At 38.2% G+C, this 116833-nt stretch overlaps 2 protein-coding genes across 6 annotated transcripts; one reads left to right on the forward strand and one right to left on the reverse strand.

The window, feature by feature from the left end:
* Positions 1–17970: 17970 nt before the first annotated feature.
* ccdc92 (coiled-coil domain containing 92) lies at positions 17971–30571 on the forward strand. Of its 5 annotated transcripts, NM_001079326.1 has the most exon segments (5): positions 18021–18338; positions 26849–26989; positions 27097–27138; positions 27704–29303; positions 29703–30566. In NM_001079326.1, coding segments are annotated over 3 exon segments (948 nt in total). In that variant the 5' UTR covers positions 18021–18338; positions 26849–26859; the 3' UTR covers positions 28480–29303; positions 29703–30566.
* A 1681-nt stretch (positions 30572–32252) lies between these two features.
* Positions 32253–105969, reverse strand: dnah10 (dynein axonemal heavy chain 10). The gene is made up of 79 exons (XM_012969076.3): positions 105685–105969; positions 104188–104316; positions 103577–103737; positions 103358–103466; positions 102775–102890; positions 100629–100857; positions 100220–100377; positions 99655–99885; positions 98808–98998; positions 98071–98269; positions 97603–97797; positions 95545–95715; positions 95030–95206; positions 94232–94408; positions 93461–93630; positions 92716–92867; positions 91941–92105; positions 91394–91601; positions 89758–89914; positions 89013–89489; positions 88356–88514; positions 87676–87792; positions 86678–86780; positions 85574–85752; positions 84956–85167; positions 84718–84874; positions 83156–83389; positions 82959–83081; positions 81959–82192; positions 81110–81333; positions 79660–79929; positions 79395–79578; positions 79067–79201; positions 77695–77847; positions 77203–77391; positions 76202–76348; positions 72394–72585; positions 72194–72312; positions 70983–71141; positions 70511–70646; positions 70293–70415; positions 70014–70148; positions 68402–68618; positions 67496–67615; positions 65878–66023; positions 65451–65603; positions 65024–65284; positions 64188–64360; positions 63993–64086; positions 63386–63553; positions 62455–62643; positions 62206–62377; positions 61615–61818; positions 60905–60985; positions 60123–60320; positions 59733–59894; positions 58103–58277; positions 57132–57313; positions 55388–55524; positions 54469–54686; positions 53737–53958; positions 50901–51048; positions 50257–50536; positions 48948–49177; positions 47476–47749; positions 47291–47395; positions 45979–46133; positions 44377–44531; positions 43448–43631; positions 43023–43223; positions 40519–40728; positions 38578–38673; positions 37932–38103; positions 37503–37634; positions 36781–36992; positions 35235–35402; positions 34821–35001; positions 33763–33908; positions 32253–32524 (listed from the first exon to the last, which is right to left on the reverse strand). Exons 1-79 carry the CDS (start codon positions 105908–105910, stop codon positions 32378–32380), a joined length of 13950 nt encoding a protein of 4649 aa, XP_012824530.2. The 5' UTR covers positions 105911–105969; the 3' UTR covers positions 32253–32377.
* Positions 105970–116833: the final 10864 nt, after the last annotated feature.

A 116833-nucleotide genomic window follows, 5' to 3' on the forward strand; every position in this document is an offset into this window, starting at 1 on the left:
TATGGGCCTTTTCTCCTATATCCAATTTGTCTAGTGACTATGTTCAATTAAAGTATAATTATATAACTATACAGAAGATATGGAGCTGTTGACAGGCCATTGGCCCTGCCATGTGTTTGCCGGGCCAGATGTGGGTCTGATATTTGCACTGCTGGTCTGTTTGTTCTTCCAAGTCCCATATCTCTGGTTTATATTACTAAAAGAGGTGTGCAGGCGAACACTTGCCTGGTACAATTGCACTCTTTGTAAATCACAAGCAAGTACCATTTCCCAGTGTTTGATTATAACCACAGCTGTTTGCACTATTTCAGGCCTGTCTCTCCAAATTTGCATTGGATTTCCTGTGCCAGCAAAACTGTATCAATGGAGGTTTTTGTTAAATTCCCAATCTAGCCAATACAGCACCTTGTTTTGCAGCAGCTTACCTTTGGAAATGTTTTGAAAATTTTGCATAATTTTCATGAAATGTTCTTTTGTGGATTTATGCTTTTACATTTGTATTTGATATTTAGTGCAAAACCACATAAAACTGCTCATAGTACAAAACTGGACTTTAATGTACAGTAAGTAGGGATGGATGCAATGACACGTGATGAATCTGTTATTTTCCATATTTCAGGGTTAGTCAAATACAGTCCAAAAAGTGCACTTTGCACGATTTCATAAAATATTATTTAGCTGAACATTTCATTTACTTAAATAATATCATTTGCACAAACATTGTTATAGAAGATATTGTGTTTAGATGAATATTTTGTTACATTGAATGCTCAGGTACAAATTATAGTAATCTTGCATGTTCCATTTAGAATGTTGTAGCAAAATGTGTTTAGGTAATCAGACCATTTTGTCAAATAAAGGAGAACAAAAGCCTTTAATATTATAGTAAATATTCATAAATCATCTTGTATTGCATTCCAGATAGAGATAATAAGTCATATTCCACTAGAACATAATTTGTATTTTATTTAAACCACAAAGTAGCTGTGGTAGTGTGGGTTTTCCACAGCGAAGACTTGGTGCAAAATGCAGGGTATAAAGTGCACAAAATATGGTGGATTTTGGCAATTTGTTGTACTTTGCACCTTGCCTTGCACTTTGTAAATGACCACAAGGGTTTTCCATCAGGTACTAGGAAGACATCACGGCACAGTTACAACACCCTGTCTCAGATCTAAGCTTATAATCTGTTTCCTAGACAGGCACCTTCATGCCGCAAGCATAAGCATACCTCTCATTCTGTTGATAGAACCACTAGCCTAAAATCCCAACATTGGTTGTAGATTGGCATTTTCACTCTATCCAGTCACTATTTCTCAGCTTTCACTAAACTGGTTTTTGAAAGAGAAAAACATTTCAGCAGCCCATACACATACATTTTTGGAGCCTATGAAAACTATGACAATACCCTTGGGGGAAATACCTTCCTTCCATTATTTTTCCTGCTACTGTCTCACAATGAAAACAGACACTGCCAGCAACGTTAAAAAATTCACCTCTGGCTGAACTAACCACCCAAAATAAAAAGTATGTTTCATTTCCAAGATTAAAACAGCTATTGCTCTGTGGAAAGGCTATGCCATTTGTGGCACCTCGTGGCACCTAAATTTGTAGAGAGTGTACCTGGTCAGCCAGTGTAAAACACATTTCCCCCTCTCCAGCCACTATCTTTTTTCCTCTTGTCATTCCCCCACGTATGTGCCAGATGAGTGCCTCTCTCCGAAGCGGTGCCTTGTGAGAGTTCTTGGAAAAACTGCTGTGTTTAGGCCATGTGTTCTGTTGGTGCTGTCGGTGCTGTCAGATGCAATGCACTTTGGTGGCAAATGCAAAATAAGTTCCTGCTTTTCACAGGGTGTTGCGGTGGTTTGTGGTAATGCGCATGGGCAAGGTGCACAACCTGGTCACGCATAGTGGAAGCAGGCGCCTATAGTTACCTTCTCTGTACCTACTCTGAGAGTTTTGGAGCCCTGCCTGGTTCTTATGGTGAAACTTTTTTCCAGACTGGTTTGAGTTAGATCTCTGCCTGCACTAGACTGGAGAGGCTGTTTCTGGCATGTTGATAAGAGGTGAAGTGCACAGCTATTAATGCAGAATTCCTTTTTTGCCATTTTTATTTCAGGTCTTCAAGTAAAGAGAGTGAAGGTCACAGAAGGAAATTATTCAGGAAAGTGTGGGCATCTTGCGATGCTCCTGCTTTGCCAGATAAAAGGCTCTGTTCTAGATGTCCCATAAAGCTTCAGGAACATCTTTTGCTCATTTTTCACAATTAATGAATTGGATGAAGGATTAATTCAGTCAATCAGTGGCTTCTATCGTGGCCCAGGTGACAGATAATGTCCTAAAAATTTGGGAACCACATCTCATACAGAAGATGTGGTTGTAAGCAGTTCTATAAGGACAGGGTAAGACTGGGGGGTACAGGGCTCACCGGCTGCATCCCCCGCGCCCCCTAACCCCCCCCTGCAGGGGCCCCTACCTGACGTCCTCCCTGATCGTGTGTAAGTTTAACGCATCAGGGGAGGAACAGTTGGCCGGGGGAGCGCCGGCAAGGGTCGAATCTGGACCGCCGGGGACCCACCAGGAATTTTCCCAGTGTCCCGGTGGCCCAGTCCGACCTGTATAAGGGAAAGTGTTTCTGGAAATAACTGGTCTTCTGATTCGGAATGGGGGCTTTCCACTTTGGATTCAGAAGATGAAGATGCTTCATTTGAATATGGTGGAATCTTTGATTAAAGTGGTTAGCAAGACACTTCACCTAGAGCAGTGCTGTCCAACTTCTGTTGGTGGAGGGCCGATAATGGAAGCCAGTTTTGACCACTCCCCTTTTTGAAACCGCACCCACTTGAAACCACACCCATGTTATCACATGACCATACCCATATTAATGGTTGTAGTACAGCAAAAACCTGCCATACTCTGCCTGCCCTACCCTGCCTGCGTGTGCCAGACTCTGCCTTCCCTACCCTGCCTGTGTGTGCCATACTCTGCCTTCCCTACCCTGCCTGTGTGCCATACTTGGCTAGTTTGTGCCATACTTGGCCTGTGTGTGCCATACTCTGCCTGCCCTACCCTACCCTGCCTGTGTGTGCCATACTCTGCCTGCCCTACCCTGCCTGTGTGTGCCATACTCTGCCTTCCCTACCCTGCCTGCGTGTGCCATACTTTCACTGTGTTTGCCATTCTTGGCTGGTTTGTGCCATACTTGGCCTGTGTGTGCCATACTCTGCCTGTGTGTGCCATACTCTGCCTTCTCTACCCTGCCTGTGTGTGCCATACTCTGCTTGCCCTATGATGCTAGGGGGCAGTTAATCACAGTACTGATACCATTTAAATCTTACACAAGAGTAAGCCATCAAAGCACCCAGACAGGTGGGGGGCCACACAGAGGGGGGTCGCGGGCCGCCAGTTGGACAGCACTGACCTAGAGGATAAGCCCAAGTCACCTTCCAAGCAGGATAAAATGTTCAAGTCGGTGTCCCTTTTGTTCCAAGTTCATGATGTATTTAAAGCAGCTATTAATGAGAAATTCCTGATTAAAAGCAAATTATTTCCAGAAAATTTAAGAAAATGTTCCCGTTTTCGGCAAATCAGATGGGTATGTGTTCCTGCCAGTGGTTCTCCCAGCTATTGATAAAGACAACAGAGAAACCCTTTCAAGCTCCCGGAGAGGGCAGATTTGCCACCGCAATGATGTCACAAAAGGGGCAGGGCTGGTGTGCACATATAAATACAGAAGCCAGGAGAGGCAGCCGGCATTGTTAGGTCCAGGTGGGGAGGGTGAGCAGCAGAAGTCAACCCAAACCTAATGCTACCTGTAAGTGATGTGCCAGCCCTTTAGCACAGGGATCCCCAACCTTTTATATCCGTGAGCCACATTTAAATTGAAAAAGTGTTGGGGAGAAACACAAGCATCAAAAAGTTTCCCGGGGGTGCCAATAATAGCTACTTAATGACTCAATGTGGACTGGCAGCCTATAGAAGGCTCTGTTTGGCAATATACTTGGTTTTTATGCAACCAAAACTTGTTTCCTTATCAGAAATTAAAAAATAAGCACCTACTTTGAGGCAATTGGGAGCAACATCCAAGGGGTTGGGGAGCAACATGTTGCTCACGAGCCACTGGTTGGGGAACACTGCTTTAGCATAATTAGATTTTTAGCAGTTAAAACTTTTTTAAACCATTTTTTAATATAAGCCCTATACATTTTAGAAAAAGGGGAATATACCCAAAAATTAGTATGATACAATATGTCTCCTTTTTTGTACTCACATCTTTTGCAAGACCTTATATGCTATCTATATGCTCCTGTCAGTGCTCCATACTGCTGGCCAACAGCAAAGACTCTTGCTATATTTCAGCAAACTACTTGCTGCCCTCTAGGTCATGTGTCTATAGGCATACAGTCCTTGTCTATAATCGGGTGACCACTTAGAAATTCAGGGGCATGTTTAATAAATGCATGTTACATGGCTGCACTCACTTTTTCAAGTGATCTGGTCACCTTAGTCTATAATGAATTACATATTGTTGGATTCCATCTCCCTGTATTAATTAAATACTGTCCTTCTAGAGAGGGGCCCCAGCATCACTTGCTCTCTCTCTGCCATGTTCCACTTACACAAGCTTGAGGGTAATTCTTCTTTCAACAGAACATGGTGAAGTTACATATTCGTATTTACATTTCTGATACCATGCGACCAGTATTTATTTTCTCAGTTTATATTTCAAGGATCACTGCAAACTGATTTGTTTATGTTGTTATTGCCAGAACCCCCCCTCAGCCAGATTTTTCATTTCCTAGCAATAATAATGAAAACGTTGCCCATGGTAGTGAGAGGTTTTATGCTGACCTCAGTTCTGAGGTTAATGGTTATCGAGAAAGACAGATATGCCAGGTCTGGTTCTAAAGCTGAATATTTCTTAGATTCCTAGCAAGTGTCAGCAGGCCTTGCCTGAGCCGTACTGGAAAAATATTGTATGAAGAATTCATTTTTGCTGTTATGGGATGAGTCGCTCACATTAGGTGTGAATGAGTAATATTCTGTCAAAAACACTTACTCATTTGCAACTAGACCATAATAAAGTATATATACAGTATATTGTCATTTTAGGCAAAAATATTCTATAAAGGTAGTTATTTTAGAATAATTCCACTCCTAGAAGCTTTTAAAGCTTCTGTATTTATGGCTGCAAAGCTTTGGAAGGAGAAAACATGGATACGATCATTTAAGTGACAGGAATGGTCATAGAATAGACTGGGGCATATCTGTGTTCTGTGCCTGGTTAAAAATCTGGACAATAAGGTGCAGAGCACAGTAAGGGCAAATGTAATGCAACTGCAGAACAGAGGCAGACACTCCATTTTGGAGTGCAGAGACACACAGTCATTTAATAAAATGCGAAGTAGAGGACAAGTCTGCAAAAACATGTATTTGTGCCCTTTTTGCAATTTGCATCTTGCCCTTAACTTAGTAGCCCTCGCTTGCAGGTACACCGTGCAGTTTTCTGCTAACAGGAGCACGAGCCCGGGGTACCAGGTAAGTAATTACAATCACTGAGGGTTGCCTAACATTGTACTTCTCCTTTATGTTAACTTTTAGCATGTTATAGGAGTTTCAGAAATGAAATTGGTTTTCAATATTTATTTTTTATAATTTTGTAATTATTTGCCTTCATCTTCTGACTCTTTTCAACTGACCCTAGCTACCGTTTTATTGTTATTGCTACTTTTTATTTCTTATTATTTCTCTATGCCTCTCTCCTATATGTTTATTTATATACAGTACTAATGTTCAATTTCTGTCTTCACTGAATATGACAACCTATGTGCCAACTGATCTACAAAAGGTTTGTTTTTATAGGAAAGGGTACAATGTTAATATGTGTTAGTTATTAACTGTGCTACTTTTAATTTACCCCTGTTAATGAATACCAAATGCAAAAGTCATTTCAACAGTAAGTGTGGACTGCAAACTTTTGCTGGCGTATTTCTACATATTAGGGGCAGAGGACAAAACACTGCACCTTGCATTGGATTTTTCATCCACCACAGGGTGCAAAGCACAACCAGACACTGGGCTCTCTCTTGAAAATCTGCCTGGGATTATAGTAAATTATCCCTATTGTGTTGTCCCTTGATGTCTGGTCAGGGGCACTACATCTAATTTTATCATGCTTATATAACTCTGAGCATCAGAGAACATGGATTGAATGTAGATAGCTTCCTAGAAAAGTGTTGCTATAAAAAAAGGTTAGAATAAAACTTAACATAGCCAGCATGCAATAGCTGTTTTATGTATTCAACCTCATCAGACTCACCTCTTCCATTTTCTAAAAGCTGTCTCAATAAGTAGAATCATACTAGTTTCTTACTGTTTAGAACGCTGTGCAACAGGTAATGGAACTTATAGGAATGAGGATGCTGCCCCCTTCAGGCAAAAGTAAGCAGCTTTATATTTTTTTAAATAGTATTTGAACTAAATTTGGGCTTCAATATAAACGTAAACAAATGCTATATGCATTTCTCATAGCAATATATTCCCACACTCAGCAGCCGAACAAATTCAGAACCAGTCCCTGGATCAATTTGTACTGAGAGCTATTGGCCATAACCCTGTATTCCTTCACTTGCTAAAAAGCCATCCAGACCCTTCTTAAAGTTATATAATGTATCAGCCAGCACAACTGATTCGGGGAGAGAATTCCACAACTTCACAGCTCTTACAGCAAAAAATCCTTTCCGAATATTTAAACGGAACCTCCCTTCTTCTAAAAGGAATGGGTGCCTTCGTGTCCGTTGGAAGGACCTACTGGTAAATAAAACATTAGAGAGGTTATTATATGATCCCCTTATATATTGTTGCATAGTTATCATTTCACCTCTTAAGCACCTCTCCTCCAATGTAAACAAACCCATCTTGGCCAGTCTTTCTTTATAACGGAGACATTCCATACCCTTTACCAGCTTAGTTGCCCTTCTCTGGACCCTCTCTAATTCAATAATATCCTGTTTGAGCACTGGAGACCAGAACTGAACAGCATATTCTAGATGGGGCCTTACCAGCTCTCTGTAAAGGGGAAGAAACCCCCCCCCTCCCGTGAATCTATACCCCTTTTTATACAGCTCAAAACCTTGTTTGTCTTAGCATCTGCTGCCTGGCATTGCTTGCTACAGTCAAGTTTATTATCTACAAGGACTCCAAGGTCCTTCTCCATTATGGATTTGCCTAGTGCAGTCCCATTAAGGGTTCATGACCTTACATTTATCCACATTAAATCTCATCTGCCACTTAGCTGCCCAGATTGCTAGTTTCTCAAGATCTTGCTGCAAGGATGCCACATCTTGAACTCACAAATCTATTTTTTTTTATCTGTAATATTGGTGTGTAGGCAGCCATCTCAGTGCATTGTGCCTGAGTCTGAGCTTTCAGAAGGAGCCAGTGCTACACATTAGAACTGCTTTCAGGTGACCTATTGTTTCTCCTGCTAAATGTACTGTCAATACAAGTCACATAATTGCAAAACAGGGTTTCTCCTGCTTGGGTGCTTCTCTCATGTCTACCACTAGGTGGGGCACGTTTAGAAATGCAAACAATTTCTGAATTACTTTTGATTCCACAATGCTTAAATATTTGCCTCTGATTGTATTTAATGTATTTAGGGATAAAGTTCACGTAGCGTCTCACTGTGTTTAATGTATTTGATTTGCCACTTCTTCTGCCCCTCAGTGTATTTAAAGTATTTTGGGTGTGACTACTTCTGCCCCTTAGTGTATAATGTATTAAGGATTTTGAGCTATTGTTCATAGAAGTCAGTTTACTATTATTTACAATGCATATTGTGTGTATATATCTATATATCATTTAGCTAATTGAGGCTAATGGCAAATGGAGCAGTTTTTCTACAGTGTATTTTAGGTGGCAAATAAATGGCCTGGAGCCACACTATAGGCAGTTATACTGTGCACCCACGTACTAAAATTCAGAAGAGTACCAGCAGTGCTATTAGGCTAATGTCCCATGGAGAGATTAGTCACTGTGACTTTTAAAAAGCGAGTTCCAGAGACAAGTCGCTTGTTTTGGGAAGAATAGGAATCACCAGTACCTGAATCGACGATACTGCTATAAATCGCTTATCACTCCGGATCGCTATAAGACCCCTTTTCAAGTGATTTTACAAAGAAAGCATTGTCATTCAAAACTATTCGAATCGCTGAACATAACACCCACTGATCAGAAAGTCACTGCGATTTCCCCATTGCACTGAATGTAATTTCTAATTGTGGGTGGGGAATATGACACTTGGATTTGTGGGAAATAGAATCGCTCCGTTGTTGAAATCTCTAGTTACTGCTTGTTAGGAAAAGACAAGTGACTTGTCGCTTGCTTGCTTTTTAAAAATCACAGCGACTAAATCTCCCCATGGGACATTAGCCTTTGGCCATGGAGGCACTTTACTTCAGGCAGCTGAATCCTTCAGCAGAGGGGTCAGGGAGCTGCTATCTGGGGGGAAAGGAAGCAGCGTAATATTACTCCAGCTTGCAGCACAGCAGTAAAAAGTGACTGAAGTTTATCAGAGCACAAGTCACATGGCTGTGGCACCCTGGGAAAGTAAAGAAATGGCTAGCCCCATGTCACACTAGCTCCAACTGAATATATGATGGCGCTTGCAACCTCTGTTATGCTGCGCTGTATTTTTATTTAATTTGTTCAAATAGGGGCACTTTTCTATTAAATAGACTGTGCGGGGAGGGAGAGGTGAGGGTGGTTGATGGAGAGCAGTTGAGTGGGGTTTTTGTACCCAGGGGGGTTTAGTTCTTTTTTAAGGAGTCCCTTAACAATATAGTTTATAACTGTTACTTATACCAAAGTGATGAATTGAATGAAAGTGAGTGTAGGACTGGCCAGACCAGGAGTGATGTAGTTGGCCAGCTTAAATATATTGCGTTATACCAACAATTCCTGATTTGTTTAAAAGGGAGGACATTTTTAGTAGCTTAATGCACAAAATGTCTTAATGTCCATAACATATTGATAATGGCAGAGTGCAGAGGATCTCTGTATGAATTTTGAGGTCACAGCCTCATTGCACCCCCCCTTAAAGGAGAATGCAAGTCAAAATTTAAAAAGCATACTGCCCAATAGTCCTCCTATTGTTTAGTAAAAACGCCACACTTGTGGCTCACCTAATCAAATATTTACTCACTCACACTTACTTCACATTTTCTAGAACAGGCAGCCATCTCTAAATAGGTATTCTCCCTTCCTTTCCCTTCTTGCTTCATACTGCAAGTGTGTTTCATTCCCCCCCCCCCCTCTGCCAGATCCGCTTCTGATTGGCTGGTGGGCATGTGTAGCTCAGAACAGGAGACAGGATCAAGTTACACACATGCTCAGAGAATAGGAAGGCTGCCGCTGGCACCTACAGGAAGGGGAGAGAGATTTCAGTGATGTCACTGTAGGCTTCACACTGCTGTAGGCTGCCAGCACCATATCTCAGAGAAGCAAGCAGGGATCTGGGAATTGAGACATGCAGTAAGTACTTAAAAAGAATGCCTTTAGACTTACTTTTAATTTATATTAACCTTTCATTGTCCTTTAATGGTTTAAAAATGTTTATTGGTAAGTACAACTTTCCCATTTTCCTAATGCTCTGATAGAGTCCAAAAACCTGCTCAGCTTCTTACATATTTGGTGTCATCCGATATCATTAAGACAGAACAATGCTATATGTCTAACAAACCTGCTCTACAGCAATCAGGTGCTGCTGACTTCCTTCAGCAAATGATTAGCCCTATAATCAGCTTCATAATATGTTTTTTCTTGCTTTTATGTAATTGAATCCTTTTTGTAACCATGACTTTTCCCAAGGTGCCTTGTATCTGTCAGTGTATTGTTTCACAGGCCATTCATGAACAACAAGTCTGATCAAAAGAAATGAGTGAAAAGTCAGGGCCACCATCAGAAATCAACAACAAAAATGTCTGGGCCCCCCTTCCATGCCCCCCTCCCCCAATGCCCAACGGCCTTTCCCATGAGTACAAAGGACACACCCATGCCTCCTGTTTGGAACTTTGGCATAGGTAAAGTGCTTTGCCACCCCTGGCCAGGGCCCCCTCACACATTGGTGGCCAGGGCCCCTACAGCTTATAACTAATAAAACTTGAGGAAGGCTTTCCCCCATTTGCCCCCATGCCTCCTATTTGGAGCTTTGGCATGGGTAAAGTGCTTTAGTACCTCTGGCCAGGGCCCCCTAACACATTGGTGTTCAGTGGAATTTACATTTAAACTTCATCAGGGGACTTTTTCCTTCTTTGTAGTCTTCTTCCTTCTCCTCCAGGGTCTTATTCAGCTTCTCAGGCTCCTCCGTCGGCTTCTTCAGCTCCTCCAGGGGCAGCAGCTTTGGCGGCTCCAGGCTCCTCAGGCGAGATCCTTCCTGGATGACACCTCTTCACTTCTGTCTCCATGCGAGCGGAGACAGCCCCTTTTATAAGGTTGCGCCCAATGCGTACTGATGTCACGCGTACGAATGGGACGCGACCACCCGGATTGCCAATGACAGGGCCCATAATTGATTAAAGGGGGCCCAATCTAATCAGAAAGCTGTAGCACGGCTGGATCCCCCTTAAAAGTGAAAATAGTCCTGGCCCAGGACTACTGTCCCTTCTGTGCCCCCCTGCTGGCGGCCCTGCTCTTAAACTCAAGATTACATATTGAATCCACTATATTAATTGCTATGGCAAGAACTTTTCAGAAGAAGTATGCTTTAAAGGGGTCGTTCACCTTTAAATTAATTTTTAGCATGACACAGCAATTTTGGCTGCTGGGGTCAGTGACCCTAATTTGATAGCCTGAAGGATTTAGAATAGTAAAGCAAATAATTCAAAAACTATAAAAAACATTATCAAGACCAATTGCAAAGTTGCTAGGAATATGACATTCTATAACATACTAAAAGTTAACTTAAAGGTGAGCCACCTCTTTAGGGTGAAGACACACTGGGCTACTAGTAGCAGCCAGTGTCAGACTGACCCACCAGGATACAAGGAAAACTCCCGGTGGGCCCAGGTGTCAGTGGGCCTCTTGCTTCTAACTATTTATGCTATTTCATGGTCATTCCCTATTTCTGTATGGGAACATGGAAGCTTGATAGATGGAAGAATGGAGTATAGTATGTAGAGAAAAGAGACTAGAATAATAAACAGTTTGAGGGAGGAGAGGAGGAATTAAAGTTTTGAGAGTGGGCCTATGGTCCAGGGTTTTGTGATGGGCCCCTGGCATCTCAGTCCGACACTGGTAGCAGCTACTTTCTCATGGCTACTAAACTCCAGAAAATACCCTTCCATAGACAATACTGAGAATTGCCACTGCTAAAACACACAGAGAGACAATTATCAGTAAATGATCAGCATTGTCTATTTAAGTAGCCAAGACAAATAGCTGCTACTAGTAGCTCCATATGTCTTTACCCTTAGGGCTCTGGCACACGGGGAGATTAGTCACCCGCGAAATGCCTCGAGAGGAAACTTCCGCGATTTCAGGGAAATCATGCCGCCGCGTTTGCCATCCCACAGGCGATTTACATTTTCGCCGGTGGGATGTCATTTAGGGGAGTTTAGTTGCCCGCAAAAAGGGAGATTTGTCGCGGTCGACTAATCTCCCTGTGCGTGCCATTAAAGGAGACAATATACTTAGATAGGACCCATATATGAAGAAACATGTAAGCATTGCTTCACTGCCACTAAATCTGCAATAGGTGGCAAATTTTGTTTAACATGCATACTATTTTCTGCATTCTTACATCCCATGCATATTATTTGCAATTATAATACATCTGGGGACTCAGAAATGTATATTGTACATATAAATGAGCAGTGAGGGTCATTGATTAATTAACCCTGTTTTCTATTTGGGCATTCAGCTCTGGTGAGATCCCAACAAAGTTTGATAAGCAAAACTGGGACTTATGCATCAGTCAACAAAGATTAGTGTAAAACTGCCCAGTTACATAGGAAGGGCCCTTGAATGCTAGCTGTTTTACTTTAAAATGATTCCGTCAGTTCCTTATGGGTGCACCAGTTATTTACTGCTCTAGAATTTAATTTTGTACCGGCTAAGCATTGTGGGTACCTACAGTAAGCATATTTTACATCCCTGGGCACCTAGTGTCACTGTTGTGTTTTACTGTGGTACACTTATCACTATCTTGCAGTTTTGCTCACATTGTACCTCCTATTATGGCATTATCTATTTCTTTGTAGCTTCAGGTCTTGGCTGTAACTTTGCAGTCAGGTGCACTGTTTAATGCACAATATGTGTAATATTTCTGGCCAACAAACTGCAAGTTTCATACACAGAACAATTATACAGAACATAAAATATGTGTAAATGTTAAATATATAAAACAGAGAAACTTCATAAGATCAAAATATGGTTTGTGACTATTGTGTTTATAAAGCAAACTGATAATGCAATAGAGTAGAAGGAAAGGTAAAAACTAAGTAAGCTTTATCAGAAAGGTTTATGTAAATACAGCCATAAGAAGAAACGCTGCACTGAGTCCTCTACCAAAAAAAAACCACAGGATTTCTTGTCTGCCTTTTTGAAAAGGAAAAGTATCTGACTTTCTCTTTCAGAAAAATTCACATTGAAGGTGCATTCCCACTGTAACAGACAGCATTTAAAAAAAAAAATTAGGAAATCACATTGTATGATTTTTAAAGAATATATTTTATTGCACTGCTGCACATTATTTGAACACCTGGCAATCAGCAAGAATTCTGGCTCCCAAAAACCTGTTAGGCTAATGCCAGACGAGGCGTAGGGCGGATATTTTCGTCAAGTCGAAAAACGCTTGCTGAAAATTCCGCCCTACGCCTCCTACTTGTGCCTGCACCCGAATGAATAGAATACGCTCGAGTGCAGGCACATGTAGCCGATATACGCATAAAAGCGTAAGACTTTCAAACCCTTGCATTTTTATGCGTATATCGGCTACATGTGCCTGCACTTGAGCGTATCTCATTCATTCGGGTGCAGGCACATGTAGGAGGCGTAGGGCGGAATTTTCAGCAAGCGATTTTCTGCTTGCCGAAAATATCCGCCCTACGCCTCGTCTGGCATTAGCCTTACACTGCCTTTAAATAGTCCACCTCTACTCCACTCATTCATCAAAATTAGTAGCATCTGTCTGAGCTCTTTAAAGACACCTGTCTACCCCACAGTCAGTCCGACTCCAACTACTACCATGGGCAAGACCAAAGAGCTGTCAAAAGACACCAGAGACAAAATTGTGAACCTCCACAAGGCTGGAAAGGGCTACAGGGCAATTGCCAAACAGCTTGGTGAAAATAGATCAACTGTTGGAGCAATTGTTAGAAAATGGAAGATGCTAAAGACAACTGTTAGTCTCCCTAGGACTCAGGCTCCATGCAAGATCTCACCTCGTGGGGTATCACTGATGATAAGAAAGGTGAGGAATCAGCCCAGAACTACAACGGAGGAGCTGGTCAATGACATGAAGAGAGCTGGGACCACAGTTTCAAAGGTCACTGTCGGTAGAACACTATGCCGTCATGGTTTGAAGTTTGCCAATGACCATCTGGATGATCCAGAAGAGGCATGGGAGAAAGTCATGTGGTCAGATGAGACCAAAGTAGAACTTTTTGGTCTAAACTAAGGATGAGTTGTATCCCAAGAACACCATCCCTACTGTAAAGCATGGGTGTGGTAACATCATGCTTTGGGGGTGCTTTTCTGCGAAGGGGACAGGACGACTGCACTGTATTAAGGAGAGGATGAATGGGGCCATGTATTGTGAGATTTTGAGCAACAACCTCCTTCCCTAAGTCACAGTATTGAAGATGGGTCGTGGCTGGGTCTTCCAACATGACAACTAACCGAAGCACACAGCCAGGATAACCAAGGAGCGGCTCCGTAAGAGGCATATCAAGGTTCTGGAGTGGCCTAGCCAGTCTCCAGACCTAAATCCAATAGAAAATCTTTGGAGGGAGCTGAAACTCTGTGTTGCTCAGTGACAGCCCCGAAATCTGACAGATCTAGAGGAGATCTGTGTGCAGGAGTGGGCCAAAATCCCTGTTGCAGTGTGTGCAAACCTGGTCAAGAACTACAGGAAACGTTTGACCTCTGTAATTGCAAACAAAGGCTTCTGTACCAAATATTAACACTGATTTTCTCAGGTGTTCAAATACTTATGTGCAGCAGTGCAATACAAATAAATTCTTTAAAAATCATACAATGTGATTTCCTGAATTTTTTTTTTTTAAATGCTGTCTCTCACAGTGGGAATGCACCTACAATGTGAATTTCAGACCCCTTCATGATTTCTAAGTGGGAGAACTTGCAAAATCGCAGGGTGTTCAAATACTTATGTTCCTCACTGTAACTGTACTGTGCAGGGCTGTGGAGTCGGTAGATAAATTCTCCGACTCCGACTCCTCAGTTTCTGATACTTCCGACTCCGACTCCGACTCCTCTGTTTTTAATATGCTAATGTATTTATACATTCATACAGTCAATGAAAAGCATGCTTCATGGTCACTCAACGTGTTCGTTTATGCACTGCGTGCATTGGGCTTTATTCTTATAGCAGAGAAGTAATTAATTATGACTGTTTGTGAATTGGGACATTTAAACTTGATTTATTTATTTTTTTTATTCCCATTTAAATTTAGTAGGAGTCGGAGTCGGAGTCAGTTCATTTTTTGCCGACTCCAGGTACCCAAAATTGCCTCCGACTCCACAGCCCTGGTACTGTGTATATATTTGCATTTATTACTGTAATTACCCCTGTCTGTTCTACTGTACAGTGCTGTGTCAGTATAGAAAAAAAAATATACATGCACACTATGGCAACTAAATTAAAGCCATCCTTTATTTAGAACCTGGTGCCCTGAGTCTGTTGCCTAAATATGCCAGTGGTCCTGAACATGCTTATTTGCATTTATACATATACAGTGGCTTGCAAAAGTATTCGGCCCCCTTGAACTTTTCCACATTTTGTCACATTACAGCCACAAACATGAATCAATTTTATTGGAATTCCACGTGAAAGACCAATACAAAGTGGTGTAAACGTGAGAAGTGGAACGAAAATCATACATGATTCCAAACATTTTTTACAAATAAATAACTGCAAAGTGGGGTCTGCGTAATTATTCAGCCCCCTGAGTCAATACTTTGTAGAACCACCTTTTGCTGCAATTCCAGCTGCCAGGCTTTTAGGGTATGTCTCTACCAGCTTTGCACATCTAGACTGAAATCCTTGCCCATTCTTCTTTGCAAAACAGCTCCAGCTCAGTCAGATTAGATGGACAGCGTTTGTGAACAGCAGTTTTCAGATCTTGCCACAAATTCTCGATTGGATTTAGATCTGGACTTTGACTGGGCCATTCTAACACATGAATATGTTTTGTTTTAAACCATTCCATTGTTGCCCTGGCTTTATGTTTAGGGTCGTTGTCCTGCTGGAAGGTGAACCTCCGCCCCAGTCTCAAGTCTTTTGCAGACCCCAAGAGGTTTTCTTCCAAGATTGCCCTGTATTTGGCTCCATCCATCTTCCCATCAACTCTGAGCAGCTTCCCTGTCCCTGCTGAAGAGAAGCACCCCCAGAGCATGATGCTGCCCCCCCATATGTGACAGTGGGGATGGTGTGTTCAGAGTGATGTGCAGTGTTAGTTTTCCGCCACACATAGCGTTTTGTATTTTGGCCAAAAAGTTCCATTTTGGTCTCATCTGGCCAGAGCACTTTCTTCCACGTTTGCTGTTTCCCCCACATGGCTTGTGGCAAACTGCAAACGGGACTTCTTATGGTTTTCTGTTAACAATGGCTTTCTTCTTGCCACTCTTCCATAAAGGCCAACTTTGTGCAGTGCACGACTAATAGTTGTCCTATGGACAGATTCCCCCACCTGAGCTGTAGATCTCTGCAGCTCCCCCAGAGTCACCATGGGCCTCTTGGCTGCATTTCTGATCAGCGCTCTCCTTGTTCGGCCTGTGAGTTTAGGTGGGCGGCCTTGTCTTGGTAGGTTTACAGTTGTGCCATACTCCTTCCATTTCTGAATGATCGCTTGAACAGTGCTCCGTGGGATGTTCAAGGCTTTGGAAATCTTTTTGTAGCCTAAGCCTGCTTTAAATTTCTCAATAACTTTATCCCTGACCTGTCTGGTGTGTTCTTTGGACTTCATGGTGTTGTTGCTCCCAATATTCTCTTAGACAACCTCTGAGGCCATCACAGAGCAGCTGTATTTGTACTGACATTAGATTACACACAGGTGCACTCTATTTAGTCATTAGCACTCATCAGGCAATGTCTATGGGCAACTGACTGCACTCAGACCAAAGGGGGCTGAATAATTACGCACACCCCACTTTGCAGCTATTTATTTGTAAAAAATGTTTGGAATCATGTATGATTTTCGTTCCACTTCTCACATGTACACCACTTTGTATTGGTCTTTCACGTGGAATTCCAATAAAATTGATTCATGTTTGTGGCTGTAATGTGACAAAATGTGGAAAAGTTCAAGGGGGCCGAATACTTTTGCAAGCCACTGTAAGTGCAAAGTATTATGTTTCTGAAAGATACAAACAAGAACAAAATCAACTCAGAATTTGCTTTATTAAAGATATATCACATTTAGAAAGAACAATTTTGAGGACGCCCTTCTGTTGCACATTTAAAGAGCTTTTAAAGAGGAAAAACTTACCTCAAACAGGTTTTCTATTACATGAAAGATAGTTTATATTCTAAAGGTTAGCAATTAATCTTCCTATCAACCTACTGTACTCACAGGCATCAAATGTATAACAGTACACTGTATATAGGAATTTGAATTTCTATTATTATTACTGCTTGCCAAGCCAATGGCAGAGCAAACGTGAGATTGCTCCCAGCTTGCCCTTGTTGCATGGCCCAGCAGTATAATCGTATCCCTGCTATCTGCACTATTGTGCCTGTGCCATGTAAACAGCGTGTCCCCCAATCATCAAAACTGTGCAAACATTGCTAATTATCTCCCTGCTTTGCTATTGAAATTATGTAAACTAATGTTTGTTGGAGCAAAAAGGCCACAGTAGAGCAATTTACATTAATACTGAAGGGCCTCCACCATTCATTGTGCTGCGCAATTGCCATGTGAATAGAATATCAAATATTTAATATTTACAAAGCCTTTATTCTGGCCGAACAGGCACAGATTTTCCATAATGAACTGTATAACTGTACCAAATGTATGACCCGTAACACCTATTACCACTGGGGGCCAATTTTATGCAAAAAGTTTAGCAGTTTTGGACTAAAGTGAGCTTTTATTCCATACAGTATGGCGGCAGGGAGAGAACATTTTGCTATTTTTATTGGGATTTTCTAAAACAAATCTGCAGATAGTGAAGTGATAATAGTTTGGAAAAGCTGTCATATGGTTTTTGAGGCAAGTTATTATGGCACTGTGTGGAACTTTAGAAAAACAGTCCAAAGGGACCTGCATTGGTGGAGAGCCCTGCCAGGCGGTCTGGCAATCTGTGAGTTCTGGGGCTGCTGTAAGGTGCCAGTGACAGTCACTGTTTATCGGGCAGTTTGGCCTCTGTGTACTTGAAATGCCAGGGCCTACTTTGACTCCAAGTCCTGCCCAGAGCCGTGCCTACTGCTTGTGGGATAAAGACAAACCACCCTCCTTCCCCGCTGATAACATAGTCACACGCAGGACTCTTCGCTCTGCCACCACTAAGTATTTCTCTCCCAAACTAGTAGGCAGGGACACATATGGTATATTTCATTCAGTAACATTTGCTGCTGATGAATGGCACCTTCGCTTTGAGATTCTAGCACCTGAGAGAGTACAAGCCAGAGGTGCCGGTGCGCTACGCACAACAATAATACAGAAGGAAGAAGCCGCCCCATGAGCTCCCTGCACTGAGGCGCAGCTCACACGCCCAGAGGTTGTCCCTCCCTGTCACTGCAACTCTTTCTCTCATTTCCTGGGTCACTCCGTTGCTATGGTGACCGCATTGCACCTGAGCCCTGCGCTTGCGTGTTTCCCTGCAGCCCGCTGGCGCAGACCTGGGGGGCCCGAGTGGCAGTAGAACGCTTAGTAAGGGGCACATGACTGTACGGTAATAACCTATTCCTCCCTGGGGACGAGTTACAGGAGGCCTCCCGGCATGCACCGCTTTATTGTGGTCGGTAGCTCAGGGAGATAAGAACGGAGCTGACCGGACTGACTGGCGCGGGCGAAAGGGCACTGGGTGCCGGGACAAGAGAGCATGACTCCCAGCGCCCACTGACTGGCAGAAAGAGACGCCACACACGCACAGAGACGGTATGTATTATAGCTAGTGCACCTGTCCCTGGCTGGCGCTATTCCTGCCCTATATATGCGCATCATTCCTGCACTCTATCTCTCTTGCAGTTGTATAGGGAGGAGCTCTGTGCGTTGGTATAACTGTGCCCTTGCCATGTAATCAGCGCTCCTAGGGCATCATTAAGTGCTAGGGATTTGCCTCCCAATCTCATTGTGATCTCTCTGATCTGCCTTGGGAGAGAGGGAGGGGGGCGCGCTAATGGCTCATCGTCATCGCTGAGTGGGGGCATCGCCAGTGTGCAGGATGGACGTGACCCCCATGGGACGCTAAGGGCGGGTTCCTCTGCTCATGCCCGGGGCTGGGAGCAGCCTGTCTCTGTTCCACTCAGTCAGTAGCCTGCCCGGGGATGGCACGGCAAGCCCCTGTGTGAGGAGCCCATACACATGCTGATGAGGAGCGGTGGGTGAGTGGGTGCAGGCTGCGGCTATGGGGGGAGTCACTGAGATCATACTACACCTCCTTGGTGCTTAGCGCCTCATTAGTACATCGCATCACTATTACAGCACCTAGCGCTGGGAGACACACAATGGTGATTAGTGACCCACACTAAAGTCAGTGTTATCCGCAATGCAGATGGAGTGCAGGGCTGTCCAACCCCTGTCCTCTTATAGTACTACAACTACTGGGTTACTGAGGGGCCATGGGTTGGCCACTAACCTTTGGGCTGGATTTGCTGGCAAATTCACTGGTATCTCAGCTTTGCTGTATGGGGAAGATTTCCTTTAGTGATTGAGGCTAATAAGTGCTTATACAGAGCTCCCTGCTCTCTGTGGGATGTTTGAAGTGGGTTTATTGATAAGCATGGATATTTATATTCCTATTATTAGATACATTATTATTCTTTCCATAGGACTCTGCCACACCTCATATGTAATACAATATGGGCGGTTAGGTCAATTATTGCCCATTGTTGTGCCCTTTGTATGCCTTGTTTGAGTGTTGGGAAGCAAGTGTCCTGATATTAATAAGATGCTGTGTAAGACAGTTTTCTGGTGAAGCCTTTGTATGGAGCCTATTAGCCGTAGTCATTTAATAATTCATGCTTTTATGGAAACAAAGAGAGCGCTGCGTGGCCCATGTGTCATTATGACCTATCCATTCTGTGTGCTCCTGGGAGTATCAATGACATCAACCATCTCCAACTACAGCAGTGCTGTGCCTCCTGCCTCTCTCTCTATGGAATCCTCCAAGGTAGGGTGTTTTCCTTCCCTCCATGCTGAAAAAAGTAGTTACCGGTTCTTTTAAATCTAAACAGTACATGATGCTACTGCTGGAGTGATTGCTAAAATGTTGCTTACAGTGTCCCCACGAGTAGTTCAGCAGGCTCGCCACAGAGCTCGTTGGACGCATTTTCTTCACGCCTTATTGTGTCACTCCCAATGTGGGCAAAAGTTTGCAGAAAATCAGGATGTTATTGAATTTACAGCAGAAATACTATTTTAGGGCCAGTCTGACACATGTGAACCTTATATGAACATGCATTTGTTGACAGTGCTGTGCGTATGTGAAAGTTCCCAACCGTTGCTTGACATTGTATGTAACCTTGTTATCAAGTTATTGTCTGCTTTAATTAGCCATATTGGGCTCATAGAGGCTCACTGCAGTGTCCTTCACTAGGCTTGGTGGCAGGAAGTCACGTGTGCAACAGATACTTTTCCATGATCAATGCTATTGCGAAAAATTGTTTAGTTTTGATACGGTGCAACAATGTTATTATACTCGTATAACTGTCAGGCTTGCTAGTGCCTTTTTTATTTTTACAGTTTAGTTACTGTATCCTTTAAGGCAGAGTTTTCAATAAATATACAGTTATGGGACCTGTTATCCAGAATTCTTGGGAACTGGGTTTTCTGTAAATTCACCATACCTTAAGTCTGCTAAGAAAAACATTTAAACATTAATTAAACCCAATAGGATTGTTTTGTATCAAGTACAAGGTACTATTTTGTTATTACAGAAAAAAAGGAATTTTTTAAAAAAATATAATTATATAAATATTCTGAATATCGAGTTTCCAGATAATTGATCCCATATCTGTATTTATGTTCGTTTAAAAATGTGTTCTGTTATAAATATGTGTACATAGATAATTGTTTTTATAGTAACTTAATATGTCGGCATACATGTTGCTTCCAGGCAGTGAGATAAGACAGCATCACTCTTGTATATTTTGCATTGCTTGCCAACACATTCTAAGGGTGAAGACACACGGAGCTACTTAGTAGCAGCTACTTGTCACGGCTACTAAATGCCAGAAAATCCCCTGCCATACTGAGAATTTCCTCAAACACACGTAGAGACTTATCAGTAAATGATCAGTATTGTCTGTTTTAGTATCCTTGACAAGTAGCTGCTACTAGTAGCTCTGTGTGTCTTCACCGTAACATTGCTTTCTGACAGTTAGTTAATGGTAAGTGCCATCATAGTACTAAAAATATGCAAATTTAGCTTAATGTTTTGAGCATAGTCATCTAAATGCTACAGTTATCACTTGTGCCTCCTAAACAACTGCAATAAGGATCACAACAGGATCCCTGCAGCCTGGATTCTTATCTACCAGATATTAGAGAGGCTGGAATAATCTTACAGCCATGTCATACTTTAAATGTAACTTAGAATGAATTAGAAGAATAGCTTTGATACTTTGATAATAACTGAGACTCATATAACTGCAGCTGGTTACTCTCAGATACATGCTTACACATGCTTTACAGTTTGTATTTGTATTTGCTGTAACATGTGAATACGATGGGAATAGTATATATATTTGCTGGGTAAATAATCTCTCCATTAGTTAAAGCAGACACGGGTGTGGTTTTTACCACTTTACATGTTTTGCTCATATTCCTTTGATTACATGTGCTTTGTCATGTCAGACAGTTGTTCTACTATTAACAGAAGTGCTCAAGGTGAATTGGAATTCTGGCTAGTCATTAGATACAGCAGATCAAGGTGAGGAGCCTTGGAACACAGTGGTGTATGATAGTTATTCATTTAAGTGAGGTAAATCATGAGCTGCAGAGTTAGTTCTTTGCTGTGCTTCAGCAGTGCCCACCTTGCTCTTCTGCTGCCGCATAGGGCACTCGGGGAGTACAAAAACCGCAGTTGTTTGGATGCACCACAGAAGCCACACAAATTGTACTTTGCCTTGCTGCATTAGTATACAACACGTGGAGTAAATGAGTTGCATTTTGTAACACAGTTTACAGCCATTTTGGGATCAGCTTTTGGAGGCATTCAAAGGAGATCAGCATATTGTTAGAAGGATGACAGTACCCCTTTAAGTGACCATTTGTTTCCATTTATTCTCGTATGTGTCATTCAACCAACACTGGCTATAAAAACCTTCTCTTTAAGGCTATCATTGGCCTTAAATATTGACCTTTTGCTTTGAGCCGCCATTTTGTAATGGGCTGTGAGCTCTAACTGTAACAGGAAGGAGTGTGGGAGTAAAAAGCAGAACTCTGTCCATTAATTCACTGATGTGGCCTAACATGTATGTGTGCCTTGGTTTGTTTGTGTGTACTGTGATCCCAGGGGGTGGCACTTAGTACTTAAATAGCAATTTTCTATTTAGTATTACCCAATGGCACATACAGCTAGAAATATATTTTATGAAAATGGTTTATTTAGATAAAGCAGGGTTTGATTATAGAGACATACATTGTTCGGGGGTATAGTTTTCCTTTACAATTCAGTTGGATCAGAATAGAATGTGGCCTTTTATGTGGAAGCACTCTGATGCTCCTGAAGCATGTTTTAAAGAGGAATAAGGCTCTGTTGAAAAGGTACCATACACACCTAGATTGTTATAAATATAACCAAGAGACACAACCATGTATAGATAAAAAATCATATGTAGTTCAATAGTCTGCCCAGCAAGTCCCTTTGTCCCTGAGCCACACAGTCTATAATCCACACACTCCTCTAATGGTGATGAAGACCCCCTCTAGATGATTGGCACACATCATACCTTGCAAACAAAACATAAAATATACTCTATGTATAACATGCAGCTAGGAGCTTACCCCAATTATTGTAACCACCAGGGGTTATTCTGACAAAGGGTGGGTTAACCCCTCCCCAAAACCTTTGCTGGCCACAATAAATGGGGTAAGTTCCCTGCCTTCATGAGTTGCCCACATTCCTCCAGAATTACTATGAGTGGTGACTTACTGGTTATTTGCTTCTTTTGTATTTACCCCTCCTAAATTCCTGTCACAGAGGGAAGCAACATCCTGCTAGGTTATCATTCACTTTTAAGGATTTTAAGGATTCTTAACTATTAGTTTTGGGTTAATATTACTCCCCTTAATATTGATAGTATTTTTTAAAATAACTATTAAATATTTTACCTTGTTAATTATATGGCTGATGACCCTTCTTGTCTTGGTTGTCAAAACTGAATACCAGGACTGGACCCCCTGGGAAGAAAGGTTAAGAAGCCCTGTTATTCTGCAGTGGCACCATCCTTTATTATAAAGGTGTATAAATGGAGTATTCCATTTTGTGTAACACTTTTTCAGACAATATCATTGGTGCAGCTTTGCTCCAGCTCTTTTAGCAAGTAATTAGCATTAGCACTTACTGAGCTGCTATTGGAACTGGGACGTTTGCCGGGTATCAGACATAGGGTAGGCATTGTTACTATTGTTCCATTTCCCCCAATGAGGTTTCTCAGTCACTGTTTGTGCGACCTGATTTGTTTGAGTTTTGCTCAGTTGCCAAGGTATAAGAATGAACTGTGGGCAAATGTCCTACTTCATTTATTCTCAACTGAAACACTACACAGACTTTCCTGAGAAACCAAACACAAAAAGAAAATGAAATAATACCACCTTAAGGAAGGAGTACCCACAAAAGCTGGTGCACCATTTCGATGAATGCTGACAGTCGAGTTGCCAATAACATATCCTTAGTGTCTTTCTCATTTAGTCCAGGCTTGCACCCATGTGTGATAATATGTATGGAATGCAAACCTGTCCTCATAGCTTGGTCCTGCATTTGGAGAATATTGTATCTTCTTTTAATACCTCTATACTTCTTTAAAGAATGTGTCCCATATATATATAATTTAGCATAATGAAAGCATATTTAGTTCTAGGCAACTTTCCAGAATACATTAACTAAAGAAGTTTAAATTATTTCGATAGAATTACCAGGTACCAGTTACAGGCAGTACCTGTTCTTTGCTATTCCCTGCACTTCTAGTCCTGTCTACATATACAGGTATGAAATCTGTTATCCGGAAATCCATTATCCAGAATGCTCCAAATTATGGGAAAGCCATCTTCCATAGACTACATTTTTATCAAATAATTAACAATTTTAAAAATAATTTTCTTTACTAATAAAACAGTACCTTGTATTTGATCCTAACTAAGATATGATTATTCCTTAGGAGGCAGAACAATCCTATTCGGTTTATGTAATGTTTTAATAATTTTTAGCAGAGTTAAGGGATGGAGATCCAAATTACAGAAAGACCCCTTATCTAGAAAATTCCAGCACCAGAGCATTCTGGATAATAGTTCCATACCTGCACCGATAACATAGCAGTAGTCTTCTACTGGCCCTTTCAGCTTGGACTGCCGAATCCATGGTGCCTTTGCTTTCAGGGGGAGTGACTACTGATCCTTGCTTCATTGCAGTAATGATGAGCAGTGAATAGATAGCAAATAACAGACAAGTGTTGGTTTCAACAGCAATTACAAATAATTTGTAATTTGCTGTAATCCCTGTGAGGGGCTGGAGGTGCCTGTTTAGTCATGTACAGACAGAATAATTATATTCAGGAAGGGGTTACTTTCATGTTGTAATGATTTTATGTTATGTGTATGATTATGGACAAAAAGAAACCCTTCTCTTAAAATTTCTCCTATTAAATCCTATATTCATTCAGCTACCCTTTTTCTGTGTCCCATCTGTAACTGTAGTACAGGGCTGTGCAGCTGGAAGCCTGCGGGCCAGATGTGCCCCCAGATATCTGTCTGGCTACCGTACTGCTCAGCTCCTTGCCTAAAGTCTGTGGGTAACATTACCATTTCATTATAATCTGGTCTGCAAACGTTAAGTAAGATGAGTGATGGTGCAGCTATATGGAGCCAGAGCTCACAGTCCCAGAATAATTACAGTATAGATTGCCTGATATCTGTCAGACTCTCTATTACTGCTCCATTTCTCATCTCCCTACCCCAGACTCTGGTTTTTACTGATGCACAAGTGCTGTACTTTTCAGTCATCTAACCTCCCCTCCAGAGCCAATCAGCCCAGCTCTCTGAGGCATCTATAAAACACAATCCTTAGATATATTTTACTAGAATCTTATTTCCTTTCATTTATTCCCACAGTCAGTAGTTTCTCAAGACATTCAAATACTGTGAGAGTGTTAACCCTTTTATTAATCCAGGTGGGTGAAATCTCTCAGGTTTTAATCAGTGATAATGATCCATCTTTAATATGGAACAATAATGGTTATATCCCGTTAGCCACCACTTTCATTTTAACATCAAAGAATGTAATACTCTCTCAGATGATCCCAAGATACATCCTAGGTGCTGCAGTGGAATAAACCTAATAAAATCAAGTTCTTACCTTGTATGGTGCCAAATAAGGAATAAATCAGTTAGAAAGCATCGCCTTCTAGTTGATTTATTCTGATGGGAAATTAATATTTCCTCCATATAGCCCACAAAAAGAATGGCAACGGTGCTACTAGAATTCCCATGGCAGCTCCTGCTATTTTGTTATACAAAATTATCCAGAAAGCTCCAGAATACAGTAATGCCATCTCCTATAGACGCCAATTTAATCAAATAATTAAAATATTACATTATGGTAACTAAGCTGCCCCAGGTACCGAGCATTCTGGATAACAGGTCCCATACCTGTAATGCTGTTTCCCTGATAACATAACAACAACTAGATGATGTAGTATCTGGTAGAGACCTGCACGGGTCTGGTCAGGAAGACCTGTGCCCAACCACAACCTGACCCGCACCTAACACCCAGACAGGAAGTGACGTCACTCTGGAGGTTGATCAACCAGGCAAAGGAAAAAATTGCTTAATCGTCAGGGGTGGGTGGAAGGGCTAAGACCCACAGCTGACCCAGAGACCCCAGGTAGGATGTTCATGGACTGCCATCCCGTTTGGTAGATCAGGTACTTTTTACCCAATCGCTTTGGGGGTTCCCGACCCACTGCAGGTCTCTAGTATCTGGTGTCTAATAAATACTTATCTTCCTAACCTGTAACTCCATCCAATCACAACAGAAGGTTACAATAGCAGTACCTAAAACTATAGGTCTGTATAGGCTGTTGCTCATTCTTCATATTTAGAGTGTAAGCTTTATGGGACAGGAACTTCCTTCCTACCTTGTCTCTTACCACATGGTTATTAATCTCTGTATATTTATACTTATTTATTATAATGTTCGGCCTCCCAGTGTGTACTTTTCTATATTGCACAGTGCTGCGTATCCTAGTAGCACTTGGCGTTGCTATCATCTCTATCACAATGTAGTCTTATTCTTCCTTATTCAGGAATTATCACAGAACAAACTGTTATATTTTTATTTAATTAGGCTATGGAGAAATCAGAGTTACAGGAGATAGTGTTACATTTAATGTCTCTGAAATTATTTTCCCTACTGAACACTATCATATTCCTTACTTTTAAATTCCATCATAGCTGGTTTTACATCTGCCACAATAAAATCTAGACATAAACTGCAGTGAAAAAGACCTTTAGAAGGAGCCTGTGGTGCCATAAACTATCCCTGCTTCAGAGTCAGATTCAGGAGACCTAACCATTAAGGTACTGAAGTACCAGTGCTGCTTTCATATCACTTTATGTGCATGGTTTCAGGATGACAGTGGCAGGGCTTTCCAGCAACTACAAGGTATTGGTCCATTAATACAGAGAATAGGTGAATCAGACCAGGTATGGACTGGGGTTCTAAATAGGCCCTTGGCATTTCGAGTACACAGAGGCCCAAACAGCCCCCCTCCCCAACAGCCCACTATATAGCGACTGTCTATGGCATCTTACAGCAGCCCTTCTGGCATTTGCCAGAATCCAAAGATTGCCAGTCCAGACAAAAAATAAGATTTTTTTTTTTTTTTTTGTTAAAGCCACTCTTGGCGAAATGCCCTTATTGTGGGTTTTCTGAATTATTGGTTTCTGCATAAAAGATCCCCAATCTTTACTGGTTTTATTTTTTTTTCCAATTATGCTGCTTTGTATCTGTAAATGTTTTTTTTTTGTATAGTAATTCTAGTTCTAGTGTTAGAACTTCTCTTCTGCATCAGACACGTCTCACCTACATACAGCTATATATATATTCCTGCCTGGTAACACTGCTGTCAGTGGGGGCAGGCTGTGTTAGCTGGCATTTCTGGCGGTGAAATGTATAAGCCTTAGTGTCACAGAGCTATTTACTAAGATATTTCCCTATTCTCTCTTAGATAACATTGCCATGGCTACTTCTAATCTAGAGAACCAGCTCCATAGTGCCCAGAAGAATCTACTCTTCCTGCAGCAGGAACATGCCAACACGCTGAGAGGCCTGCATACAGAGATCCGCCGCCTACAGCAGCACTGCACAGGTAACTAGGTACTCCCTTCTACAAGCACCTATTGTCACTCTCCCGCTTGCTTTAGCTTTTAAACCTGTTGTGATTCATCTGAAACTCTTATTTATTTTTTTCTTTAGATCTGACATACGAATTGATCCTGAAAAGCCCAGATGAGACAGGTAAGGAATGTCATTCTCACTGTTTTGTGCTTTATCTCATCATTTCTTTCCTAACAAATCTCATCTTTCTGACTTACTCACCACCCATTTTATCCCCCATAATCTAATCATTTTCTCTAATCACAAAGATAGCGTCCTTTGTCTGTGACTATAGCATGACCAAGATGGCATAAAAGATGATATGATGACTAACATTTTATAAATTTGAGCAGAAGGGCACATACATCATATGTGTGTGTATATATGTATACTGAGACTGAAAAGCAGTGGCACTCACAGGACTTAGTGGATTACAGCAAGAAATATATTTATTGGTCCGGTTTAATTTGTCTCAATAGCCCACATATATTCTGACCAAGCTGATAAGTGAAAGTAAAAACAAGCTCTTTTGCTAGCATAAAAAAGAAAGTAACATAAAAGCACAGTGGGCCCAATGCTATGGAACACATAGAAGGCATGGTAAGAATATGTAAATGGATCACTATACAGTTGATGCTCATTTACGCAATTACATATATATGGTTTTTGGTCGCTAATTTCTTTTTCCTCTTCTTTATTTTCCTAGGAAACGGTATGTCAAGAAGCCACGAATTAAGGATAAAATGTGAGGAACTGGAAGCTGAGCTAAAAGTCAAAGAAACTGAGAATAATGAGTTGCTAAAAGATCTGGAACAGAAAAATGCAATGATTATGGTGCTGGAAAACACAATTAAAGAAAGAGAGAAAAAGTATTTGGAAGAACTAAAAGTGAAGAGCCATAAGCTCAACATGCTTTCCAGTGAACTAGAGCAGAGAGCCGGCACCATTGCCTATCTCACCTCCCAGCTACATGCAACCAAGAAAAAGCTGCTGAGTTCTACAAGTGGGACAACTGATATTGCCCCGCCAGGTAGCCCAGTCCTTTCCAGTTACAAGCCGGCCCCTCCTAAAGAGAAACTACCAGAGACTCCAAGACGCAGAATGAAAAAGAGCCTCTCTACTCCTCTCAATGCTGACTTTGCAGAAGTCTACAGGCTAGGAGCAGATGGCAGAAAGATAATGCTGCGAGAGTCTGTGGATGCCATGCCTGACCCAACTCCATTTTTATTGGCCAGGCAGTCTGTAGAAACACAGATGATCAAAGAGAGGCCACTAGTTATCCCTCCTATTCGCTCTGACTCCAGCAGCCCAGCCAAAGAGAAGAAGCAGAAGGCCCACATTGGGGTAGCTCATCGTATCCCCCATGCAACTTCTGTGCAGAGCCAAGTCGTTCCCCAGCCGGAAGTTGAAACCTTAGCAGTGGATCAAGTTAATGGAAGCAAAATAGTAAGGAAGCACTCAGGAACTGACAGAACTATTTAAGGCACATTTAAATGCAATGAGTAACCAGAAATATGCTTTTTATTTACTCTGCGGCCTGACAGAATATAAGGGTAATTTTTTTTATTCTGTACTATTGTAACCTGCATGCCAAATATAAACCAATTCTCAAATGTTAAAATGAAAGGGACTGCCCTTAAGCACCAATTGAAAGTGACTCCTCACTAAGCAAGTGCTGCTGTTACATGTCTCTGTAATGCTTGCTCCCAGTATGTGCGATATCTGGCTGTGCTAGACAAAGCACACTATACACACACAACTACTTCAGTCTAGTCTACTCTAATATTATACAGGCAAGCATCACAGTAAGTGCTTTTCCCTAATTCCTCCTACTCTGTATTTCCCACGCTGCAGTACAATGCCTTCCTCTGGCGGCACTGACAATAATATACATGTATGTGTAAGTAAGTTACATTTAAGACTACTGTTATTTTTTTCTAAGCCTCTCTGTGTTTCTATACACTTTTTGTATGTTTACAGCTTTTCTGTGAAGGTGTAATGTGAATTTACGGCAGGACTAATTTTGGCACTACCATATTTAGTACGGGATGATGTTTTTTAATGCTGTCGCTCCTTAGACATAATCCTACAAGCTGGAATGCTTGCCAAGTCTTGCCACAACTGCATATATCATATTAACAGACCTGTCTGCTTCATGACGCAGCATTTATCCCTCTAGTGGCTTTTGAATAAAGCTGCAGTTCTGTAAGATGCTAATTAGCCTTGATAAGCGATTACAGTGTTTTACTAATTTCTTATCATTCCAAGCAGTTATGATATAAATCATATTGAAGCATAAAGTGCACCTATAATCAGAACAAATGCCCTCAAAGGGTGAAACTATCCACAGTGCTACCAGGGCAGTGGCACTTGGGCTCAGAAGCTTTCAGCAGTCCTTCTGTGGTTTTTGATTGGGTGAGGAATGATAAGGATATGATTAGTGTTTTTGCACTGGGGAATTTTAAGGTCTTTTTAAGGTTTTGCCATTAGTAGAGATACTCATAGTGAAGTCCAACAGCTGTTTGCAGGCTGAACAGCCCTGATATAAGAAATCCCACATTACTTGGGCAAAGTCAGACCTGACGTATGGTCCACTTCAATCCACATTTTGTAGGCATTTTGGTGGCTAGAAGCGGACCCATTCTCATCAGCAGCTTTGGCCTGAGTGCAGCTACATGGGGCAGAGATTGCAGAAGCGTGCATTTTGGGGCCAACACTATGCAGCTGATGATGAGCAGATCCGGTTCTTTCCACCTGCTTACAAAACGCAGATGGAGAAAAGCAGACTGTATGCCATGTCTGAAGGCATGACACTGCAGGGCAACAGTGTGTCTGTCCCAGGCCATATTACTAATCAATGTTTTGCATCACACGAGATACACAACCCCTACTGAAATGTACTTATAGGCACTGTACTTCTGGCTTTTGTTATTTACACTAAGGGTAATTTATCCAGTAGCGATTGATAGGGAAAGCCATTGCTGTTCCTTAGAGAGATAAGGAAAGATTGTAACTTATTGTGTTTGGCTTGAAAGTAAATAATTATGTGCTCATGGTGTCTGCCACCTCATTGAATGTATATATGCAAAAGAAATTCAGTGCACTTAAATAAAACTTAACTTAAGGGTGAATTAAATCATTTACTCAGTACATAAGTAATTATAGTATTGGTATCCTGCTACTATTATTAAATATGCTAGCAATGGTAATTTAATTATTTATGAAGTAAAAGTTAAGTTTTATTTAAATGCACTAAATTTCCTTTTCATATATTCAAAAGAAAGATCCACACCTTTCTACTAAAACCAATGTATTCCAACTGGTGATGCTTTATGTGCTATGCAAACAGGCCCCACAGGCCAACTGGATCCAGAATGACTGCTAGCATAGCACTAAAGGAGCAGCTTTGGAAGTAAATACACAATTATTATCAGTTCAGTGTGCCAGTACAGTGTATTTAAATGTATAGGAAGCAATTTTTAGCGTTACTGACCCTTTAAGTGCAAAACGTTTTTATACTTCATTTGACATTTCCAAAAAGTGTATGCATTAAACAAAGTCATCTTGAATAAAAGCTGTTTTTTTTTTTCTTGAAATGCGGTAGATCTGCCTAGGCATCAGCCTTAAGACGACCATACATTTTAAGGATTTTAACAGAGTTAACATAACCAATTAAGAAATACTGGGCTAGAGTCAATTTTTTGATTCATTTCCAGATTTTCCTATAAAGCCAGATGAAATTTGATGAGAAAAACTTGTCTCACAAAAAGCTTTATTAAAAGCTATGGGGAAATCTGGAACTGAATTTTTTCTCCTCAATTTTAATCTCACCAATCAATTTTCTTGTGATAAACCACTGATTTATTATTTATAAATGATACGTTTGGTTTAAGATATATAAATAAATGAAAGTAAATGTAAAGTGCATAAAGAACCAATAAAATGGACATTATCCCTATAAAAAGAGAAGAAGAACATGGAGTATGGGGGATACAGGCTTCTGCTGCAGTAAGACAATTGCTTTTTGTCGGTACAGCTTATAAATGATGTTTATAAAAATATACTTGGTATTAACTCCTCCCTTGTGATTAATCAGTAACGACAAACTTTGCCCTGTTATTAATTCATGCAGCAATATTAATAAATGAACAAACCATCCATACACTCAGGTACAAGTTAGTGTGATAATGACTTTACTTAATGCACAGGAACAAGTGTGTGATAATGAAAATACAGCATGAGAAAGCTGCTGCTGCTGCATAATCATTCCATTTTGTGTGTGTGTTCCTGTGTGGGAGCTATGTTTCTCAATGTGGATATACACAGGCCCATAAATAATGCTAATTCAGCCCCTACAGTCCAACTTGATAACTTGCTAAATATTGGCCACTTATCTGTCAGGCAGGTTAAACAATCCCATCAGGCTAGGATTATACCAGCTTGTTGATGCTGTCCATCCGAGAAACTCTCCTCAGGCGGCAGCGCCCAGCAAGTTACCGGGGGCAGCAAATAACTTAAGCCGAAATTCTGATTTTTAAAGCAGAATTTCAGCTCCTCTAGTGTAGAGAGCACAATACTCTCTCTGCACTAGCGATGCATGCCCCTCTCTGATGCGAAACAGGTAAGCACGTGGGGGTGGCATCAACTTGTCCGCCTCAGGCGGTTAGGACCCCTGAGGCAGCGCTGGTCCTGACAGGTCTGTCTAGCAACCAATCAGACCTGGTGTGTTGTTGCCAAATCAGGTAAAAGCCACTGGTATGGCACCCTCGCCAAATGAGCAAATACTTTATGTGTATGTGACCCATGATGAGATTAGTTGTCCCAAGATTAATCTCTATCAGTAAATAATTTCTGAATGTGATTTATATTACTGCTGGTAGGAAACTATATGTGTCCCTTCAGCTTTCCTAAGTTCAGGCAACTTTGGCAAGTCAAAGCAACACATATATCCCTTCATGTGTCATTGCCCTAAGACATTTCTGGAGCAGTCATAGACTATCTCTGACTTTTTACAAAGAGTGCACAGTCAAGGCCACACTAGTGTGTGTGCAAACTTCATAGGGGTGCCACTCCCTGGACATCTGACAATGTTCCTGTTCTGACTATGGGATGTGGAGATAACCCCCCCAAAAAAAACCATTGAGATGGTAATGGATGAAAGGTACATGAGTGAATACTGTGTTATGTGGTCAATAATGATCATCTTTTTGTGCTCATTGACTGACTCACATTATTTAGTCATTTACAACAGGAACTTGATTTGCAATTTCAAATATTTTATTTAAATGTTAGCATTCAGCTTGCATACGCAAAATATATTAATCTAGAGTTAAGAAAATATTTCTCTCTAGGTATATCTTTGGGGGTTTTTTTTTCTTTTCTAATCTGAGTTGAGGGTAAGACACACGCCCTGCAGCACCCAATGTGAATTGTGTTTTGTTGTGTAGAGATCAGCTTCAAAAACCAAACCGACTCCCATTGCATTCCTTCTCATCGATGTAGTGTAAACTGGGGTCCTGAAGGTATTCTGTAACACAGAGCATTGCCATTATGCAATAAGCCAAGATCTATTGCTGCAGTCAGATGAACTACACCTACTGCCCCACTCCTTAGCTAACTCCTTCACACACTGTCGCCTAGAATATATTGCATACATGGTATTAATCTACAATAGAAGAAAAGAGTAGTTGTTTTTTCTTTAAGTGCATGTATTACTAGGCAACTAGACATGAAAAATATGAAAATAGGCATTCTTTTTTGTCCCTTTAACACAGGGGTCCCCAACTTTTTTTTGCCTGTGAGCCACATTCAAATGTAAAAAGGGGTTGGGGAGCAACCAAGCATGGAACGCTTCATGGGGGTACCAAATAAGGGCTGTGATTGGTTATTTAGCAGCCTACAGGAAGTTCTGTTTGTTGGTACACCTGGTTTTTATGCAAACTTGCCTCCAAGGAACTTGAAAATAAGGCCGCTGGGCACAATATCCAAGGGGATTGGTAAGCAACATGTGGCCTGTAAGCCACTGGTTGGGGATCACTGCTTTAACCTATCTCAGTTATTCTTTTTGTTGCTTTATTCCATCCTATCACCCTTAACAAAGTGTTAAAAGCAGCATCCCCAGTGTCACCCCAAACCATATAATAAAACATAAGAAAAAATAAATAATAAGATCTCTAAAAGGGAAATAATACTGTTTGTATATGCAGGGCCCCCTGAAGAAATGAATTTTAGAGCAAGGCTCATAATGTGCCCAGAATTTCCATGTTTTGCAATTTGCATTGATACAAATGAGTTGTATCTTTAACATTACATGCTTCAGCAGGAGTACAGTAGAATCCATATATTATGGTTTTCATGGGACCAGAAAAAAGGGTAAAATCAGGGAAATGTGTTCTGCATTATGTTTGTAAAATCAGGGGAAACATAAAATTGGTGTAAGTAAAATTGAGGTTTCACTGTATTGCCACTGAAAAGCAACCTAAGTATTCAAACTAGATAGCACCATAGAGTTATCTGTAATAAAACCTGCTTTAGAAGAATGCAGTGGGGCAGATGGTACAAATACAAATGTACAGGGATGCTAAAACCACCCCATAATCTATGCTCCCCAGTTACACTTAAGTTTACTTACAAGTGAAACATTTTCAAGCACAAGTACAAACAAGTTGGCTGCCCCATCATAAGAATATGCAATAGCATGTATGATAATGTTACCATGAAAGAAGGAAAATGGAGGCAAAAGGCCAAGTAGCAAGTTGCTATTACCTGCAGTTTCAGACGATGGGCTTCAATAGGAATGACTTTTAAAACAGGCAACTCCACCACAAGTACTTTCGGCTTACTTTTAATAAGACATGAATTCGCTATATCCCAGTCAGCTCCTTCCAAGTACAGACCAGAAATAAAGCATCCTTGAAGAAATCACAAAAGAGAGGGATAAAATAAATGTACTCCTGATGGCACTGATATCTGCTTTAATAAAAAAAACATAGGAGCAAATGTATCAAAAATCTTTTAGACGTGTTTCATTATCTAGCTTAATCTTGTGTAATCTCCCTAGGGCAGATTGATACACTAACATAGTAAGTTAGGTTGAAAAAAGACATGTCCTTGAGTTCAATGTATTATGCCTATATATAACCTGTCTTACTTCTAGATGATCCAGTAAAAGGCAACCCCCCCTTTTTTTAGCCATTCCAATTTGCCTACTAGGGCGAAATATATTTCTTCCTGACTCCAAGATGGCAATCGGATCGGACTTATACGAAGAGCTATCTCCCATAACCCTGTTATGGGCCATCCAACCCCTTGTTGAAGCTGTGTAAAATATTGGCTAATGTATCAATCGAGTTTGATCAAATAGTACTCAAATGTGTGCAGAATATTAAGATTCTGCCCATTTGAGAAGTCATATTTGAAAAAAACAATTCCCAAATGATTTTAATGGTATCTAAGTAGATCTGAGGTGGCGAGATGAAACTGCTGATTTGATTCAAGCTCAGTATATCATAAATCTATGGATGAACTGCTATGGATGAACTGCTTACAGTGCCACTACTGTACATTGTCTATTATACCCTGGATGAACACAACCGTCACAGATATCTCTGTATATTAATCATGTCATGAATGCAATTTAAATCACTGCATTGTACTAGTTTCACCTGTATAAAATGGTTCTGCCCTAAATAACTGACGTCAACATTAATATTAATAAATTGCCTAGAAATGCTTATATCTGACTGGCTCTTATGCAAGAACTGTACCTTTGTCTGTATTTCAGTGTCTTAATGTATGTGAATTCTAATATTTATCTACTTTACCCTGCCCGGGCCTTTCAGTAACCTCCTCGGGTGTGCGAAAGCTGGTAACCTGTGTGTACAACGTGGAGCGATCCAGAGGCCAACCATTCTTTCTGCATGTGGCTTGGACAAGAGCAGTGAGGTAGGACTCAGGGATATGAAGTCCTGACAGCCACATGACATTTGGTTCACTCTCATTCACCTACAAAAAAGAGCATTTTATCTTTTTGCCATGATATTAGGTTGTTATAACAGAGGATGATGTCATAAAGTAACACTAGTAGCATCTGATCCAAGAACATTTACTATAGGTAGGAAGTAAAATATCCATAGTACATAATGCCCATGGTAGATGGATTATTGTACTGGTCATTACTACACAGAGGCCAGGTATTATCCCTAATGTGTATTGATTCCATCAATCTTAGGTCTTACCCAGGATGTGTACTGATTAAACCGTCTCCTGAAGTGAATCATCCAATTTCCCAAAGATTTCAGTGTGTCGGGAGCCAATCGTCTCCATATGTTAGGGATCTGCCCATTAAACAGTGCTCGAGCCACTTCATCCAACTCACTGCTCATCCCCACTTCTCCAGCCAAAGCCTGCACGTGGAACAGATCAGTAGAATGCACATTGGAATATAAAGCAGAAAGTGTCCAAAACTGGAATACTCCATAATTACTGAATATATAATTCATGTAACTGATCTGCTAGCTTTTTTTTATTGTTGCTTTGTTCTCTCTGCTCCAAAACATTGACTGGAAGCTTAAAAAGAGTTCAGTGCTGAGCTACATAAATTATACACAATTCTAATGTACAGTAAGAGCTACCCTGAGTATTCTGTATGCATGATCTCTTCAACAACTCAACATGCAATTCTATTAGGGAATTGCTTTTTATAACCTTCGTGAGAAAGCTTTTCCCTTACTTGACCCTCCTTTCTGCGATACTGCAGTGTCCTTAGGGCAACTATTACTAATATCAGTGAATTGAAATCTGGATTGAAGTATTGTGATAAAGCATCCTTTCTGCCTACCAGAATTTCCATACTGAGTTGTTTTAGGTTGGAACAAGATGCGTTATGTGCTTCTTACAAAACACAAGAATACTGAGTGATTTTTTTCACCAGGCATGAATTTACAGCAAATTTCCTCATTTCACCATTGGCAAATTTTTTTGTGAACTTCCGTGAAAATTTACTGCAGAAAAATGCATAGCACGTAAAAAAAATTTGTTGCGCGGCAAAATTGGGCGCAGTCATGTAAAATTGGGTGCAGTCGCGTCTAAAAATTACGCGGTCGCATAAAAAAAATACTTTACATAAACAAGCTCATATGTAAAGCCCTGCTTCATCTAAATAAGCCATTTTCATAAAAATATACTTTTTTAGTAGTATGTGATATTGGGTACTCCTAATTAATGGGCACAGTTTTGCTTCCACGCTACTTCCTGTTACAGTTAGAGCTGCATTATTTCCTGTCAGGTGATCTCTGAGGGAGCACACAGCCCATCACTAAATGGCGGATCAAGGGAAAGGATGTAAAAGGGCAATATTTACTGATATATATATATATTCCAGTTTGGCGAGATTCTTTAATAGGTCACTTAACATAAGTATTCATTCTGGGGGTATAATTTTCCTTTAAAATAACACAATCTACCACTTCGGGAAATCGCTGCGCCGCATATGCCATCCCACCAGCAATTTACATTTTCACCAGTGGGATGGAATTTCGAGGAAATTAGTTGCCCGCGACAAGGGAGATTTGTTGCGGGTGAATAATCTCCCCGTGTGTTACAGCCCTTAAGAGTTTTTAACTATGCTATGTCTGTTGGAAGGCTCTTTTTTGCAACCAATAAAACTGTGCCTGTTTGTTACAGTTGCAGCTCCCTATATAAGAAATATATATAATATAAGAGATATTATTGAGGATATGTTTCTGCTTAACTGTTCTCTCACATGCTCTTTGCCATACTCACCCGCTGAAGTTCCACTAGTGACCTAGACATGCGAATGATGAGTTTGTTAAACCTTTCCAGTTCTTGCAGTAGCACCACTGTGGTGGGGGATATTTCTAAGCCTAAGTTCTTTCTGATTTGATCAAGGTCAAATATTTGAGGCAGTTTGTTTTCAATGTCCTTTGCCACCTGGCCAATGTACTCGTCTCGGCTGATGCCGGTGCTGGATTCACCTGAAGGAATAATGCAGTGGTTAAAAATTGTCTGTATTTTGTGTAATTTCATTTTAAAACTAGAAAGGGAAGTTTGAGAACAAACTTCATATTGGTTTGAAAAACGTGAAGTCACTGAATTAAATCTGATTGGCTGTTGTTGGCTCCACCCAGATTTTCTAATCTTGGACCACAGTTATATAGTAAAAATAGATCAGCCTTATCCATGGTCCTTTCACCCTCTGTGCACTTCTGCCAGCTACAAGTACATCATTTCTAAGGAAATTATGGTTTACAAAATGGTATCTGATCTTCAAAGTCCTTACAGGTCACACGATCAGCCCTGCTCTACAACTACTCTAGAATCTTTTTTACAAGGTAATATCATAATGTAACCCTGTAACTCATATAAACATTAATTAAAATGGATCCTGCCCTTTCCCATACCATTCTCTGAAAGGTCCTCATACACATGCATATGTTTTAATATTTTCCCTCAATTTAATGCAGACACGGGGAAAACTCTAATACCTGTTTGGGGCTGCAGTTCCAGGAGATGGGTCCACATATCTCGTGCTGCTTGTGTGTAGTAACCAATTTCAGCATTGGAGTGAAGGCCAAATACTTCAGGTGTATTAGCAAGCGGGAGTGATTCTATCGCCTCTGTAACACAAAATAATACAATGGTAACAATTTATGATGCAAGCATCTTAGCCTTGTATGCCACTCTAGGGTGCATTTACTAACAATAGGTACATTTGCACCTGGGTATTAACTAATGACAACTAGTCAGTGATAAGCATGTTCAAAGAGGTGAAAATAAAACAAAAAAAGCAAATATTTGATTGGTTGCCATGGATTACCACCCAAACACCAGTCAGCCTCTCTTTCTCTACAAAGATTTGCTACCACCCCTGTACTGATACAATCACTCAAATGAAGACTAATGTGCACCCTTACCAACAAATGCATCCTTTGTAGTCCCCTCTGGAATTCTGTAATCAACTTCTTCATTTTTATAGAAATGAAAGAGCTGGAAGGTGTCAAATATGAAGTCACCGAGGTACTCATCCATGTAGGTGGTAAGAATGCGGCGGTCGAAGCTGTCTATGGCTCTTCCCCCATACATGACCTGCCATTTTACACAGAGCACATATGTTATCCTAAGCATTTGAAAAAGTGACCAATAAATGTCAAATTGATTGTGTGTAAGAACTAAAAATGTCAAAGACTTTAAGTTTCCCACTCAGAACTGAGGGAGAAACAGCTCCAGCTATAGAGCATCATCATGTGATCGGTTCGATTCTGTTACTGTGCTTCATGGCAGTGAGCAAAGTGCACATTTCAGATGCATATTGTCTTTTTTTTACCCATAATGCAGCACCTTTTCCCTAGTAATTCATTGTAATCATGGATGCACTATTGGTAGCAACCACCACAATTGTGTGAAGAGTGCCCATTTTTGCAAATCGGGTGCAATTTGACTAAAATCTACAGTGGGCACTGCGTCACCTCTGGCATGCATCATTAAAATGGCAGCTGTTGGCTCAAGTCTCTTGTTATTGAAGCAACCTGATGTGGGAAGGCAAGAGAAATACTGAATTACCTCTCCAATGAGATACTTAAGGCTGCCCCAAGGTATCTTGGTATCATGTTGCTGGAAGGCTTTTGTCAGATATGTATTTAATATCTCCATACAAACCTGTAAAAAATGTATTTCAACAATTTAAGTCTGTACATAGCAAACTAATTATTGTATTGGGTACAATTGCTCAACTTGCTGAGATAGTAACACAAAATACCACATAACTACCATCTGCACTGAAACACTCCCTGCAGAAGCTGAAGACTGCATGGAATGGCCGCAGCATCAGCTCAGGGGCTCAGTGCCCAGTAGCAATCCCCATAAACCATGTGGTATGCCAAGAAAAAAATATTTATCTACACCATAATCCTTCTCATCTTCTCCTTAAGTATTCCTTTCTGTCAGTCTATGTCTCCTGTTTTAATTATCTCACCAAACATTAGCTAGAGGGCATGAAACAATCATTGGCAAAGATGTTGTTTTATATGTACAAGACACCAGTCCTATCTTCTAGGGAATTTAGAGGTCAAGGATCTAATGTTCTATTCCTATTCTGTTTAGTTATTTGGCAAACAATTGTACCTTGAGAGTCCCAGAGGGAGTTTATATATGGCTGAGCCCCAGATAGGCTAAAATACCAGATTTCATGATCTTATTATTGCTACGGGTTACACAAATCCAGCGAGATTGATGGTTCCATTAGAGTTCTTGGTAATAAGGAGAAGGACGGAAGAACGCTAGCCCTTCAGCCCCTCTCCAGAAGTCAAACACTGGCTGTTTTCCTTAAAGGGGTCCATTTAACTTGTGCTCATTTTGTCGGGATTATGTAAAAAAGATGCATAAACACTGAACTACCAGAATAAATAAATATTTTTTTTTGTCATACATGATTCCTCAGACAAAGTAAACCATGATAACCTGCATCAGATTCACAAGGACCACTCTCCTGGCCCTCTTAGGCTGGCAGAGTCATTCAACCACTCCCTCATTGTGAAGTGATGGATTATGGGACTTGAAGCCCCTCTGCTTTCCAGAGAATCTGTGCATTGCCCACCACAGAAGGCAGAGATACTTAATATTGATAAGTAGGCTATAAGGCTCATTTACTTAGGGTAGGAGTGCCAGCACCATTGCTAGATGTCTGCTGAGCTTTGCACCTGTGTCTAACCAGGTGTTAAACATAGGATTCCCCAGAACCTTAGCCCCCCACAGGTCTCCAATGAAATGCCCTCCTTTATACAAAACTGGGATTTTTGTCTATATATTGCAATATATTCAAGCTGGCCAACCACGTCAAAGTCATTCCTGATCTGGCCTGTCCTACACTCTCTTTCATCTGATTCATTATGAATTCTACTGCTTCATTATACATTTTACACTGGGACTAAGTTTTTGCTTGCTTTCAAGGTTAAAACCCCCAAATTGTTGCCCTTTATTGGCCACTACTGGGATCACCTGACTGTAGCTGGGAAGGATGGGAGCTAAATAATGGAGCAGGCCATTGCTTCTGTATATACTATAGCAACAAAAGTAAAAGAGGTCCTCTGCACTCACCCATTATCAATATATACAGGACATATACAGCAGCTTAGTGCACAGAATGTTTTAATGTCCTATATATTTTAATAATGGGTAAGTGCAGAGGACATTTTGTTTTTGTCTGTATGCAGAGCTGCCCTAATATTTCCAGTGATTGCTTCTAAAATAAGGCGCAAGTCCTAAATAAAAGCCATTTTGCTATTATGCCATGGTAACAATTATCTTGAAAACATTATCCAATTTGACATTTTTTCTGGGGACCAATAAAATCTTGAATTCAGATACATATTCAGTTAGTGGTGAAGGGCCAAAATATTATGGCAACTTACAGCAAAAGGCATATGGGGAAAAAGAAATATGGGGAAAAGTAAGGTACACTCTATTCCACATCAAGGAATTATCATTGTTGTACTTGGATCATACCTGGAAATCAGATTCATTAAAATCATAAGGCACATTCCAACCAATCTTTCCAAATTTCCGTCGTTCCTGCACAACTGCATGGAAAAATGCAAGAACGTACACCAGGGACTTGAATGCAGAGTGCTGACAAGAATCAAGCGCCTCATGTGAGATCTTGAAATAAGTTGCCCTCATGTTCAGCTTTAGCCCATTTGGAGGTTCTGTAACAACCTAGTGTACAATGGAATGAGAAATCCATGAAACGGCAGTTGGTACCACATAAAAAACACATATAAGCAGTATACATAAACAGTCGTCAAACCCAACAGGCCTGGTACCATGGTCCCATTAGGTATACTGTACATCATGCACTTTAAGTAGTAAGTGCTATTCAGAATTGGGTTTGTAGGGTTTACATTGTTTGATCTCATACAATTCTGCTATAAATTAATTAGGTGCCAGTGTCTGTAACAATATAAATATTATTTGTTTCCAACAGTTTTTACATGGGTACACTGCTTGATTATTTGGGCTGTATTAATGCAACTAAATAGGATATAGGACTTAATAAATATGTCAGAGTTCATCTGCAGCCGTCGCGTCCTGTATTCGGCGCCCATAAGCGGTTCTGCACACATCTAGGTGCGTGGTTAGGATTTGCTGTCGCAAGCACGTCAAATATCACACGCGTGCACGTTTTGATGCACACTAGCATGCACGAATTCTGAAGCATGTGCACTCAGTATTAATAGATGCTGAAGCCTGTGTGCTATGCGAGGTGATTGTCTTTAAATGTAAATGATACTGAGTGTTCTGTTGTGATAATTGACTTCTAGGTCCTTGACCTCGGCCTGCTTTTGACTCTTCTTGTGTTTTCTGATCCCTGGTTTACTGATTCCCCAGTTTGACCTTGGCCTTGTCTTTGACCTCCATCCTCCATTCAAGCCTCTGACTACTCTGTCTGATTGCAGTTTAGTGCCTAGTCCCTGAACTGTTGTTACTCCACAGTTTCCTGGCACTCCTGCTATTCCTCAACTCTCCTGCTATTCCACTGCTGGTACTTCAGTAGCTGTATCCGTGCAACCAGTCAGCGGAACCCATGATACCACTCCCTGAACAGTTCCCTGACAGACTGAAGTTTCAGGCATTTCTCAATGATTGTTGCCTTCTTTTTGCCCTAAAGCCACTGAGCAAACAAAGGTTGCATGGAAATCTCGTTGTTACTTGGGAAGCCAAAGACCTGGGCCCATCGTCTACTTGAGACCCAAAGTCCACTTCTGTATGATTTGAATGCCTTCTTCCTTGCTATGGGCCAACTCTATCTCTGCAGCAGGGCAAGTGACCAGTAGAAGACTATTTGACAGAATTCCGCATTTATGCCTCTGAATTGAACTACAAGGCTCTTAAACATCAGTTTCACTTAGAGTTAAGTGGGACCTTGAAGGATGAATTGGCTTGTGTAGGAATACCTGAAAGTTTGGAAGGACTTATTGATCTGGTAATTTAAATTGACCGATGTCTGAGGGAAAGACGAGCTGAGACAGCATGTCCATCTTCCATTCCCTGGGTACTTCCTAAAGCTTTGCTTTTACCACAAGTGCCTGCTACAGCTTCTGCTCCTTTAAGACCTCAGGGAATCTGATGCAGTCTGGTGTTCTAAAGTCCATGAGATCACAAGAAATACACCTAAAATAACTGACTATACTGAATATATAAGGCATTGGTTCAAAAGACAAAGAGCACACTCCATCTACTGAACTTAAAGACAATTTTTTAAAATTTCTATACCTGCTTTGGAACTGGGAAACTTTATTCTTAAGGAAAGGCAAGCATCCTGCCTCAAACACCATTCCTAAAGAGACAGCAAATAGCTGCTCATGGTAGAAGTTTATAGGACCATTTGCTAAGGAAAAAAGGTGTGAAGTACCAAAAACGAATGAAAATAGCCATGTTTGTTGCCTAAATGCAAATTGTGCCCTTTTTCTGTGCCTGTCACTGCCAGGCTCAACTGCTTTTGCCTCCTAGTTGGAGTGCTTAGAGGTGCATGTTTTGCACCCCTTAGTTCTCTTGCACTTTTACATTTAAGAGATGACGTTGAGCAAGAATGACTGTATTTAACGGGCAGCAGCAGAATGACCTAACTTATTTTGGCTCATCAGACCCCAAGATTTATCCACAGAAGAAGAAGGCTTATGCATCTTATTTAGCAAATTATGGGACCAACTAATTTTCAAACTTTAAATAGTGTACCATAGTTTACTGTAATTAGCTGTAAATATTAACTGGATAAGTGAAGCGTTGGGATATCTTATTAGGAGTGATCTCAATAGTGCATGTGTAGTAAGCTGTGAGAACAAGTACCTCTAACATAAAACTTATACCAAGCAAGTCATTAGACTTTGTTTAGCTGTTTGCCGTTTCTACCAGCTGTTAAATAAATCCATCACTAGTACAATCCATGGATTAACATACAAAAAGCCACTTCATAGCTCACATTGGTAAAATGCTACATTGCATCGAGGTACCTTGAGTGATTTCTGCAGTATTCCAATGGGGAATTCTTTGGTAGGATCTGTAGTAAGCCAAAGACGAAAATCTGGGTGAGGTTTCTTTATCATCTCCAATGCTTTCTCCAAATCTTTCAGCCATTTAACCAAAAGGTGGCAGTTCTGTAACATCAGCCATTGGCCTCGAAATACAGCTGTTTCTAAGAGCTGTAGAGCCACCTACAGAAGCAAAGAAACCCCAGATCATTAAGATGTCAAGTAACACTGGTATTTCTACTTTACTGTAAAGCACAGCATATCAAATACAATTCCACCAAAAACTGCTCATTCCATCCAAAGATTGCTGGTAGAAACATGGATATGGCTCATGGGATCCTATGTCTATGATTTAGTTTAATTAAAACACACAGTATATCTATCTATCTATTTAACACATGACTTACCTTCTCTTGCCCCTGCCCCATGGCAAGGAATTTCAGACGGTTACCTCCAAACCCTGACCTTTCTGCCAGCTTCATGAGGTCACTAGCAGGGTCAGAACCTGGGCTTAGGATAAATACAATGGGCGATGTAGGAACACTCTGTTCAAATATAGCTTCAAAGCTTATGACTGGTGGTTGCACATATCTACGAAAAGCAACAAAAAAAGCAGTAAAAGAAAAATCCTTGGAATACACTTTAGATGTCACACGGTAAATAAAATATTAATGACTTTTGGAACTGTGTATTACAAGAACCGTTTATTCCGTCTTAGTATCTGGCAATTACTGTGCTACTTCCCAGCAATGAAATGGTTAACAGACTATAAAATCTAAATAAGGATCTTGCACAAAACATTGTGCTCCTGCTGCTACCACAGTATCTCCCAGTGGAGTTTCATTCTGATAGTCTGGTCAGGCCGGCTCCACTGTAAGTTTTACAGTAATCAGAATTGCATGAATGCAAGAGCATGCAGTCAGATTAAAAATACATTTACCTAGATTTCAGACATTTATAGGTAAATATGCCCAAGAAGTAATGCACTTTATAACATTAAATCTGTTTTTTTTCCAGCATCTCCTATTTATAAAAGTCCTGTTTCAATTCTACACAATGCCAATACTACAACAGCCAATATGCACTCATTCTAGGCATCTCTTTCAACTCATACCAGAAAGGTTTGAGTACTAAAAACTAAGGAAATATATTCACTTAATAACACTACACACTGATCAATACCAGTAGTAGTCAGGGCCAGAACTAGCAGTAGGTAGAAGAGAATATGCCTTTTGAAAATGATTCTTTGCTATTTCAACTACTTTTTTTTCTCAAAAAAAGTTAAAAAGAATTTTAACTAGTTTTTAATCAGTCATGAAATAATAAGGTAACTTACTTCTCTCCCATAGTAACTGTGACATAGTCACTGACAGCTCTGTAAACACGGTCAACTCTAAAACAGCGTAGCAGTAGCAATTTTTGAAAGTCGGAAAGCTTATCATTGTAGCCAAGAGGGTACGGGTACTGCTCCAGAGTATCCAGGTCATACCACTTTAGCATAGAAATATAAGGGTTTTAGTTAGGAAGTTAGGAACCCATTAAAAGAACAGGAGCAACAACAACATGACAATATTTCAGATGCATGTATACAAAATGAATACCCGTACTTGCAATTCACCATCTAATGAAGAAATCATCACATCATCGGATACATTACATTTCTTTTCTCTTGCTGTTTTTTTTTTTACCAAGGTAATACATGGTATCTAAAGTTTAACTGAAAGAAGAAGGAAATAACTTTTTTTAAGATTTCTTTTTTCTGCATGAGCCTTTCTATCAGGGTCAGACTGGGGGGGGGGGGGGGGGGGGGTGTGCAGCCCAAGGGGCCCCTGCTGTAGCCCTACACCCCCCCACAAAGGGGCCTTGCTCCAGATTAAAAAAAAAGCTCCCTAACTTTCAGAGGGGTAGGTGGATGTAGGGGGTATTCCTACGTACCTCCTCTGGCCAACCATTGGCAAATTTTACTAGCACTGAAGGAAGGGCTCAAAGTGCAATAAAAATTGTGGATTGCATCAAATTTGCACTCTTGTCTTCCATTTCATATATGACCTCTAATGTCTCTCAAAATGGCTATGGGTTTTTAAGACCAACAGATCAGATAAAAAATGTCAGCAGCAGCGAGCACACCATTAAGCACACTAAGGGGCACATTTACTAATCCACGAACGTCAGAAAAGCGTCCGAATGCGTTTTTTTCGTACTGATCAGTATTTTGCGACTTTTTCGCGAATTGTCGCAAATTTTTCGAGCGCTCAATACGAAAAAATCGCGACAATTCGCTAGTCGTAATGGTTATGCAAAAGTCGCGACAATTCACGAGAGTCATAATGGCTATGCAAAAGTCGCGACAATTCACGAAAGTCATAATGGCTATGCAAAAGTCGCAACAATTCATGAAAGTCATAATGGCTATGCAAAAGTCGCGACAATTCGCGAAAGTCGTAACGGCTACGAAAAAGTCGCGACAGTGACAAAAAAAATCACAAAAATACAAAAAAGTCGCAAAATGTTAGTTTCCTATCCGATTTTTTCCCATTCGGAATTCGGATTCGTGGATTAGTAAATCAGACCCTAAAGCTTGACTTCTTTTAAAGAAAACATTCTGGCAATTGCAGGATAAAAAATTACTGCTGTGTGGATGGTCAAGAATAATTGTATGAATCTATTTACCTTAGTATAAAAGTGTGTTTGAGCAAAGCATGCTCGGAATGTTTAGCAAGTAGACACAGCACTAGGCACAATGAGTGGCATAGAACTGTGCTTATTTAAATGCCAAACACAAAACACCGCACCTATTTTGCCACATAAGAGGACACTGTGGGTAGTGGCAGGCATCATTAAGCTGTAATTCTAGGAAAGAATGTTGCATTGTGGGTAGAAAATAGCAAGTTCCATAGTAAACAAGCTCTTTTATCTGTCAAAGGAAAGTATGACTTACAGCTTTCCATTCTGCTTCACACCTCTCCACATCACTAGGAAGAGAGCCAAACATGGACGGGAACAGTTCTGATAGTCGTATAATATCCTCCCATCCTTGGTCAGGTATCCAGGAACAAGGTTTCTTTCTCTTGCTTTTCTCCAATGAGATATTACCTATAGGCAGGGGGAAAAACAAGAATGTCCTAAGGCAAGACTCCAAAAATGATCTTTACCGACATAGTAAAAAATTCAAGGGGGATCTGACTTGTACTGGGTACTTCTATCTATCTGTAGGTGCTCCATCTACAACATCTAAACGTTAATGGGAAGGTGATATCCACCATTTAAATGACAATATGTGGGAAGATGTGATGAGTGACCTATACAGTCACTTGATTTCTACTAAAGACCCTTTATATCACTGCACTACCCTTGAAATGGATTGATATATCCAACACTTGCTATATACTGTTCCAAACTAATTACAGGGTATTTAATTCGATTATCCTTTGTATTGTTGTAGGTACTGCTCTATCGCTGTAATACTGGGTCACAGGACCCACTTTGTACTATCATAGCATTGCCTGTTTATTTTGCGTTGTGTTGTTACGAAAACAAACAAATATAACCTTAATAAAATAATAAAAATAATAATATCCATGGTGGTCACTTATCAAAGCGATGCAATAAAATCTAACTCTAAAATAGATATCTAACAGCACACAACTAAAAGGTAAAACTATGTATTTGTTAGGCTTCTAAGTCAAACCCTTTAACAACTTGGAACAATGAAATTATCTATCAACATATGTACTGTATGTTTAAATAAATGCATTTACCAGTAGCTACAATAAGAAATAATTACTTAATTTAATAATGGATACAAAGAATTCTAAAAGCAGTTACTTCCACAAGGGCATACTTTTTGGGTTACAAAATATCCCATGATGCTTAGGCATAATTAAAATGACTGACCCAATGCCCTGATATTACAGAGATCTTAGAGACACAGAGAGCTGGGACACATGCAGTAGCAGGTATGCATAACAAATATAGTTAGGCATGCTAGTGTTGCCTATGGAAAGGAAGCTAAGGTAATGATAGAGCAACTATGGAGAAAAACACATGCTGCTACGAAACAGCTGATTCCAAACAACAAAATAGGGGTGTGTGCAGGCAGTGCCATCATATACATTATGTCCATGAAAGGTATACTGTGCTCAGGCTTTGGTGTTTGTCTAATCATGATGACTTCTACTTCTGCACCAGTAAATGTTTACACTAGAGCAGTCTTAAGATTTAGATGCAATCTTAAAGTCAGGTTTTCTTACCTTTTAAGAAAAAGTCTAATTCCTCCTGTGGGACCCTACCATCAGCCTGTTCTATCTTGACAGTCATATTGAAAGAGAACAACAGTTTATGTTTCTCAAATAAGCCTGAAAGGAGAATATTGTTAGGCTGTGGATATGCATAGACAAAGAAAATTGCATTACAAACATATTAAAAACAGACTGACCTGTACATCCATAGTTGTATACATTGTAAGTCAAGGTATCCATAATGTTTTTCAGTCGTTTCATTAGTATACCATCAGGCAAAGACTTGCGCAGAGAGTGATCAAAAACAGCTAGGAATGATGACAGCGAGTACTGGTACATTGAATTTACCAGTGCCATCTCTGAGAGGACGAAGAACAAGATGGCACCTCGCTTTGCGGCTGGCCGGTAACCGTCCCTTAGCTTATCGATGTCAACTGCTGTTTTTTCAGCTAGTTTGAGTTTTTCAGACACCTTAAATCATTTAAATAAATGTTATTTTTCTGATAATAATAATTTACTTTCTTCTCTGGAAAGCACATCTATTTTATTGCCTTTGTTTCTAAAATGTTATAGGAGAGAGAAAGAATTTATCCATTAGAAAAATGTAATAATATGAAAGAATGCTGGTCACTGGTGTAAGCCCAGAGAGTCCCTTGGCCATAGACAGTGTGAAGCAGATATGCACTATTGACACCATCTTAGGGCCAGCTAATATAAGGGGGCTCTTTGAAATCTTTAAATGCCTGCTACTCCGTTTGTTCAAAGCTTAATAGTAAGACTACAGTATCCCCTTAATCACTTGGGATTCCTTCTCCTCCTATAACCCACTCTGCCCCCTCCCTCAGGAATTTACTTTGACTGTTGGCTACTGAGCATGCTCAGTTCTTTCCAGCTCAGATTACTAAACACACCCTCCAGTCTAACAGCCAATGAAGAGATGGCACTTCTGGTTCCAATAGAAACTCTGTTCTAGCTGTCTGCTTATTTGTTTCTCTGAACCTTGTCTGAACTCAGCTTAACCAGTGCTCAATCAACTCAGAACTTATCAAAGAAAGTTCTGCCTGTGTAAGCCTGCATACTTGACTGAATGGACTTTACAAAGCACATATGCTGTCATTACCACTGATGATGTGTCAATATCAGGGAAATTAGCCACTGGGTGAAAGTTGCTATTTGTTTTAGGAAAATGTGATAGTGCTGGCAAACAGAGGGGATATATGCAGTACAAATGATGCCATTTTGGTGGAGGAGATGTGCTCAACTTATATACATTGCAGGAAAGTGTAGGCTTTGCATGTCCTTTAAAGGGGATCCAAGTGGGACATAATAATTCAGTTAGCTTCCTGAGTACACAGGTCACAATCAAAAGAAAACACAAAAATGTCCCATGTGACCTCCCATCAAGTCACTGACTGACTAATAGGTTAGAAAGATACAAAGGAGGAAGTTGTGTTCTGGCTATTACGTTAGACATCTGCTCACTGAAGCCTTTATAGATTACATTTTTGGCTAACTATATAAAAACATTTATTTTTAATTTGCACAGTCTATCTACTTTTTTTACTATTTTATTTTTACACTCAATAGTTCCTTTAAAGGAGAACTAGCCCTTTAAACATAGTTAAGGGCTTTGTGTGCCCTGAAGCCCAATTCCCCAATGAATTGTTACCTCAGTAGCTTTAGCTTTGGTTTCTTCAAGTGTATGAACCAGTTCTACATTATCCAGCATGTTTCCTGTAGATGTGGCCAGCTCTCGCAACAATGAGTCCTCCAAGTCCTTTAACAATTTTTTATTTTCACTAGTTTCTTGGATGAGATTCTCCCTTTGCTCCTCCAGCTCTCTTCTTTCAAAGCCAACAATTACACTGAGTAACTGATCTTCCAGACCTTTCAGTGTGACTGGCAAGTGCAAAAGGAAAAAATATGCAGAATACTACATGATCAACTTCATTTATGAGCTACAACCAGCTGTGCACGTCATTTGTTATTTACTATATAACAGATATGCACTAAATCTATACATTTTGGATTCACCAAATACCAAATGTCCGACACAAGAGTTGCATCGCACAAGAACAAAAAGTTCTACAGTAGCAAAGTCCAGTGTGTTTCTCAAAATAGGATCACTGATTTCATTACTTAGTATCAAACATCGAGTTGGCCCTCCTTTTTCTCAGTTCTAAGAAAAACCCAAGTGAAAAACAACAAATATACACACAAGAATTTTCTGAAATCTTGAATGGTCATTTTTTATTTTTAAAAACAAGTGAATAGTTGCCTGGAAAAACCCAGCAAGTAAAATATTTTCCAGTTCCGGGTTTATATAAAAAACATTCCAGATTTTCAGCCTCACTGAAAGTAAATGGAACAATGTGGTTTTTGCTTTTTTCTACACAAAAAATGCAACGTGAATATTCGGTCATGTTTTTACCAGTGCGTTTTGTTGCTGCTTATTTTTTCACCTCAACCTTGAAATATTAAAATCCGCCTCTTAGGATTGAAAAAAAAAATCCAAACTCTGCAAAAAGTGCTGGGATTTGGGCAATACCTGGATTTCTTGGATCTCTAGTGTTTAATTAATTGAACAGCTCTCTTGTTTGTGTCTTGGGAAAATTTCTTAGAATATTTGATTTTTGTTACTACATGGATGAGCAGTATATATATATCTTCATGCTGTGCATTGTAGGTCTCGGGACTACTGAAATATATGCCAGATTTGGATCTTTGTATAAGGCTTATGAAGTTACATGGGCATACGTTTTAAGATGTCACTGTTTAGTGTATATTTATATTCAGAACATGGTCTTTGACTCATTTCTATTATTTGCTATCCTGACTGTCTTTCTGCCATGGTATAAAAATAATTTTCCATCTAGGTGAAACTTAACAATGGTTATATAAGTTATCTGAGCACATTTTCCCTGCAGTTTTTCTAGTAATGGAAGAAATCCCATACAGCAACATTATTTCATTCTTACCTGTGTAGTTGATGACCATTGCCTTCCCAAACACAGAAGGTGAATACTTGGGGTTTGAAAGCTTGGTGTTAAGATACAATTTAAAATTAGGGTCATAATCAACCTCCTTGTCCCCTAGAATGATAAACTGACGGCCTTGGGCACCCTTAATATTCTTCTCTAATACATTGTCAATAACAGGGTCTATATATTCATCCACATCTTGAAAGAGAAATGGGAAACCATACTTGATGGCCATTTCTAGTTGTTTTAGAAAATCTGGATCATTAAATGAAGAAATCTGTAAAAATAAAAAACACAGCAAATGTCAGGTATTGTATGGCAAAAACATAATGAGTTTTAGTATAACAAAGATACAAATAAAGAAAATATATACAGACCAAATGATAACCTGTTACAAAGGGCTGCTATAAATATGCTACATGATTAATAATCATTCTAGGGGAAACTTTACTACATAGTTAATAGACCCAGTCATTCATAAATGATAACATGTACAGAGACTTGCACTATCCTACTGTCCTCAAAATGACTTTGGAATGAGAGGGATAGCAAAAGATTTGGTTTTAGCTGCTAAAATTAGACCTTCAAAATAATAAAACAGGCAAAATGCAAATAAAGGATTCCAGTAATGCTGTACTCACCTTAAGATTGTTTTTTTCCTCTTTCCTCTTGATCCAGTTCAGTGCTTGTTGTTGAGGATCTATACACAGAGGGAAGCGACTTGCTCTAGTAGTCAATATTCCATTCTGTATTGAGAGTTCATCAGGGGGCAGCCCTTCAGATCCCCATCTAAACCGAACCCAAATATTTCTTAGTGTCATAAAACCATGAAACAGTACAAGAAGGGTAAGAATAATACATATTGTTAATGAGGAATTTGCACCATTTATAGGCACTGTAGTATTGGTAATATTAGTGGTGCTGCAATCTTTGCTCATTTCATATGAGTGACATTGTGGGGGAAGTCTATAGATTATTTTGAAGAAAGGTCCGCTGTCAGCCTGCTGTTTACTGTTTACTGTTTACTGCTGTTTTCAACTAGCAAAAATACAGTCCAAAATGAATTTTTGGAATCTAAAGTTAAACCCTACACCCTTGTGGGGCAAAATAAAGGTCTGGGGCCTCTACATGCCTACAGAAGTTTGCTAAAGATGAAAGGATGACAACAAGACACAGCAGATGTCACACTAATCTCTTTAGGTGCTATCAGCTTTAGCATCATGCCCACAAAGAATTTAATGTGCAAGAGCTGCTAACCTACAGGGGTCCATTGATGATGCTTGAACCAATCTGATCAGCATAAAAACTAAAGATGTCAAGGCAGAGCTTTCTATTATTAAATATTTCTGGAAGCTTTGGGAGTGCACAGCAGTGACAGAACAGAGAATCAGCTTGATAATGGAGGCTTGCAACAAGCTTTGTCACCTAAACCGAGGCCAAACATGACTGTATTCTACTTTTATTTTGAGCTAAGCTATTACTCATTTAAACATTTCATTCTACTTAAAAGGCATTCCCTTAAAACTGACAAAAGGTAATTTTGTATTAATTTATGGGGATAATCAGTTTTAAGAAATACCAAAGAAAAACTGCCAATATGCACATTCCACCACCACCTCCATGGATTCTTAATCCAATAAACTTTAATACTATCCTTGACCCTACCTTGGACAAGCTCCAAATACAGAATGGAGTAATTACTGGTCATGAATCTATAAAGCTAGATCAACTTGCGACTAGAAGAGCAGCTGAAATATGGAGATGTTTACAACCTAATACAAAGCAATAATACACTCTTGGTTTACTCTATATGGCATAGTTTTTAAGGACTGACATGTCAGATGTGGCTGTTTCTATAACTCTTAATATAAACTATAGGACAAAGACAAGGGCATTTTATTTTTTGGTGTATCTGTCAAGGGCACACATTACTCCCTCAATTACCCTACATAAAGATATTTTGACCCCAGTAACATTACAGAATCCTTAGCTATATGCCTATATGCCTCAGCACCTATGCAATATGGACCAAACCAAAAATATTTTTGAGATAATTATTGCCCCTGTGTTTTAACAGAGCCACTGAGAATTGCAACACTGCATAATTCCAAGACCATCTAATAAACCCTAAAAAACGAGTGATATTTATAGCATGTGTTAAAAATATTATCACTTCTTATATTTTGCTAATTAACGATCGATTCACTTGTCTGAATTAAGATGCAATGTTATTGTCGTTATTTATCTGGCGATGACATTTTTAAGCAATATTTTAAACCATGCTATATATTTATGCGTTATTTCGTAGCACGCACTATTAGCACACACTATTACGCACATAACCATTACTTTCTGAAAACTAGCGTTATGAAAATTACCATTTCCCTGAAAACTCTAGGATGCATCACTCTAGGGCAATCACATACTTGGACCTCTTCTTCACAAGCCAACAAAAATCCGACTGCAAACTCCATCTTGTCTTGCCAAACGCTCACGAACCGCAATGTTTTTTAAATACTGCCTACTCCAAGTAGGTGTTAATATTAGCACAGATTACCACAATATTTCACGCGTTTAACGCTTCATATATGTTCGTGAATCATTAGTATTATTTCTATTCGACAATTAACGCTATGTGATGGAAATAACGCTTTGCGATAATGCGTTTTTTGCACATGCGTTATGAGTAGTAACGCATGCAAAATGACTGATGAATCGGTACTTAATTATCGCACACTTTTTAACACAAAAAACTATGCGTTAAGCATTAACAACCTTTAGTGAATTGGCCCCTATGCCTTCTAGGTATCCAGGATCCCAAAATGCAAACATTTTTAATATGGTTGATGACAAAGGAGCTGTTGTGGCTCATAGATTAATACATTTTAATTAAAAAAAAAACTCTCTCTACTTACTTTGGAATGCTGGATAAGGATAAGTTTAATATCTAAACTGTACAACAACGCTATTTTCCATTGCAAAAGTAAAATGAATAAGTGCAATAAAATTTGACAAGACTAATTTCACCATTATTGTCATCCTTTATTTATTTATTTATTTATTTATTGCCCCAGCAATTTACGCAGCATGTTATACATGAACAGGGTTCTTACTATAATTTAACAAACAAGGGTTACAAAGTAACAATAGGATTAGAGGGCCCTACTCACAAGACCTTACAGTCACAATAAAAATAACAGAAGTTTTCAAAGATAGTATATCTTGTATCCTCTGCCTCTATGTTGCTCAATGCCAGAATTTTTGCTGGTTATCGTTACTTAATTAATATACTTAATCATTTGTTGACTGAATAAATTGTTTACTGATACATAAATCTATTTCTATAATCCTGCATCTCTACTAAATTTACCTGAAACTAAAAATAAACCACGCAAACTTCTTTCACGGTGCACTAGAAGGCAAAATACATATGTGTCTGAGAAAAAAAGAAATTGCTCCAGAGAATATTTTTCTTACCTGCTAATTTCAACATCATCCGTTAGGAGACTTTCAATCCTAAAGGGCTGGCTTAAAGGTATCTCACGAGCTAGGATATCCTGCTGCCATTCTGTATACACCATCTCTTTGCGAAAGTCCCAGTTGAAGGCACCTTCATAGCTCAAAAATGCAGAGCAAAGCAAACAATCTCCAAGTAACTTCACTCTACGAACCTTCAACTCTTCTAAATCATTTGTCCATCTAAGACACAATCAAAATAATAATTCTGTTGATCAACATATTCTACATTATTAGAATATTGTGTCTAGTGCTACATTATTGTATATTTATAATTATTAGTCATTTATAAAGCAGCAGCATATTCCACAGCACTATACACAAACATATAAAAATCATTTGACAGAAAGACTGATGAAATGAGGTTCAAGCCAGCATGTATAAAAGTATGTAACTGTAAAACTTTATGTATCAATTTAAGTTGGAGGCTAGTACAGTTGCTATTAAGTTCATGAAGAGTTTTTATTTGGACACAGTTAGGAACAGCAAGGTGTCATGTTAAAAGGCAAATGTGTTAGAAAATACTTTTCTAAGGGGGCTTGTACATAAGGTGAGTTTTAAGAAAACATCTGAAACTACACAGAGTACTGATAGTTGTTGCAACCAGTTCTCTGTGCACAGTTTTAAAAATAGTGCAGGAAAATAATTTATCACACCCAGCCATGAATAATTAAGTGTATATTTTTAATGTACCTTTTATTCTCAGATCCTAAACCAGAGATGAGTTTATCAGCTGCTATCAGTCGCCGTTCCATAACTTCTGCTTCTTCTTGCAGTTTCTGCTTTTCTGTTATTGCAGCCTCATATTTTTCTCCCAGTGCTTTGAGCTCATTTTGAATCGTGGAAAGCTCAGCCTGTATCTTTTCCAAGTCACGTTTGCTCATGTAATAATTACGTTCAAGTTTTGCCACCTAAATTACATTAATCTGAAATTAGTATTTACAGTGTGATAAAAAAAAGCACAATTTTCTTTAGATTTTATAGAGCACTTGGTTATGTTCATACTTAATAACGGTGTTTCGAGGAATGTAGATACATACATGTAAAAAAGTTACCAGCAGGTAGGGTACATGCAAAAAATGAGGTAATAAAATGATCTATGTGGGTATGATTTTTACATGTTTTGTGATTCTTGCTCCAAAGTCTAGATTTATTTCCTCTGTAACTGCAGCATGTGTACAAATGGCTGCAGGGTTCAAGATATCTATTATAGCAGAGTCTGTTTTCTTATTTATATTCTATTTTCTGCTGGTAGGGTAACATTGCATAATAACTATAATGTGGGCATCCTTTTGTTTGTGATCTTTGTTCACTGGTTATAGGTTATAGAATTTCTGAGGCATATTACATTTTCACTCCGCCTGCAACAACTTTGCCTCAGTAATTTAAAACGCTAATTTACACCATGGAAAAAAAATTGCATAAATGTTGATTTTAAGAAGCAGGCTTACAGGTAATGAGATTGAAAAAGACTGCTTTTCCTCTGAGCGCAATGCTGCCAGAGGTGCTCCTACCATGAGGCCAGTTAGCAGCTTTAACAGAAATGGATTGCTGGGCCCAGGTAAGGAGTAAGTGATCACCATTTTGCAGTTACATAATTATTTAGCCATACCTTTTCTCTTTTCGGCTTGATTTCCTTTGCCACATCACAGTAACCCATTACAGCCTCCACAAACTTTAGCATCCCTAAACCTGCCTTACTAATAGCCTCCATCTCTTCAAATGTTGTATTTAGAGTCTTCAAGAAACCTAAAGAGAAATTAAACTTAGACAACATTGTTGACAAAATTGTTAAGACAAGCAAAAAGGTATAAATGCATTGATTCTGAATAGAAGAGGAAAGTCAATTTCAAAGCAATACATTTTTTAAGTTATTTGGTTATATGTACATAAACATTTTTACTACTATGTGTTGAAGCGGCCACTGCCTCGATGACTGCTTACTGAGTGCCTGCTTCTTCACATATGGTTGTATTTGCTGCCCTAGCTGAAGTCTCAGGGCAGCGTGTCTGGGGCCATGACTCTGGTTGCTCTGTAATAATTTCTATAAATATGCTTTTCAATGTTTTTTCTTTCAACTTGGTTCTAAGGGCCTCATATGTCAACTACAGAGATCTGGCCAAATCCCAAATTCTTTGTAAAATGATCTGGTCAAATACTGAACTGAATCTGAACCCTAATTTGCTTATGCAACCCTAATTTCACAAGATTCTTGTGTATGCTCTTATATAACTCTAATTTGTTGTAGAGTTTCTATAAATGATGTATAATCATGTTTGTATTTAAAGTTCTACTTTTAGTCTTACATTTCTTATAAATGCATATGCCTAGAATAAAGACACCTGTTCTAAATAAGACCATGTAAATTATTTTTATTCTGCTTTTACTTAATGCATGCTTATCTGAGAGCCTGGTGATCTATGTAATGACCTGGTTGCTAGATCTACAACCATAAAAGACCTTCTTTTTGACATTATTATTGCCCTCACACAATGTGGTATACATATTTATGAACTACACAAGATTCCTCTTCATGTAGGTTTGTATTTATGGTTAAGTGATCCATTTCAGGTTTTCAGTGGACTGTCACTCTATCTTATTAAAATTGTTCCTTCCCCTTCTCTAGTGTCATGCAAACATTACTATACCAAATATTCCTTTGAGGAGGATGGCTCAGTTAACATAGGAAATATGGTAACGCAAATATGAACCTTAATATGAGAAGGTATGCCTTTTTCTTACAGCATTCTATATCTATTACTTTTTACTTGTACTGGAAAATATCATAAACAATTATTTTCTGTTTGTATAGTGAAGTACGTTTCTTGGTAATCATGTGACTGCTTTTATATCTTTGCTTTCATAAAACAAAACAGCTTCCCTTTACAACTGAGCAATAATCCCACAGGATCATAGAAGTATCAAATATTTGGTATGCTTGAAAGACAAATGATTCCCGTCCTTACATTTACATGGCCACACAATGGATAAGCCATAATTAGAATAAGTAGAGTGGTGGGAGGGGTAACTTGAAGCAAAGGAAGAAAACAATTGATTGAAGCTGCAGGCCTGAGATTTCTGGAAGATGTTCTATTAATAACTTACTCTGTTCAGTCATCTGTTGTTTTGTCTGCAGCACAAAAATGTGGTAGTGTTCTTTTTAAGTCTATAGAAAATATCTGCCTCACACAAAAATGAAGATGAGCAGCGATGCAACTAACCCAAAGTGACAAAGCAAGTCTTATAATGAATTTCAAAGAAGCAAAGGCCAAAAATGAAATGTAAAGATCCTTGAGAACAGAAATCTCTTCTTATTCCAAGTGAATTATTTAGGAAATGTTAAAAAAAGATGTTACCTCTGACAGCTTTTACTTGATGCTGGGTTATTGCATCAAAATCTATTTCCATGAGAGATTTCAGGAAGCTGGGGTCAGACATCATTCCCTTTGCACTCTTCCAGCTTATCTCCTTGTAACCTCTCATTACTAGGATGCACTCACAAACAACCTGAACTGCTCGTGGGGGTTTGGCAAAAGACCTAGAAAAAACAAAAACAATTATTAAGGGAAGAAATTGTGATTTAATATGAAACTATATTACAGCAAACAAATCAAGATTTGCAAAGCACATGCATCAGTAATTATTAGAACAAATCATTCCAGTCATGCCAAGGAATGCAGAATATATAATGCAAATGCTGAAAGTAACAGATGTACACATCAAGCACTGTAAATAAAACAACAGCAATTTCCCTCCAAAATTGCATTAGTGAGTGACTATGCTTACCATGCTGGTGCATAACACATATACCAAAAAATGTTTGCTATCTCTTTAAATTACACATAATACTTGTAAAGACACTCATGTACAACAAAACCCAAATCAAAAAGATTTCCATTTCCAAAGGCCAAATAATGTACTTACAACTTCCTTTGCAAAGCATAAAGGTAGGAGGAAGGATTTACTTCATATAGTTTCAATATATGGCAATTACATGAGGAGAAACATTACATTTAAAAGTTAAAGGGACATTAAAACTAAGGTCATAAAAAACAAGAAAAGTTCAGGTGTCTTTGGAAAACAAAGCCCCACGTATGTTTTGCCATTGGCAATTAACTTTATCAGTGATGGGAAAGTATTCATGGGAGATTTGTCGCCCGCGGTAGGTCAGATTTAACAGCGTGCAACAAATCTCCCGTTGTGCCATTCCCCTAATGTTAACAGAAGAAACAAATGAAAATATAAATACACCCCTGAGGTGCAAGCCCTAACAGCAAAACTAGGGCACTGTGATCTTTCACAGGCCACTGCAGGGACTGATTGTTACCTAATCTCTGTCACATCCGACTTGTCCAGTTTCTGTAGTTCAAGTTTGGCTGCTTCTAATATGGGCAGAGCTTCTGCCAAGGCACTTTCTGCCTCTTGCTTCTCTACTGCGATAACTTTATTTTGTTCTTCTATTTCTGCAGCTTTCTCCTCAGCAAGCTTCCTTTTTTCCTCAGCTGCAATAAAAGAGGCATAGGTTTAATACAATTTATTCCCAAAGGGATTAATACAGTGAGACAGAAAACCATGTGAATTTTATTAAAATAAATTGATTACAGAAATCCCAACATATTATTCTATTTCCAGGTTTTATACAAAACAAAGCAACAGATTCAGTGTGATTCAAGCCTAACCTAACCTGTTTACATTAAGATATAAAAAATGCACAATGTGGGTCAAATGTACTTAAACCGAATGGTTGATAAAACAGCTCAGATATAGGCTATTAGTAAATGACTGACGGCACATTTCAGATCCCAAAAGTTTAATAAACTGATAAAGAATGTAGACAACAAAAAAGAACCAAAAAATGTCATCACACGTGCCTTTTTCTACATGATGATGTTTGCCTATAGTTAGAAACCAAATGAAGCTTACTGTAGAACTCATTTATAGACAGTGGGGCAAGGTGCAAAAAACAGGTGCAGGTTCTGTTGTTGCTGGTTGTTGCTCTCCAGAGCACAGTGTTGCCTCTACTCTGAAGTGCTGTATTCATGTGGGGTGGAGGGAGGCATGCTGGTAACCTCCTCTCCCCTAACTGTGAGCAACTGCTCATAGTTTGGGGAACTTTCCTAAAGTGATTTTACATAGTAGGAAGAAAGACATTAATAGGGGGCCTGCACTGCATTTTCTTTGACATTCTCTTGCCATTTAAACACCACAAGAAAGTCATACATATAGCCTCAACATTCAGACAGGCACAAGTTTTAAATTGCATCCACGCAGTTATCTATAGCAATCAAATATTGTCACTTGTTTTGCAGCTTGAAGTACTCTGATCAAAATGAATTGCTGATTGGTTGCGATCGGTATCTGCACTAGTGCAATTAAGAGATTTATAATTTAGTCCTGTAATGTCCTAAAGCAGGGCTCTATAGTATTTTAGCAACAGCTATATAAGGTTTAGCTGTCTTGGGATTCTGGTTGTAGCTGAAAAGCAACATGCATTTCTCTTACATAAAATGAAACATTCCTTTACCTATTCCCTTTTTATTTATAATGCATGAAAATTGGCTTTCACAGTCAGCAGAACACTTTGACCTTCAATGAAGATAGCCATAAAAGCATATAACATTTATTATTATTGAATTATACTTTCATAAATAAGGAAAAAGTACTCTCCACTTGTGGACATATCTATCTGTAAGCCTGATAAAATACATTACTTACTTGGCTAAGAAGTAAAATCTTCAGCACTGGTTTAGAAAATGTAAGTGGTACTAAATCTTCATTTTAGTTCCCTGGCACCTGCATGCTGCGCATAGTTTCCAATTTATTCCTCTAATCCCTATCTCAGTGCAGAATGTTATCAGATCACCTATACCACTTAAACCACTGGAAGTACAGCATGCACAGTTTACACTATATGGCAAAAGAAGTACATGGTACTTTTTGTCTGTGTACTTACTAACCTATTGTTGTATTGGTTGAGATCTCATCCAAAAGAGCTTCACATGCAGAGGACTTCTCAGCTAAGACCACTTTCTGCTCTGCCAACTTAACGTTCAACTCGGCCAGCTGAACAGTGGCTTCTTTCAGTTTGTCCAGACCCCCTTCTAGACGCTTGCATTGTGCTATTATAATAGAGAATTTGTAAATGTAATATTTGCACCTACAGTATATCATTGAACACAAATAGAATAATTGATGATGGCAAAATTACTGCAGTATACAGTAGTAAAGTGTTGTGTTTCTAACAGTACAATCCAAACAAATTTTTAAAACTCTCAACAGTACCATTTTTATGTGTCCCTTTACTAAATTATCTTCATTCCCTTTACTTCTGGGAAACCATAACATACCCAAGTTATATTGGTTCTTCTCTTCTAATAGCCTTGAGTAAGTGTTGATGAAGTCAAGGTAATTTTTTGGAGTGACATAATTGCTGCGCCTTAGTTTCTGCTGAAACTTTTTGCTGAATTTGCCAACAGAATCATGCACCATAACAACATGGCCAGTGACAGGTTCTGAATGTTGTGATGGGATCAGTGAATTGTCTCCTAAAATGCACACAGTTTACAAACAAATTAGGCATAAAACTGGTTTTATAATGACCACACTAAATTCTTATAGACGTCTTTTTGTACTTTTTTAATTTTCTCATGAGTTAAATGTGCTGATAGGTGGCTACGGGCAGATTTAACTCACAAAAAGTCTTCTCAAAATTGAGTTTCAGACTTTTACGTTTTCATGGAATAAATCACAATGATTGTTTTTCATCACAAATCTAACTGGGCACATTGTTTAGCTTGACTACAAATAGAAATAGACTATTTAAAAAACTTCAAACTGAGTTAGATACCCTCAAATTATATTAGAATATTTACTAAATAGAGTTAAACAAGCTAAATTCAAGTAATACGAAAGCAAATACAGAGATAAAGATATGAAAAGGCATATCACAGAATATCTTATAGGAGTAAAAACCCCTTTCTCACTATAACCACTAATAAATGAATACTATATTTATTTATGACATTTGTAAAACTGAGATGTGGTTTGTGAACTGAAACAGAACTTTTTTTTTAAATAAATAATTTATAGAACCTACCATAGGCAATATTTTGCAATAGACTGTACTTACCCAAAAATGAATTGGCAACTGCATATAAAGCTTGGGGTGGCCAAGGCAAAAACCAGTCTATACCAGTGTTATTAACCAAACCTTGAAGAAACAGAAAGTTTGAATGAGATCTGAGTGCGCATGTGGAAGCCCCCACCCACTCCCCGAGTGCGCATAGCATACATTTAAACTCCCTTACGGAGCAGTGGGGAGAGGTCCCCATTGCTCCGTATGGGAGCAAAATTCAAAAACTTGCGGCGGGGCAGCATGCTGCCCCTAAATTTCTGCCGCCCTAGGCCCAGGCCTTTGTGGCCTCTCCACAAATCCGGGCCTGAGTAGATCTGCTCATTTGGCGACCACACAATCTTACCAATTATGGCCACCCTTACAGTACAGTACCATAAGATAAGAATTTAGTTAAGGCAAAATATTTAAAAAAAAATATCCTGGCATTTCAGGTATCCATAGTAACATGATTTTTACTGTCACAAAGTACATACCTTCTCAATACTTATATGAAAAGGCAATACAGGTATGGGAAACCAATTATACAGAAAGCTCTGCATTATAAAAAGGCAATCTCTCATAGACTCTATTTTAACCAAATAACCCCAGGTCCTACGCATTCTGGATAACAGGATTTACCTGTACAGGCAAAATAACCACAAACAGATTGTTGTAGTGGTTTCCATAGCCACATTTAAATGACAAATTTAACATGAAAAGCTTACCTGGAAAATTCCTGCATCTTGTCCTCAAAGTGTCACCAACTGGGGACATTCCAAGTACAATGTGAAGATTGTTTGCACTTTTGTTTACAAAGAACTGCCAAATGCTTTCTTTGGCAGGACCAACACCATGTTTGGTAGCCTCATCCCTAATCTGGCTAAGAACTGATTCCTTTTCATCATCTGGGAAAAGAGCTGGCACCATTCCTAAAACAGAAAGCTCAAAATGTTACTTTGAATATAGTCAGTTAGTTTGTGTCAAAGGTACATGGCATTTGTTTTGTGTATGGTCATAGCTGAGATACTTCATGACTCAACCTTTTAGAAGAAGATTCTGTAAAACAAGGAATACAGAAATGTTTATAAAAATGTTTTAAAGCCTCAGTACTGTTGTTGTTATACAATGTTTTACTGTTAAGGTCCCCATTGTAATGTATTACAGAACACTGAAACTCTTGCATTTATGTTTGGAAATATCATGAACATTTAACCATATTAAGGTTTTCTAATAATGCAGGTATAGTCATGCAATTTGCATTAAGCAGGTCTTTATGAAAACAAGATATTCCAAGTAGTTACTGCAGTGAAATTCACCTGAGGTTAGCATATTGTTGATAAGTTCCAGAAAACCTTCTTCAGCCACATGAGCATCTGTGAACAGGAAAATCATCTTTTTATTCTCCAAGCCAAGCTTTATGTAAAGGTTCCTCAGATCTTCACGGAAACTGTTCTCCCCATAGCCTCGACTGAGAACAATTTCAAACACCTAGTGAAGAACAAAATTGTTATCAGTGTTATAGTCTTCCTAATAGATACACGTTTGAAAGCTTTAGTGGCACTAACCTCATATCCTGCAGCATATGCAGCCAGCCTAGCAAGAGACTGCTTTCCAGAACCCCCAACACCAACCAGCAATGCGTGACCTCGGTCCATCCTGATAATACGGTGAATACGTGTTAAATGTTCAAGTGCATCATCAAAAAGAACAAGGTTCATTTTGGTTTTACTTTCATTGTACTCCTCAAGGATTTCCTAAAAATAAAATTCACCGTGGTAACTATACATATAACTATAGCAAAATATAAAGACCAAAAGTAACAGTTGTACAAAAAATATTAATATAAAACTTTTACCAATAAAAACGAAAAATGCCCAGGACAAACAACCTAATTGTCCTTCATTAAAACCTGACCTGATTAAAGGAGAAGGAAAGGCGAATAAAGAGTTAATCTCAAGCTGCAGGCATACCTTCAGTTCTCTCTATAGTGCCCGTAAGTCTCCCTATATCTCTCCTGTTCAGATGATCAGAAGTCTCATAGGAAAAAAACGCTGAGCTCTGTAAAGAAAGTTCCCATAATGCCTCGCTCCTGCACCAAGACCAGTGTACATGCTCAGTTTGTAAGACTATGAGGAAGCTTGCTGCTGATTGGCTCAGATTCACATTCCTAAGGGGTGGGAGGGAGTCCTTAGCATTCTTGAGGGAGGGGGGAGCAGGAGAGGGGAGAGGGGGAGAACTGTGTGTCTCTGGCACAGGAAAACAAAGAGACAACGAATCCTGTTTCTTTTGATAGAGGACTCAGTGCAGCGTTTCTGTGAGTGCTTATGGCTGAATTTACACGGACCTTTCTGATAAAGCTTACTTAGTTTTTACCTTTCCTTCTCCTTTAAGACAAATTCATATACTGCAAATTTAAGCAGTACAGAAAACAAGTTGATATAATTTATATATGAGATTCCTTATACTGAGGCATAATGGATTCCAAATGTTAGTCACCTGAAAGAGAGCTTTAGCAGCTTCATAGTCTTGAATGTCTTCATATACTCGTGGCTCTCCTTCGCTCATTCCTGTTCTATAGTCACCAAATAGAATGGGGTCTCTCGTGGCATGTTCCAGGGAAGCCTGGAAGTGTTCCTCAATTAAATGCTTTATGTGGCCTTGTACCTTTATATTAGAGCAAAATTAAAATTCATGACGTTTCAATTATTTCAAACTGATCAGCTACAATACATCCAAACAGTAGTAAAGTTCAAATATTATTAAAGAAATTCTAGTAAATCCACTACAATAATGGCAGCATATGGCTCCTTGTGTTAAAACTGTAATGGAGTTAGTATCTGGTTATCTACTAGGATAACCACATTTTTATGCTTTTCTAAACCTACCTGACTAATTTAGTTGCTCTCTACTGATTCTGTAAAGAAATGAATACATGCTGCCTTATCACTGCCCTTTGCTTGTCCTGCTACTACACCTTTGCACTAGTCACCTACACTTTTGCCGAGTTAATTCCTATTACCTTTCTAAGAAGTAAATGGGCATCATTTCATAAACATTAGCTACTAGCTTGCTGACCTACTTTTTTTTTCTAAACTTCACTTACCACAAGCTTATCTTCTTCATTGACAAGTCTGTCATGGAAGACTCTTAGGTTCTCATTCCTCCATACTCGCACCATCTGTGCCACTGTCTGAAATCTGGAATAAAATTTGTAACTCACATCACATTCAAATGAAATTTGTATGGCTGTTAAGAAATCTGTAGGTGTCTGTAGTGAGTGTATGAAACATTTATTTACCTTTCAGGAGTAGTAAGGACCAGGCCATTGTAGACACGTGATAGGTCACGAAGATTAAATATGTAATGGAACTTTGAGGGAGTTGGGGGTAAGTCACGAACTATCATTTTATAAAGCTCTAGGGTACAGAAAGTAAGCTTGTCACAGATTGCCTGCACCTCCTCGTTAAATAGCTGTAGAAGACAAAATTATTATTGATTAATAATTCAGAGATCTAAAAGGATTGCTTTAAATGATGCATTCACTTTCCTGGCTCTAAGGTTTTTCCTAGCCACTGACAGTAAAAGTCTATACTTAGACATTTGCAAAAGAATCAGTAAAGCAGAAAATGCCTTTTAAAAAGGTCTAGTGCATATCTTTACCCTGTATAGTATGGCATTATTTAGGGCTGTCCAACTGTCCCACGGGCAAGAAGTGACCTTCTAATGTATTTTTGCTGCTCACTTCCTGACTAACCACTCCATAGAATGCTGTATATAACATCACCATTTTATATTGTTTGGCCCATAAACTTGCAGTATTTCAGCTCACTGGCCCACTACATGGCAAAAGTTGTACAGTACTGGTTTTGAATATTATGCAATGACAATGGCATGTCTTGTATATGTAATAATAGTTTTTTCTGCATTTCACTGTAGACTGCTGTCATGCATTATGGGAAAAATGATTTTAATTATTTTATTTGTTATTCCTCATCTGGTTAGAATATTATAAATCTTCTAATGGTCATTTAGGTAAACGAGTATTTTGCATTGCCTTTGCATGCTTATACATCCACAATAATGTTTTCAGATATATAATCACATATTAATCACATATATATAGACTAAACTTACTGCAGTGTGTCCTTTTAAAATAGAGGAATAAATCAGACTCAGTGACTCTTCTGAAGGAAAGAGGACATTAAATACGCTGAAAAGAGAAATGAATCTTGTGTCCACTTCATTACGGCCCCCACCAGCTTTGCCCATTGCAGCTATGAATCCAAGGTCACGAAGGTACTTGCAATTCAGCTCTTTGCCACGATCATACATGCCACCCTTCTCAAGTAACAACTTCAGTAGAGCTATGGGTTGCTGGGTACCATATTCATCCACCTAAACATATAAATATTAAAAAATTAGGAAAACAATATTACCAAATGAAATATATTTAATTATATACAATTATATATAGTGTTAAACTTTACTAAAATGGAACTAATATGATGCAAAAAGTTTCTAATGGCACAAGAAAATGCTTTAATGCAAGATATACTCTAACCTTTGGCATGTTCATGTCATCCATGAAAACCAATAAACGTTTTCCCATTGGAGGTCCATAATTATCCTTGGTACGTTTCTCTACATTTGCCTCTAGATTTCTTTGGATATCCATGGATGTAGTTCGAGATGAGAAATTAATGCTCAAAAGCATCTAGAACAAAATGAAAACTGAATAGCACTGAATGCTTTAGATGGCAGCTAAAGACACATTTATTCCATTTTGAGATTTGAATAGATATGAATAAATGGTTGAGATTTCAATGTTTTCTAAAAAATTAGAATTATTTGCTTATTATGGAGTCTATGAGAGACAGCCTTCCTGTAATTCAGAGTTTTCTGGATAACAGGTTTCCAAATAAGGGATCCCATATCTGTATACATTTCAAAACAAAGATATTTAAGTAGTCTATGAAAATGTTACAAACCGTGGCATCAGTGTTAAGGTTTCTCAGGAGATTAAGTGTAGTTGCTGTCTTAGAGGTCCCAGATTCGCCAACAAGAACAACCGGCCTTTTAATTTTTACCATTTGCTCCAAAAGCCATGTAGTGCGAGTAGTGTCCACAGTAGGAACTGAAAATCAGATTGGATAACTAATTATGCCAATAAAAGGAACATTTGTGTATAAAATATGTGTGGGTACAGACCATACATATCCCAGTTTTTAATAGCCAGAGTTTCTTTGTTAGGTCTGTCATAACAGGATTCTGGGAAGAAATTCCTTAAGGCTCCTAGAAAAGTCCATTCACATGGGCTTTGCCCCATTTACATGGGTTTATCCTATAGGCTAAAGCTCACCCACTGGGTTTAAAGCAGAAGCCAGGATAATAGCTGACCAGATTCCCAACTACAGACCGGTTTCGCCCTTTTTGGGGCTCATCAGTGTAGCGCAGGGTTTTCTGATCAAGTTAGGTAGAGCCAGGAGTGGGGATACACGAACAAGCTAAAGGGATTGAGGAGACCGCCTCATACGTATGCAAATGTCATAACAGGATTCTGGGAAGAACTTTTGTTAGGTCTGGAAGAAGCAAACAAACCTGCACCCTAGAAAGTGACGTGGATTGGAAAACAACTTTCACCAATCAACTATAAAATGAGACTAAATCAGTATGTGATTGTAGCACCATGTCCTTATCTATAGTATTTATAGACGAGGAAGAAAATAGAAAGTGGAAACTTATATAGTGCACATTTGCAAACCAATATATAGTGCACATTTGTAAAATTAATTTTTTCAACTGCAGGTGAAGAGAAGCAGGTCAGGTTGCCCTGTTTTAACGGTATTTACGAAATGTTCCTGGATTTCTATAACTAAAGTATCCAGCATTGTGAGTTTGTCTGCTGTAAATTGTAGTAAAGCACTAAAAATAACAAATCAGAGGACGTTCTGCACATGAAATAGTTGACAGACACCAATCACATGAAAGTGACTTCCCGGAAAAGTACTGTAGGTCCCCCAAGGATATCATCAGATAGACAATACATGTGTAGATTTTATCATTATCTGAGGGGAATTTTCTAACCTGTCTGATCGACTAAATGATCGGTCACGAAAATTATCGGGGCGATATTTCCGAAATGCAGTTTCATACAATATTAGAGGTGAGTGTATGGCCAGCTTTAGAGAGTAAGTGTGTTACAGACACATGTGTGGGTCTAGCTGACTGGACCTGTATCTGACTGATTGAGAATTAAATCAGTTTTGCGTATGCAAGACTCTTAACTAATCTTACATATGTGGGGCTATGGATACATGCCAAGCTCTGTCTGCTAACTACAGGGAGACAGCAGAGACAGCATCAGTTAAAACTAACATACACAGTGCACTTTATACCTCAGTCACATAATACTTGCATTTGGGCTCTAGCTACAGCTCAGGAACACATTACTTTGTTTATGCAATTTAAGTGTATGCAAACATGCAAATGATTTTGCACCTAGCATTAAGTCGTTTTTTGCATTTTTACTCCTAATATGGATTGCACATACAAATATTATACCCTTTTCACTGCTCTTAATCAATCATTACTGAGTTTGTAACTTACCCAAAATATCAATAAATTTCTCTTCAGGCTTATGAATATATTTAGGAACCAGTTTGCTCCAAGGTATCCACTTCTTTTTCTCTCCATCAAAATGAAAGTCATAAATGGTGGGCTGCTGATCTGCATTGTGTAAAGAAAATGCACGAACCTTTAATTATATGAATATATAATGCAAATCACTCTCTTTACAGTACTGCTGCTAATTCAGATTTCATTCATTCCTATATCACTACAAAGCATCATCAATCACTTCTTTGCTATGTAAGTGAAGACTGAAGAATTTACCATTCATTAACCATTTTAAGAATACTTACTTTTTTTATTATTACCATACAACCTACAAACTACCTACAGGATTTATAAATCTTAAAGCACAATGCACCATAACCAAATTATAGCCAAATTAGCTGCTGATGTTTTTGTGTGATATGCTTTTCAAGGGTAACTGCAACTGTTTGGCTAATTTGGAGGCACACCACAGTAGCAATAGGCAAACCTTAAGCACTATCAATACTTCAAGACTAACATGTCTGCAAAGGCCTTCTTTAATTGAGAAAGCCCTATATCATATGGATAATTCCCCCTAAAGCCATATGGTTGTTAAATAACATAATTTCTAAATATACATATATATATATATATACACATAAATATACAGGGTTGGATTGACAGCACTCGCAGGCTCTTTTCACAGATTATTCACGCAGTCATCATAAATAAATGTGAGGCTTTATTTTGTCCGACGTTTCAGCTCCCAGCTGGAGCTTTCATCAGGGACATAAATATAGAAATACATATATTATCATTTATGTTACCTCCTGAAAATAGCAAAATAAATATTCTTTTAATACTCATACTACATTTTAAGAGTACATAGAACTAAGATCAGTCCATAAAGATACTAACATGGAAGTTCTCCAGGTCCAGCCAAAATACTTTCATCGTAGGCAGCTGACATGGATGCCAAACGTTTAATATACTCGTCAAATTTAATCCTCCCAGTTTCAAGTAATGTTGCTCCCAAAGACCAGTACATGGCTTCTATAAAGTAGCATTCCAGAACATCTGCATCATCAACTTCTTTTTCAAGTAATGCATCCAACATAGTAGACAACTGTGTCACCTGTAAAAGGTACAAAATACTAGTGAATGATTTGTAGTGTATATGCATACAGTGACATAATGATTTAACTTACTTTTGGGCTGTTTATTGTCCCTTCATATTGTCCACCCTAATTATGTTAATAACAGTCTAAATTTTTTGACACATATTATTTATATGTTTTCTTTCAGATTTGCCTTTGTTTGATAACACACCTGTAAAATGTATTTTACTTGGACATCATACCAAAATCTTTTTGTGGTTTAGTGTTGGTTGGAATACAGTTCCATAACTGTGACATCTGACTCCAACAAGGAATTTGGTCTGGACTCCTAGGTGAAAAGCCCATGTTTCAACAGCTTTGGAATCAAATTCAAAATAATAACCACTGTAAACAATTTTTCTTTTGACATTGATACCAAACCTTGCTGCCAATTTACATTAATCATTTTAAGTTTTACATCTAAAATCAACACCCACATTAGTCCTAAACTGAATAAAAATGCACCTTCAATTTTCTATGAAACATAATAACTCAGATAGCTAAAGAGCAATGTTCCCTCTAATTTCTTCTTGACTGTGTGTGCAAAATATTTCTTTTGTGTACACTATTTAAAACCTTGTGCTCACTTTAAAAAACTAGTGTTCGCAGCACAAAATTATATGTTTTTACACAAAATTCTTTGCACTGGTCACAAAATTTGTTTGCACAGCTTGGAGGAAACATTGCTAAACAGCACTGTAAGGTGATGAAAGTAGTATAGCTTCCCCTTTGCAAATTTTATATATATATATATATATACATACATTTATAAATGGTGAGGATGTGCTCTGCATAAAAATTTGAAATTATGTACCCCATATTGTAAAATATAAGGATATTATAAGTCACAGAATAGTTTCATGGCCATATAAGAGCAGAATGCCAAAGGCCAAGTGCTTTTATACAGGTCATAACATTCCAAGGTGACTTCTAATATCTTCTTATATTTTGATATTTTACAACAGGGCGTACATTATTTATTATAATACACAGGCATCCATGAGTCATGTGGCAGAAACGACATCACCAAGCCCCAATTATAACTGCTGATATCACTAAGGCCCGCTTTTAAGGATATCATTTACAGGATATTCATGGCTCTTGTGTATAATAAGAAAAATGTGAACATCCAGTAATAACCAGCCATAAGCTTAAACTGCAACAGTATCTTTTATAAATATTTAGTCAAAAAATGTTTTTGAAAATCCCAATCAAACTACAACTGCTGATATAACTGAAGTAGAGTCTTTGTTTCAGAACTGCAGAATATGGTTATGTCGCCACTGTATGAATAAAGGATAACACTAAACACATGGTTAGAGAAGCCACAAACAAAGCAAGGTCTCTGTGTCTCACTAGAAAAAAAGTCCTACCATATTAAGATCTGTCTGAGGAACAATTGTCTTTAGTTTCTCTCCTTGTTTTCCATCAGTGATTCCTTCAACAATCATCTCAATGCAGTGGGGTACATATTTTTCAAACAGTTTGCTTAATACACTTTGCTCCTGCTAAAAAATATTAATATAAAGAATGACAATTTTAGAAATTACATGGAGTAAATCAAAATTTAATAATGTAACATGCAACAAGCAAGAGCTAAAACAGTATAACATAGTCAAAGAAACAGAGTCAGAACAATGTAACGGTTCTACCTTGCTCTGTCTATTATTCACCCATTTCTGCCAATAAGGCATATATTTTAGATTCTTAGGATCCACAAAGACCATACCACAGCGGGAAACAGTGGCAGGTGATGCATACTGAAGATCTCCAACCTAAATAAATAACAGGGAACATTGATTATAGAGCCAAGTATCATATGCTGCTTGTCAGCAGTAGAAATCAATAGGGCATGAAAACAGGTCTATACCTCAAACAATAATGCACAGTGTGGTTGAAGTCTAATGCGCTCCCCATTTGCCAAGGTCAATAACTTGTTGTCATCCATTACTGAATTCATATTTTCAACCCAAAGAGCATCAACATCTCCATCAAACAAAATATATCTGTAAAAATCAAATTACTTGCTTTATAAATGTGTTAATATTATTATAATTATATTGTCTGTTTATTTATTTTATTTTTATACAAGACATATTAAACCAATGTTTCAATAAAAACCAATTGGCCACTTACAAATACAGCAAATAAATGCAGATTTACAGAAGAGGTCCACATAGTAGTACATATGCTAAATTTGTATATATTTGCTTATGTTTAGAAATAGAAATGTATTATATTTAAATGTAAGAAATGTTTCTGATTCTCTCATGCAAGCTAAAGTTCCAACAAACTATGCTGAACATATACAGACCAAAGGATTACTCTGAGCTTAAACTCACCTTCTCTCTTTTTTCTCTGTTGGTTTGTTGATTTCCCTGAAGATATTTGAAAGAACTCCATCTGTCCAGTCTCTGGTTGCAGGATCCAAAATCCCATACAGCTCAATAACACTCATGGCTTTGGGATTAAGTGTGTACAACTTGGTAACAAGGCCAAGCCTGGCGAGGACACAATTTTAAAACTGCTTTTAGTTTGTACACTGGAATACTGACACATTGGGGCCGATTTACTAATCCACGAACGGATCGAAAGTGTCCGAATGCATTTTTTTCGTTGCGACTTTTTCGTAGCTGTCGCGGAAAAAATCGCAAAGGTTTGCCCGCCGTTTACTAGTGCTCAATATGAAAAGGTCGGGACAATTCTCGCAAGTCGTAACGGCTACGAAAAAGTTGCGACAATTTGCGCAAGTCGTAACGGATACGAAAAAGACGCGACAGCGACTAAAAAGTCGCAACAATGTTCGTTTCCAATCCAATTTTTTCCCATTTAGGATTCGGATTCGTGGATTAGTAAATCAGCCCCATTGTGTTGCATGCAAATTACATGTGACTGCTTTTCTAAAAGCAAAAGGTCACTAGAACCAAGTTTGCAAAATAAGTGTGAGTGACTTATAAATAAAACCAGAACATGAAGTTAGAAGTCAAAAACCTGATTGGTATCTAAAGAGAGTACTGTATATGATTACAGATGCAGTGATGGAATAGCATTCAAGCAAATGTGGTGGAAGTTAAATAATTTAAACAATATTTAAAGGCTTACAACAAAAACATAATAAAGGATAAGATAATAAGGAAACACCATATGGTACAACACTCATCTGGTAGCAGGCCCAAATGATGTGAGTGGGTCAAAACCCACTTTGGTTTCTTGTTACAAAATAATGACTGATAAAAAGATTATGAAATGTAATAAAAAGATCCTATATAGTATTTAGCAGTTTCTTATTTCATTCTCTTTTGTGACTTTTAACGTATGTATGTATGTTATTTATATCAATTTAATTTTATTAAACTGATATTGTTGTATAGCACACTCTCTACAGTATTCAGCAGGAGAAGAGTGTATAAAGTTATTATGTGATTATGGTGTAGTTATGGGTCCCTTGAAATCTGAAAACCCTTATCCTGTTCTAATTATTTTATAACTTGGAGGCTGAACCAAGCATTTTATGTTTTCTCAAATAGATGTAAGTTTTTTACATAATACTTACTTTGTCTGTGCCAAGCATAAGGTATTAATTACTACAGACTTTCCTCCTCCTGTTGGTCCAACTACCATAGTGGTGTGGCGAGTAAGCATGGTCTCATACATCTGAACAACTTTATCCACCTGTAAACCAAATATTATAAGAAGGGAAGTGAAAAGGAAAAAAGAAAGGAATTATGTATCTTTGCTTTGACATGCGTGTACCTGGGTTGGTAGAAGAATATAGTTATTTTCCTGAAGAGCTTCTTCAACAGCATCATTAAAATCAGGGTAGCGAACACGAGGGCAATCCAGTCCAGGAAATAAGTCAGAGATCAAGCCAAGAAATAGTGGGACGTCTTCAAACACAAATTTAGGCAGATTCATATCTCTTAGAGCTCTCATCAAAACAACATCCTGTAATTCAATAACAGCTGTTTATAACAAATAACACAATATTAAATAGTTAATAGAGATACAGGGGATGGCCAGACATGCATATCTTTGCCTAATTTGACCACCAACATGCTGCATATATATATATATATATTAATTGGAGCCTACTTAAAAATATATATGTTGCCAATAAGTATGCAAACAAATGTGGTGACACTCCAAATCTATGAAGTTGCAAATTAAAATAGACATAAGGGATCTGATTCACTAAAGGGCGATAAAAATTATTGCACGCTTTTTTGTGTTAAAAAACGCAAAATAATTTGCGCGCGATTCACCATAGTATTATCGCGTGCGAAAAATCGCCATTTTCGCATGCGGTATTTCTTGCACTAGTTTTACCGTTTTGCGTTAATTTCCGCTCTGAAAAGAATACGATTGCATGATTCACTATAACTTTTGCGCGCTAAATATCGCATTCGGCTATGCGAAAATTAACACCTACTACAGGCAGGCGAAAAATTATACAAAAGTACAGTAAATGATTTCTTGCAATAAAATATGGACTTACAGTATTAATTATTCAAGTATGTGTTTCCCCTAGAGTGACGCAGCTGCCAGCTTGCAGCGAAATGTTCATTTTTAACACAGTAATTTTCTGCAAGTATTGGCGTGTATGGCTAACATGGCTAACATAACTATTTCTATTTGGCTACAAGTGATGAAATGTTTCGCCAGGCATGGATTCGCAGCGAAGTTTTGGACGTGCGTTGAATTTTTTTGCGGCGGATTTTTTCATGCGTTTTGCAAAACAATCCGCCAATGGCAAAACGCATGTGTCAAACGCAAGTGTCAAAAAATAATAGTCACAGCACAGTCACATTTTTTTGCCCGCACAACATTTTTGCCGTTTCGTGGATCTTTCGAAAGATTTGCTAATTTTTCACTAAAGATAACCAGAACACATTTGCTCATCACTAGTGGCTACTATTTATAAGCATCTACTATTTATATGATACCATTTATATGTGGCTAATATTTATATACATCATTTATATGCGGCAACAATTTTTATACACTATTTCTATGCTACCATTCATATGCGGCGATTATTCGCGTAATTTAGCGCATGTACCGGCAAATACCACATTGAAATAGTCTTTCCGCGAGTTAAATAACGCATGCAATATCGCGCGTAAAAAAGCGCGAGTATGCTTATCGTGCGAAAATTCGCCAAAATTAAGACGCGGTAAAAATTTTAGCGCACAATAAAAATAGCGCACGTTTTATCACCCTTTAGTGAATCAGGCCCAAGGATGGAAAAACATACCAGAACTTTTTTTAAATTTGAAAGTGAATGCATATTAAAAATCACACACCATATATTTTAAGCACTGTTTCAGTCCCCATTTCTCAAGATGAGTGCAAGTATGCAAACCACAGCATATATACTGTATATATATATATATATATATATATATATATATATATACAGGTCCTTCTCAAAAAATTTGCATATTGTGATAAAGTTCATTATTTTCTGTAATGTACTGATAAACATTAGACTTTGATATATTTTAGATTCATTACACACAACTGAAGTAGTTCAAGCCTTTTATTGTTTTAATATTGCTGATTGTGGCATACAGCTCATGAAAACCCAAAATTCCTATCTCAAAAAATTAGCATATCATGAAAAGGTTCTCTAAACGAGCTATTAACCTAATCATCTGAATCAACTAATTAACTCTAAACACCTGCAAAAGATTCCTGAGGCTTTTAAAAACTCCCAGCCTGGTTCATTACTCAAAACCGCAATCATGGGTAAGACTGCCGACCTGACTGCTGTCCAGAAGGCCATCATTGACACCCTCAAGCAAGAGGGTAAGACCTCAGTGGGAAGTCTGTGGGAAGGAAAAAGTGTGGCAGAAAACGCCGCGCAGCGAGAAGAGGTGACCGGGCCCTGAGGAAGATTGTGGAGAAGGACCGATTCCAGACCTTGGGGGACCTGCAGAAGCAGTGGACTGAAATGGCGTGTGCAGGAAATGGGCTACAGGTGCCGCATTCCCCAGGTCAAGCCACTTTTGAACCAGAAACAGTGGCAGAAGCGCCTGACCTGGGCTACAGAGAAGCAGCACTGGACTGTTGCTCAGTGGTCCAAAGTACTTTTTCGGATGAAAGCAAATTTTGCATGTCATTCGGAAATCAAGGTGCCAGAGTCTGGAGGAAGACTGGGGAGAGGGAAATGCCAAAATGCCTGAAGTCCAGTGTCAAGTACCCACAGTCAGTGATGGTCTGGGGTGCCATGTCAGCTGCTGGTGTTGGTCCACTGTGTTTTATCAAGGGCAGGGTCAATGCAGCTAGCTATCAGGAGATTTTGGAGCACTTCATGCTTCCATCTGCTGAAAAGCTTTATGGAGATGAAGATTTCATTTTTCAGCATGACCTGGCACCTGCTCACAGTGCCAAAACCACTGGTAAATGGTTTACTGACCATGGTATTACTGTGCTCAATTGGCCTGCCAACTCTCCTGACCTGAACCCCTTAGAGAATCTGTGGGATATTGTGAAGAGAAAGTTGAGACCCAACACTCCGCTATCGAAGCATCCTGGGCCTCCATAACACCTCAGCAGTGCCACAGGCTGATTGCTCCATGCCACGCCACATTGAAGCAGTCATTTCTGCAAAAGGATTCCCAACCAAGTATTGAGTGCATAACTGAACATAATTATTTGAAGGTTGACTTTTTTTGTATTAAAAACACTTTTCTTTTATTGGGCGGATGAAATATGCTAATTTTTTGAGATAGGAATTTTGGGTTTTCATGAGCTGTATGCCACAATCATCAATATTAAAACAATAAAAGGCTTGAACTACTTCAGTTGTGTGTAATGAATCTAAAATATATGAAAGTCTAATGTTTATCAGTACATTACAGAAAATAATCAACTTTATCACAATATGCTAATTTTATGAGAAGGACCTGTATATATACATACATACTTCCCACAAGGACTTCAGAATTACTGTATAAAATTCTGGTGAACAGACTCAATGTTAATCTACAGCACACTATGCAGTGGATAAGAAAATGTACACAGCCCCAATGACCTTAACACTAAAGGACCAAAATTTTGAGCTTTTACAATAATTAAAGGAGAAAGAAAGGTAAAAACTAAGTAAGCTTTATCAGAAAGGTATATGTAAATACAGCCATAAGCACTCACAGAAACGCTGCACTGACTTCTCTGAAAAAAGATTAGTTGTGTCTGTAATTCCTCTGCCAGAGACATGCAGCTTTCAGCTTTCCCCTCCCTGCTGCTCCCCCCTCCCTCAAGAATGCTAAGAACTCACTCCCCCCCCCCCCTTAGCAATGTGGATCTGAAGGAAGCTTTGGTCTGCACGTCTGTGCAGGAGTGAGGCATTATGGGAACTTTCTTTACACAGCTCAGCGTTTTTTCTTTCTGTTTGGCTTCTGATCTTCTGAGCAGGTGAAATATGGGGAGACTTAAGGGCACTATTGAGACAACTGAAGATATGCCTGCAGCTTGAGATTAACTCTTTACTAGCCTTTCCTTCTCCTTTAAATAGCATACGAAAAACAGCATTTGAACTGAGTCTACCAAACAAATATACCTCATTTAGATCTGGTGAGCCCCTTTTCAGTTCCCCTGCCATCACCAAAACAGATTTTAAGGCACGAAGACCAAAATCATAATGATGCTGCTTGGACAGCTGCTCCCGTGCCAACTTATACAACACTGTCATCTTTTTTGCCAAGTTCTGAAAAGAAAGAAATATGTAATCCACTAAATGTACATTGCAGGTTCTCATGGTTTGACTTTTGGAATATTTACCCTGTGAAGTTGCTAAGATTTAAAGGAGAACTAAAGCCCAACTAAAGAAGTAGGCTAGATATATTGTGCATTACGTTTTGGGCTTCTGTACCAGCCCAAGGCAACCCCAGCCCTATAGCAGGGAAGATCTGTGACTCCAAATTCTTATTTATTATTATTATAATTTCTATAGCGCCATCAATTCACGAGTGCTTTACAGAATAAAGAGATACAAAAGACAGAACGGTAAACATGTACATATAGATGGTTAGAAATATGCCCCCAGTAGCTCCCAATCTTTTTTTCTGCTGATTCACTACACATGTTCTGTGCTGCTGTCAGTTACTAAGCTTAGGGACCGACTCACAATATACTGTATATATAGAATAGAAATGTAACAATATAAGGCTGATTTGTAAATAATTCAGATTATTAATACATGGAAGCTCAAAAACCAGTGTAATTAGCATCAGACTTGAATAATCAGCACCTGTAGCATCAGTTTATATGACAGGCAAATCAAATTTGCTGCTTGATAATTTGCAACAACCCCTAAGTTTAGCTTCTCAACAGCTGCCCAGACTCTCAGACACTTTCTAAGATGGGGAGCTGCTGTGACAAGTTTGAAGTCCTGGATCATTACTGCAATGAAGAAGCTAAAACTTTAGTCTGGTGCAGTAAGTGCAGTACAAACAAAATATGGCATTTTTAGCCATATGCATTTTTAGGGTTTAGTCCTCCTTTAACTCCACTGTATAAAGCTTAAATCTCAGAAAAAAAATACATAATAATTAAACATACCTTTGCCTGAAGAAATCCTTCTGAGAAGAGCATGATTTCACAGATTTGCTGGAGGTCTGGCACAATCACAACCACTGGCCTGAAGAGAGCCTTAACTGATTCTGGCAGCTCTGTGCGTCCAGCATAGCCAGGATTCATTGTAATAAAGATTCCCATTCTAGCATCCAATGCAATCTCCTGCCCCTCAAACTGAAAGAAAAGAAAGATTAAGACTGAATGGTAGATTTATAAACCACTGTTCATTTTAACAGATCAGAAATGATGGTTCAGTGGTAATTAGGACCCTCTTAATCCTGGAATATAATTACAAAGCAAATAGCATATAAACACATCTGACTGAAGCTGACTGATTAATCTAATACATTGCACAGTAAATTCCTCTACATAAAGTACCAAAAAAACAGCAATGCATTCTCTCATGCAGCTCAGAAAACATCACAGAAAAACCTTAGGTGCATACCAGTATTAGTTATCTCCAGTATATATACTGACCTGAAACCTCTTTAAGTGATGTATTAAGGCATTTCGAATGGTCTGTATTTGAGAAGAGATCACTGAAAGAACAGATGCATCTATTCGATTGAATTCATCAAAGCAGCCCCATGCACCACACTGAGCAAGGCCAGAAAAGATTTTCCCAACAGCCTACAAAACAAAACAAAATGTCAACACTTAAATGAATTATTAGCATCTATGCATGTCCATTAACAAATGGCTAAGCTGACACTGTATCAAACAATTATACATTATACTATATTAGGGAGAGAATTTTGACACTGAAATGTAACCATTTATTAAGTGTAGATTGTAAATAAAAATACATCTAAAACAGGTTTCAACTGTGTGTTCTCTTATATAGCACTATGCTTTTACATGCACTGTAAAGGGTTTTACAGAGAGGAAAGCGCACTATGGCTTATATGTATATTGTAGTATCCTTTCTGCTATACAGCAAGAATATTTCCAGATGTAGGGAGTTCCATTACCAGCGTGGGTATTTTTGGCATGAGGTGAAAAACATTACAGATATAAATTACCTACGAATCACCAACATAACTACACATTGCCCTTTTACATCTTTAACCTTGAGCCACCATTTTTTGATGGTCCATGTGCTCCCTCAGAGATCACCTAACAGGAAGCCATGTGGGAGTAAAAGACACAGCTCTGTCCATTCATTAGCTGATGTAACCTAGCATTTAAGTGTGAATGTTATGAGCTAGGGGGCAGCCCTTAGTACTTAAACTGCCAATTTCTTTTTAGGATTATCCATTGGCACATACTACTAGAAAAGTATACTTTTATGAAAATGGTTTATTTAGATGAAGCAGTGTTTTGCATATGTGCTGTTATGCAATATATTTTTATAGAGACCTGCAATGCTGCAAAAAAGTGCTGGGATTTGTCAAAACTGCAAACTGAATCATTGATTCAGTACATCACAAGATACCACAAAGAACTATTACAATAATTATAGCTTTTAGTGGTTTCAGCCTTTGACCAGAAATATATACTGTTACGTGAACAAGTACAATTCCAAAATGTTCATGCCTGCGAATGAAGTAGGTATGAAGTAACTGGTTCATTTAAATTGTAATACAAAATCAGGGACAAAGCTGACATAGTGCTGCTATTCGCCTTCTGCTAAGTACGAGAATAATAAGTATGCCATCTTTGGAAGACAGATTCTTAGAAACTGAGCTTTGATTTGGGATTAAATGTCTTTTACGAAAAAAATATTTTCTTTACTTAGTACAATCCGAGATACCAAATCTGGGCCATACCAGACATTCCATAGTGGCTAAATGCTGAACTGAGACAAAGAAGAACTATGGATATCAGAGATGATAGATCAGTCCCTTACTTTATAATCCATGCCTTCCCCACAGTTGGTTACCACACACAGCAATCCAAGGGCTTTGGCTAGATCTTTGGTTGTCTCGGTCTTCCCAGTACCTGCTGGGCCTGCAGGGGCTCCTCCTAGATACATAGACAATGCCTAAAATTTGAAATATTATGAGAGTAAGTAAAACACTTTGTTTTATGAAATTAGCTTTTGAAAAATGGTTAGTATTGTGCATCATGTCATTGTAAAGGAATATCCAACTTTTCCACCAGCCAATTGGATTTTTCCCTTCAAAATGCTCATAGGTGGCTCTATAAGGAAGTAATTCTATTTGCTTTTAATGTACCTGTGTTAGGGTTAGATATATCCGATCAGTCAGAGGGGTTATCACCAATCTCCCGTTTAGCCCCATATACTCATATCCATAGGCAAATGTCCCAGTACATTGCCGAACATTCAATTCATCAGGCTCTCTGTCCCAATAAAAACGAAGCTGACTTTCCCATTCAAATTCCCTGGCATCCATAATACTAACAAAGAAAAAGACTTGCATCATTAGTAACAATCGTAGCGATCACAAACTGTGAATATTAATTGTAACAACAACTTACCTGTCTCTCACAAATATGTCCACAATGTCTCTTGCATGGACGTCAATGATTAGAACTGTGTTGTACTTTTTCCTGTCATTTTTGCTTAATGGCTTTGTTATTCGGGTAACCAGCTCATCAATCTGCTGGTGCATTTTCTTGGCATAATTTTTCAAGGCTTGTTTCTCGCCTTTCTTTACCTTCCTGAAAACGTCCTCAACTTCCCAAGTCCACCACACTTGGTTACCAGCCAAGACAACCATTCCTTGGTACAAAAGCATCCAATCTACTCTGTAAAACAGAAGAATCATACTTGTGAACATCATGGCGATTCTTTGTTAAGTTATGAAGCAGCACTATATAAATTAATCTCAGAAGGAAACCACAAAATAGATACTATGGTGCAGTATCCTTAAATAATTGTAATAAAGTGCAATATATTGTGCCGTGTTAATTAAAGGTAAATATACATCAACAAATTTTGCTGAGTCCATGGTATCTTCAAGTATTCACAAAATATTCATAATATAATAGTGCAGATGTATTTATTGGGTATACTCATAGAATAACAGGAAATTAAGAACATTGTACAATTAAAACAGATATACTTCCACTGCTCCTGATCCTTAATGTGTTTCACTTGGACTTACTCACACTCTGATTTTAAAAAAACGTTAGTTTAATTCACGTATGGTAAACTTACTGCAACAGCTTCTCCAATTGGCTGAGCCTGTGAATGTTCTTTGAATGTTAAATTAAATCTGGAAGTCACCAACAGTGAGATGAATAAATAATCTAAATTCCTTTTACTTACCATTGCTTAAACATAGAAATGTCCCTTGTTCGAGTCATATGTATTATCTATTAGCATTGGGGAGAGCAGCTCCCTCTGATTTCCAGACTTAATTGAACATGCAGTCGGGAGAAGCCACATATGTGGATCAAACTTATGTTTTTTAAGGTTAAAGTGAGGGTGAGAATGCAGATATTTATTGCTAAGAAGCATGACTGTCCACTCAATAGTTTTAAAGAAGAATTATACACCCCGGCCTATAAAAGCCCCCTTAACTAGCACTGCCCTTACCCCCCCCCCCCCCCCACCATATAGTTTCTAACTTTTAAAAATATCAGAAAAATCTTGAAAATATCTAAAAGTAAAATTAAAAAATCAACTTTTCCTCAAAATTGCTTAGTAAATGTGCCCCTAAATCTCGCAGTACACAATACAGGAGTGGAAACCAACAAATGAGAATATGGAGAAATATGCAAATTTGTTTTTACTTAAAAAAAATCTAACTGCAGTTGACTTGGCCTCATATGGTTTTGTTTGCCTTCCGATGATTGGTTGACAGTCTAGAGTTCCCAATTTAGTGTAATTGCTTTCATATAAGATTAATGGTAATAAAGATAATTAATTTGCTATAGGATACCCTATAATTGAAGTGCCCCTCCACTGGAGAATATGCTGTACCTGCTTTTGTCTTCACAGTATCTAAAAATTGCCTCCTTTGTAATAAGCCGGTTTGTTCTCCTCATTTCCTGCAGAACAGTTGTCATCCAATCCTCTACACGCCCTTCTGCTGCTACAACCTGTCTGAATGGCATCACTTCTCCTTCAGCTGAAACCATGGCCGTTGCTTTCATTTCTCCATTATCGCCCTCTTGAAATTTCAGTGATGCAATATTATCATACATCTAAAACAATGGCGGAGGGTTGGCAAGAATAAGCACTGACTTATGTACCAGCAGCTTTGCAAGCATTACTATACAAATAAGATATTTTAATTTTTTATATACTGTAGCTATTCAAAATACTAACACATACCTTCCAACATTTGAAAAATGTAAAGAGGGACAAACAAAAAGAAATTGTTTGACCATGCCTGTTTTTGCGACCACACCCTCGAAATACCACTCCCATTTTACAAAGTTTGGCAGGTTATTTTGAACACATTTCTTGGGGTTTTGGGGTCTTGTTTCATGTGTTAATAAAGGTGAAATTTCCCTTTAAACTGCAAGTTTCAGTTCCCCCAAGAGACTTGTTTAGCTTATTAGTTACAATTGTATTTAAGTGCAGGTATAGCTTGTTAACTTTTCTGGGCTCTACCAAATGTATAATTATTTAATTAAGTTTGAGAAACTTTGTATCTTTTTTAGCATTCAGTGCAGGAGATCAAATGGAAATGAGGGACTTTTCAGTAAAAATCTGGGACTGCGGGAGTTGTTAAAATTTTTAATATATTAAGCCATCAGCACTTTTAAAATACAAATAAATAGGTTTTTATTAAGTAGAAGTGATTTCATGTAATTGCATAATTACCTTAATGATGTGTTCTTGTACACAGGTGGGGTCACTACTGCCCAATATACTGAGCAGCTCATCATCTGATATGAAAAAGAATCGTGGAAAAGCATTTCTCTTAGAGTCCAGATAATCATTTAAGCTTTTCTGGCACCTCTCTAAGCCTTCGCTTAAGTTTTGCAAATCACTGAGGCGGTTAGACGCTTGACAACATCGCTTTATCACAGGGTCTTTAACAGTTTCTGACATTATCTATGGAAACAAAAGGTAGGATATTGTATAGTTAGTGAGAAAAATACATGTTTTTAATACCTCTAGAGTTTTGCCAGATATATCTGCACAAACATAATATTGACAGACATATGAAATACTGTAGGTCCATAATCAAAACGTTAGTTGTTTTAATGAAATATACAAATTTACATGCACGGTGCACCAAGTCGACATAGTGTTAGTGTTAATTTAAAGTAATATGATGCAAGCAAAGGAAATTCTGCAATAGCCAGTGGGTTCAGGTGGTCAAAGGCATTTTGAATAATGCAGTTCTCTGTAGTATTTACATAGACTATTTTTATTTAAAGTAGAAGGAAACTCTAATATAATAAGGGTTCCAAATCGTTACGCACCACTACGAAACACTGAAATCCCTTGGACAATTGTTTTTCTTTCAAAAGCAGTGACTTACCACCAACCTTAACCTCCCCCCCTTTAATAACATTGTTAAGTTTCATTTTTTTTCTCCTTTAATATTAAGGCCCATTGCCTTGACAGGAAACTTCAGCAACTTCTGTGAATCGCGATGCCACGTATGCCATCCCACCCGGTGGGATGGCATTGCAATGAGATTAGTCGCCCGCGACAACGAAGATTTGTTGCAGCACGACTAATCTCCCCTTGTATCACGGCCCTAAGTATATAAGTAAATATACAAGAAAAAATGTGTTAGTGAGTCTACTTAGAGTATTTAGGAAATGTATTACATATATACTTTTTTCAGTAAAATATGAGAAATACTTACCCTTTTAAAAATCCTGTCAATATTGTCAAATTTTTTGGCTTCATCTGGCAGTTGTGATCTGATATCCCCTCCAATAAATATGCTTTCCAGATACATCCATTTCCGCTGCACAACCATCCATACCTAGAGCACAGAGAAGACTTTATCACTGAGAACTTTACAAAGGAAACTAGATTTTTATTGCGCTGATAATTTACCTCAATGACTTCTCCAATTAAAGAAAGAGTTTTCTCCCACTGTTGCACCGTGTTCAGAAAAGGTCCAACAAACCGACTCCCTGAAATGCTTTGTAGGTTCATAGCATTATCATCCAGAATTTGAAGAATTTCATCAACAGTTCCCAATATACTTCCACGGTCCTGAGTGCCTTTTATATATCTTTGTACTGTAAATTTCATATTTTCCCATGTGTCTAAAATTTCTTTAACACCCTATTTTATTAACAAAAGAGTAAATAAAAAGAAATAAGATCTAGTTTAGAAAACTATTACAGTAAAAGAGATAAGTTGTATAAATTTGCAAAATACTGTTCAACTCTTTTTTCTCTTTTTTTCAGACATGCAAAACAGAGACCTCAATACCTATACCCCCTTGCTCCATTTCTGAAATAAAAGAATGATAAGCAAAAATGCTAAATAAATATAGTTTAAAGATATAAATTGCCATGTATACATGATTTGCTTGTATTTCATTTACAGTGAAAAAATTCCCATTGACTTCAATGCATTTTGCTAATTTCACTAAGCACTCAAACGACTTTCATAAAGATACTAAAGGTTTTTTCATTAGGTTGACATTTTGCTTCCATTTATAAAAGACATGTGTTTTTCATCATTGAAAGTCTCTTAAGTTCTACATATAGCATGACAGTACCGCACTCAAATAAATTACAAAACAGCACAGTTGTGCTCGAAATATCAGGATCCTATCCCATAGATTTGGCATGTCCACTTTAAAGTGGACCTGTCACCCATACATAAAAAGCTGTATAATAAAAGCCCTTTTCAAATTAAACATGTAACCCAAAGTCATTTTTTTATTAACACATCTTTACCCATTATATAAGCATAAGTCCCATCTGTCAATCATATATTGCCTGACCCACCTCTATGCCTTAGGCATAGGGGTGGGGCAGACAGTTACTTTCACTTTCAATTCAGAACTTCTTAGAAGTCACTGCACTCCTCACTTTCCCCCTCCCTTCTCACCATCTAATTTTGGAACCAGTGCATGGATATGGGTATCAGGTCCCCCCATACTGGCACAGAAAAAAGATTTTGGCAGGATGCACAGCTTGCCTTAATAACAGTGCCTGCCTGTTTTCTGCAATTGTGAATTCCAGTGTTGAAGGAAATAAGTTTAAAATAATTTATATAGTGTAAGTGAAGTTTATTTTGCTTGAAAAACACAATAGAAAAAAAATTGTACTTATTTCTTAGGGTGACAGGTCCCCTTTAAGTTACACACCAAAAGCATACAGTATTACCTGGGTGCCATTGCAGATATGTATGTTTATATATTTTACTGTGATATGTATGTACATATATATATATATACACACACACAATCATAGATATTTTTGTGCACTAACCATAACATAATATAGTAGGTTTGATGCCCTGTGAAGAAACAGAATTGTTGCTGGTGGATAGCTTTGCTTTAATACAACTGCATGTATGTGATGCAGGCATATGTGATATTAAAAAGACCATTACACATGTATTTACAATATGTTCTCTGAAATATAAGCAAGCTATACCTTCTCAATACTCAGCTCTTTAACAGCTGATGCTACAATGTCACTGATAGCATCTGCATATTTGTGAAGCTCCATGGCAAACATATTCTCCAAGGTAAATGTCTCTGGGTTCATTTCAAAGTCTGTCCCTGTTTTGGTCATAAGTTCTTTCCAATGCCTAAAAGCACAAAACTAATAATTTACTGCCAAGTCATTAAAGGCAATACAAATCAATAACAATTATTAATTTGGAACAAACCTGTCTCTTAGAGCTTCATTCTTGAGATCAAGAAGTAAAGGGATGGATTCTTTGAACTCTTTCATTTTGGATTCTAAATAAAAAGCCACTGGCAAGCTACGGATATCTTTGGATAGCTTCCTGAAAGCCTTAAGGAAACCGTCAATTCCATCCAGCAAGATCTGGACATTTAAATTTGCCCATAAAGTCTGTGACCATTCTTCCTTGGCTTGCTAAAATAAAACATAAATGGGGGAATGTAATATATGTTGCCAACAGAAAAACAATTACAATGGGACCAAATTTTGGCTTTGTGACAAATATTGTGTTTGCGTTACAGAAAAATACTGTTTGTGAACACTTTGCATGTCTTATGACAGAAGGTTTGCGATTGTAAATTTTTTCGTTTGCACAAGTGTGGTGTGTATGTAATAAAACTTCTTAACCTATTTTTGCACAGAAGTAAACAGCACTAAACATTTGAAAATATGCCATTTTTGTGGCACAACTGAACTGGGTGGCGATAACAAAAGAGGGGGTGCACTGGCAGAATTAGATGCAGAACTCGCCCACAACCTCGGTGGTTAATTTGACCTTTGTTCTTCATGAATGAAACTGCAAAAGTATCATTTGACAAACCTTTTGTGCATTATATATTTCATATATTTGCTGCAAGCCCTTCATTTCCTTCTGGATTTGTATGAGTTCTGGGTACATTGTGATAGGAAGATCAAACAGCTTTTCTGCATTGGCTAATTCCTGGCGGTCCTTTTCATATTTTGCCAGTTCTTTTTCAAATGCGCTGAGGACCTGTAATCCTGTTAAATGCCAGAAAGAAGGAATTAGACATTTTATTAGACTCAAAAATCCAAAGTCCAAAAGTAATAATGAGTACAAATTGCTAATATTTTCAATTTTTGAAAAGTCTGGGATGGAACGCTAATTATTTTTTTAGATTCTCAATTTTCCTGCAATTTACCAAAGATTTTTTACATTTCCCTCAGAGTTTTTCCTCCAAAATATTTTTGCATGCTCAATCACTGAAACTGGAAAATTTTAGTAATTTTTCTAGTTTTCTATAAACATATTGTCATGTCTCCAGCACAGCTTCCATCATTTTTGCTGTTTATTGTACTCATTAGCAGTGAACTCCCTCTGCTGACTGTTTGCTGCAAATGCAAGTATTAATTTCCTGTGTGACCTATGACCTCATGGAACCACCACACTTCCTGCCATGTGATGTCTGCAATGCTTTGTGGGAGTACAGACTCCATTTTGTAGATCATGCTGCACAAGAAGCACACACTACCCATCTTCTCCCCATGGTAGCATCGCTGGTAAGGATTATGGTCATAAACCCTGGACTGAGCCACCATTAAAAAGCTGCCAGCTCCTCAGAGACACTGTGGCATATAATCAGATCCAGAAATGTTTGTATGTTGCAGTTGTTTTGTGTTAGTGTATTCCCCATATACTCATTGTGCTTTATCTCCTTTGTATTACAGTTTTCACACATTTATTTCCACAATCACCCAGTAAAGTTCAACAGATTTACCCTTTGCCTCTTTATTGGAGTGTGGGAAGGTTTAGCTGTATGTCAAGCTACATACTACCTCAAGGTAACACGTGGTGAGGACAGAACACATATATATATACAAAAAGTTTGCAAATACTTTTCACTTTGGAATAAAATATAAAATATTCTTACTGCACAATACAAATATGGTATTTATTGACTATTACCTTTGTCAAGGTTATCTCCAACTGCCCCAGGTCCTTCAGTTTGAAACAATTCTGCAAAATTGGATAACTTCTTCTTATAATCCTCAATCTGGTCTTTTGTAATCTAGAAAGCAGCAGTCAGCAATAAAGTTAGTTAAATGTCACATAAGGAGACAATTCTAAATTATTCTTTGGAACTGTGTAGAGTCACATCTCCAGCACACCTACACAACTGTAACTAGAAACCATAGCAATCTCAGTTTTTTCCAGGTATCCACAACCTGAAGTGATTAGAGATGAGCCCATAAGTTCTCCAGCTACAATTTTTGAGGTATTCTTCTAGAGTAAAGAGGTACAAACTCCCTTGCCCATTTCTAAACAGTACCTGAACCTCCTGTAGAGATCTCCAAGCCCCCAACCAAACCAATGGAGTTCCCATGAACTGCATCCTTGACCTTTACCGTCTTGGCCCTTGAACTGTGCAAACTCATGGCTGACAATCTGATTACAGAGTTTGGGCACTGTATGTGATGCAGATAATTATGGCAGAAGCAAGGGGGAAACATAACTTTTGCAGGGGGGGTATTCCCCTTATCTAGTTTAACCAAATTCCATTTGTTATACAGTATGTTACTATTTACTTATCACATATATGCTAGATGTCTTCCACCACCCATCATGTATCACATAATGCATTTCACTAACTTCAAGTAATGCTATCATTGTCAGTCTGTGATTGATTTGTAAGTTTTTAGTTAAGTAATAACCATTAATTAAATTAGGTCTATTAGTATGAATATTTATGTGGAGAAGTGGAAACAAAAATATTATTCTGAAAGCTGAACTGTGTACTGGCAAAGACAATGGTTTGTGATATGCATATTATACAGAACAGAGAATGTTTTCTTAACCTCTCTTAGTAGTATGTGCAAAATTTGGACTTAAAATCAATACAAAGCTCCTGACAAACTGTGACTTGAAACTGTGGCAATTTGAAGCACTGGTAAAACCAAAACTACCTGTGTAAATGAATTTTTGACTTTTCCAAGGCTGTGGTCCACAAGTTTTGATTCTTGAAAAAGTTCTTCCCAGATCTGTGGAATCCTGTCTGCTAAATACTTCTCTTCTTCCTCAAACTGAAAAAAAGAATTACATAAGAATCACTAGAATATGCCCTGAAGCCTGAACCAGATCGTTATGTTATTCCCAGGGGATGGCTCAACCAGGACAGGGGGCTATAAGTTATTATTTTAATTCGGAGTGGTAGGGGGAAGAGAGCCTGCAATTGCCCCAGGCAGGGTACCCGCAGAGTCAAGGTATATTGGATTTTCCAGCCTAAACCTAATCGCTTTGCAAGTATTCTGCATGTACCCAACCTGGACTCTGCATCAGAACACATAATAATCTAATTTTAAGTATATAAAACCTGGTTCAACACCCAAGATCCTTCTCTGAACAAACACAAACTCACAAAAATCTGACATACAGTGCATGTACATAACAGTAAATGAACTGTGCATAAACCAAGACGTATATTATGTGCTGTCAGAATCCAATGTGGCCACACTCTACAGAGTAAAAAAGAATCTAACAAGACACCCACCATCCTTACTTATATACCTACATCCAGCCCTTCTTCTCCTCTAATATTACTGGCAGGGAAGGCACGAGTATATAAATAAGCATCAGCTGTGCTTACCTCAATATTATACATTGACAAGGTCCTATACCTCTCCTGGATATCTCGATATCTCATTTCAACTGTTAGAGATATGTCTCTTATATTTGCTATGGTTCCAAGCACAAATTTGAGATCTTCAAGTGTTTCTGGAGTAGTCTTTAACTGTGCAGACAAGCTCTACAAAAAAAAATGTTCCATGAGAGAATTTTACTAAATATTTATCATCCTGATGCAAACACAGAAGTATAAATGTGTAGTTACGCTGCTCTTGTTCTTTAAAAAAAAAAAAAGAATTGTGATATGCATATCATTGTACTCTTCCTGTCTGTAAACTTATAGGCCAGCAAATATGTGCATTTAAAACACAGTACAGAGTATATTTAAAAGACATATAAAAACATTGGCTGAACTCAACTCCAATAATTTCCAAATAGATTAAATCCAAATAAAAAATATCACCTTATGTTATATACTTGAAATCTAACAAAATAAGTAACAGCAAATAGATATCTATGTTTATTTACTCGGCCTATAATTAACCCTGATTAACTTGTTTTGTACGGACAGAAAGCTAAAATGTGTAATATGCAAGTGAATGTAAATAAATGTTAACCTACATCTATGGCTTCACAGAAGGTGCATATGAAATACTTAACCAAAGAAATATATACGTACTTCAAGTTCATCTTTAAGCTTGTAGAGTTCTTCTCGTGCAGATTCATTGAGAAGATGTCCCAGAGAGTTAACCCAAGCTCTAGCATTCTCTTGCACAGTGTAAGCCAAAGGTCCCAGGTACAGCCTAATACACTGAACATCTTTTATTAAAGGTTGCTGGGTCACCTCTAGGGATATCTTACTGTAGAACTGCAGTTTCTCATCATATGCAACACAGGAGGGTCTTCTGGCAGCAAACTTCTCCATGACAATAGCTTTATCTAGCTTCCACAAAGGTCGGTATCTTTTCCATCGATTCAAGTATTTTGTAAGAGAGGTGAGAATACGGTGCATATTTTGGTTGATAATCCGAGCTTGCTCTGTAATCTGATGGTTTAGGTATATGTCATTGTAAAAACTGATGATGACTACCTCATCATCTTCTGTCTTTTGGGGAGGGCACTGTATGCAGGTCCCATTCATCCAGCGAACAAACCTCTGAAACAAAGTAAAATGTTATGAGAAAAAACAGGGTCAGTGCACTAAAATAAAATCAGAGTTTAGCATCTTAGTCTTATTTATTTCTTTTTTATTTCCCTTCAGTCATGCTTTACCACCCAATATTCACTGTAAAATGTTCAGACCTACATTATGCGCTCTTTACTATTTTTATTTCATGACTGACACACTTAGCAATAGTAACCACTTAATTAACAATATCGTACTTGGGTTAAATAAACTTTTCCTGATGTAGCCCTAATTTTACCTTAGTGGTTTCCATACATCCCTTGTAACACTGTGCAGTCAGTTTGTAGATTTCATTGCCATTTGGCTGAAGGATTATTTCTGGTGCCGACAAAATAGTTTCAACTTGAAAGAGTGGCACATCTCCAAGGATGGCAGTGTTAAAAACCTGGAAGTTTCTGTATCAAATAAAAAAAAAGCACAGCAGTCAGGCAGTTTAGTTCACTTAGCAAGCATTGCACTCTCTTAAGTCCTAGCTTTTTCTCAAGGACATTAGGCAGAATTAGTAGTAAAAAAAACGTTTCTATGTATATTTTATTCAGTTTGACACTGCAGAGATAGTGTTGATGTTTGCCAGTTTAGATATCACCACAATTCATAAATGAGGGCACTTGCTACACAGATGAAATATGAAAAATAAATTATATGTTGCCACTCCATTTAAAAAAGTAGAGCTGTGTAGTGTCACTACAGTGTATAAACAGAATTCCAATATAATGTACTGCCGCCCTGCACTGGTACAACTGGTGTGTTTGCCTCAGAAACACTACTACAGTTTATATAAATAAGCTGCTGTGAAACCATGGGTGCAGCCATTCAAGCTGGAAAAAAAGGAGAAAAGGGCACAGGTTACATAGCCGATAACAGATAAACCACTATTGTGTTGCACAGAGCTTATCGGTTATCTGCTGAGTAACCTGTGCCCTTTCTCCTTTTTTCCAGCTTGAATGGTCGCCCCCATGGCTACACAGCAGGGTATTTATACAAACTGTAGTAGTGTTACTGTAGCAAGCACACAACTTGTACCAGTGCATGGCAACAGTACAATATATTTCCACTTTAAAAAAACTTTAATTTTTTGGTGTTACTGCTCCTTTAAATAAATACACTTGATATAATTTTCTTTAAGAGGATGCCTAATACAGCTTACCCAGATAGAGATAACCTTTACAGAAGTACTTAACAGTCCTTTATTCATATCAGATTGAATTGAAAAAATACTAGCAAGCAGTACTAAAGATCCCCTTACCTGGACTAGCTATACCTTATGTTTAATTCCCAAAAGTCTGTTTACTCTGTATGTTAAATTAACTGCTTCCCAGTACATTCCCTGTTCCATGCAAAGAAACTGGTGCCCATTAATTATAAGCAGGAATCTTGACTAAAAGACAGCTGACTCTTCAAAAGATAATCTTCTGAATTTCAGCTTATTCAACAGAGAATAAACTCTAGGGATCAGTAGGCATAGTTAACAATGATTCCTTACTACACTCTTTCTTTATGCACCTTAGCTGGTGTTTAATGGTAAAATAAATTACTTTTAACACAATGGCTAAGTATTATCACCAATGGAAAAGGAACAGGAACCATAAATCAATCTTTTCGCTTTTTCATAACTAAAGGACATATTTATAAAATCTTTGATTGAATCAATCAAAGCAGACAGCTCATAATCAATATTTAACACTGCCCCTTTTAAATATTCTGAGGTATTAAATCCCATTGTTTTAATAGTTTTAATACAGGCTATAAATGTAATGGACTGTTTAGAAATATTGCTTTATTCATAATTATAATAAATAAATCTGTCCATATAACTTAAAAATGGGTAGAGGACCCTGTACATAAAAGTCACAGAAAACAAAAATACTTCATACCTCAGAACCATCTTTGTCAGGCTGTTGTAGATCCTTTTTTCCCAGTGTGCATAATATTGGGACATTTTAGGGTGCTTTCCTGTATTTGTATTTACCACTAATCCTTCTATTTTTGTTAGCAGCTGCCCAATGGTAGAATACTTTCGTTCCAAAATGTCCACATCTTTTGCTCGCTCAATGTCAATGTACTCAAAGAATTCTTTCACTCCTACATATGCATTAACAGGTCCAATTTATAAAAAAAAAAAAAAAAAGAAAGGCGGGGAGGGGAAAAGACTTGTAAATATTTTGTGGAAACAAATATAATGGCTGTCTAATAATACAAACCATAACGGACACATTTCATAGTATAAACTATGTTTTCCTATTATATATTACAAGAGCTTTGCTGCTGTCTGTTTTAAATATACAGCAAAGATAAATATTTATGTAGAATGATGTCCTTATTCTTTACATTAGCTATGTATTTAGCCCTTTTGGAAGGAAAATGTATAATAAAAATAATATGGCTTGTTGTCTTAGGATATAGATGATGAAAAAATCATACCTGAAAGATCAGTTCCTGTTGTTTTCGCCATAAATTTAAAGAGGTTTGCTGACTCAATAGCTGACAACTTTAAATCAATGTCTTTTGCATTCTTTTGAATTTTGTTCACCAGTGATTCAAACTTTGAGATTGCTTGGTTGCAACGTGTGATGTAGTCACCAATGCCTTAAAGAAAAGTTGTAGGTTTTAGTACACATGTGTTTTATTTTAGACTGTATTTAAAGAACACAAAAATGTAACTTTTATAAAAAGATATGTATATACCTGTTGATATGTATGCACACATGCCAGACAATAAACAAATACAGGAATAGAAAGGCAGTCACAGGAAAATGTATCTCTGTTGGTGAATCTGGACCTCTGTGTTCAAGTCAGTCTTCACCTGCATTTAGTGCTAAGGATAACTGTCCAGTGAAGCTTACTGTCTAATTTCCCTATTACAGTCATGTTTACACACATACCAATGAACAGTAATAAGTGTATGTGTGGGAACTGTGGAAAAAAAACAGAGAACCTGGAGGAAACCTTTGCTAATAGTATAGGCACACTGGCTGAAATCAAATTCAAGATTGCAGTTTTGTAACTAGGGTCTTGTAAGAAAACACAATACTTAACATATATATTTTAATAAAATGTAATCTTCTGCTTGAAAATTGTGACGGGTGAAAGAAAAGTACTACTTATCCAACCAATGTGCCCTTTAAGTACACTGTCATATGAATCATCTTGGTGCTGTAAAACTGATAAAATGCTGAAACAAAAGATTCCATAGTACCTAATGAGTTCCAGTTTAGTCTTCTATATCCAGAACGAAACACTTTCCAAACGTCACGGATGTGTTCATCCAGTAGTTGGATTTCCGCTTCACTCAGAGAGCCCATAAGTTTCTCATAAGCGGCTATCATATGTTTCATGTCATCAGTGTACCTACAAAAGTAAAACATTATAGCCACAGTTCAAACCACCAGACAGATGTACTTTTCTCCCTAGTACACCTGGTGACTGCACAATCTGTACAGCTAATTATTATAAAATTATTAAAATTATAATATAAACTGCAAAAAATATTCAAAAAGTCTAGTATTGATATTGTGAGGAAAGCAGAACAGCTGCAAGTTGCTGGTTTAGAGGAAAATATATTGTATATATATTAGGAAATATTATATATATAGAAAAAAATAAATATATCCTGTCACTAGAAGCTTTTTGCCCTCCCTTGGTGTAAAACTGTATAAATGAACTGCTGCAACCTGCTAATACAGAATACTACACTCCAAATCTTCCACAAAAAGACAAAATCATTGACAGGATGCCTGAGAAATTTGATGCAGTAGCTTATAGCGACCAATAAGTAATCACCTTTTGACCATCCTAGTGCAGTTAGTAATGAAAGCAATTGTGTGACTGGCTGAAGTTTGATATTAGGCAGTGAAACACATACTTCTGTGGTGTCAGATCACTCATCACAATTTTGGCAAAAATGTTTTATTATTAAACAGAAAATGCATTCGTTATTGCACCTTAAAAACTTGTCTTCTTGTAAAGCAACATTTCTTGGCAACTCTCCAACAGAAAATCCCATCTGTTCCATGTGCTTTGTTTCTGTGATAATTTCCCACAATTCTGGTGCAAAGTTTACAGAAAAATGAAAATCTGTATCTCCATTATCAGCCTCGTTCTGATCTGCATTCTGAAAATGTAATAAAAAAGAGAAGTTAAAACAAATCTATAATTCTGTTCATTTATATTGGTAGTAAATAAAATATGTCTAACACGTTAGGAAAAAATATTTTATAAAACAGAGAAAAACATTTCAAATAAAACCATATATAACAGGTAATAATTATTTGAAAAATTAGAATTAAATCTGTATATATAATTAAATGAGGTGCCCACATATCACAATACAGTAGAACTGGCATTTTACATTTTTTCAGGGGACCAAGAAAAAATAGTGCAAATTCCGGGAAAATGTAAAATCAGGGAAATGTGGTAAAAAAGTACTCTAAGAATATTAGCACAGGAGCCAGTTTCACAGTATTTACTGTGCTAATGACAAAGGTTAAGCAGTTCAGCATTAATGTTGCACTTTGGGGGGAAGCATGTGCCAGCGCACTTGTGTTCACATGGGGCCCCCTATAAATAACCTGTGCGGGGCCCCAATTTTTCTTACCGCATGATACCATGACTGCTGAAGGAACAATTTTATTCACTAATGTAAAAGAGCAGACAGTGGTTAGTCCAGTGAATAAATAACTTTATAAGCATTATATCCCATATTATGACCTTACCAGTTCTGAGAAAGGTGTATTCCCTGAAATAATAAGACCAGAAGAATACATTTTAACAAGCAAACTTCTTTTTAACAATGAAGGCAAATTCTGGTCTGTGTTCTCCTTCCACATTTCATATTTTTTATCTTCATATTCCTTCATTTTTCTGGCTACTTCTAAATACTTTGCTTTTGCCTGGAACAAAAAACCATAATGTTATGAAGATAAATGTATGCCCATACAAATTCTCAAGGCAATCTTCCCCCAAGTAAAAATGTGATAATTATTATTTTTCCATAGCATTAAAAATTACCTAAAACAAAACAGTTGCCAATAAATTTTCCAATCCAATGCGCATGTCTGAGTGCAAGACAGCATTAGGGTAATTAAAATAGTGGCCCAGCGCTATGCTGGTTTTTTTTTTCCTTTGGGCTGATGCAATTTTCTTCCTAAAAGGAGCACCAGTCCAGAAAAAACAATGATTGGACTCACTGGGAGGGGATTCTGTCATATTGGAATAGCCCTGATGCATTTGGCTTTTCTTTTACTTTAACTGAACCTTAAAAAGGAACATCCATTACTACATTCTGTTGCATCATATTGATTTAGTTTATATAAAATTCAAATTAAAATGTTTAACCCCAAAATGAATTTTGCCCCAAGAGTGAGGACCAGTGGTATTATGTAGCATTGCCTAAATATACAAAAATAGTCTCAGATGACATTTGCTGTCCAGATTTTATCCATCTGTTGATAAACAAATATTTAAAAGTCATGAAAATTCCATCAGATAAAGTACAAAAACAAATTACTTACTGCTTTCCCTCGTTCACAAGACAGCATCTCCTCCATTTCTAGAAATCTGACTATAGTATGCTTTATGCGGTAGAAAAGGGATCTTTCCCAGTATATTGAGCCAGCCACAGGGGGGTGGTTCTTGTACAATGGGGGGTTATCAAGATGCTTAAGAAATAGGCTGTTCACTATATCAACCTAAGTGAAAAGAACAATATTTTTATTTAAATATATAACTTTTGTATACATTTTCCTTCAAATTAATGATAAAAAATACACTAAAATTTGTGCAAATAAAATCACTTCACAGTCAAATACATTGCAGAATAGATTTTACATTTTCTTTATTCAATATCTGGTACATTGCAAAGTTGCTTGAAATTATGTTTACTTTTCAAAAAAGCTCAAGTTGTATTTGGATGGAATTTCCCTTTAGGAGACACAAAGGAGAACTGAACTGCTATACTGTTTCAAAAGTCTGATCCAGAAAGAGATAAATAATATTTTAAAGTAGTCTAAACATTATGTTGCCGTACCTCTTTAGCATACTGTTCCAAAATATCATTAAATTTCATCATCATCTGCTTGTTTATGGCTTCCCTGGACCGAATATGCTTAAATTTCAACAGCATGTCAAATGCTGCTTCAGCTGATCGAAGGGTTTTAAATGATTCATCAATGAAGTTGATGGCCTCTCCTTCGATTGCCTTTATTTTACAAAAGGAAACAAAAAGAAAAAAAGCGTTTTAGCAAATAATATCCTGCACATATGTTGCAGAGAAGGTATTTACCTCCCTTTATTATAATACCATTTAGAGAGAGAAATATATCACCTAACCACCTCAACTAAACCTCCTTATCTTTTTTTGTTGTAATTCCTAAATTAGTATAGGTATGCCAAGCAGCACTGAAGTCATTTTTTAAAAGATAAAGGGATATTAATCCTGCTTTGTCTAGCAGTATGTTTTTAAAACATACACTACTTTAGACATATGTCAAATACATACACAGTAAAAACACTGGGAGGACAAAAACAGATCCATCCCCTATGTGTAACAATAGAAATGAATAAGATCTCCCTGTCAATTAATACACTGGGCAGATTTTGCCCTGAAAATCCATCCCGTGTGCAGTGACAGGTGGCTCTCATTCATTCCTGTCACATTGCATTCAGAAGTGGGATAGATTGGCCTTTTCTTACACCAGAATAGAAAACACACATGTGAAATAAGCCATATACTAAACAGACATTGTTTTCAAGTACAAATAAGTAATTTTTATACTGAACGCAGTGTCACTTTATGTCCTATAGAAAAGGATGCATTTCAGGATATTTTCATGCTCCCAATTTCAGCACAGCTAAAAATGTCAAAAATCACCCCTGCTGCCTCCCATAGTGTTAAATGTCTCAATGCACCAACTCAGTGCTAACACTTTAGACATTGCACTTTTAGCATAATTAAGGTTAACAGGCAGAACAAAATCCACCCCATGTGCCACAAATCTAAAGCAAAATATGCAATATGCAAATTGAAAATCTGCAAATTGTTTCAGTATGTGCACCAATGCTAATAAAGCATATTTCCCATCTGAAGCAGAATTACATTTTGGACCCCTTATCCAGAAACCCATTATTCTGAAAGTTCCAAATTACAGAAAGGCCATCTCCCATGGACTCCATTTTAATCAAATAATTCACCTTTTTAAAAATGGTTTACTTTTTCTCTGTAATAATAAAACAGTACCTTGTACTTGATCCCAACTAAGATATAATTAATCCTTATTGGAGGAAAAACAATCCTATTGGGTTTAATTACTGTTTAAATATTTTTTTTTATAGACTTAGGGGCACATTTACTAAGACGCGAATCAGAACCGAATTGGAAAAATTCCGATTTGAAAACGAACATTTTGCGACTTTTTCGTATTTTTTGCGATTTTTTTTCGGCATCTTTACGACTTTTCGGAAATTGTCGCGACTTTTTCGTTACCAATACGATTTGCGCGAAACAACGCGAGTTTTTCGTAGCCATTCCGAAAGTTGCACAAAATCTGGCGATTTTTTCGTAGCGTTAAAACTTGCGCGAAAAGTTGCGCCTTTTTCGTAGCGTTAAAACTTAAAAGGTGCGACGTTTCGCGCAAGTTTTAACGCTACGAAAAAAATCGCAACTTTTTGCGCAAGTTTTAACGCTACGAAAAATCGCAAGATTTTGCGCAACTTTCGGAATGGCTACGAAAAACAATTTTCCGAAAAAATTGCAAAATACCGATCATTACGAAAAAAACGCAATCGGACGCATTCGGCCCGTTCGTGGGTTAGTAAATGTGCCCCCTAAGGTAGGAGATCTGAATTATGGAAATACCCCTTATCCAGAAAACCCCAGGTCCTGAGCATTCTGGATAATGGGCCCCATACCTGTATATAAAATGCAAATGGATTTTAGATAAATATTAAATATATACTATAATAACATAAATACATTCTAATTATGCTATATAATGTAATGATAAAATAGTTCAAAGGCACGCTTTCTTTTGTAGCAGAGAGGAAATAATTTACATGGATGGCAAACATTTATCAGCTCTTAACATACATGTACTTCATTTTTAAAGTCTTCCATAACCATTTTCCACTGCTGTGAATTTTTTATGTTGAAAGGATCAAAGCTTAAATTTTCCATTGGCCTAACAAGCCCATCCACTCTCCGCAAAACATCATCAATGCGCTTGGGATCTCCAGTGACAGCTTTCAGTTCAGGGCCAAAAATGTTGCAAAACTCTTCAAGAACCTGTTTGAAATATTACACAATAAATATTAATGTAGTCTCTACTTTTGTCCTAGAAATGTAATTTTGTTTGGTAACACTAAGAAATTTTAGCAATTACCGTGCAAAGTGCAAATGTTAATATCCCAGTTGCCTAGACAGAGCTCTACAAAGCTCAGAAATTTCATAGATTGTTATTCTGAGATGCAATGTAATGTAGTTGGTGTATTGTTTCTGTGTAAAACGTAAAAGGTTTAGGCCTTTTTCAACAAATGTGAAAAATTAAAGTAAAATTACCTGCAAAATATTGTATAAGTCCTGGCATATAGAAGACAAATAGTCAGTTTTTTCAAACAACCGTTTTCTGTCGAATTCCCATCTTTGGTCTCTGCCTGATGCTTCAATTTTGGCACGAACTTCAAAGTAAGAGCTTTTCCATAACTCCAGTGTGTGTTTGGCATCCTGTGACTTGTTTTTTGCAGCTTCCTTATTCTCTCTGTCAATAATTTAAGAACCATTTCAATGAACAGTGTCGAAAATATATACAATTTTTTTTAAGCATGTGAAGGAAAACAATTACCCAACAATTGCTAGTGGGCTAGCAAAGCAAATTATGCTTGTATGTTGTTTTTACACGTTTTTTTAACACAAAATCTACAAAAAAAACTTAAAAAGGGCAAGGGTGGACTACAGTGTTATATAGTTAGTATGTCTCCTTGCAGATGACACTGCACCAAAATATGAAATTAATGAACAAGCTCTATACATTCATGTAAGGAATGGAGAAGTTATGGAAAAATCACTGAGGATTAGTTCGGCACCCTTTCCCTGTAACTATAATCACCAACCTTTTGCACTACCACCATGTGCTTCATAGTTCCAAGGAATCACAGCTGTGCTTCCCTGGGTTGGCACATGCACTGCATGGAATCCTTAGATTTCTGTACTGTGCAGGCATCCACCTTGATATATAACACTTTTATACTCTAAATCAGGGATCCCCAACAAAACAATAAAACTGAACCATGGCTTACCTGAACAAGGACCGTATGTTCAAAACTCTGCAAACCCTCTCTGCTATTTCCCAGGCAATTCTTTCCATTAATGGTACCATTCTTTCATCTTTATTGTAATGTCGAGAGATAATCCATACCATTCTTAGTGCATTCATCATTGATGGAACTGTATCCAAAACAACACTGAATCCTGTTCCATGAGCTAAGTTCTAAACAGAGAAAGTAATCAATAGTACTAGGCCCTAAACGTTGAGGACATTTAGTTTCTTACGCATTAAAACTTGCCTATTGTAGGCTGCTGGAATTAAAATTGCATACAGGGGTAAGGACATGAACTCGATAGACTAAAGCAACAATGTATATAGTGACTCCAGCTTGGTGAGTCTTTGTCATACCCCATATTACCAAATATCACAGCTGCAGCAGTAATGGGGGGTTATGTCACTGCAGCAGTCATTGGAGTCCACTGCTGAGTAACAAGGATAGGGAGCTAGAGAATAGAAGAATGACACTTTTTTAAATGATAACAAGAAGTTCTGTACAATCCAAGACTATGTAAGTATCATTTTAAAGCCAACAGTACTACATTTGTAGGGAATGCTATAACATTATCAGAAAGTAAATGTTCCAAATTTAACTGGAGGATATCTAAGTTAAATAAGTAACTACATAATAGAATATAGGATTATATCAAAATAAATACATGCACATATCAGTCTACAATTTAAGAAACATTTAAGTTATTCATAATTGTATGTAAGACTTATGTCTTATTCACTGAAGAGAAAGATATGACTGTATTAATTTAATGTTCTATGCTGTTCAAAAGCTAAAGAAAGCACCATCACCATTCAAAAGGAGTTACCTTAAAATGGCGCTCCAGTGTTGAGAGGAATCGAACATTATCAGCAGCTTCAACATGGTATTTAGCTAATTCATTGACTGTTAACTCCAGATTCTGAACAACACCAGGATCAGCAATAGACAAGACACTCAATATTTTCTTCACAAGAGGAAGTTTCAGCTGCTCACTCAGCGCACTCAAGGTGGCATTTCGTTCACGCCAGAAATCTATTTCTGCAAGAGGACCATTACCCTGCAACAAAAGTTAAACATGTTGATTAGGTTTTTTTTATTATTTTTGTGGGCCCCATGACCCACTCACATGAAAACACAAAAGTATGATGTCAAATAAGTATAACGGACTATATGGTTCAGTCCCTATCTGTCTTAAATCACAGAGACTATGATCCCAGTTGATATTAACCTTGGCTTAATATTTTAGCTGTTTTCAGTGTGTTTGGGGTATCATATAAGCATATCTGATGTACAACAATGGATATGTACAACTATGAACAACTATGTACATTTAAATTACTTGAAAGCAAATATGTCTATTGTCATATTCTGTCTTCATTAAAAAAGAATACCTGAGGCTTTTTTTGAAGCTGTTCTTCTAGAGCTACAGATATTTGTGTCTGCCAATTCATCACACACTGCTCAAGTTTTTCAACTATTACTTGATCCAAGGCCAACTGGGTGGATTCGATGTCTAGAGTCAAATCTGGCATTTCTAATCGAATTTCTCCTGAAATAAACAAAATATAAAAACATGACCATTTTATTTCAGCTTATTGCTAAGTACAATGTTAATTTAAATGAAATCTAAATCTGTTTTATCATCACTTCAATAAAATTAATTTTTAGAAAATGTATTCATGCTACATCGAGAAATTAAATTTTCATAAATTGTTTATGAAACAAGATTCATTTGTGCTAAATAGGACTTTTAGGAATTTTATCGCTCAGAATTCAAAGAGGCTCTGTTTAGCTACTTGCCCTCCAGCTGCTGGATTGTTTGCTGAATATGGTTCAGAAACTTTTGCATATTCATTAGGAACTCATCTCTAATCATCTGGATACTTCTGAACTCAAGGCCTGTTTCTGCATGCCTGTTAGCTTCTGGACCATTACTTTCCGTATCTAATCCCGACTGTCGTACTTGTTCCAACTGTAAGGAGCCATTGTCATTTTTATGATGATTGTAAGAAAGAAGAGGCATGAAAACCTAAAATAAAAAAAATAAACAATATAAATTATGTAAAAAAGCAGCATTTCACAGAAATTATGGTATAGGACTATATTATCTGTAATAAAACATACAAATTTATGGTAAAAAAAATTAAAGCAAGAGGGTCCCTTAACTGTTTCATAGGCAACTGTTTCCTATTAAATGTAATTGCTTCTTTTAGTAGGTACTAAATTTTACTCCTGATTGTGGGAAAATGTCAGGGAATTAAATGCAAAGAATTAAAAAAACGGTGACTGTGCACATGACATTTGTTTAAAACTTACAGTGTATATTGTACTATATATATATATATATATATATATATATACATATATATATATATATATACACGCATGTGTGTGTGTGTGTACACAGAGTAACAAAGATTAAGAGGCACACGTCTTTAGTTTTATATAGCAAGCAATTCCAATAAAATACTGAGGAAGTCAGGAACTAGTATATATATACACATATTTACTCCTGATTGTGGGAAAATGTCAGGGAATTAAATGCAAAGAATTAAAAAAACGGTGACTGTGCACATGACATTTGTTTAAAACTTACAGTGTATATTGTACTATATATATATATATATATATATATATATATATATATATACATATATATATATATATATATATATACACGCATGTGTGTGTGTGTGTACACAGAGTAACAAAGATTAAGAGGCACACGTCTTTAGTTTTATATAGCAAGCAATTCCAATAAAATACTGAGGAAGTCAGGAACTAGTATATATATATACACATATACACACCTGTGAAAAGGTATAACTCACATAATACACAGGAAATAATAAAACATATTATTATTATTAACATTTATTTATAAAGCGCCAACATATTCCGCAGCACTGTACAATAAGTGGGTTTCATAAATTGGACATACAGAGCAATATATAAAGCAATCAATAATCGATACAAGAGGTGAAGAGAGCCCTGCCCAAAAAACCTTACAATCAACATCATAAAACAAGATATCTGTAATATTCCCATATTTACTTAAAGAGCAACAGAAGATTAATTGTACGCACTGGATACAAGTGCTAGAGCACTAAGAGGCACAAAATCACACCCCAGTATGCACTTGAACCTAGGGCATACCTCTGCTTTGCACCTTGCATTGTTAGTGGGTGCAAGGCAGTCCTGTCCTTACTGCCTGTTTCAGTACCTAGCATGCAGAGCTGTATGATGCATATGTTGGTGGGCAAGAAGGGAAAGCCATGTACCTTCCTTGAACCCTGATAAACAGAGCCCAATAACTTGCACCTTGCACCCTTAGAATGGGCAAGGTGCAAAAGTTCAAAAAACATAGTGGTTTGTGCCCACTGCTTAACTTTTGAACCCTGCACTTTTAAGTATATATATATATATATATATATATATATATATATATATATCCAAAAAAGACCAGCAACACCGAGTTATGTTCCAAAAACAATCAATTGTGTATTAAAAACGCAGAGATATAGCAGAGATCATAATGGTGCACTTGGGTGCAAGAGCCATATAAACTAAAATATTGCAGGAGTAATGCCAGCACACACAGGGTTTCATACAAATGTATATAAAATGATATTTATTGAGAAAAAAAGAGCAAAATAAACATAGCAAGCCTCAACGTTTCAGTCCCCACTGGGACTTTCATCAGGAGGCAAAAACTGAAGCACCTGCCTCCTAATGAAAGTCCCAGTGGGGAGTGAAACGTTGAGGCTTGCTATGTTTATTTTGCTCTTTTTTTCTCAATAAATATCATTTTATATACATTTGTATGAAACCCTGTGCGTGGTGGCAGCATTACTCCTGCAATATATATATATATATATATATATATATATATATATATATATATATATATATACACATGAGATAAGGTATGGGTCACTTTTGTTACCTGTGAAAAGATCTGCTTAAGCATAAGCAAAGAATTCCCATTTAGTATACCATACTCCAAGAACATTGGTAGCACATCATTGGCCTCTTGCAGGTCATTTGGCTCTGGAATAGTTTCTGTTGGCCACAAAAGAAAAACAATAATGTTTAGAAGAATAGAAGGATCTTCCTTTCTTCACACTAACCTTACACCATGCCCTTTATAAAATTATAGTATGCAAATATTTTATACAACACTGTTAAAATGAAAAGTTTGCCATAGGGTGGACTGTAAGCACAGGGCTCCTGTAAGGGGATGGGTTAGGGTGAGAGAGGGGCAGTCTATTTGCCAAATGCAGATAGCACTGTATTCATGGAGGGAACGCTGCCTTCTGAAGCACAGAGACCTGCAAAGTCTGCGGCAGGTTACAAAATGCATGAAATATGGTGGATTGTGCCCATTATTTACACTTTGCACCCTGCACTACTTTAAGTGCAAGACCCCCCTTGACTAAATAAAGACAAGTCCAACACCAACTAATGCAATAAAGTAGATAACTTTTCATCACAATGAAGAGAAAATGTTTATCACACATCATTGTTACCTTGGGTATTTCTAAGAAAATACAAAGCAATGGAGTCTACAAACTCTTCAGGGATGCAGTTGCATGAAACATACAGGACAGTACGATACACTTTCTTTTTGAAGATTTTCTGAAATAGTTAAAATGTCAGAATGGTTAATGACACAAAAAAATAATCAGAGACTTCTTACAACTATTTTCAAGGGTCTACGAAGAACTTCTTTAGAACTGCTCACTTACCGTCATAGGAACAGGTACAAACACTTCTGGAGATTCTTCGTTAAATGATCCTGTTCCTGTTTCCAGGAGGATGGATGATTCTTCCTTATCAATAGTTTTTTCATCTCTTTCATTCACAGATGCCTTAGTATCTGGAGAAGAGGTCAGCTCTTTTTCTACAACTTAAACAAGAAAACTGGAGTCATACAGTTTATATGTTTGAGGCTGTCATGCATCTGTGCAATCCAACATCAAGGATTGATTAGAAAGTCAAAATAACCAGATTATTACTTAAATATAATAATGCTGTTGGGCCATCTGGGTGTATATTAGTATTGTTACATGCTAGTGCAATTATTTTAAGCTGCAGGAGCAGTGTTGCTTCTTTCTGCCACTCTGGGCTGAGGAAAAGCACAATCCTTCCAAAGGCTGGAGAACAAATTAAAACAATGTTCCAGCCTATTGAATGATCAGGCTCTAATCCAGTGTGACTGACACATGACACAACTAACCCTCTGCTCTAAGGCCCCTTAGACATTTTGTAGTACTGTTTGACTGGAAATGGTTAGTATAGTCAGATCACTTTTAAAACATAATGTTCATAATTGCTAAAGGATGCTGAAAGGACTTACTTGCATCAGATGATAAAAGAGAGACTGTATCCACGGGTTCTTTTTGGTCTTCTGTTTCCTGGTTTATGGTTGTATCATTAATGTCTTCAGTATATGGTACTTGACTATGCTTTTGAAGTTCATCTGGTTCTAGAATAAGAAATTGCAAAAGGCATTGCTTATAATATGCATCATACAGAAGGAGTGCAGGGTTTGTGTGTGTTTGTGTTGTTTGTGTCAGGCAGGAAGTAACTTGTGTTTCCATGTTGAAGCCTTGTAAAACACAAGGTGTCTCAAGAAATCAAGCTGTTTATCTGTTACTACATAACATTAGTGTTTGGGCCCTTTATGTGACAAGTAGGGATGTAGCGAACCTCAAAAAAAAAGTTTGCGAACCCATTCGCGAACTTACGCCAAAAAGTTTGAATATTCGCGAACTTCCCGAACCCCATAGACTTCAATGGGAAGGCGAACTTTAAAACCTAGAAAAGCCATTTCTGGCCAGAAAACTGATTTTAAAGTTGTTTAAAGGGTGCCACGACCTGGACAGTGGCATGCAGGAGGGGGATCAAGGGCAAAAATGTTTCTGAGAAATACTTTGTTGACACAGCGTTGCGTAAAACCGCAAAGGCAGCTGGCAGACCTAGCGGAAATACGCAGCGTTTTTTGCTATTTCGCACTATTAGCACCATGGAAATGGGATTTGCTGAAAAACGCCATGTGTGGCTTGTGCTGCGTTTTTAGGCCGAGAAAAAACGCAGCGGAAAAACGCCACGCGAACCCAAATTACGAACATACGCAAAAAGTTCGCAAACTTGCGAACACCCGATGTTCGCGCGAATTAGTTCGCCGGTGAACAGTTCGCTACATCTCTAGTGACAAGTGCAATAGGGTTTTATTAAGCACTACAAGGACCCATACCATTACCTTGCCTACTTGGGAGGGCCTGATATTCCTGCATAAAAAAAATTCCTGTCTAATCCCCCCAGGAATAAAATTCACTGGGCTCCTACAGCAATCCTGGCTCTTCTTGCTGCAGATACCCTATACTGAAACCCCATATGGTAGGGCGACCAGATACCTTGAAAATTCAGGGGGACATATCTAAGAAATCCAGCCAGCAGGGCTGAGCTGATTGCAGTTTCATTTAAATGCCTTATTTGCAGCCCTGCAACATGTATTTATAAAACATGTTTCTAAATTCTCAAGTGATCTGGTCACCCATATATGGATAATATAATATGGATGCCCATATTAGTGTATGCAGCAGGGCCACAACAAGAAATGTTCTTCTCAGGGGTTCTGTACAACGTTGACATACTAGTATCTTGGTGCAGATATTGGTTTTTTAAGAAGGAATTAAGTGCTGGGTGGCCAACCTGTGGCTTGACAGATAAGAGTTTGCTGGCTACTCACAGCTATATGGGTTGCCCAGTCCCACAATACACACAGAGGAACTGTTTGCCATTGTATAACAGACAGGCATTCGGACAAGGGGAAGCTTAAGGTGTTCCTCACCTAGAGCGATCTCCACCTCCACCTCGTCCTCCTTGAGGGTCTTAAAGAACAGCATCGCTGAGGACCCTTCTTCTGACGAAGTTTCATTAAGGAACCGCAGCAATTTGGCTTCGTGCTCTCCATCGTTCCTACTGAGCAGTTCCTCGAAGCATTCAGGGTCGGAGAGGCTAAATGCGCCGTACACCCGGTCCCGGATCCATTCTATACGCGGGTCGTCCAGTGCCATGTTCCCTGCATTAGTAGTTCACTCGCTAGTTCTATGTTACCATAGCAGCGCCACGCTGCCGGAACTACATACTGATGCTGTATATCAAAGCGCACAGGTTGTGCAGTACCTTCAAGGGAGCTACATTGTTGCCTTGTGCGAAGGGCGATTTTTTGTTTATATGTACTGGTAGATTTAGTCGACGTGTAATGAAAAAATATTTTTTTCAAGGTCAAGGGAAAAAAGTAATTAGTGGTTTGAGTGTGGGAGAGGTATATTTCAGTGTCTGTCAACACACCAACGTAGTAACCTGAATAACCTTAAAGGGTTCACCTTTATATAAGTTTCAGGTAGAGAGTGATATTCTGATACACTTTGCAATTGGTGTTGATGTCTTATTTGTGGGTTTTAAATTACAATATTCAGATTTTTGTTGAGCAGCGCTCCAGTTTTTCTGTAGCCATCTGATTGCTAGGCTCCAAATTACCCTAGCAACCAGGCAGTGATCTGAATAAAAGACTGGAATATGGTAGAGGCCCTAAATAAAAACATAGTAAAAATAAATAATCAAATTCTAGGCTCACAGAGCAATAGTTTTTATGGTTATGGGGTCAGCGTCCCCAATTTGAAAGCTGAGAAGAGAAAGACAAAAAACTATAACAAATAAAAAATGCAGGTCAATTAAAAAGTTGCTAAGATTGTGCCTTTCTATAGCATACTAAAAGTTAAGAGTTTTATGTCTCAAGAGTACTCTTTTATTAGCTAAAATATAAAGATATAAGTCATAGAGAAGTTCCATGTACAGGTCATGGAACTCTGAGGTGACATAATTAGGGATAATTAGGGACAAGATTCGGCCTTTCTCAGCAGCATTTGGCAGAATCCACCTGCCCAGCTGAACCGAATCCAAATCCTTTAACCCTTTAAGTGCCAGCCGAATTCGTCATTTCAGTTCCCCCCAGTGCCAGACGTTTTGTGAACATTCTGTGCTCTCTCAATGTAGGGGCTTTTACTGGGGGCAGGGTTAAGTTTAGGTAGGCAAACTATATATTGTTTTTTTCAGGAGAACCTGAGCTTTCCAAATCTACCTGAGTTTTTGTGTATTTCCACTTCTGGAACAAGATTTAGAGCTTGAAATAAAAAAAAAAAAAGAAAAAATGCTATTTTTCATGATATAAGGATTTCTACCAGAAACACATTTTATTTTATGGACAAAAATTCAACTGATTTGGAAAGCCTCATGTCTCCCGAACGTGCCAATACCTGATATGTATAGTTTTATTGAGATTTCTGACTTCTATAGATCAAAAACTCCCAGCAGTAAATTACTAAATTTTCAAAGCATTACAGCAGAATACGGCACACTTTACATTCCAAAGCCAAAAATCCTGGAACATTAGGTTTACCCCAGGAAACCATACATTTTTGAAAACTACACATTCTGACGAATCCGAAATGGGTAACTATGTCTTCCAACTCCTAAGTACCAAACGGCAATGCTTTACTGAATTTAGCATTTTCTATAAAAAAATTATGAAAATTCTAAAAAATCACCTCAAATCTTCCATTTTCAAGCACCTTATCTCCCACATAACATTAGGTACGAAGAAAACACACCCTAAATATGAAAGCCAGGGGTCCACTGAACAGTTTGATGCCCATTGTGCATAGGATCACCAATGTATCTGGAATTTAGAGACCCCAAAAGGAAGTTAGTACATACAAATTGCCCAGGAGATCTCTTTAGCTACTGAAAATTCAACACATTTACTGCATTTTCTGTGGGGTAAAAACACAAAAAAATACATTGACCCCCCAAAATCATATATTTTTGGAAAGTACACATTCGGACGAATTCAAAATTGGTACCCATGTCTTTCTACTCCAAACAACTGAGTCGCAATTCTTTCCCAAAATTGCCAGTTTTGATGAAATACCTAAAAATCACATCAAATCTTCCACTTTCAAGCACCTTATCTCCCACATAACATTAGGTACCAAAAGAACACACCCTAAATATGAAAGCCAAGGGTCCGCTGAACAGTTTGATGCCCATTGTGCATAGGAACACCAATGTATCTGGCATTTAGAGACCCCATAAGGAAGGTAGTGCATACAAATTGCCCAGGAGATCTCTTTAGCTACTGAAAATTCAACACGTTTACTACATTTTCTGTGGGGTAAAAACACAAAAAAAATACATTGACCCCCCAAAACCATATATTTTTGGAAAGTACACATTCGGGCGAATTCAAAATTGGTACCCATGTCTTTCTACTCCAAACTACAGAGTCGCAGTGCTTTCCCAAAATTGCTAGTTTTGGTGAAATACCTGAAAAACACATCAAATCTTCCACTTTCAAGCACCTTATCTCCCACATAACATTAGCTACCAAGAAAACACACCCTAAATATGAAAGCCAAGGGTCCGCTGAACAGTTTGATGCCCATTGTGCATAGGATCAGCACTGTATCTGGCATTTAGAGACCCCATAAGGACGTCAGTGCATAGAGATTGCCCCAGAGGTCTCTTTAGCTACTGAAAATTCAACACGTTAACTGCATTTTCTGTGGGGTAAAAACACAAAAAATACATTGACCCCCCAAAACCATATATTTTTGGAAAGTACACATTCGGGCAAATTCAAAATTGGTACCCATGTCTTTCTACTCCAAACTACAGAGTCGCAGTGCTTTCCCAAAATTGCTAGTTTTGGTGAAATACCTGAAAAACACATCAAATCTTCCACTTTCAAGCACCTTATCTCCCACATAACATTAGGTACCAAGAAAACACACCCTAAATATGAAAGCCAAGGGTCCGCTGAACAGTTTGATGCCCATTGTGCATAGGATCAGCACTGTATCTGGCATTTAGAGACCCCATAAGGACGTCAGTGCATAGAGATTGCCCCAGAGGTCTCTTTAGCTACTGAAAATTCAACACGTTAACTGCATTTTCTGTGGGGTAAAAACACAAAAAAATACATTGACCCCCCAAAACCATATATTTTTGGAAAGTACACATTCGGGCGAATTCAAAATTGGTACCCATGTCTTTCTACTCCAAACTACAGAGTCGCAGTGCTTTCCCTAAATTGCTAATTTTGGTGAAATACCTGAAAATCACATCAAATCTTCCACTTTCAAGCACCATATCTCCCACATAACATTAGGTACCAAGAAAACACACCCTAAATATGAAAGCCAAGGGTCCGCTGAACAGTTTGATGCCCATTGTGCATAGGATCAGCACTGTATCTGGCATTTAGAGACCCCATAAGGATGTCAGTGCATAGAGGTTGCCCCAGAGGTCTCTTTAGCTACTGAAAATTCAACACGTTTACTGCATTTTCTATGGGGTAAAAACACAAAAAAATACATTGACCCCCCAAAAGCATATATTTTTGGAAAGTACACATTCGGCGAATTCAAAATTGGTACCCATGTCTTTCTACTCCAAACTACAGAGTCGCGGTGCTTTCCCAAAATTGCTAGTTTTGGTGAAATACCTGAAAAACACATCAAATCTTCCACTTTCAAGCACCTTATCTCCCACATAACATTAGCTACCAAGAAAACACACCCGAAATATGAAAGCCTAGGGTCCGCTGAACAGTTTGATGCCCATTGTGCATAGGATCAGCACTGTATCTGGCATTTAGAGACCCCATAAGGACGTCAGTGCATAGAGATTGCCCCAGAGGTCTCTTTAGCTACTGAAAATTCAACACGTTTACTGCATTTTCTGTGGGGTAAAAACACAAAAAAATACATTGACCCCCCAAAACCATATATTTTTGGAAAGTACACATTCGGGCGAATTCAAAATTGGTACCCATGTCTTTCTACTCCAAACTACAGAGTCGCGGTGCTTTCCCAAAATTGCTAGTTTTGGTGAAATACCTGAAAAACACATCAAATCTTCCACTTTCAAGCACCTTATCTCCCACATAACATTAGGTACCAAGAAAACACACCCGAAATATGAAAGCCTAGGGTCCGCTGAACAGTTTGATGCCCATTGTGCATAGGATCAGCACTGTATCTGGCATTTAGAGACCCCATAAGGACGTCAGTGCATAGAGATTGCCCCAGAGGTCTCTTTAGCTACTGAAAATTCAACACGTTTACTGCATTTTCTGTGGGGTAAAAACACAAAAAAATACATTGACCCCCCAAAACCATATATTTTTGGAAAGTACACATTCGGGCGAATTCAAAATTGGTACCCATGTCTTTCTACTCCAAACTACAGAGTCGCGGTGCTTTCCCAAAATTGCTAGTTTTGGTGAAATACCTGAAAAACACATCAAATCTTCCACTTTCAAGCACCTTATCTCCCACATAACATTAGCTACCAAGAAAACACACCCTAAATATGAAAGCCAAGGGTCCGCTGAACAGTTTGATGCCCATTGTGCATAGGATCAGCACTGTATCTGGCATTTAGAGACCCCATAAGGACGTCAGTGCATAGAGATTGCCCCAGAGGTCTCTTTAGCTACTGAAAATTCAACACGTTAACTGCATTTTCTGTGGGGTAAAAACACAAAAAATACATTGACCCCCCAAAACCATATATTTTTGGAAAGTACACATTCGGGCAAATTCAAAATTGGTACCCATGTCTTTCTACTCCAAACTACAGAGTCGCAGTGCTTTCCCAAAATTGCTAGTTTTGGTGAAATACCTGAAAAACACATCAAATCTTCCACTTTCAAGCACCTTATCTCCCACATAACATTAGGTACCAAGAAAACACACCCTAAATATGAAAGCCAAGGGTCCGCTGAACAGTTTGATGCCCATTGTGCATAGGATCAGCACTGTATCTGGCATTTAGAGACCCCATAAGGACGTCAGTGCATAGAGATTGCCCCAGAGGTCTCTTTAGCTACTGAAAATTCAACACGTTAACTGCATTTTCTGTGGGGTAAAAACACAAAAAAATACATTGACCCCCCAAAACCATATATTTTTGGAAAGTACACATTCGGGCGAATTCAAAATTGGTACCCATGTCTTTCTACTCCAAACTACAGAGTCGCAGTGCTTTCCCTAAATTGCTAATTTTGGTGAAATACCTGAAAATCACATCAAATCTTCCACTTTCAAGCACCATATCTCCCACATAACATTAGGTACCAAGAAAACACACCCTAAATATGAAAACCAAGGGTCCGCTGAACAGTTTGATGCCCATTGTGCATAGGATCACCGATGTATCTGGCATTTAGAGACCCCAAAAGGAAGTTAGTGCATACAAAGTGTATACACTGCAATATAAGCTACCGGCATGTGCATTATGCGGCATAAGACCCCCTAACAGTAAGGAGACCCTAGAAAACTATACATTTTCCGAAAGTACACAATCTGACAAAACAAAAATGGGTAAATACATCTTTCTACTGCAAACTACCAAACTACAAAGCTATGCTAAACAGAACGATTTTTTTGACATTACTGAAAATTGTCACAAAGCTTGCATTTTACCCCATTATGTACCCCCACATTTTGTACCGTATCAACATGAAACATTCTAAATATGAACACCAGGGGTCTACTGAACAGTTTGATGCCCTATATGCATAGATTTACCAAACTATGTGGGGTACAGGGGCACCCAAGTAAAAATAGTGCATATGAATTTTCACATAAGATGCTTCGGCTCATGCAGTTTTTGCACCCGGTATGTGTATTATGTGCCATACGACCACCTAACAGTAAGGAGACCCTAGAAAACCATATATTTTCCGAAAGTACACATTCTGACAAAACAAAAATGGGTAAATACATCTTTCTACTACAAACTACCAAACTACAAAGCTATGCTAAACAGAACGGTTTTTATGACATTTCTGAAAATTGTCACAAAGCTTGCATTTTACCCCATTATGTACCCCCACATTTTGTACCGTATCAACATAAAACATTCTAAATATGAACGCCAGGGGTCTACTGAATAGTTTGATGCCCTATATGCATAGATTTACCAAACTATGTGGGGTACAGGGGCACCCAAGTAAAAATAGTGCATATGAATTTTCACATAAGATGCTTCGGCTCATGCAGTTTTTGCACCCGGTATGTGTATTATGTGCCATACGACCACCTAACAGTAAGGAGACCCTAGAAAACCATATATTTTCCGAAAGTACACATTCTGACAAAACAAAAATGGGTAAAAACATCTTTCTACTACAAACTACCAAACTACAAAGCTATGCTAAACAGAACGGTTTTTATGACATTTCTGAAAATTGTCACAAAGCTTGCATTTTACCCCATTATTTACCCCCACATTTTGTACCGTATCAACATAAAACATTCTAAATATGAACGCCAGGGGTCTACTGAACAGTTTGATGCCCGATATGCATAGATTTACCAAACTATGTGGGGTACAGGGGCACCCAAGTAAAAATAGTGCATATGAATTTTCACATAAGATGCTTCGGCTCATGCAGTTTTTGCACCCGGTATGTGTATTATGTGCCATACGACCACCTAACAGTAAGGAGACCCTAGAAAACCATATATTTTCCGAAAGTACACATTCTGACAAAACAAAAATGGGTAAAAACATCTTTCTACTACAAACTACCAAACTACAAAGCTATGCTAAACAGAACGGTTTTTATGACATTTCTGAAAATTGTCACAAAGCTTGCATTTTACCCCATTATTTACCCCCACATTTTGTACCGTATCAACATAAAACATTCTAAATATGAACGCCAGGGGTCTACTGAACAGTTTGATGCCCTATATGCATAGATTTACCAAACTATGTGGGGTACAGGGGCACCCAAGTAAAAATAGTGCATATGAATTTTCACATAAGATGCTTCGGCTCATGCAGTTTTTGCACCCGGTATGTGTATTATGTGCCATACGACCACCTAACAGTAAGGAGACCCTAGAAAACCATATATTTTCCGAAAGTACACATTCTGACAAAACAAAAATGGGTAAATACATCTTTCTACTACAAACTACCAAACTACAAAGCTATGCTAAACAGAACGGTTTTTATGACATTTCTGAAAATTGTCACAAAGCTTGCATTTTACCCCATTATGTACCCCCACATTTTGTACCGTATCAACATAAAACATTCTAAATATGAACGCCAGGGGTCTACTGAATAGTTTGATGCCCTATATGCATAGATTTACCAAACTATGTGGGGTACAGGGGCACCCAAGTAAAAATAGTGCATATGAATTTTCACATAAGATGCTTCGGCTCATGCAGTTTTTGCACCCGGTATGTGTATTATGTGCCATACGACCACCTAACAGTAAGGAGAACCTAGAAAACAATATCTTTTCCGAAAGTACACATTCTGACAAAACAAAAATGGGTAAATACATCTTTCTACTACAAACTACCAAACTACAAAGCTATGCTAAACAGAACGGTTTTTATGACATTTCTGAAAATTGTCACAAAGCTTGCATTTTACCCCATTATGTACCCCCACATTTTGTACCGTATCAACATAAAACATTCTAAATATGAACGCCAGGGGTCTACTGAACAGTTTGATGCCCTATATGCATAGATTTACCAAACTATGTGGGGTACAGGGGCACCCAAGTAAAAATAGTGCATATGAATTTTCACATAAGATGCTTCGGCTCATGCAGTTTTTGCACCCGGTATGTGTATTATGTGCCATACGACCACCTAACAGTAAGGAGACCCTAGAAAACCATATATTTTCCGAAAGTACACATTCTGACAAAACAAAAATGGGTAAATACATCTTTCTACTACAAACTACCAAATTACAAAGCTATGCTAAACAGAACTGTTTTTGTGACATTTCTGAAAATCGTCACAAAGCTTGCATGTTGCCCCATTATGTACCCCACATTTAGTAACGTACCAACATAAAACACTCTAAGTATGAACGCCACTAGTCTACTGAACAGTTTGATGCCCGATATGAATAGATTTACCAAACTATGTGGTGTACAGAGGATGCCAAATTGAAATACAGCAGACAAAATGTCCATGTGCAAAGACAAGTAACAAAGAACAATGTAAAAAGCAATACAATTGATAAAGATAAAAAAAAATCACTAAAATCATTTTTTTTTTTTTGCCTAATAATATCTGCGGGCAGAATAACAGTTTGAGTATTTTGGCTAGAGCAAATAAGTTTTACAGACAAAGTCAAGCAAACAACAACTATGCATAACTGAAAATGCTATAAAATGGCTAAACATGCAGTAAAATACCCAAAAATCCACCAAAATCACAGAAAATGTAGTAGAAACACCAAAATAATACACAAAAGGTATTGCGCAGTGCGGTTAGCGAATACACTATCCGCAATGGCAATAAAACATTTTTTTCAGGCAAGAATAAAAACGATGCGATTAGAAAAAAAAAAATAATTATAAAATTACATAAGTGTGTAAGTGTGTGTGTACATGTGTGTAAAATGTGTTTTGTGTGCATGTGTGCGAGTGTGCAACCAAGTGTGAGTTTTCTCTAAGTGCTGTAAGTGATAAATGTTTGAAAACCTCCCAAAAATGCATGTGTGTGTGTGTAAGTGTGAGTATAAGTGTGTATTAGTGTAATAAATGTGTGATTGTGTGTTTGTGTGTGTATTTGCCACTTACTTGAGGTCTAGGTGAGGATCTGGAGGAGAAAAACGATCTGGCACACCAGCAGCATCAGCTCATGTGAGGGGGCGGGGCAGGAAGCAGGGGGGCCAGAGGGGGAAGCTGCGGAAGGGAGAGGAGCTGCACACAAAGCCACGAGGATGGCAGGTGAGTCCCATGGGGCCCCTGGGCGATCGCTACCCAGGGGCCACTCGTTCCCCACCTCTGACTATTGTCTGGAGGCTGGGGAACGAGTGGGGAGCGAAGGAATGGCTTGAAAAGCCATTCCTCCGCTCCCAAAACCGGAAGTGCAGCAGGACGTAGAATCTACGTTCTGTGGCACTTTGGTCCTTTGATACACAGGACGTAGATTCTACGTCCTGTGGCACTAAAAAGGTTAAATAAAAATCACATGACTTTTTGTTACGTAAACATGCAAGTTGAACATTTTTAACTTCCATAGCCTCATAGCCTTCATATTTTTAACAAGGAATACTTTATTTATTATATAACACCAGTTTCATTGAGTAATGTCAAAGAACCATTTATAGGGATATAATTTACAGCATAATAATGGCACTTGTGTATTTTTATATATACATGTACAGTTAGGTCCATAAATATTTGGACAGTGACAACTTTTTTCTAATTTTGGTTCTGTACATTACCACAATTAATTTTAAATGAAACAACTCAGATGTAGTTGAAGTGCATACTTTCAGCTTTAATTCAGTGGGGTGAACAAAACAATTGCATAAAAATGTGAGGCAACTAAAACACAATCCCTTCTTTTCAAGGGGTCAAAAGTAATAGGAAAATTGACTCAAATGCTATTTCATGGCAGGTGTTGGCAAGTCTGTCGGTATGTCATTATCAATTTAGCAGATAAAAGGCCTGGAGTTGATTTGAGGTGTGGTGCTTACATGTGGAAGATTTTGCTGTGAACGGACAACATGCGGTCAAAGGAGCTCTCCATGCAGGTGAAAGAAGCCATCCTTAAGCTGCTGAGAAATTGCTACAATAATATTAGGAGTGGCAAAATCTAGCTTGGTACATCCTGAGAAAGAAAGCAAGCACTGGTGAACTCAGCAATGCTGAAAACAACAGTGGTGGATGATCGTAGAGTCATTTCCATGGTGAAGAGAAACCCCTTCTCAACAGCCAACCAAGTGGACAACACTCTCCAGGGGGTAGGCGTATCGATATCCAAGTCTACCATAAAGAGAAGACTGCATGAAAGTAAATACAGAGGGTGCACTGCTAGGTGCAAGCTTCTCATAAGCTTTAAGAATAGAAAGGCTAGATTGGACTTTGCCAAAGAACATCTAAAAAAGCCAGCACAGTTCTGGAAAATCATTCTTTGGACAGATGAAACCAAGATCAACCTAAACCAGAATGATGGCAAGAAAAATGTATGGAGAAGGCATGGAACAGCTCAGTATCCAAAGCATACCACATAATCTGTAAAACATGGTGGAAGCGGTGTGATGGCTTGGGCATGCATGGCTGCCAGTGGCACTGGGACACAGCCAAATGAATTCTGAGGCACTCAGAATCATACTGTCTGCTCAAATCCAGCTAAATGCAGTCAAATTGATTGATACAGATGGCCAATGACACAAAACACACAGCCATAGCAACCCAGGAGTTTATTAAAGCAAAGTCAGGCACCCGATCTTAACCCAAATAGAGCATGCATTTCACTTGAAGACAAAACTTCAGACAGAAAGGCCCACAAAGAAACAGCACCTGAAAGTCGCTGCAGTAAAGGCCTGGCAGAGCATTAAAAAGCAGGAAACCCAACATCTGGTGATGTCCATGAGTTCAAGACTTCAGGCTGTCATTGCCAGCAAAGGGGTTTCAACAAAGTATTAGAAATGAACATTTTATTTCCAGTTATTTGATTTGTCCAATTACTTTTGAGCCGCTGAAATGAAGGGACTGTGTTGAAAAAAAAAATGCTTTAGTGGCCTCACATTTTTATGCAATTGTTTTGTTTACCCCACTGAATTAAAGCTGAAAGTCTGCACTTCAACTGCATTGGAGTTGTTTCATTAAAGCTACTGTACTACTAAGCTACTGTACCCAATGATTTCTTGAACACAATCACACACATTTCCAATTACACCTTTGCCATGGTTGCCATTGCAGTATCCTGGTACAGTTTATTAGTGTACACGCTTATGCTGGATATGCAGACAGGGCTGTTTTAATAAATAAGCAAAAGGGGCATTTGCCCAGGGCCCACTAGGATAGGGAGCCCACTAGCACACGTTTCCTCTGGGAAATTTTCCTGCTCCCAGGGCCGCTTCAGGTCTACTTC

This window comes from Xenopus tropicalis, chromosome 1 (assembly GCF_000004195.4).
Source record: "Xenopus tropicalis strain Nigerian chromosome 1, UCB_Xtro_10.0, whole genome shotgun sequence".
Lineage (NCBI taxonomy): Eukaryota > Metazoa > Chordata > Amphibia > Anura > Pipidae > Xenopus > Xenopus tropicalis.

Bases quoted from the DNA above. Each gene is read 5' to 3' on its own strand.
- ccdc92 (XM_012965970.3), top strand. From the start codon at position 19,458: ATGTGTCATTATGACCTATCCATTCTGTGTGCTCCTGGGAGTATCAAT. The intron at 19,573-26,848 runs GTAGGGTGTTTT...ATTCTCTCTTAG, and splicing joins TCTCTATGGAATCCTCCAAG to ATAACATTGCCATGGCTACT. The intron at 26,990-27,096 runs GTAACTAGGTAC...TTTTTTCTTTAG, and splicing joins CCTACAGCAGCACTGCACAG to ATCTGACATACGAATTGATC.
- dnah10 (XM_012969076.3), bottom strand. From the start codon at position 105,910: ATGGCACTGGACGACCCGCGTATAGAATGGATCCGGGACCGGGTGTAC. The intron at 86,781-87,675 runs GTAGTTTTGGTT...GCTGCTTTCTAG, and splicing joins TCAAAAATTCATTTACACAG to ATTACAAAAGACCAGATTGA. The intron at 82,193-82,958 runs GTAAGTATTTCT...TTGTTTCCATAG, and splicing joins TTGACAGGATTTTTAAAAGG to ATAATGTCAGAAACTGTTAA.